Below are 121,896 nucleotides of genomic sequence, written 5' to 3'. Positions count from 1 at the left end.
AGAGCGTGTTGCTGATGCAAACGTTATTTAGTTGTCTGCATCTTGCCTGATCAAAGGTCACCCAAACAGCAGGCGAATTCCCATCTGCTGATGGAGGTGTCGCGATAATGATCTAGCCCCTCGACTATCTTCATGACAGCCCATGTATGCGCTTGGATGAGCCGGGCGAGCTGGGGGGAACCGGAGCGCCGCGGAGCGGACCAGGCACTGATTTAGACAGCGCTCGTTAAAGAAGGCCCGACCCGGCGAAAGGGCTTTGCTTGCAGGGGCGCGCTTGGCGCACGCGCAGTGAGGTGCTCTTGCCCCGTCGTCTCTTCTGCCGACCATGCCGACTGTCAGCGTGAAGCGGGATTTGCTTTTCCAAGCGCTGGGCAGGAGCTACAGTAAGTGCGGAACGGCGGGGGCCGAGGGTGGTGGTGGTGGTGGTTCTCGCGCCAGCGGGGTTCGATGCCGAGGGAATCTAGGGAGACGAGCTGGGGGAAATGTGTCCAGGATCAGGCCTTGAGAGGCTGCTGGGGGTCCCTGGCAGGGAAAGGGAAAGCAGGGAAAGGACAGGCTCCTGCAGGTCTGTCGGTTGGTGTGGGGCCTGGAGAAGGGAGAGGCTGGGTCGTGGTGGGTGGGTTGTGCGTGTGCCCCAGTCAGCTGCCCAGAGGGGCTGGGGCAACCCAGCCAGATGGGTGGGGTGTAAATTATTTATTTATTTATTTATTTATTTATTTATTTATTTATTTGCTAAGATGCCTTTAGCTTCGGGTCAGACTGAAATCGCAGGCGTGCCTCTACCTTTCGTAGAAGGAATGAAAGAGATTTGGTTCATTCATTCCACAGCCAAAGGAAGGAAGCATTGAATTCCTGGACTGGATCTGTTCCATAGCTGTCAACGTTTCCCTTTAAGGGAAATTCCCTTATTCCGAATAGGGTTCCTCTCAAGAAAAGGGAAAAGTTGACAGCTATGATCTGTTCATGCAACTGTAGGAATTGGGAAAGGCAAAAGGCGTCTTGCCCAGCCCTTGTTCTCGTAGAATCATAGAACTATAGAGCTGGAATGGTCCCTGAGGGTCATCCAGTCCAGCGCCTTGCATTGCAAGCAGGCTCAACACCAGGGGTACTTTTCCCATCTTCTTATTTTGAGGTACCAGTGGTTGAAAATCAGAGCTGTACATACTTGGAAGTAGGTCGTAGCTTCATGTGCCTTGTTTTAGATTCAGATTTGTTTATGGTAGCTGTGGGCTTTCCCATTCTATAATAGAAACTGCACAGGTAGTAAATGTAATTAGCACAATGAAGAGGGAAAGAGGTATAATATAGAGTGTGAAAAGGGCTAGATGAGGAACACAAATGGGAGGTTATATGTAGCTAATAAGCATACTTGTCAACTGGCAAGTAACCATATTGAGTAACCATATGTTAAATTACTATGCTAGGAAGCACAAAGAGAGATACCATACCAAGTTGCAAAATGATATGTATGGATTATGTATAGATACCTTCAATGTTTTAAGGTAGGAGTGGGAAGTTAGATACTTTGCAGAACTGGAGTTATTAATATACTTTCTGGCCCCTTCTGCAACCGAGCAGGTGAAATCAGTTACCCTTTACAAGGACTGAACCATTTTGACTTACTGTAAATATTAGCACATGCCAGAATTAATGAAACAAATTCCTTTCCAGCGGATGAAGAATTTGATGAACTATGCTTTGAGTTTGGATTGGAACTTGATGAAATTGTAAGTAATTATTTTTATTAACATATCTACTTGCAAAGACATTTAATTTATGGCATTTGTTGTGTAATCCATCCTACAAAACTTTATTCCTGAATATTTAGGACCCTCTTCAATGAACAGCCTACTAGTATAGTGAAACTATACTTTTAGTACTTTTTATTCCATATAATATTTCCTAAGTTCAGGCTGTAGTTGAACTTGATTATAGTAAGTTAATGACTAAAAGTTCCTCCAAATGGTGAGGTCTGAAAAACCAGTCTGTACAGTATTATTCTTTTGCTGTCAAACTTAATAGTGTGTTAATGAGTAATGACTGCAATTAGTTGTCAGTAGAATTTATAGACTTCTTTTTTTAAAAAGGTCTTTGGCTTGTCACTGTTATGTAGTTGCTTCACTATACAAATTTTGCTAAAAATATAGTTGTAACATATTTGGTATTCTGAGTAAAAGTAGTTAGGGTTGTGCTGTCAAACATTTGTATGTCTCTGGCTGGTATAGACAACCATTTCTTTTTAAAACTTCAATACAACTGTGTTTTATTAGTGATCTGCATGTTTGTATGAAAGTCGCATTAACCAAACTCATTTTATTTTTCCATATATGTATTACTGATTTCAAAACAGTTTCCTGTGAAGTATGCTTGTTTCATTTCAGACTTCTGAGAAGGAAATAATAAGCAAAGAGAAAGGTGGTGAAAAGGCTGAGGGTGCATCAGAAATCATTCTCTATAAAATTGATGTTCCTGCTAACCGATATGACCTCCTTTGCTTGGAAGGTCTCGTCAGAGGACTTCAGGTCTTTAAAGAAAGGTACCTTAGTATTTGGAGATGTTGCAAACCTGTTTTATTGGTTTACTAATAAGGGCTGAGGTAAAACACTTCCATTTGTTCTGTTCCTGAACAGCATTTGTGTAACTAGGCCGTAGATGCTGAAGTTTCTAAAGCAAATAAAGCATATCTACAGAGCACTCCAAATGCACTGCAATGCGTTAGGAAGCAAGAGTATTGACTTGCACACATACTCTTAAGTCCAACTCACACTATTTTCTAATGCTTTCAAGGAAAAGTTGAGTATTATTAGAAACTTAATGATTTTACTCTGTTGTTCTATTTGTTTTATGTAACTTGTGCTTGCATTCATTGGATATCTGTTTATATTTGAGCAACATTTTCCTGCAAAATAATGTGTTGATAGTAGCACCCATTATATCTTACACACATTTCCTCAGCCACTTATTGAATCCAGTAAGACTTACTCTCTAATCATAGAATGATAGAATTGTAGAGCTGGAAAAGACCCCAGGGGTCATCTAGTTCAATCCCCTGAAATGTAGGAATCTCAACTAAAGCATCCATGATGGATGGGCACCCAACCTCTGCACTTTAATACTTTCTAGCAAAAAAAGGTACCAACTGTTTCCAGTTGTGTTTAGATGCTTTAAAATATTGAATAACACTTAAAGTTTGGTTCTATTTATAATATTTAAGGCACAGACTGGTTCTTTTCCTATGTGCATGTGTATGCATAGCTGACTAGAAGGTGGCAGAGGGGAGTTCCGTATTTAGGAGTTGCATATGTTGTTTGGAGAGCAACATGGATCCATGGTTCAGTGCTGTTACTTTTTTTTGTATACGTGTAAAAATTGTTCTTGAATGTTAATCTCAATGCTTAATATTTTAGAATTAGGGCTCCAAGATACAAGAAGATCACACCACCTAATGGTGAAATTCAAAAGCTGACCATCACTGAAGAGGTAAATAAAACACAACTACATCTCAGCATAACACTTCAATGAATATTTGTCATAAGTGATGATGATGGGGCCTCTCTTTAGGAATTCTGAAGTCTATGCTTTATTGGATTTAAAGTAAAAATTGCTGTTAGCCGTACTAAGGCTTTTGGTCACCATGTGTGTCTTCAGGAATATATGCATGTGAGAGGACAAATTAATCTGGATGTCGTTTACTGTGAATATTGGCACAGTTTAAACCCCAAGCAAGGAGTTTGTACTGTCTCAATGAAATGTTCCCTTGATAAAAAGCAAATGTAAAGCATCCTTGAGGGATCCCAGAACTCATTCCGTGGTTCTTTGGATCCTGGTCAATCTTTTCTTGCTCCTAGGTAGAGTTTCATTCCACCCCCCAAAGTGAAAATTAATTGCAAGATACTCTGTGTTTTGGAATTGCTTTCTAGTGGCACAATAGAACCCACCCTGCTTTGTCAAATTCCCTAATCTTCGTAATGCACCCTTACACATTGCAGACTACTCAAGTCCGTCCTTATGCTGTGGCTGCAGTGCTTCGCAATATAACTCTTGACAAGAACCGCTATGATAGCCTTATTGATCTACAAGAAAAATTACATCAAAATATATGCAGGTTAGTTGGCAATAATGCATACAGTTGAACAAATTACATTGTTGTTGTTGTTTCAAATGATGAATTATCAGTCATTGGCAGCATTCACACATTGTGTAAAACCATATTTAAGCTTCACTATAATGTAAAGGCGGACACACAGCAATCTTGTGTACAGTGTGCAAATCACTGCTGCTTCACTCCTCCCTTGCCATGTTTCTGGGAGCTACATCATGGTTTGGTTTGACATTAACACCCAATCCTGAGCTCACAATTTGTTTTCCTCAAGCAAGCCAGGAGCAGTAAGCCAAGAACAAATGGTTGCTACTGCTTATGGTTTGGTCAGAGAGAGAGAAAAAAGCCATGAGCCTGGGTTCAGATACAGTGCTGCCTCACAGCAGCAAGAGTGGGGGACGAGCAACTGGATCAATCTCTTGGAAATGTTCTGGTTGAAGAAGAAGGTGGTCTTTTATGTTTTCATTATATTTTAAAGCAATTAGCTATTTTTTTAAAAAAAATCAAGGCTAATTGGAGAAGCTTCTTGGATAAATCTTTTTTTTAATGGTCTCTTTTGATATGCATATTATTGTGTAACATTGAAGGCTGTTTAAGACAGCTGGACCACTGAGCAGAAGTGATTTAATATTTCTATAAAGATTATTTATTTATTTACAACCCGCCCATCTGGCTGGGTTTCCCCAGCCACTCTGGGCGGTTCCCAACCGAATATTAAAAACACAATACAGCATTAAAAACTTCTCCAAACAGGGCTGCCTTCAGATGTCTTTTAAAAGTCAGATGGTTGCTTATTTCCTTGACATATGCTGGGAGGGCATTCCAAAGGGCAGGTGCCACTACTGAGAAAGCCCTCTGCCTGGTTCCCCTCTGTGGTATCTGTATATTTTAATGAGGAATTTCAGGAGTGGGTGGAATCTTCATTGCTAATTTGTCTTGTTTTCATTTTATAGGAAAAGATCATTGGTAGCAATTGGTACCCATGATCTTGACACAATCTCTGGCCCATTTACATACACAGCTAAGCCACCATCTGAAATTAAATTCAAACCTTTGAATCAGGACAAGGAATATAATGCTTCTGAAATCATGGATCTGTACAGGGTAGGTGACTACAAATCTATAATATGTATCTTTAGGAAAAATGTAGGTCTAGAGACACATTGTTCACAGTCTAGAACAGGGTGGTCTGCGAGGCCTTTTTTGGCAGCACTCAGCGGCATTCAAGAAAAAAAATCTTAAAGCCTTTAAAATATATTTTTGTGTCATTCATGAAAGCACATTTATTTGTGTACTAAATTTGTTTAATAAATTAACTATATTGTTACATGTGCATGTGTACACACACACACACAATATTATTTATGTATATTAATATTACATATATTGTGAGCTTTTTAATTTATGATATGGAAATTTAATCCAGTGTGTGTTGAACTACTCTTGTGGCCCACTTGGTATGAAAATTTGGACTGCCCTAATTTGGAAGATCATGCAACTAGTTCTCTGTGTACAATGAGATTTCATCCCCCCCCCTCCCCAATTAGCTCCCCATACTACATAGGAAACCAGTTTTGGAACTGATAGGGAGTTTAAGAAAAATATGACTGAAGCAAAATACATGTAAGCACGTTACATTGGTGAACCAAACATCATAATGATGCTCAATTCACATTTTTTCCTCTGGAGAAACTTAAGCATATGTTTTTTTTTGTTTTTTTTTTGTCCTAGGAATGAAACACATCTGTTAGAAGCAGCAGTGTTATGTTTTACGTTTGTTTAAATAATATCATGCTGCTACAACCGCAGGATGATACTGTGGGAATGTTCAGGGATATAGGAGAGGATATATTGTTTGATTATATCCTTATCCAACTTGTGTTAACAAGTTCCACAATTTCAGCAGAGTAACATTCCCCTCTTTAAAATTTGCAGCGGGTGCGTTTTGTTCAGGCTCGCTAAAGCCTCTATAATAACTGTTCTGGTATTTTCCCCTTATTCCCTCATAAAATATAAGGCACGACAGTCTTCTATAAAAGTATAAAAAGAGTTTACTCACATTCTGTTCACAATCAGATCCCAGAAGGCAGACTTAGCTTAGAAAAGTAAGATACACTTGGAAACTATTCCATAAGAAGACAGTCCCTTTGTCCTCTCTTGGCTGGAAGCCAAGAGGGCATCTTTGGCTAAGCAGTTGTTGCTTCTTTGATGCATGTGGTGAAAGAGAGAGAGATGGCTGCCCTGCCCTGTGGTTTTGTCATTACCTGCACAGGTGAGGCCACACCCACCTCTAGTCACATGCAGAGGAAGTCTGTCCCAGCCCAGAAGGAAACAGGAAGTTTACCTGCTGGCTGGACAATCATTCCTCCCCATGCGCAAACATGTTCACTCTAGGACTATTGTATTTGACTGCTCCTGTGTTTCACATCCCACAGATACCTTGCAGTAACTGTTTAGGAAAGAAATGTAAATATTTCTGCTTTATTTGTTTTAGACGGATAGTCATCTGAGGCATTATCTACACATTATTGAAAATGAACCCCTTTACCCAGTTATCTATGATAGGAATGGTGTTGTGCTTTCAATGCCACCGATAATTAATGGTAAGATTGTGCTTTTCTTATTTTGTGTTTATTTAGTATTGTCTATCTGCTACCTCATGACTTTCTTCTTCTGTTAGGGTCTGGTGAAGTTCATTATTTTGCTTATACCAATACAGTTATGATATTACCTCTTTGCTGAAACCTGTGTTGCATAGTAACCTTTTCTGTTTTTGAGAGCGTTTTTAATCTATTCTCACGGTCTGATTATCTCAAATCTATATTAAAAGAATAATATTAGCCCTGTTTTAAAAATGTAGAAATATGAGAAAATGAAATGTAGATTGTAAATGTAACAAAGTGTTGTTCAGAAATGTACATATTACCTCAGTATGCCTGTCAGGACCAAATTGTAACTCTAATTTCAGTGTTCAGTTGAGGTGAAGTCTTTGCTGTATGGGGGAAGAAATTGACAAGGTCTAGAAGCCTGCCCATATTTTAAATAAAAGCACTCCTGCAGCATCAAACAACTTCAAATGTCTGTATCTGTTTTTTCCAGGGGACCATACAAAAATAAGTCTTAACACCAGAAATGTGTTCATTGAATGTACAGCCACAGATCTTACCAAGGTAAATAAGCTTGATAAAGCAGCAAGGTGCTGAATAGTATAATTCTGCTGAAAGTATAATTCTGATTTGCAAAGTAAATTGGAAATGGTTCATCTTTGAAGCTGACCTAAGTTGCTAGCATACATTAATCTCTAGAAATATATATTCGGCAAAGTCCATATGAGAGTTTAGGATTGTGTTTTACAGAGTTACCAGATCCTACAATCTCATAGTTGTTGGGCTGATTGTTCCTCTGGACATTTAATTTTAGAGCGATAATCCACTTGATGCTCTCATCTGCCAGCCACAGGCATCTACTCACTTCATCTTCAGGAAAATCTGTTGACTTCAACCAATGGGATTGGGTTGGGTAACTCTTTATTGCCTCACTTTTTGGTGTTGAGGGGAACAGTTAGTTTTAAAAGGCGATACACTGCTTTAGTATCTTATTGTGAGCTAACATTGTAGTCTAGTATTTTAAATATGTACATGAAACTAAACAGTATATATATAATCTTTCTTAAAGGCGAAGATTGTCCTTGACATCCTTGTCACAATGTTCAGTGAATACTGTCAGAAGCCATTCACGTGAGTTAACCTTTTATTAAAAATATATATATATATTTTGTATTAAGTTTCTTTTCTCATAACAAATAACCAATAACATTATTAAACAAACATTTTCCAATTTTCTCCCTCCCTGTTGACTTCCCTCAACTACCATTTCTGGTTTGTTACATCAAGTGATACATTCTGCTGTTTGTATACTATAATATGTTTATTTAAATCCAGCAAACGAGACCGTTTGTTCTTCTTGTTTTTGCAAATATATTGTAAAAGGTTCCCATTCTTTTTCAAAGTCACTATTGTCCTTTTCGCGCAATTTGTCTGTTAACTTGGCTAGTTCTGCATAGTTCATCAACTTTTCTTGCCATTGTGCTTTTGATGGTACTTCTCCAGTCTTCCAGTTTTGAGGTATTAAGATTCTTGCCGCTGTTGTCACGTACATAAATAGATTCCATTTTTCTTTCAGCAATTCTTGTCCTAAAATACCTAAGAGAAAAGCTTCTGGTTTTTTAACAAATGTAATCTTAAACATTTTTTAAATTCATTATATATCATTTCCCAAAAGTTTTTAATGATTCTGCAATCCCACCACATACGATAAAATGTACCTTCCCTTCCTTACATCTATGACAGTTTTTTTGTTCTGTTCTATACATTTTTGCCAGTTTTACTGGTGTAATGTACCATCTATACATCAGTTTCATGTAATTCTCTTTCAACAATATACAATTCATAAATTTCAAATTCACTTTCCAATGTCTTATCCAGTCTTCAGATTGTATATCATGACCTAAATCCTGTGCCCATTTAATCATTACTGATTGGACTTCACATGAGTTAACCTTAGCACTTAAAACCAAAACCAAAAATGTTCATGTCTTCTGTATCCCGCATGTTGAACATTGTTTGCTTTTCCCTCCTCCAGTGTTGAAGCAGCAGAAGTAACTTACCCTAATGGGAAAAGCTACAATTTTCCAGTGAGTATTGCAGAAGTGCTGTAACCGGAGCTTTGTTTTCATAAATGCAAACTAATAAATACACATTGATGGACCCACTTTTGGAAAGCAGTCATAAGACAGGGCGTATTTTCTCTTTCCTGGCTTGCATGTCTGCTACAGAGCACTTTGGGTATCAACCCTTGTTTGTTCCCTTGCACTTCATAGAGTTCTTTTACTGGGTAATGTTCCAACTATTTCCCCAAAACTGTCCCACTTACCATCTTCAAGTGCAGTGCCAGCCCAAGACGCTTTGCTACCTGAAGTGGAGCCTAAATATTTCCCTATAAGGGTCAGTATTTTAAAATGACCTGTTGCACCAGCCTGTGTATTCTGCCACTCCCACCCATACCTTCATCCTGCCACCACAAGCAGCTTGCTTCACTCTGTCCAGGTAGGCTTTCTGGTCTTCTGCCATTCTCTGGATTGTTCTTCTGGGTGCTGAGTGGCACATAACTGCCCTGTAGGTTTTTAATTACGTATGTAGGAGAGTGATACACTTAGAGAGAAAATCGATTTCTATACTTAAAACTCCCTCTCTTTGCAGGAGCTGGCTTATCGTCGGGAAAAGATAAAGCCTGAAATACTGAATAAGAAAATTGGAATTAGGTATGCTAAATCTCTTGGCTCTCTTTGAAGGGTGCACATAGTTCCATTGACAGCATTTGTGTCACATTTTTAATGCTTGTTAGGTTTATACATTTTTAGGATCTGGTGAGAATACAGAGAGGTGCTTAAACCCTAGAGATCCATATTTTATTATGATATATAACCCACTTTTTGGATATACAGTTAAATATCAAAATATAACAAAAAAATCCAACTAAAATAAAATAGTAGCAGAATGAAAATTTGTTTGGTAGAGCCACGAATGTCGTAGATACCATTTTGTTTAAACTTCAAGTCTGTTGTACATATTAATGAACTCAGTGCATGATGCTACAGGCTAGAGAACTATCATGATGATGTTACAAAATACCACAGTGCCAACTAGTGCTCTGAATAAATGTTGCACCCACCATTCAGTAATTGTTCTCCTTGGATAGTTCTGAATGGATGTGTACTGTTGCTCCAAAGCTGTACCTTTTTATTTGTTGTTGTTGCTGCTTTATTTACATATCACCCTTTGTTAAAACAAAGGAGTGGTTGAACAACATGCATAACCTTAAAATGAGAAACACAGTCTTGATGCATCACTGAAACACAACCATACTAAACCTAGATGTTGTTGTTGTTGTTTAGTCGTGTCCGACTCTTCGTGACCCCATGGACCAGAGCACACCAAGCACTCCTGTCTTCCACTGCCTCCCACAGTTTGGTCAGACTCATGTTTGTAGCTTTGAGAACACTGTCCAACCATCTCGTCCTCTGTCGTCCCCTTCTCCTTGTGCCCTCCATCTTTCCCAACCTCAGGGTCTTTTCCAGGGAGTCTTCTCTTCTCATGAGGTGGCCAAAGTATTGGAGCCTCAGCTTCACGATCTGTCCTTCCAGTGAACACTCAGGGCTAATTTCCTTAAGAATGGATGCATTTGATCTTCTTGCAGTCCATGGGACTCTCAAGAGTCTCCTCCAGCACCATAATTCAAAAGCATCAATTCTTCGGCGATCAGCCTTCTTTATGGTCCAGCTCTCACTTCCATACATCACTACCGGGAAAACCATGGCTTTAACTATACGGACTTTTGTTGGCAAGGTGGTGTCTCTGCTTTTTAAGATGCTGTCTAAGTTTGCCATCACCTTTCTCCCAAGGAGCAGGCCCAAACCTATATAGCATCCCGTAAAAACATTCTAAGGTGCCATGTACCATATCATGATATTCCAAAGGAGTTGCCATGTGTCATGTTAGTGGAACTCATTTGGGGACAGAAATGCAAGGTATAGTTTTCCTCATCGGGAGGAGCAAAGACAAACACTTGACAATGAAGTCAAGTATGGACCCATCCTGTCGGAATCAGGGGGTCAAAAGGCCAGCTGGCTCAGCCCCAGCTGGAGCATCTCCCCTCAGCCTTGCCGATGCGGAGATTCATTGACCTCTGCTCCGATGTACATCAGTGACTCAAGCTTGCAGACTTGAGCACACTTTACGCAGTGTGAACTGCGCAACAGAAGAGGCTTGAGGCTGTAGGCACATACTAAACTACGCATTTATTATACATAAATCAGGACAAAGAAAACATGGTATCTCTCCTTGCTGTCTTCTCAGAGAGAGACTAAAAACAAAAGCAATACAGAGCGGAAGTTCCGCTCACACAAGCAACATGTGACAGGTAAAAAACCCATGTCTGCAGCAATAGGTGGAATGGAATCCCAACACATCCAACATTCTCTACTTGTATTACTGTTCCACTGAAATACTTCTTTAGCTATAGCATTGCTACCAGGAAATCTATCACTCAGTAGTGGCTCTATTTGTGGAAGGCTTTCCCCACCCTGGCACCTTCATTATACACCTTCAGGTGCCAGGCAAAAACGTTTCTCTTCAACCAGGCCTTTGGCTGATTAACATCCTATATCCTTTTAAATGTGTTTGTGGAAGGAGGTGAGGAAGCAGGGGTATTCGTTTGTGGGGGTGGGTTTGTTCTTGTTTCTATTATGTATTTTGTATTTTTATATTGTATTTTTATGTTGTGAACTACCCTGAGATCTATGGATGAAGGGCAATATTCAAATTAAATAAACAAATTAAAGGTCAATCATCTCCCATATGTCAGTGCTTGGATTCAGGGGCACATGATCTCATCCAGCCATGCCGCACCTGAAATCTTAATCTGTACAACAGGAGCTGGGAATTGGATCTGGCTATTGGGCCATGTCCTTCCTTCCCATTTCATTTGCAGGTCAAATTAGTCAACCACCTGGTGTTGCAAGGAGTCCGTCACTGCACTTTGAAGTCCTGCTGATCAGCTGGTTGATAGTACTGAGCAGGGCTCTTGGCAGATCCCTTTAAAGACTGTCTATGGAGCTCCCCGTGGGATTCCAGGGAGCTTGAAGTTGCCACCAAGATCTGCTTTGTTCTGGGATCAGCTGCACTGCTGTGTTCCCCTGACTCACAGTGAGAGCAAACCTCTCTTATTAATGCATAATCGGGAAAACACTTTAAGGCTCTTGGTTTGGATTGGCAGCTGGCATCAGATGTGGGTTTGGTTTGGGGGAAATGGCCTTATGGGCAAAATTGGGACCCATGCTAAGGTGTATGTCTCTGTTCTACTGAACTTCTAAAACCTTTTTGCTCCTGCGACGGCTCTCTTCCATTTTGATGACAGTGCCACGAAATTTTGAGCTGTTGGAAATACTTAGGTGTCCAGTTCTAAGGTACTTGGGAGATTGGAGATATTATGTTGTTTTGTATCACAACATTGGTTTAGATATGGAGGGGACAACCATGTTGCCATTTGAGCCTTTAGTCATCAGATGCCGTGTGCCTTTATTGCCCTTTATTCCTGGGGCTGATGGGAGCTGTTGTCCAAAATCAATGAGAAGACACCAGGATAGGGAACACTCATTAATTGTATCCAAATATGTGCTATCTGTCGCAAAGCAGCCTATTCCTATTTTAGGCTGGTTGACCATCTGTCAGGGACATTGAAGTTGCATAGTACCTTTCAACACTGAAAGTACTGTACAACACCATAATTATACACTGCTGCACTGCACCATACAACCCCTAATCTCTTGCCCTCAAGAAGTAAAAAGAAAATATATACCAGATAATATAATTCTAGCAGGAGCTTCAGTCAGGAACAGGCACTAGTCATCTTTTACTTAGGCTTCACTTTATTGGATGAAACCAGTCTGCTTGAGATCTGGGACATTTTAATTACTTCACACTTTCTCTTGGGTGCAACTTTTCAAACTCCTATTTGTGTACTTCCTCTCATAAGTGTGAGAGGATAAATGTTGGTGCAGGTTGAGGGGGTAACAATATTTGCTTGAAATGCCAATGCGGGTGTTTGAAAATTATAAGCCAGGTTTTTTATTTTTATTTTTTAAAGAAAATTTAAAGGTCTTAAGGACTTGTTCAACACCAAGTATCATAAGGTTTGATATTGTGCAGCAAAATACTACTATTTTATCTCCTGGATTGATTTGTGAGTCTTGGCATTTTTGTTAGCTTGATCACTGTGGAAATGAAAGGCAGTGGCTTCAGAATGAAACCATGTGATATTTTCCTTTAAAAATTACTCTTGCTTATGTTTTAGTGAGACTCCATCAAACCTTGCAAAGCTGCTCACCAGGATGTGTTTGAAGTCACACGTCATAGCGAATGGGAACAATATAGAGGTTGAAATCCCTCCTACCAGAGCTGACATTATCCATGCATGTGATATCATAGAAGACGCAGCAATAGCGTATGGCTATAATAACATTCAGATGACTATTCCGAAAACATACACCATAGCTAATCAAGTAAGATTGCACCCTTAAGTAAACAGTCTGTATTGTCAGTTTAAAGGCTAGAAGTATGCCAGAAGGGTTCTTAGAAGAAAACTGTGCCTAAGAATTAAAACAATATTCTGTCATGTCTTCTAGCAATGGGAGTTTACTGTAGCAGGGATACAAAACAGATGCCCAACTGATCTGAGAAACTCCAAAGACCTGCAGTGGATGGGCTTGGGGAGGGGGAGAGCAACGTTTAAACCTGGAGGCCATATTAAATCTCTAACTGGGAACTGCATTTCCTCAGTCAAGGCCAGATGTAGCTGTTTGGGATCACCTTTTTTGAAAAGCCGTTTTCGCAGTCATCTCCATGATTTTATGATATTCGTCGAGCTGAAAGATGAAAAAATTATTTTCTGTTCCCTCTAGCTTCCTCTCAATAAGCTCACAGAACTTCTGAGACAAGATTTGGCAGCGGCAGGCTTTACTGAAGTGCTCACTTTTTCTCTGGTGCGTGTTAAAGAACTATTTAAGACTGCTATAATCTCATTGAGGATTCAGGCAGCAGCAGTGGTATATGATCATTTTGTCAGGCTCCGATTTGCTAGTGTTTCAGTGTAAACAAATTTCACAACAGTGAAAAAGGAATAGTTGCTCTGGTTTTTTGAGTTCTAAGACCCTGCCTGACTTGCCTTAGCCTTCTTAGCCTGCCTCTCTTTCATATCTGCCTGAGCTTATCAGCAGAATGAAGAGAGAAAATGAAGAATAAAGAGCCTTCATTTTTGGAAGGTTGTGGCCAGGAAGAGAGCAAGCTGGCTACGGCACAAGGATGTTAAGAGTGGTTGCAGAACTGAGGCCCTGTTGGAAACATCTTTTCTGGAGGGGCAGTAAGTTATGCTGGTCCTGTCCTTCTACATCAAAGAGAGTGGAGCTTGACTGATAGATCTGCTAATACCTGCTCCTCAGGCCCAGTCCAATAATGTCTGGAGGGCCATGCGTTCCACACCCCAGTCTTACAGAGACCATCTTGCCAGCTCTTAAAACAGCTGCAATGTCCATTTTTAGGCACAGTTCACTGTTAAATATGTTAACTACTGAAACTGTAAGCAACTTGAGACCTGGCTTTCTGAAGGATCAGCCTTTGTCCTAAAAATCTGTCCAAAGCTATATATTCTTCATCAGAGATTCTCCTTTGAGTTCTGCCACTATTTGAGGGGAAGTAGTTGGTGACCCAAGGGAGGACTTGGTGTGCTGCATTTGGCATGCTTTGTCAGTGAAGCTCACTGGGCAAGAAGTTAGATGAATTTCTGGTTCCAGGCAAATGCTGCTTCTATTTTTCCAGTATCTTGAATAACTAGTTCCCCGGCTAAGGGAGCTGGGCATGTTTAGCCTGGAGAAGAGGAGGTTAAGGGGTGATATGATAGCCATGTTCAAATATATAAAAGGATGACACATAGAGGAGGGAGAAAGGTTGTTTTCTGCTGCTCCAGAGAAGCGGACACGGAGCAATGGATCCAAACTGCAAGAAAGAAAATTCCACCTAAACATTAGGAAGAACTTCTTGACAGTAAGAGCTGTTTGACAGTGGAATTTGCTGCCAAGGAGTGTGGTGGAGTCTCCTTCTTTGGAGGTCTTTAAGCAGAGGCTTGACAACCATATGTCAGGAGTGCTCTGATGGTGTTTCCTGCTTGGCAGGGGGTTGGACTCGATGGCCCTTGTGGTCTCTTCCAACTCTATGATTCTAGTTTCCATTGTTGTTTTATGGTTTGGCTGGATTATATTCAGATTACTTGTGTTTTTAAGATTGCACCGTCTCAGGAGCTTATGCCGGAAAATGGCTAACAAATGTATTAAATTAATAGATAACATAACTAGTGTTTAAATTCAACACTACATGTTCAAATTTAAAAAGTTAAACACAGACCTGCTCAGTTAGATTTAGTGTTGCCAGCCTTCATATCCTGACCATTCCTAGATATTTATTTTTTGCTATTAGTAATTTTTGAAATTGAGTTATATTTAACTTGGTTGGGTTTAAATTAATTTGTTTCTTTTCATATCAGTGTTCCCAAGAAGACATTGCTAATAAACTGGGAGTTGACATCTCTACAACGAAAGCTGTGCATATAGCAAATCCCAAAACAGCAGAATTTCAGGTGAGGATTATAAAGTGAGTTTTAGGCTAGAATACAAAACTGCTTGTTGCCTGTAACTCTAAATGAGTTATGGCCAATGAAAAACTTTGATTTACTGTGGCATATAAGTATGAAATATGTCAATCAGAAGCCATTCAGAGGCCATGTTTTATAGCTTGCATTGTTTATGGTCAGTCCTGAGTATCTTTTGCAATATTTAATTTCAGTCTTGTATTCTCCAGTTTAATAGTATTGCTTTTTTTCACAGACACTTTGTTTTAGATAATTACTACATAGACAGTCCTGCAAATGTTGGTCTGTGTTGGCAGATTGTAAGTGGCTGGGAATTGCTGAAGTGTAGGGGAGAAATAAGGGAGAAATAAATATATTTTCTATTAATGCTGATACTTGACTCTTGTGTATGTTGCGACATCTTGCTCTCAGTTGGAGATGTTCTTACCCATGGGTAGGCAAACTAAGGCGCTGGGGCCAGATCCGGCCCAATCGCCTTCTTAATCCGGTCCTCAGACGGTCCAGGAATCAGCGTGTTTTTACATGAGTAGAATGTGTCCTTTTATTTAAAATGCATCTCTGGGTTACTTGTGGGGCCTGCCTGGTGTTTTTAACATGAGTAGAATGTGTGCTTTTATTTAAAATGCATCTCTGGGTTATTTGTGGGGCACAGGAATTCGTTCACCCCCCAAAAAAATATACTCCAGCCCCCCACAAGGTCTGAGGGACAGTGGACCGGCCCCCTGCTGAAAAAGTTTGCTGACCCTTGTTCTTACCTATAGAGACATGTTTAATATGTAAAGTTCCGTATGTGCCCTACAGGTGGCGCGCACTACTCTCTTGCCTGGTCTTCTGAAAACTATTGCCGCTAACAGGAAAATGCCTTTACCTCTGAAACTCTTTGAAATCTCTGACATTGTAGTGAAAGATTCCACCACAGGTAAGCTAATCTCAGTAAATGCTAATGTCTTCAGAAATCAAGGGCATGATTGAGTCCCATCCTGAGCGTACTGCCCACATGTGATAGATCTCCTGTTTTCCCTCTGCCATGGGTTCATACATGGGTGTGCTCAGCCAGTGCATCGGGGGAATGAGATGTACCATATCCCTGTTCAGCCTTTCCCCTCCGCTTGCTACAGCATAGAGGTATGCATTGGAAGGCATGAATAGAGTTGCCATGGCCTGTTGCACTAGCCGAGTGCTCTCATGCATCCACATAGGTGCAGAAGGAGAAGCAGGGCTCTGTTGAATGTCGGGAAATCCCCTTGCAGGTGGCCACTGTGCTTTTGTGCTAGACTGATCATACCTCAGTTTTGAAATGCTTTCAGCATATACTTATTCAGTGGGTAAAGTTGATGTTTATACAATAGCTCTCTGTTTTAATTGAAATGTCTCTCTTCTAAATTGATATTTTAAATCACGCGTCCTTTTACCTATTCTATCTGCCATGTTTCAGGAGCCCTATGTAGAACTTTCCAATTAGATCATTCATGGGTCTTAACTAATCATTTGGAGACCTTGTATAACAACATGGTAAAAAAAAAAAAATGTACATCACCCAAATGCAAGTGTCCTATGAAATTTTGTTGCTAGAGGGCAGCGTTTACCAATTTTATTTCTCATTGTGTTTTTTGGCTCGCAAATTGTATTAAACAGGTTTTTCAGACAGTGCTTTGAAGTCACTACAATACATATGAAATTTATGTTAATATATTTGGCTGGTCCATTTTTTAAAACACAGCAGAATTGTTTTGTGGAATGACGCCATAGTTTTCGAGTTAGTTAGAATGAACTGAGAAAGCTTAGCTTAGCTTTGGCAGCAAACACTCTATTTGGTCTGTAATGAATGAACTTCATAATCAAGTACAATATTTCAAATCTGGATGTCATGAGTGTGTGTGTGTGTGTGTGTGAGAGAGAGAGAGAGAGAGAGAGAGAGAGAGAGGGAGAGACATCTAGAGCTGTTAGTGACTCAGACTTTGGCCGAGTTCTCTCTGTGGTAATAAAGCTCTGCCTGGACTGTGTCATTTCAGACTGCAGGTGGAGGTTTAAATTTGTTGTTGTTACAGTATATGCTAGTTGTGTTTTTCATTGCATTTTATATGCTTCGTTCTTCCATTGATGAGGATGAGCCCGAGGCCCTTTGAGGCCTTGTTCAGATCACACTAAACTGTGTATAATTCTGGTATTTATACACTATAGCAAAAATCAGCATGCCAGGGAGGAGGCTAGGCTAAAATGCTTTTTCTTGACATGCTAGATTTCTATGAGTTGGAATGTTCTTTTTTTTTTTAAAAAAAAAGTCAAAGATTCAGTCTTGACAGCGCTCACAACTAGTCTGAAGTGGTACATTTCAAACACCGTTTTATACTGCAAAAGTACTAAGCCTCAGAAAAGACCTTTTATTTTTGCTTGTTCTTATTTCTTTACTTTTATTTAATAAGTTACTACATTCTGTATTTCTCTTTTGATCTACAGATGGTCAGTGTGTAACTGTAAATAAACACTGATACAAAATTGGATTAAAGCGGGCAAGAGCTATAAAATGCCGCCTCTGCAAAGCCAATAATTTTGGTTTCCTCTTTCTTCTCCAGATGTTGGTACAAGAAACCATAGGCATCTTTGTGCTGTCTACTATAACAAAAACCCTGGTTTCGAGATAATTCATGGATTGCTGGATAGAGTCATGCAGCTGCTGGATATCCCACCAAGTAAAGAGAAGGGATATTATATTAAAGCAACTGAAGGTAAGGGAAGCACAGAAAATGCCAGGGACCCTACCTGCATGTAGTTGCTGAACAGGTGGATCAGATACTGCCTATCTAGTAAAGCAATTATTTGGAGACAATGACTTGTCTTGTAGTGCAAGCAGAAGGAAGCAGCAATTAATTTCCCACCCCCTCTAGCCCCTTCACCTCCCAAAAAACTCTTCAGAAGTTTGGGGGAACTCCTGAATAGAGAGAGATGGGGGCCACATGGCCATTGAAGAGAGGTAAATTCCCAAAATTGGGGTAAGGAGGCAATGTTCCTCCTAGGTCGCTCTGTAGTTCTTCAGTGCAGCGAAGTGATCTTTCTAACAATACAGATGGTAGGTATTTTATCACAAAGGTTGATACAGTGTTGCACCATAATTTTCCTTCTGGAACCTCAGGTGTTTGTGAAGTACAGCTGGGGTTTTTCTTACTTCATACCATGTGAATGAAACATGAGGAGTTGAATGTCCAATGGACAGTAGCATGAGGCCATCCTTTTTTTATCCATAAGAATGAGAGTTCCTAATGCACTTTTTAAAATGAGCTGTAAATAGCTCTCTGAGGTGTGTTTCTATTTAAACTGGGGGGGGGGGGGGATGACGAAGTGCCTGTGTCTTTCAAAGTTATGTTGAGCTACAAATTTCTAGTAGCTTTTATAAAAGAGGGAGGGAGATGAAGCTTAGCTGTGTAGTTGTCAACCAGTCATTAAAATTGCCCTATAAATTGCAATAAGGATGCTCTTTTGTTTAATTCTTGTACTTCATTCAGTGTGTGTGTTGCAAGTATGTGATTTCAGTTAAAACTTTGTAGATTTTTAATATAAAAGCCTTGCTAAGATCTGTGTAATGATCTGACTCATTTCATAATTTAGAAAAGGTGTCTGTTTACTGTATATGTTCGCTCTTGTTCCATATGTGCACACCACGGTTATTAGATCACCTTCTGTTCCCGTAATACCTAAATATCCATTAAGTTAATCTCAGGGTCACAACCTTTTTGCCCTTGCAGCAACACCTGTGCAACAATTACAGATGCTTGAAAATATGGGTGAAATTGTGATGTTCCCCAGGCCTTCACACTGATGTTTAGTGTAACTGGAGCCCTGCAGTATATTGGGAGAGAATTTTAGCCTTGAGTGATCAAGTTTTATTAAAGATGAAAACGTACTCCTTTATGAAAGAACTCTGGGACGATCCCAAATATTTACCATCTGACACTTCTTAAGAATCATAAATACATCTCTGAAATTTAGCATCCCTTTCAAAAACTTAATTGCAATTTTCTAAATTAATTTGTTAAGCGATATGAAACAAGCTTTCCGTTGAAATTAGCAGACTATTACTGTAAATTACATTTTGCGTAGCTTAGAGACTGTCACGTGCTGTCTTCACATTCAGTGTTCCTTGATTGATCCATAAATAGATTAAATATACGTTTATGGGCACACATGGACGAGAAGCTACCCCTTCCTGTACTTGCTTTTTCTGTCTAAAGGCCTGAATTGTTAAACTTTTAGAATATCAACCTTGAAATCTTAGTATTCGGGGTTCAAGTCCCTTTTCGGGCATGTCCTTTCTTCTGCCAGGTATATGCATGAGGCTTGCTGCTTTAGAAATCCTGAGAACTGTCCAAAGGTCCTGTTGCTAAACCACCTGAATTACATTTAGCCTATCTACTCCAGGACATTGACTCTTATAGAACATTACAGGTTGCCAGATTCCTGACTTCAGTTCTTTCATATAAAAGACTTCATGGAATGCTGCATGACTATTAAAAATCTAGTAAACTCTATGCACCATCTTTATATTCAAGGCCACAATACGGTACATCTAGAGATTGTATGTAATGTGAAGGAAATTATGCGTTGAAATATTTTAGTTGATACTTTAGAATGTAAAATGCTATTTTATTTATTGATTGGTTTTACCTTGTGGGCTTATAGCCGAATAAAGTATTATCTATCTATCTATCTATCTATCTATCTATCTATCTATCATCTATCTATCTATCCAAAGCAAAAAAATTCCTTCCAGTAGCACCTTAAAGACCAACTAAGTCAGTTCTTGGTATGAGCTTTCGTGTGCATGCACACTTCTTCAGATACACGAAAGCTCATACCAAGAACTAACTTAGTTGGTCTTTAAGGTGCTACTGGAAGGAATTTTTTTGTTTTGACTATGGCAGACCAACACGGCTACCTATCTGTAACTATCTATCCAAAGGTCCATGATACAGCTCTAACACAGAATCAAAGCATGTCTGGTCCTGTAAGCTGCTTGGATAGAAAGCTGTCTGGGAACCATATCTAAGCATCATTGAACTCTTCAGAGGAAGAGCAGGGTTAGGTAGGGTTAAATGGAAGAAATACATTTTTAAAATCCTCCCATGATTTTCAAAAAGTAGAGATCTTTGCTCAAAACACAAGGCGCCCCCCCATCCTCTCCAGTTAAAAGGATCTCTCATAGCTAGAAAGAATCACAGCATAAGGCTTTAGAGACATTTACTGGCAGAGGAGATGATAGCTACTCTTTTCATTGCACAAGCAGAGCTTGGTTATGTAAGTTTCCTTCATCAAGTTTCAGTTGATTCTATCACAAGCAGTCATGTACAGCAGACCCTTCAGTTCAAGAGGGCCTCTTAGTGTTCTGGAGAGCATTTTGAGGGTAGCAGGTGGGCAGGAGAAAAATATCAGGCCTGCAGACTCTGCTATCTTTGTAGAATCTGCTTTGTATGAACATCAGGTTCCATGTGTGGCCCTAATAATGTAGATACGCTTGGAAGCCTGACAGCTGAGATGTAAATGCCTCGTTTTAAAGTCTGGGACCTCACTTCAGTGCTCATTGGGAAAGTTGTGCAATAATGCTGGTGATGCATCTCAACAGTGTTCCACTTCTTTCTATTTCTGGGCTCCATTTGTTTAATTGAAGGTGTGGCGCAGTGTGGAAAATGCTAATGACAGTAAATCGCAATGACAGCTTTTCATTTAAGGTTTGGCTGGCAGTAAGACAGTTATTTGCAATTTTTGAAATATGCGCTGCACATTTGTATTACCATAAAATGGAAAACAACTCTCATGACTACAAGATGACCTTTGTTGTAATGTGCCAAGAATTTCAATGTCATTTTGAGACGTCCACCTGGCCAGACCCGTTGATCATGCTGCACTTAGCACTTGATGAACATGTTAAATAGTAGTCTCAGAAGCAACCAGTCTCAATGCTGTTTGAGACCTTTCACAATAGGATACATTCTCAGTTTACTCCATTGATTATTATACTGGGGGACAGTTGGTAATTTGAAAGGGATCCCTCACCCCTTCCTCTCATGTTCCCAGAGCAGGGATTACACCTCAGTTGTTGTTTTTTTCCATTTCTGAGCCCATGGCCATTTTCCGTATAATCTCCCACAGGTCATGCTGGGGCTCCAGGCAGTGGTGGTAGTTAAATTATTGCCAGGTCCACAACTAGTTCTTTGATTGGCCACAAGGCAGTTTGCTGAGGAGTAATTTCTGCATCCTGCCATTTTTCCTTGGAGTCTTGGAGATTGGTAAGATGTGTCAGAAGTTAAGCTGCAACTTTTTTTTAAAAGAAAAATAAATAAAAGCATGCTGTTAGTAATACACTCCTAACAAAGAAACCAAAATATGAAACATTTGTATTTGATTTGTCACACTATAATCTATAGTTTGTAATGGTTTTTGCGTTACAAATGTGTTGCAGGCTGTTTTAGTCAGGCATTATGCAAACCTAATAAGCTAGTTTTCTGCCATATATATATATATTTATTTAAAGAACTGCAGCACAAATCTCTTATATTTCTTAAAGCCTGAAAAATGAACTACTGAACCTTATAAATCCTACAGTAACTTGAGTTATAGGAGCAACTGCAGGCTGGTGAACCAGCTTAAATGTTTATGTAATGGCAAGTGTTTAGGGTGATACAAAGGGAGAGAACCTCCCACCTACTGCTACATATAATCTCTCCTATCCTGTTATGAATTGGTTCTAACTGGTCCCAGGACATTGTCAGAAGGCACAAGGCAACCTTGCTTAAACTAAACAGTTCTGAGACTGGATGGGAGGCTATCTAGAAAGTTTCTATATACTGTATTGAGTTCCATCATTGAAGAGAGGCAGGACGTAGTTCATTTATTATTATTTTTAAAAATATTCATCTGTGGAAAGGTTAAATGTAGAGGCTGTTAGAAAGAGGTAGGATTCCAAGTCCATGAAAAGACTGCTTCTAGGTTGTGTTTCTTCCTGAATTTGTATTGATGTTCTGCAGTTTACTTGGTTCTCTCACTAGAGGTCATTTGAAATGTTTCACAGCTATAGGAGAAAGCTCTAGACACTCTGCCATGAGATCAAACACTTTATTGTGTTGAGATCAAAATCTGTCTCTTTGTTCCCTTTATTGGGATCGGTGAGAGGAGCATAATGTGCTGTATTTCTCCTTACATAATGTGCAAGTTAGTGACCTCCCAGGACAGGGGTTTCCAAACTGTGGAGCATGAACTGCCAGTGGTCCTTCACAAGCTTCATCCAGGTGGTCCGCAGAATGTCTGTAAACATATGGTTAAAATCTGTACCACATTTAACCTATTGCATTACAAGTGCTAGAACAGGCCAAAAAAAAAAAAACCACAGGACCCTCAGTAATTTTTCATGTGGTCCATGGGGATAAAGTTTGGGGAACCACTGCCCATGGGGATTTGCGTTCTCATGGAAGATAAGTGGCTGCTGGCTAGTGTGAGAACAGGATGCTGGACTAGATGGGTCCAGAAGGGCTCTTCTTTTGTTTATTTATATCCTGCTTTTCTCCAAGGAGCTTAAGATGATGTACGTAGTTTTCCCTCTCTTCCCTGCCACCTCCAATATTAAGCTCCCAACAACTCTATGAGGTGGGTAAAGCTAAGAGCTAGGAGCGTCTCCACCCCCATCGTTCAGCCCGGACACTGAGGTTCAGCTCCGAGGGCCTTCTGGTGGTTCTCTCACTGCAAGATCTGAGGTTGCAGGGAACCAGGCAGAGGGTCTTCTCGATAGTGGCACCCGCCCTGTGGAACGCCCTCCCATCAGATGTCAAGGAATAAACAACTATCTGACTTTTAGAAGACATCTGAAGGCAACCCTGTTTAGGGAAGTTATTCATGTTTGATATTTTATTGTGTTTTTAATATTCTGTTGGGAGCCACCCAGAGTAGCTGGGGAGGCATGGCCAGACTGGCGGGGTATAAGTAATAAATTATTATTTTTATAAGAGATGGTGACTGACCCAAGGCCACCCAGTGAGCTTTCGTGGTTGAGTGGGGATTTGAACCCTGGTCTCCCAGGTCCCAGCCCAACATGCCAGCATGGCTCATGTTCATATCTTGATTTGATTTGTCATATTTTTGTCGTTCTCAGACAAAGTCATACCTATGAAGTGTGCTCACAAGAAATCAGTGGGAAGCTGGCACAGTGTTTGTGAGGCTTTGTCCCTGATGCCACTGAAAAAGACTAGCATAGTTCTTGCTAAATATGTTGGTGTGTCAAATTCTGACCCTAAAATATAATCTTCCACGCCAATCTAGGCAAGTCACACGGTGCTGAAGCCATCAGCAAAATCCAGCAATATACTAAGACATCTTCCCACACAAGCCCCAGTTGTGCTTTGAGACGTTCCCATTAAACTGTCAGCATTACCTTGAAGATATTCCGGACGAATTCTACCCAAGCATTTGGATCCAATGGACCAGATGAACTTCCTTAGAATGAATAATTATTCCAGTATCACTTAGGGTCTATGCATGGGGTCATTTCTTACTGAGGCTGACAGTATACTATTTGAGCAATTTTGACACTTCTGTTCAAATTGTTTGTAGATAGGCACAAAAATTTAGCGCTCTTCAGGCAGTGATGGTGAAGCAGTTATCTTCATATGCTAATGTTTCTCATTGTCTTCAGCACCACCAAATAGAAGCACCACAATGTGCCTGTAGTGGAGAACTTTTATCTTGTTTGGTACTTTCAAATCATATGAAAAGTCTTGTGCATTCAAGGTAACTAGCAAGTGTTTCTGCATCCATGGAGTACATCTTGTCTTAGGGATCACAAGGGTAGAGAACTTCAGACATACTTAAGTCTATAGGAAGAACAAACCAACCTCCGAAATACTGTCTGTTTACACTCCACAGAGAAGTAAGCCTGCCTATAATGTAAGCACCCATTTGACACCCAGCATCTCTGTGTATAAGGTACGATTTATGGGTGGAAATTGTGGCTGCCTCAGTCCCCCTCCCAATCTTTCCACATGTTGGCTTTGTACAAAGTTTTCAGTCATCTGCCCAGAACTACAGTGATATGTTTTCCTTCAATAAGTTCATTGCAGTAAGTAAAGAAGTGTGTAGGATTCTGCATTTGAAGAATGCAACTCTACTATTTTGCCTGGAAAAACCAAGTCTATGGGCAGTTTATTTTTACTATCTCCGTAAACCATGGTGGCTTTTAGGTGTGTTTGATCGACTGTGTGATCTATTGTTGATAAGCTAAATTCTTTTACGTGGAGTTAACACTGAGAAAGTGCAGAAGGTAGTGAACTTCAGATGTTGAGAAATAATGGAAACTTAGGCATGTGTTCAACAACAAACTTCCTTATAGATGTTACAGAATAGTTATTTATTATTATTATATATTGAATTTATATACCGCCCTATACGTGGAGGTCTCAGGGCAGTTTACAGAATACTTATTCAAAGAACTGCAGCACAAACCTCTTGCTTCTTGAAGACAGTTCAGGTCCCCAAACTCCAGAATGGACAGACTAAGTAATTATTCCTTTTCACTTTGTATCTTCTTACCTGTTCAGGCTACCACACCTGTCCCACTGATTCAGATGTATAGTAAAATATTTTTCTTTTTGATGTTCCTTAAAGAGATGAAAAGAGATGAGAGGCTGCCCTTGAATTGAGGGATTAGGCATGCATTTATTAAGAACTTTGGGGGCTATTAACTGTTTCACTTCCAGCATAAGCCATTTACTCAGATCAGATTTCCTGTTCTGCAAGTGGTAATTTTTTTTATTTCTCCTTTTTTATGACAGTGTGTAACTAATGCCAGTTTGGGAATATTTGAGTGTGCAGAGTATAGTGTTTTCTCTTGCAAAACCATATTTAATCATGGACAAGATTTATTTGCTGTATAGAATGACCAGCAAAAGTATTGCTTTTGTGCAGCAGAGAATACGTAACTTCTGTTTATGTATGGGCTCCTTTGGGAGGAAGGGTGGGATAAAAATCAAACAATAATTTACATAGTAAAATTTAGGAAAGCTTAAACACTTTGCTATGAAATGAGCAACAAATAAAGTTTCCATTTTAATCCCTGAAAGATTGAAGACATTTTATGTATTTAGAAACATTTTTTTCCTAATGTGAACTAACATTTCAAAGTTTTGGCCGTCACATTTTGATACATATTACAAAATATTTCGGTGTAAACTCTTCCAAATCTAAGCTTTATGGATGTAACTTGCGTGGTTAGAGTTTGCTAAACTTCTGGAACAGGAGCAGCCATGGAGGATTTCTATATGCTTTCTGGAGAATGACCAGAGAATAAGTTATTTGCTGGCATGACTATGTGTTCTTTGTGTGCACCATATTTCAGTCATCTGGTTTGTTCCAGTTATGTTCAGGAAATAACCATTTATCTGAGGGAAAATGTGACCAGGACTTCAGTAGTCATGCTGAATAACATGTCTCCTGCCTCTCAGTTACTTAAGTGTTGACTTCTGATACTCTCCCCCATCCCCTTATAAGAATATAATTGTTATGATCGCTAAAGCTTTTCCCAGCTCTGACCCAATATCATCCCTTTAATCTTCTTCTCCCAAACATGGGAAGAAGGGAAGGAATTGGGAAGAGAAGAAAAGCCATGCAAGGTGTTTGACCGGCAAGCACACAGAGAATTCAACAAGCCCTTTGAAGGTCAATTAGCCAGAAAATGTGCTAAAGACTAGGTACTTGATTGGATTAGTGGCCAAAGAATTACGCCCTGAATAATCAAAGCGGTCCTGCAGTCTGAACACACAGGCAATTATTGGTTCTTAGGGGCATAGTGTAAAAGCTTTAATAACAGATTCTTTGAACTTCAAAGCATTTTAGAAGCGACAATCTTACTATGAACTGTGATTTTTGTCTCTTGCTTGCATGTAGTGTTCCTACGACAAGGCTAGTTTTAGAGTTTCTGTTCCCACAATGCGTGTGTGTGTATCTGAATTAATTACAAACTACTTGGTGCCTTGCTCATTTTTAGTTACAGATTATAGAGATGATATACCTTCAACTGATAAAGCCTCAACCTTTGGGGTGCCCTGGGACACTTTAAATATTCTCTGTCTGTGGCAATAAGAACTTGATTTTGTGGGCACCAAAGTGAAATTCAAACATCTGAATATTCTTACAATGGAAATTGGTCAAAGCCATAAAGAAACGAGGGGAAAGTGACTTGGCTGTGGTAAATTCAGAGCCTCACCTAACGTTTCTCAGTTACTACATCAGCTGAAAGGCTGCTCTTGGGGGAAGCAGGGGAATGGAGGGCAGGAAGCAGCTGCCATACTAGGAGAGAGGGCCAAGTGGCAACATCCTCATAGGGGGGGTCTCATTGCACAAAGTAATCACCAGCTCTGTTGGCTGACTGGGGAGGGAAGGCCACAGGGCTGTAGTGACAGCCCACGGCAGTGTCCAGATTTTTCTGGTGAGGCGCTGAGAGGGGTGCACCCCTGACCTGCGCCCTTATCAGGGGCCAATCTACCCAACCCCTAGATACACCTCTGGCAATCTCTCATCTTCAGAGATTGTGAAGGTTGTAGCTTTGGGCACAGTGCCCATCCCCAAGTTTCTGCTCTTTTTAACACACTAAAGTCTTTGACTGTTAATACAGTTTTTGTTTGACAATAGACTCCTGTGAAACATCCACCACAATTTTCGGGGGTGAGGAAGGATTTTAAAAAGTGACCTCATCTTATAGCGTTCTTCTCATGTGGGTACTGTGTTGCATGAACATTTCACTGCATTAGAATTACATGGTAAAGTTACTGTGTGACTTTACCGTGAGAAAAAGAATGCATGGATTGGTCATTTAGTTTATTAGTTTCAGAGGATTTGAATGGGTTACAGGAGATTTTGATTACACATGGGGGTGCAGCAAGAGACAAAATCACTTCAGCTGCCAGCGGGTAAGCCTTTATTGGTGCCATTTTGTCTATTTAAGACTAGTAGTTCCATTTCACTAATAATCATTGGCCCACAGAACATTGCCCATATATATATATGAATGACCCCTTTCTCGCACCTACTTCCTTCCTTATTTTGTGGGAATCGGTGAATCAAGCCAGGAATCACAGTTAACTATAGGAGCCTGTTAACATGTGCATTTGGGAAACTACGGTTAATGGCTTCCAAACAAGCCAGGATAATAAGTCATGATATGAAGTTGTCTTAATATCCTTGTTTGCTTGGAATATATCCTTGTTTGCTTGGAAGCTATTAACCATAGTTTCCGTGCTTTGAATGTAATAGCCATTTAGTATTAAGTCTGGCTCCATGGCTTGTTTCTCCTCTTGCATGAAGAGAAGGTCCAGCAGCTGTGTACAGGGGCTCATTCATAAAGTCTTATTTAGCTGAATTATGATTTGTCCAAGCATTGACATATTTTGTTTGATGATACAGCTTTGGTGAATTCATCATTCTTACTCTTTGCAAAAGCTTGTAACCTGTACACTGAATGTAGAATCAAAGAACTGTAAGGTTAGAAGGATCCCCAAGGCATCATCTAGTAGTCCAACCCCTTACACTTCGCCCTGGAAATGTGAAGCATGTCTGCTTAAGGGTTCATCCCCTACCCTCTAAATAATATTTCTTCTCTAGCATTAACAAAATTGGGCTATGATATGAGAAGCAATCTTTCACTGTTTTAGCAAAAATTATTCTCATGTATTCTAGTAATAAGGTAAAATGTAAGATTGGATGGATATTAGAGGAGAACTTGAAGCTATAATATGTGAGGAAAAATAATTAAGGATAAACTAACAGGATATGAATTTGCTGAACCAATTTTTAAATGGAATACAAAAAAGGGAGGCGTGAGGAAGTCAGGAAAATAAGTTAATCAAAGATGAGAAATTAAAAAAGAGGGATTTTTGTTTTTTGTGTTAAATGTTTGTATTTTTGTATTTTTGTATTCTTCTTGTGTTTTTTCTATTTGTTGTTTTATAATTTCTTTATTGTTAAAACTTAATAAAATATTTTTTTTTTTAAAAAAATTATTCTCGTGTAACACACCCTTCTGCTCTTGATGTTTACTTGAGGTTCAGTGCCCAGAATGGCTGGGGCCACCCAGTCAGATGGATGGGGTACAAATAATAAAATAATAATTATTTATTAATATTATTATTATGGGAAACATTCATTTCTCTCCCCCCCCCTTTTCTTTCAGACCCTGCTTTTTTCCCTGGACGCTGTGCTGAGATCTTTGCAAAAGGGCAGATTATTGGGAAGCTAGGAGTACTCCACCCTGACGTCGTCACCCAATTTGAGCTCACCATGCCCTGCTCTGCCCTAGAAATCACAATTGAGCCTTTCGTGTGAAATCCTGACAACAGCATGCTTCTTCAGTCCACATAATTCTGTTTCCTCCCCCCCCCAAAAAAAAGTCCACATAGTTCTGTTTCCAAGATGGTCTGTTTCTACCATCGGGCACTGTACCTAATTTTAATAAATTAGGCAATGAAATAGACAAGTCTTATTTTGCTCTTTGCTAAATGTTCCTTCAGTGCAATAATACTGCCTTCAGGGGGTTTTTAGGGCTTTTCCTAACAGATTGAGCCATCAGTCAGATGTAAAAAATAAAAAAGTTCAATATATTACCATGAATATATATGGGCAAAGAACATGATCTGTTCTCCAAAATGTTCCAGAGGCTGAATCTCAAACTGTAACAGATTATAGCTGCATAACAGGAATCACATTCTTTTATTGCATGAAATAACATAATTGATTATAGCAAATGTTGAACAAATGTGAACAGAACTGAGGAATTAAGCTTTCTTTGTATAGGGTTGATATGAACTCTTCAGGGTTGAGAAATGTGCATTTCTTGTAAAGTACAGCAGTTTTAAAGCAAGATTTCTATAATAGATACTGTTGTATGTTAACCTGTTTTATTGTAAAGAAGGGATCAAAATAAAACTTGAAGGTTCTGTATTTATATACACCTAAGTTCCCTTGAGAAAGACTGGTGTGGTGAGCACTGCTTCTGTCATAGGGCTGAGATTGCTCAAACTAGACCTGTAGAACACCATCTTATCACCCTCCTGACTTCTCATGTGCTGGCAGAGAAACTGCCACTGGAATATGAAATGAGAAATCCCCAGCGCATTTTTGGAAGCTATCACATCTATCTAAAGGAACTCTTTGGGTTGCCATGTTGAAAAGGAGGAGACCAAACAGGAGGGGTGGAGAAGTAGCATTATATGTAAACAATATGTATACTATAGACCTGCAAGCCAGACTGATGACTTGGATGATGCAGATTACCAAACATTCAAAAAGGAGAGAGAAGGCAGTAATGGGAGATTTCAACTACCCCAGTGTTTGTTGGAACTCAAACTCTGGCGAGAATGTAAGGGCCAGCAAATTCTGCAGTTGCCTTACTGACAAATTCCTTTCCCAGAAGGTAGAAGCAGCAACAAGGGGCTCATCTATCTTGGCCCTGGTCCTCACCAACAGGGAGGAACTGCGACAAAATGGAAGTACTGGGAACCTTGGGAAGAAGTAATGTGAGCAATTTAAAAAGGATGTTGCACATGGGTTTCTCAAAAACAAGTAATGCCAGACAAATCTCTCTTTTTGATAGTTATAAACTTAGTGGATCAGGGGGTGCCATGGATGTAGTGTATCTTGATTTCAGTAATTCTTTGACAAAGTCCCCTATGATACCTTTGCAAAGAAACCTGTAATTGTGGGCTGGACGGTTACTTGGATTTGTAGCTGGTTGGCTGACGGAACCCGAAGAGTACCCTCTAATGTTTCTTGTTCTGTCCTGGGTCTGTTGCTGTTCAACACCTTTATAAATGACTTGGATGAAGGAACTGAGTGATACTCATCAAATTTGCAGATGACACCAAACTGGGAGGGGTAGCTAATGCTGCAGAAGACAGAATCAGGATTCAAGATGACCTTAACAGATTGGATAACTGGCCCAAAGCTAACAAAATGAAATAGGGACTTAGGCAGGAATAACCGGCTCCAAAAATATAAGATGGGGACATTTGGCTTGCCAGAAGGCAAGTAGTGGTCCTAGTAGACCACAAGCTTAACATGAAACAACAGTGTGATTGAAGTTGTAAAAAAAGCTAATGCTATTCTAGGATGCATCAACATAAGTTATGTGGACAGATCAAGGGATGTCATAGTACTGTTGTATTCTGCCTTAGTTAGACCTCACTTGAAGTACTGTGTCTAGTTATGGGCACCACAATTAAAGAAGGATATTGACAAGCTGGAACTTGTGCAGAGGAGGGCAATAAAGATGATCAAGGGTCTGGAAACCAAGCCTTAGGAGGAATGGTTGTGGAAATTGGGTATGATAAGAGGAGACTAGGAGGAGATACAATAACCATCTTCAGATATCTGAAGGGTTGTTATATGGAGGATGGAGCAAGCTTGTTTTCTTCTGCTGTGGAGGGTAGAACCTGAACCAGTGGATTCAAGTTACAAGAAAGGAGATTCCAACTAAGCATCTTTCTGACGGTAAGAACAATTTAACACTGGAATGGTCTCCCTCTGGAGGTTGGTGGACTCTACTTCCTTGGAGGTTTTTAAGAAGAGGCTGGATGGCCGTCTGCCATGGATGATTTAGTTGGGATTCCAGTTGGACTAGAGGACCCCCTTCCAACTCTACAATTCTATTGTTCTATGAACAAAAAATCTGCTGCATGAAAATTGTGGGTTGCCCTTCAGTCTTCTGCCCACTTGGCATTTATGCCTGCCTGCTTCATAGTAACCTCCTACTTTATATAATACACATGCAATGTATGTGACAAAATAAGCTTTAATAAAAAATAGTTTCTGGAAACATTTTCAGTTTGAATAAAGTCAGAACTTTCAGAATACACTTTACAACTTACAGTAAAACAATACAAAAATAGAAATTGTGCAGGTCGTGGTTTATAAATTGCAGCATATATAGGTGATCATAAAAGAATAAAATAGATGCATTTAAAAGAGCAGTTTTCGAGCTACAGCTAAATCTAAAGCCATTGCAAAGGCGGGGACACATAAATTTATTTGCAAATATATATATCCCTGTCCAGGGACACAACCACACATTTTTGTGCAAGCTTGCTGTTACACCGATATTTTGCTGAGATGATGAGAATGCAGTAGCTGGCAGATGGGAGGGACCCTTATATTCTCTTACAACCCATATTCTTGCCTACCAGCTCAGCAGATTCACCTCCAATTTAGATGCAGATTGAGGGGTTTAGCAAGTATACCATATATGCCAGCACTCCCTTGCAAGTGCGTCTACTTTAGCATGATGAAGAGAATCCCACTTACATTGTAAAATTTTGCTCCTGGGAAGTTCTGTATTGACATTAGAATCCCTGTGGGCTTCAGGTCTTTGCCTTCATACAACCCCCACATTTTACAGAACATGTTATCTAAAGAATGAGCATGGCGGGAAAGATGAGAGCCCTATATTTCTTATAGGACGAGTTCAAATTCCAGGACTATACGTAGGAGTTATACCCTTAATGTAATACTGAAGCTTAAGGATATATGAACAGTCTTAATGGATCAGACGGAAGGATCTTTTAGTTCCAAGATTCTGTTCTTACAGTGGCTAACCAGATGCCGTTGTAGGAAATCCATGGGCAAGACATGAGCAGAATAGCCCTCTCCCATCCTAAGCCATTCCTACTTTGGGGTTTTTTTTTTGTTTATATTAAAGTTAGGTTAACATTTAGACTTCAGTTAATTCTCAATTCTGCATGTCTAAGCAGCATTTCATTTAAAGGCTCTGATAAGTGTGCTAAATTGGCTTCCCTACAGCAGGAATCTATGCAAAGCAGCAGGCAGATAGCAATTTAACAACACTTGGAATGGCAGCGCCGAAGTCAGACCAATGCTAGTTTCATCCTGTCCTCAAGCTCCAAAAAGGGAAGCGGTTGTTTCACGGTTCTTGCTGGAGCCTTCATTGCCAATAGGAAATACCACTTTGCACAAGAGCAATTAGTGGAAAGAAAGAGGACATGAAGATCTAACTTTGTTATTCAAAAAATAAATGCAATCACATTTGCACTTGCCATCAGTTACTTGGTCCTTGCAATTCATTTCTTGGTGGCTTACAACTCACAGCAGCAGTGATTGTTTTCAACATTCTGGGCCAATGCCATAGCATACCAGAGCACAGCTTCAGACATGACACATCTTAATTTAATAACATGGATGTGTTAAGAACACAACTTGTATGACTGGGAGTCTGTTTTGCAAGATATGACTCCAGTGTTCGTCATCCTGCTAGATGGGCAGCCAGATTCAGTGCCAACCCAGCTTCCCTGTTTACAGCATCTTATTTCTCCCTGAGAGTGCTTATCTTCCTCCCAATTCTCAGACTGTTAAGCTTGTAAAGATAATTACAGTGGTACCTCGGGTTAAGAACTTAATTCGTTCTGGAGGTCCATTCTTAACCTGAAACTGTTCTTAACCTGAAGTACCACTTTAGCTAATGGGGCGTCCTGCTGCCGCCGCTGCACGATTTCTGTTTTCATTCTGAAGCAAAGTTCTTAACCCAAGGTACTATTTCTGGGTTAGCGGTGTCTGTAACCTGAAGTGTCTGTAACCCAAGGTACCACTGTACTTGTAGTTTTGCTTTGTTTTCTTTAAAAAGGAGGCTCTTCTCCAAGTACCCTGATCTGGCTGCATCCCTTGAAGGGCTTGTTTTGAGGTTTGACAACCCTGAAGAAACTCTTCAAACCACTAGATCTAGGAAGAACAGATCTGTCTGTCTGTCATGGCAGGCTTCTAGTTGCACTAAATGTTTAGCTCAGACAGCCATAGTCGCTGAAGCAGCCACAGTGTGTTAAAAGATTGCAGCGAACAAAAATTACTGGAAACTCAGTTTAGATCTCTACTATTATCTATGTTGTAGAGCTATGCAGGAAGGCACGACACTTTGCTGCTCAAGTTTTTGCTTCTGCGTGCATTTTTATTGCACCCTATAATCTGGCCTGCTTCTTTAAAAAAAAGTGTGCAGCGTTCAGTTTAAGCCCAATAATTTATGCAGCAATGGCACAAGCACCGTAGCACTCAGGCCGATGGTAGAATAGGTTATAAATTTATAGGGCACTTCAATTTCTATTTGCTGCATAGCTTCAATGTCATTAATAGAAACCTTGTACCAAGAACACAGTGATTTAAGAGCCAGGCTTTTGATGATCTGCCGTATAATCAGCAGTACAGCAATTCCCACCAAAAACTGTGCAAGAACCATCAAGAGCATTTCGCCAGTGACAGAAGAGATGCTGTGTGTTGCTTCTTCAGCGGAGACATTTGAAACGTAGTGGTTGTTTATCCAGAACCCTGTAATTGCTCCAGCTCCAGCTCCCAGAATAGTGGTTGTGTCTGCCCTAGTAGGGCTATAGTAATCCAGTTTGGGGTAGTTGTAGCATAAGATGAGTGGGACAACGATGCAGAACATGGGGCACCAGGGGCTGGTCAGCATCAGGTGATCAAGGAGGTCCCAAGTTGGATAAGCCAGAGCAGTTAATATGGCTGAGATCAGGCTGCCAACAATCACGTCCTAGAAAGACACAGAGGTGTTAGGCATACAGCACATTCTCATTTCCTTCAAGCAGACCATCCTTCCCCTAAAGTAACTGTAAGAATCTGTAAGAATAGGTATCTGATGAATTGCTAAAGATCACTGAGCTGTGATGCTTGAGCATATTATGTATATTGAGTATGTAACTGCTGAGCAGAAAACCTATGAACAACAGAGCCCAATTGTTTTGAAGTTAATGCATTTTGGAGCTTTGCAAGACTGCTGACAAATTAAATGGACCTTAAGGCTACCCAGGAAGCCTAAATACAGACAAATTAAGCAAATTAATTTAAGTTAAATGTATAACTTCATAACCAAAAAAGTTTCAAATGCTCGTCTCGTCTTAGTGCCTTTTGCAAACCAGTTAGGTGGGACAGAGGAAGGTGTGGCCACAGTTTACTTATGGGCATATAAGGGAAAACATGCATGGTTGTTCAAGAATGAAGTCCAGGGGCTAAAGATTAACTTTAATCAAATGAAATAATAAAATGCTGAAAATTCAGGAAGGGCTCTAGAGCCTCATAGCAACCCCTGGCCTCTGAGGCTGTGGCCCTGGAACTTGTGTCATCTTGCTTTATGTATAACCAGGTTAATGATTAACAGATGAATCACTTCCTTTAGAATGCATTTGGATAAGGACTTGAACAATTGCATGCCCGTTTAAAAGTGTGCATATAGATTCATCTACCTGGCAGCACAAAAATTAAATTACCTTATTTAGTTCAAGTTGACAAACACGGGGGGTGGGGAATGAGAGAGATATCAACCCAGAAAACTTTTTTCCTTGCAGGTGATTTCCTTGCCTGGTAACATTCTGTGCATTCTGCACCAGTTCTTTGCTAAAAGTTATTTTCCTACCATTTCATGTATTTGCATCATCAACAGTAACACCTGCAACCATATTCCTATGCAGCAAAACTCAAAGGCTAAAACAAGAAGGAGGAGGACTTTTATCCTGAGTATTTATGTAGTACTTTCTCAGTTTGTTCCAGAGAATCCAGACCACATTCTTCCCAAGCCTCAATGAATTTCTCTGTTTCCTCTATAGTCCTCCCATTGTTGTTATCATTATTATTTTAAAGCTATTGCATTTATGGTCATATTTGAAACTTCTACTGCCGTACCAGCACAAAGGTGTTAGCTTTTTCTCCCTTGAAAAAGTGCATGCAGCTGAAGGAAGAAGAAAGCTGGAAGAATCAGAGTCTTTTGCATTTTCTGTCTCTTGGGTGCTTTTCAAGGCTCACATCAAGTCTACCAGATCTGACTTTAACCCAGAGCCCTTGTAAAAGCAAAGTGTGTTTGCTGATACACTCTTCCTGCTGTGTGTGGGGCAGGGATTGGGGGCAGAAGTGACCAGAGTGACGTTGACAGTGCTCACTCAAAAATATCTGTGCCTAAATACTGGCACCTCTGGTGCACATCGTACACATGGAGAACCCTATAGATATTTTCATTCTTTTTGCTTGCCAAAGGACAATGAAACCATCAATATAAACCCCAAATAAAAACTGGCGACAAATTCACTGAAGCAAATAGTTTCAGGAACGCATCTAAAGCAAGTTTAAACAACAGGTTTCTGTTCATGCCAAGCCCTTCCCCGCCCATAATCTGTTAAATCTCTTAATTTCAAAGGAGGATTATGTTTCCTTCATCCACTTTTGCACAAGGAGGAAGCTCTATTAATGAAAAGATTAAGGAGAAAACCATCACAAAAGTAGATGAATGCAGTTCAAAGGATTTAAGTTATGCCTCTCCGTAGATCAGCACAGGCATCTTCAGGCAAAAACATATGTTAACACTGAAGTCTGGATTGCTGCTGAGCAGCCTGAAACCAGCTTTGTTAGGTCAGAGTGGAATTTATTAAGAGAAGCAAAAAAAAGAAAGAAAGAAAGAAAGAAAGAAAGAAAGAAAGAAAGAAAGAAAGAAAGAACCATTTAGACTTGAGGACTTCAGCTACTGTCAATTACATGCGAGAAGAATAAAATGTTAAAATCATGTCAACACATCTGCAGTCCATGGTGAATGTAAAATGAAGAATATTGTTATAGGTATGCAGGGTGTGTGTGGGGGGGAGCTAAACCCTAGAAATTTTGATTTTGATTATTTGGAGTATTGAAGGGAAGATTGCATCCATCTTGGGACGGTTGGCTGAAGGCTGACTGGTTGTGATGCCTCTGATTCCAGAACTGCACTGCTGTGGGAAAGAAGCCCTGCTTGAGATGACCATGCTGTAAGGTCTCAACTCTCTCCATGCAGACTGAAGGTGTAAATAGGTGAATAAATCATATTTCTTAAAGCTAAGACCATCTCCACCACATCTTCAATTTTTCAAAGGAGCACAGACCCTGGGTGAGCACCTGGAACCCACCTGAAATTCTGCTACAGCTCGGTAGAGAGTGGGGGGTGACACCCAACTTTTGTAATAATATGCTACTTACTATTTAAACAAAATGTATATACCACTTGATGGTAAACAGAACCTCCAAGTGGTTTACCCTAGAGCTATGCACTAACGGCCTTTTGAAATTCTCCATCTTTGGGTGCAGATGCAACTATATTGTGGGCATCGTTGAATTTCTTAGGGCAAAAGCAAAACAGGAATCTCTCCAACAGTTTCTCAGGGATAGAATTCACCATTAGCACAGACTTCCAATTTTGCTATTTTTTGGTTTTGTTTTTTTCACTGTAGGTGTTAGTAACAACAACTGTGTTGATGGTCAGACCACCATTTTACATCCTCCATGATGCTGGAATCTACAACATTCCAGGGTGTTGTGAAAGAAGAGTGGAAGTTATTCTAGAATTAGGACAAGATTCGAGAAATCTTCTACATTAGATACAGATAACTAAGTTTATTCAAATAGATTTAAATTGTAGAACATTTTTTTGCTGCTACATTATTATTATTCTTTATTATTTTATATACTGCTAAATGCCACAGTAGGCCTCTAAGTGATTCACAAAAAATATATAAACCAATTATGCAACCATATTAAAATCTTTTAAGGCTACAATTCAATAGTCACTTACCTGGGACTAAATCTCATTGAATGGACTTTACTTCTGAATAGGCATGCACAGAACTGCACTGTATTTCATGTTCTTGTGATAGCAAAAAAATCTCACATATAATTTAAATCTATTGAAAGGAGGGAACTCCCCTCCCCACCCAAATTAAAGTAGCTTTGTTCTTTCAAGAATGTCAACAAAGGCTTCTCTCTTCCTTACCACCAACCCCATCTGAATTTAGAAAAGTCTCTTATCACTGACTATCAAGGGAAATATGCAGAGAATTTTTACTGACTGACTTTAGGTCATTAGTTAAATCTGGACTGGAGACATCCTCCCTTTCAAATTATTGGTTTGATCTACTGAGGTCAAGACCTTTACCAATGTGCCTGATGAGGATGGGGTAAACAAGCAAATGTCATGTGTGATCCAGGAGGCTCATGGTATAGAATCAGCTAGCGGCACTGTGAAAAATGATGCACACCTCTTCTCACTACATAAGCTACATCAGGCCTAATTTTCAGTGAAATACGCTACATGTAGGAGTAGTCATATAACATACTATGAGTCATTCCAGCAAGCAAATCACCCAGCTTTGCAGCCCTTCCCAGTCACCAGAACTACTTGTAGCCCTGAGAGAAGGAGGAGCAGAAAGTCCAGCTCACCACTAAGCCAACAAGCTACTGTACTTAATTCTATCAGTAAGGCTTTGCCCCAAGGGGCACCTACAGTAAATATAAGAGGTGCCTAAAGAATGGTGCTTAATGTATGGGCGTAGTGAGAGAGGCTGAAGATGTTCAAGCATAGGGTATTATTTATAAACCAGGAGCTGTGCCTCTGCTTCACTTACCAACCCCATCTACCCCACCCGCTCCATTTAGAGGTCACCAAAGCCACCCCTCCCTCTCTTTATACCCACCTTCTTCTGTCTTCCTCAGCCAATGGCCAACAGCTATCAGAAGTCTACCATCATGCTCTTATTTGCAGCAGCCACCTGTCAGCCACCAAGAGAACTGCAACATGACAACAGCCTTACTTGTTTATTATATGTTACATACATGAGCTTTGCATGGAAAAGATAGGTCGAAAAGAGAGAAAATGGATGCAGAATAGGTTGAGCTGCAAGTTTATGTGCTATTTCTAGAAGAGGGCTTAACTACGATTTAGGCAGTTTTTCTGTGTCATTTGCTTTTAACGTGTACTAGTTTATGTTCATGATTCAGGATATAAATCCCTAATATATGGGCAATAAACTAAGGAGAGACCTTACCAAAACTGTGTGCATTCCAGTGTAAATTCTGCTGAGGCATACCAGAGTTGAAAATAAGAAGGCTCCCAGCAGTCCTAGTTCAAGTGGGTACTGTAAACATAAAAGGGGAGTGAAAGAAACATTAATAGCAGTTGCATATATCACAAAGAATCAAATAAGGCACCATCCGACTTTTATCAATGGCCAGGCCATTCTAATTCAGAACCAACTGCATTCAGGAATATCAGAAGTTTGATGAATTCAAGTAATGTTTCCAAACAACCTGGACTGAAATATCTAGCCGTGATAATTTGTAATGTTATCCTTAGAATAAATTCATCACCTACAATTGTTGGAAAAGGATAAAGATTTCAACCTCCACAGGTGCTACTGAGCCTTAGGAATGGAAAATGCAAAAGTTGCACTCTATTTAGAACAACACTGGATGAAGAAGACAACAGATAGTGAGGAGGACCTCACCCCCGTATTTGGACCTGTGCTGTTAGACGTGCTCATATAAATATATGGAATCAAGCAGTGGATGTAGCCACAATTGCAAATGGCAAAGTCAGTCAAGAATACAAAATTCAATTGTGAAGGGCTCCTAAATAAGGTCTCCAAACTGTATGGTTATGTAACAGAATAGCAGACAGGAGCCAAATGGAACAGACTATTCTAACTTCACATCAGCACAAACAAATAAATTGGCTATAAATCCTTAGGAATGATCTGAGCGAAAAGCTCACCCCAGAAAGAGAGATTCAGATCACTGGAAAAGGCAAATAACAGAAACTATTAGGTCATGGCTTGAAAACAAAGTGGTCATGATGCTATTATACAGATGAACTTGTAGAATGTGGGGTCTGGCTGCAGAGTAAGTGGGGAAAGGCTTATATATCATGTTGGATTCAGCCAAAGCTGCCCCTGTGTGACAAGATCAGTGGGGCAAGTTTGCTTGAGACTGTGTAGGAGGGAGAGAAAGGGGACACACCTAGCCTACACTTCTTAGATTTAAGCCAGAGTTTTTGGAGAGGCTACACTTTCTGGGGCAGGAAAGGGGTTAGTTTAACCTCCATTTTGCTAGTAAAACTGAATTACTGTGACATGAAATGATGCATGTTTAAAGAGTGTGTCACCGACACGAAAAGTTTGGAAAGCTCTGCCTTATCCAGTACACCACACTGCATGCCTACCTTGTACTTGTTCACAGTTGTAACCACAAATGTAAAAGAAATGGCGGTTGCTGCCATTGCATGTGTGGATGGCATTCCATACTCTGCAGTGGTCCTTTTTTCTAGCTTGACAACAGGTGGAGAACAAGGGCGGGGCCACTTGAGCAGGTCCTTAGAGACTTGGCCAATGTACATAACCACCTGGAGACAGCACACAGATAACAGAGATGTGCTTATTTCATTTCATTTATATCCCACCTTTCACCCAAGTAGCACCCCCCCTCTCAAGTCTCAGACACATTTTCAGTTACATCAGTTCACTCCTGTCATCTTGGCATGGTACTTTTGAGACCAGCATATAGGCATATCTCCAGCTCAGCCAGATATATGCCAGCATAGCTCCTTGATCCCAGCTCAACTGGGGCTCAGCTAGCAAAGCTGACACTGAATTAAGTCCCTACAAAGGGATGTTCCAGGGGAATGGTGGAGACAAGACATTGGGGGGGAGAGACATGTGACTAAGTAACCCAGAGAAAGTTATACCGGGAAAAAGTGGTGTACGTCAAACTCTGTTTTAAGGGATTATTTCCCCTCTGCTAGGCTTGGGTTGGCTGAGCCCCTGCTCCTGTTTGGAAAAGAGGAGTTTGGAGTTTGGAAAAGAGGTAAGTTACACCAGCATAGTTGCATAATTTACCTCTGGCGTTCTGTAGTTTATATTGCTGTGAACGAAATAACAACAGGAAATATTACTGGAGTGCATAGAAAGAAGCAGGTTAAAAATGCTAAACCTCACAGCAGGGACCATCAAAACCAAAAGAGCAAATTTCATCTTTAAAAGGGGGAAAAAGGGCTCCACTTTTTATGAACTTAGTTTCTTGTGCAAAGATATGCCTTGGGTAAAGATATGGCAAGCCATGCAGAGCTGGATTATTAAAGACCAGAAAAAATAACAATTTGTGCTAGCACATCTCACTGCAAGAGGAAAATCCTCCTCCCACATACTTTAAAAAGCCTGTTTTGAATAGGAGTTGTGTTCTCTGTAGTTCCTTGTGCAACCTGGCAATGGGAAAACCAACTTCCTCGATCCATGAGTTTCCCAGTAAACTTTGGGACACAGACTAATGAAATATATATATGTTTTACACCACCTGCTTTTCAGAGTTGATCACTTTGTCATTCAGTTTCCTCCCCAACACAAATCCCTCAAAACCAGATTTCTTATCTCCAATAAAACAAATCAAGGAGATTGGAGCAAAGCGCTTTAATTTTCACCCATGTGGCAACAATTTGCAAATTGCTAAAGAACTGCTAAAACTTAGATGCATACCCGTTAAGGCATTGGAGGGGTGTGTGCTGCTGCAAAACTCTAAAGCCTACATATTTCTACACCAGTCTTAATTTAGTACAAATAAAGACTGCTTCACATCTTCTAGGCAAGTCAATGCAGTCAAATAAGATCAATAATGTAACTGGAAAACTGCATGGCAATTCATTCCATTTAGGTTACTTGCTCAGAACTTCAGTTTTTCATGAACGAAACCTGCTAAAACCATTCCTGTCATGTGAAGAATGAGGCAATATATAACGTTCAGTTAACACTGGAAGAAGCTGATGAAAGCTGATGAAGCAACTTCCCTATGAGGAAAGCTTGCAGCATTTGGGACTTCTCAGTTTAGAGACAAGGTGAGGGGTGACACAATAGGAGTTGATAAAATGATGCACGGCATAGAGGTTCTAAGTGGTTTGCTATCCATGGGATTTGTGTTTTCTATCTCCCTGCTTCTTCCCTACCAAGCACCGTATGAAATCTCTCTCTCCTTGGGACTCCCTATACATTCTCAGATATCCCCCTCCAGGATAAGTTTCTTATCATTTTCCTGCTTTTATTTCCAAGACTCCTCCTGGCCTCCTTTTGTGCTTAATTCACAATCCTCCCTGGTGAGCTAAAACCCCAAATATATTATACTGCTTTTAAGCAGCTCCTTTTAAGTTGATTAAATCTTGATTAAATATGTCTATGAAGGTCTTAAAGAATAGAGAATAGAGAATGGTGCTAAAGAGTCAATATTTGGCTGTCATGTACAAGGAACTTTCCCAGAATGCTCTCACACATGCAGCAGTGAAGGTCACAGAACTATTGAAGAACACCCCATCCCTATCCCAAAATCAAGACTGAAGGCCCATGAACTGCAGCTTTTGCCTTCAATTCCTGCATGAATCACTCATTTCTGAAGTGTTACAATTCCTTTGATGACCATGGGACACATTTAGTAATGGACAGTGCCTGTAGTGACTTTTTCAACTAGGTCACGAGGTCAAGATCATAGCAAAAGGCTAACTAGATCTTTTCTCATCAGGTCACATCAGCATATTTGGGGGGAATTTTAGCTTTTTGTGTGAATGCTCTTCTGTCATCATTTTGTCCTCACTTTTACAAATGTGTTTTGCTGAACAAGAAGCGACTGTTCTGGTTCAGAACCACAACTGCAGAATGGTTGAAGACAAGACACTGGGAGTCAAAACACTTAAAAAGTGAACAGTACTCTGGCTCACTACTGCTGTCACGTACAACGTAGCCAGTGATGATATCAAAGCGAATCACTTCTTGTATTTTGTTGGATGGCTGAGAATTCAAAAGCTGATGTCACAAGTTTGGTTAGCGGCAACATCTTTTCGCTGCCATTGGCTTTGTTGTTGTCATTTAGTTGTGTCTGACTCTTTGTGACCCCGTGGACCAGAGCATGCCAGGCACTTCTGTCTTCCACTGCCTCCCGCAGTTTGGTCAAACTCATGCTGGTAGCTTCAAGAACACTGTCCAACCATCTCGTCCTCTGTCGTCCCCTTCTCCTTGTGCCCACAATCTTTCCCAACATCAGGGTCTATTCCAGGGAGTCTTCTCTTCTCATGAGGTGGCCAAAGTATTGGTGCCTCAGCTTCAGGATCTGTCCTTCCAGTGAGCACTCAGGGCTGATTTCCTTAAGAATGGATAGGTTTGATCTTTTTCATGGGACTCTCAAGAGTCTCCTCCAGCACCATAATTCAAAAGCATCAATTCTTCGGCGATCAGCCTTCTTTATGGTTCAGCTCTCACTTCCATACATCACTACTGGGAAAACCATTGGCTTTAGTCTTTGCTTTTTTAAGGCCACTAATTTGTAAGATAGCTTTAAGATGCACTCATATTGCACAACTGGGCTGCCCAGGTGATGTTGACCATGGCATGACAGGGCCATTTCAATGGTAGTTACCTGTTTGTCGAATGCCCTCCCTGATAAGGTCTGGCTGTCTGTCTTCCTGATTATTGATTTTAGGGGGGGGGGCAAGAATCAAAAAGCTGTTCTGTTTACTCAGGCATTTGATGATTCCTGGCAACTGTGAAGACTGTTTTAAGTATGCATTTGAGTAGCTTCTATAATACTTACTTTCTTTCTTTCTTTCTTTCTTTCTTTCTTTCTTTCTTTCTTTCTTTCTTTTAAAAAATGCTTTATTGTTGCTAGTAAGCTTGATTTTGGGGACAAATCTTCATGCATGTTCACCCAAAGAGCTGTGGAATGGCATGGAAGAAAACTATGGCCAAGTGACTCTTGCTCATGACAAAGTAGACCTGAAATGCCACTCTTGAGGGCAGATTTTTTTTTTTTTGGGTCTGGTGTGTGAGAGAAGCAGAATTAATAATAAGGGCTTAGTCAAAATAAGACAATACCCATTTAATATCACAATTATTTATATGTTTGCTGCTCTGGGCTCCGACAGGTGGAAGGGTTGGATATAAATTGAATTAATAGTAATAATTGAAAGCATGAGCAATGAATGGTTTATGGAAGCACAACCTGCTATTGATGCACCTACTCTGTGTCCTGAAAGAGTGTGAAATTTCCATACAAGGAAAGAATTCTGGGCAGGAATTGTATGCCAGTTGGCACATGAAGGCCCATCCCTGGGGATGGTCGTACAAAATTAGATGCTGGTGCCAGACAGGTTTGTTTTTAACTTTTTAATCCAACTGTTGCTCATTAAGTCACTCTACAAGCCAAAACCTGAAAACCATATTAGCAGGGCCAGGAATCCTTTTCCAGCTAGTGGGACCTGATTTCATTGGGGGCAAGCTTCTGCAGACCACATGCCAGTGGTGGGGATGGTTCCAGAGGCAAAAGAGGGCAGAGCAACAAAATGTGAATTCTGCCTTTGGACAGTAGGCTGGCTTCTTCACACACACAAACAAAACGTGTGCTCAGGCAATCATTATGCGAGTTTGAGGACGCATGCCAGCCAACAAAAAACTCACAAGGGGAGTAGGGCTAGTGAAGGGAGTGTGTCTTTGGAAAGTGTGTGGCCTGGGGAGAATCTTACGGGTCAGGTAAAGAGGCCCGGAGAGTCACATTTGGCCCCCAGGCCTGAAGTTTCCTACCCCCTGTCTTCTCACTATGGAATGTTTTCTTGGGACAGAATTGTCCATGATCACCCATGGAGTTGATGGTGATTTTGCAAATATGAAGAGTCTTATGTTCTTTCTCAAAACAATTTTTATTTATAGCTAGTGTTCCAGGTCTCTCTTTTCTTCTTTTTAAAGACTTTCTGTCAAATTTTTTTTTTTAAAGGATGTCCGGCAGCTAGACTGGGGCCTGGGAGTGGCCACCGAGACCATATAACACTGGTCCTGAGAGACCTGCATTGGTTCCCAGTACGTTTCCGAACACAATTCAAAGTGTTGGCATTGACCTTTAAGGCCCTAAATGGCCTTGGCCCTGTATACCTGAAGGAGCGTCTCCTCCCCCATTGTTCAGCCCAGACACTGAGGTCAAGCACCAAGGGTCTTCTGGTGGTTCCCTCACTGTGAGAAGTGATGTTACAGGGAACCAAGCAGAGGGCCTTCTCGGTAGTGGCACCTGCCCTGTAGAACACCCTCCCAGCATATGTCAAGGAAATAAGCAACCATCTGACTTTTAAAAGACATCTGAAGGCAACCCTGTTTAGGGAAGTTTTTCATGTTTGATGTTTTATTGTGTTTTTAACATTTGGTTGGGAGCCACCAAGAGTGGCTGGAGAAACCCAGTCAGATGGGCAGGGTATAAACAAACAAACAAACAAAAAACCAATTATTATTATTATTATTATTATTATTTATTTCATTGCAGATCTTGACCCATACAGACCAACTACAGGGGGAATTTTTAAAGAGCAACTAGAATACAAACAGTAGGCTTTTCATGCTTCTTTTTTTGCTCTGGAAGAGAGTGAATTTACTGCTCTTGGTCCCATTACCGCAGCAGCAAAATGGAAACATAATGGATAGTGCAAGATAGCAGGGCTGACAATTTCAAAGCAATGCATGGGGATTAAAATTGTGTGACTCACAAAAACTGAGGGGGAAAAGCATGACTAATTTTCTGCACAGCATTTAGAAAACTGAAGTAAAGCACAGAAACACCTCGCAATGCTTTGCTTCCTCTTAGAGCTCAGTTTTAACTCCTTCATTTCCAAGGAAAGCTGCAGCCCAAGATCTAAAAACAGGAAGTGTTGTACGTATGGAAGAGACTGGAAGCTTAGAGGAGGGGGAAGGTACAAAGTGGTGTGGTCAAAGTATAGATCTAGGAAACAGAAGGAGAAAGAGGCGCTACAGTAAACAAAGGGGGGGGGGAAGTATGGGAATACAAAAGGCAACACATTTCTCTCCTCTTTCGGCAGAAATAGAGAGGAAAGCTCCTGAACTTCTGAAATATATATGAAGATAGCCTAAATGTGATTGGACCATTTTGCTAGCCCAAGATTAGAAACAAATCTGGTATATAGTCCATAATTTAGAGTACCAGTAAAAAAGTAAAAGAGCATGTCAAGTTAGACATGTGGCAGAACTTCCCTGTTCACTTATTTTAATTATTTTGGGTTTGTAGTGAGAGGCATTTCTTGCTCCCTCCCCCTCACTTTTGTGTTACTTTAGATATAAACACTGCTTGCACCTTTGGTTTCATGTTCTCTCACAACTCCTATATACTTAAATTTCTAATCCATACAAGGAATTACTTGGTCTCAGATTTCAAATCCAAGCAGTGGAAGCACACACCCGACCTCCTTCCTTGCCTACCCAATACCGAATTATAGGCTCTTAACCAATTAGTCGGCGTTCAAATGCAACCTTCAACACAAAGGCTTTTTCCACTTGGAAGTGGGCCTAATTTTAGAGAGAGAAACATTTACTGTAACAGAAGACAGCTGCATTTAGATGTTTATGTGCTCTCCAAGATGGCTAATTAGAGTGCTGCTGAATCACCGGGATTCGTTTAACGAAGTCTCAAAAATAAATTTAAAATACTCCGAGATGCACCCCTTTTCCCAGATGTTGCTTCATTCTTGTGTAAATGTTTGGGTGGGTGGATAGGTAGAGCAGATCTTCTGCTTTTCCTATTGCTGTAAGAATGGCTTGTTCTCCTGATGGCATTGCCATTAATTATATTATATCATGTTGCAGGAGTTCTTATTCCATTGTGTTTATGACCTTCTATTAAGCTGCCTTGATTCTACCAACGATGGCAGAAAAGTGGCACATCAACTTGAAAGATACCTTTCCTATTCATGGTCTTCTCCCGATAGATTTTCCAGCACTTTTCAATCACCACATGTTCACTGCCTTGTTCACACCATGGATAGCGCAATTCTTGTGGTCCCACACACTACTCTTTTAGTTGCACTGTTCCCTTCCCAATTCTTTGCCTCTATCTCAAGGACCATATTTCCCCTTGGTCAACCCTCTGGGAAACTGCATGCCACAAGTGGCTGTGGCCACACCACACTCTTGCACATGTGTACACACAGGGGCATAAGTAGATCAGCCAAGGAGAGCCAGTTACCAACTCTTATTTTCTCAAATGATCTACCTGGTGGCCCAGAAAGGTGCAATTTGCATCTTTCTCCAAGCTCAGAAAAGTTCAGACCTTTTGCCCCACCACAACATTGTGTCTTTATTATTTTTGTTTTGTTTTTCATCACCACCACCAAAACTGGTGCTGGAAAATTTTGCTTGAGAGTTTAATCAGGTTCCTGGGCCAGGTGTTAGCTGCCCCTGCTCTATCCAATAATATTTTGGACCTTCATCCCTTCTCCAGCAGCCACGTGGCACTGGGATCCTTTCTCCAGGAATTCTGTCCGCTTCTCAGCATTAACTGTCTGGGCTTTGAGGCAGGGTGCATTTGTTGACTAGCGATTGGAGGCTGTGGGAATTCCTCTTGTGGCTGCATGCAATTACACTGACCGCATGATGTCAGGTTTCCTCTAAAACCCCCAAGAAGTGACACACACCAGAGGCAAATGGAATTAAATATTCCAAGTACGATACAAAATTGGAACACACAGTTGTAATTAGGGGACCTAATGCACAGGATTATTTGAAAACCCACAGTTATTAGCAAACTGCTGGTTCTTTTCTTCCTTGGGGAAGCAATGTATTGATGCTCTCAAGTTTGTGAAATGCTTTTCTATTAGAAAGCTCTTTTGAAATTTTGAGAGACTTCTTCTGGAAACTTATCATCTGATCTCATAATTATGAGACTTATTTAAAAAACCACAGAGCATGCCCACCTGAAGAGCTTGATGCCATTTACCAGCACAGATCAATGGGAAGGATCACTAATGCAGTGGTTTTGTATTTGTATGGATAGATGATGTTCAGTTGTAATTTAACTCCCAATGGGGATTTTGTAGAAATGAATTTAGTGGCCAGCACCCAATCAGCTTGGATTCCGTGGTCCTCGAGCTCTAATTCTTATTTTGAAGGAGTCCTATGAACAAGGTTTTCAATATGGGGACACACACACACACACACACACATTTCAACAATCCTGCGTGCTAGAGTCTTTTATTTTATAAACATTTGTTCTAATTCTGTATCCTGCTTTTAAAAAAGAATGCTTAGTTCCATTGCTGCCTCTGGCTTTTAAGTACTTTTTAAAAGTATTTTTTATTAAACAAATTTAACAAATCAAATTATAAATCAAATGTAACCAATTACATTTCCCCCTTCCCTCTCCCAGCCTCCAAATACTTCCCTCAGCTCCTCTCTCTGATTTGTTTATGCATATTATTCTCTGCATGTTGTAAAATTGTAAAATAGTACTTTTGAGACAAGCCTCATTTTAAAATTTGTGTCAAAATTGCTCTTGACACAGTTGCAATGGTTGTATTTTACATCAAAAAGCAGGGCATGCACTTTTAAAATCTAATGATTGAATACAATGAGGCACATTCATTGTTGATGAAATCTTTGAGGGGTCGGAACAGATGCTCTGAACAGCAAAAATGAGATCAATCATGAAAATGCTGGAAAAAACCTCAGTGCACACTTTGTAGAGACACTCTTGGTCTTCTTGGAGTGGGGTGGGGTGGAATAAATCATCCAACTACTAATATTTCTCCACCAGTTACTGCCAGGCATCTTGTTTTTCTGCAATCTATCAGTTTACACCAGACACTCCCATGCCAAAGTCCACACTGCTCAGCCTTTCAATATATATGCAATACATATATATGCTGCTTGTGTCCCTGAGCTGGCAGCACATGCTGGTGTGCATTTGTAAATCTATAAAGCAGGGAGGTGTGTGGAATTTTTGCCAGCCTCAGGGCCACACTCCCTCCTGAGGAACTTTTCATGCACAAAAGTCAGTGTGGTTTCTAGACCACCTCCCACAAACTTCTTAGTCCAGTCAGGTAAAAGCCCTCACAATGTGTGCAGAACTGGGCCTGTTGTGGAGAAGGGTGAAGCCTGGGCAGAACTCCGAAAGCCAAAGATCGAGAACAGGAGGTTTATTCCTGCTATGGAGCAATTCCTGTCCCCGCAGGTTCTGAATAATATGCAGAACCATTATAGTCAAATAGCTTAACAATCTGCTTACAAGGTATACCTGAGTACCACTGAGATTAAGCAGGTGGAAAATCCTTCTCCCACATAATTTAAAAGCCTGTTTTGAATAGAAGTTTTGTTCTTTGTATTTCCTTGTGCAACCTGGCAATGGGAAAACCAACTTCCTTGATCCATGAGTGTTCCAGTAAACTAACTTTGGGACACATACTAATGTGTTATTTATATATATTACACCACCTGCTTTTCAGAGTTTATCAGTTTGTCATTCAGTTTCCTCCCCAACTACAGATCCCTCAAAACCAGATTTCTTGCCTCCAATAAAACAAGTCAAGGAGATTGGAGCAAAGCGCTCTTATTTTCACCCAATTTGCAAATTGCTAAAGAACTGTCAAAACTTAGATACATGCCTGTTAAGGCATTGGAGGGGTATGTGCTGCTGCAAAACTCTAAAGCCTACATATTTCTACACCAGTCTTAATTTAGTACAAATAAAGACTGCTTCGCATCTTCTAGCCAAGTCAATGCAGTCAAATAAGATCAACAATGTAACTGGAAAACTGCATGGCAATTCATTCCATTTAGGTTACGTGCTCAGAACCTCAGCTTCCATTAAAAAACCTGCTGAAACCATTCCTGTCATGTGAAGAATGAGGCAATATATAATGTCCAAGTTAGCATTGGAAGATGCTTATGAAAGCTGATGAAGCAACTTCCCTATGAGGAAAGCTTGCAGCATCTCAGTTTAGAGACAAGGTGAGTGGCGACACAATAGGAGTTGATAAAATGATGCACAGCATAGAGGAAGTTCACAGAGAAATGTCTCCCCCCTCCCATAACACTGGAACTTGTGAATGTTGGGAGATTTAAGACAGATAAAAGGAAGTACCGTATTTTTCGCTCTATAAGACACACCAGACCACAAGACGTGCCTAGTTTTTGGAGGAGGAAAACAAGAAGAAAAATCTGAATCTCAGTGCAGTGAAAGCAGCAATCCCTCTTGCTGTTCTGGCTTCTGTGATAGCTGTGCAGCCTGCATTCACTCCATAAGACGCACACACACTTCCCCTTACTTTTTAGGAGGGAAAAAGTGAGTCTTATAGAGCAAAAAATACGGTACTTCTTCGCAAACAATGGAACTCACTCCCACAGGAAGGAAGCCGCAATGGCCACCAGCTTGGAGAGCTTTAAAGGGGGAGTAAACAAATTCATGGAGGAGAAGGCTATCAATGACTCTTAGCCATGGGAGGCAGTAATGCTTCTGAATTCCTTTTTGCTAGAAACTGCAGGAGGGGAGAGGGATCTGGGGCTCACATCCTGCTTGCATGATTCCCACAGGCATCTGGTTGGCTACCATGAGTTCAGGATCCTGACTAGTTGGGCTGTTGGCATGAACTATCAGGCTCTTCTCATGTCCTTATGAAATTGAGGTTTTCAAGACATTCCTGAAGCAGAGGATGTCAGGGCTGGTGTGAGAAAGCAGGTACGTACCAAAATACTTTTTAGGTTTGTCTCCCCAAGTGGCAGACTTCATAGTTTTTGCTCTGGAATGTCAAATGGCATTATCTGAGGAACATGCAGGAGTGCAGCAGCAACATCTCCCAATACCAGGCAGCGTGGAACATTGTGAAACACAAGTTACCTATAAATTCACTTTGTGTGTGTGTTAATTCTAGCAGAAATATAGTTTTCAGATGGAAGTGGCTACTGCATCATTCCCAGTACTTAAACGCTGTGAAATACTAACAAGCCTAAAAATGCCCCCCCCCCAAATTAGAAACCTAGAAAGCTGCCATAAACCAAGTTAGACCATCAATTCTCCTAGCTTGGTATTGTCCACACAGCCTGGCAGCAGATCTCCAGGGTTTCACGCTGGATTCTCTCCCAATGCCATGTGGAGATGCAGGGAATTGAACCTGGAACTTTCTGAATGCAAAGGAGATTCTCTACCACTGAGCCACAACTCTACATGCTTTTTATCATGCAAATTAAGCAACTGGCTTGCCTGTGAGTTAACCAAAGAATGGCCATTCTAATGCACCCAGCCTTGGGGAAAACTACTGAAGGTATCTATATATTATCTCCAGAATGCAGAGAATGAAAACAATGTCTATTTCTAGCAGGGAGACACTCTCCTTTGGACCCAGAGATATTGCCTAAAGTAATGCATCTTACTCAAAAAAATGGAACGTATTGGTCTCTCCCCCTCATCTTTTCTGTTTGAGATTTTCCAAAAAGCACCTGAACTACAAGGGAGAGGGAGAACAGAGGGTGAAACACACTCCATGCATCAGTTTGGCCTTTCTTAGTAACACCCAGCAGGCTCCAGCAGAGGTCACTACTACACACAGCTGCAAAAAGTTTTAAGTTTATGTCAAGAATTATATTATTAAGCAGCTTCAAAATAGGGGCATGAATGTGGATTTTGGAGAATGAATACAGAGTGTGGGGCAAAGCTCACTGTCTGCTTTCGGTCAGTTATCCCAAACTGTTCAGTGTCCAGTTCTGATAACATCAATGACAATAACATTTATTTATATCCCATCTCCCCCGCCCCCCAGAGCAAGACTCAAGGTGGCTTATACAAATTGAAACAACACAGATAAAATACAAAAGGCTAAAAACATATAAAAGATAATAGCTGAAAAGTAATTAAAATCTAACAGAACTTAAACCTTTTAAAATATAGATACCAAAAACAGTACAGCACAGCAAAGCTATTTCCCTCCTTCCTTCCTTCCTTCCTTCCTTCCTTCCTTCCTTCCTTCCTTCCTTCCTCTTTCTTTCTTTCTTTCTTTCTTTCTTTTTCTTTCTTTCAAAAACAGTTCCCAAAGGCCTTTTGGAATAAAATGGTCTTTGCTTGCCAGTGGAAGGACAACAAGGAGGGAGCCAGTCTAGTTTCTTTAGGGAGAGAATTCCAAAGCCTAGGAGCAGCCACTGAGAAGGCCCTTTCCCGCATCCCCACCAAGCTCGCCTATGAAGGTGGTGGGACTGAGAGAAGGGCCTCACCCAAAGATCTCAGAGCCCAGGCAGGTGTGTATGGGTGAATACAGTCCTCCAGAAAGCCTGGACCTAAAACTCCTGAAAAGCAAGTCTAAAATCATTGATGAGGGAGAGCCAGTGCAACCAACTGACGTGAATACTTCAACTTAAAAAGCAAGGTTTGCCAGGTTCAGTTCAGCTCAGTGGCGTAGCATGGGGGGTGCAAGGGGGGCCGGCCGCACCGGGCGCAACATCTGGGGGTTAGGGTTAGGGGGCGCAAATCCATGGGTTAGGGGGGCGCAAATCCATGGGTTAGGGGGTGCAAATTACTTGACTTGCCCCGGGTGCTGACAACCCACGCTACGCCACTGGTTCAGCTACAGCATATGAAGGCCAGTTTACACTGTCTTTCACTGAGGTGGGTACAGCTGCATGGGAGGATCATATGATCTCCATTTTTACATGGTAAGGTGGGTTTGTTTATTTGTCTTTAGAACACGGATTGTGGAGAGCATTTCAGAGATGTATAAATTTGCAACAAGCATTAACCCATGTGAAAACTGAAGCAATAAAATGGCTCGGGAGTTCTGTAACTGAGTGTTTTATTGCCCCGATTCACTGAGATAGGCCTGGGCACAGAAACAGGAATCCTTGCCAAGTATTCCCTGCTGGCTTCAACACAGCACAAAAGAGGCTGTCAATGCACACAATTTATCTGCCCAGGTGTCTATCAGGTGTGTGTGCAAAGTTCAGCTGGTGGCTAGGGCTGTCGCCTTCAGCAGCGCTCACCAACCAACCATCTCCTGCAGAGACATTGGACACATACTGTCGGGGGGTGAATATCAATGAAGGTAAGCTCTACCTTTTCTCAAAAGGCTATTCAGTGCTGGCACAAGAATGCCTGTACAGATTCTTGCATCAGCTTCACAAGGGAATCTTTGGGTTGGAGTTGAAAGCTTTGGATTGGTTGGTGCCATGTTTCTTTTTTATGGCTTCAAAGCAATTTATTAAAACTATGGAATGGCCTGTCATATAGAGCTGATTAAAAAATCAGTGAAATAAGTGCCGCTGACTAATTTTGCACTAAAGGTAAAGGTAAAGGGGACCCCTGACCATTAGGTCCAGTCGTGACCGACTCTGGGGTTGTGGTGCTCATCTCGCTTTATTGGCCGAGGGAGCTGGTGTACAGCTTCTGGGTCATGTGGCCAGCATGACTAAACCGCTTCTGGCAAACCAGAGCAGGGCACAGAAATGCCGTTTATCTTCCCACCGGAGCGGTACCTATTTATCTACTTGCACTTTGACGTGCTTTCGAACTGCTAGATTGGCAGGAGCTGGGACCGAGCAATGGGAGCTCACCCTGTTGCGGGGATTCGAATCGTTGACCTTCTGATCGGCAACCCACAGCACCACCCCCGTCCCTAATTTTGCACTTCTTGATACCAAACAATGTACCAACAGATTTTCAAATACTGCAATAGCAGGCAGTTATGTTTGCTAAATTTTTATCCTGGTGTATCCCAATACAGTATGAACACATGCTAGGAATCAACCACCAACTGGATGCAATACCAGTTGTGTAAAGTGTGACACTTGTACATTCCAAACTGGGGACAAGAACTTTGAACTTCAGGCGAAACTTTTTGAAAAAATGAATTTAATACAAAAATTAAAATTTCATATGAATCAAGCTCAACCTATATAATAAATACCGCTTTTTAATGTTACCATTTCAGGAGGCACACTTTCATCCTTTCTGTTTACAGAGTGGTGGACATGCTATTATGTTGCAGTCAAAACCAAAGCAGGTAATGTGGTATCTTAAAGACCAACCAGTTTTATTATGGTTTGAGGCATTTTTATTGACTAGAATCCATTCCCTTTAGATCCAAGATGAAGTAGAGTCTAGTCCAAGAAAGCTTTAAATCTGTTAGTCTTTAGGGTGTCCCCAGATCTTTCGTTGCTAGAAATGTCAAAAGTTATACAGCGTGATTGGCAACCAGAAAGCTGGAGAAAAAACAGCTGATAATGTTACAACAACTTGCACATATATAGTAATAATCCGAGCAATACTTACAGACCACATAAGTATCAGCCTTCTGGCAACATAGGGGTTAATGCTCCAGTAACTGAATGGGAGGAATGTGATGTAGAAAACCTCTTGACCCATTGCAGCGGAAATCCTGAACAGGTAGTAGTAGAAATAATTCTTTACAACGTATTCTTGTGAACAGTCCTAAGAGAAATTGTTTTGTAAAGGTTAATATGTTTTGCTGAAGAGAAACCAATGTCACTTTGCAACTCTAACAGCCCTCCAGAAACTAATTTGTTATTCAAATGATCTCTTTTCATGTGACATTTGGGTCCTCATGTTTTAACACCTGGGTGCAATGCATTTCCTGCCTAACTGGCCTTTTTAAAAAAATTTAATTTGTTAAAAGTGTCTTTTAACCCACATTAATCTATTATATCATGCAAAACAAACAAAGCTGGTAATGCACCAAAAATTTAAAAGCCTAACGTAGCTCAAGAAGTAACAGCCTGCTTTTTATTTGCTCCTAAGCTAAAACCAACTAAATGATAAGCAAATAATGAATCAAATCCATGTTGTACAAGATACCATGATGATAAGGTATTGTTCTGAATACATAACAAGAGGAGAACCTAGACACCATAATTCAATCTGTCCCTGTGATCAGAACAAAAAACTATAGGGCTGATTATTTAAAACCTCAGTCTTCATTTCATTTTGTTTGCAATATTATCTAAATGTTACTATATCGCAGTGAATGGCACACAATGAAAATCTTCTTCCCTGGACAAGACACATGCAACCAGTATTTATCCTCTCAACAGAAAAGCGTTTTTCTAGTCTGAGAATACCATTAACACCCACAAATCACCAAAATTCTTATGTGAGTGTTGATGTGAGCAGGCAGTGGGGGCAGAGGGCAGGATGCAGCATTTCCTTTAAGTTTTCCTTTGCTTCTCGTATTGGGAGGGAGGGGGAGCTGTTGGGTGGAAAACAAAAGGAAAACCTCCACTAAGGCATATGCCTTCCCAAAGAGCCAACTGCTCTCAAAGGACGAGGGACACCTTTCTAAGGTGGCATGGATAGTTGCAAAGGCAGATGCAGACATCTTACTCTCAGTGACTGAGACAGCAGGCTGAGCATTTGCTCACTGACATCCTTGCCTCCCCAAAGCACTCTAAAGAGGGGCAAAGTTGCCAGTACAAAAAGTAGCATTCTTGCAAGTTTTGCAGGGCATGTGGCCAGGCACTTTTGAAAACCGGAAAACGGATTAGATGGAATTCTGGCCCAAGACAGGAAGCCAGTTCTTGGGTTCTCAAGGCCAAGCTAGATGTGATGCTTTTCATTTTTCATCGTCACTAGATCTATTTGTCACTGGACAAAAGACTCCAGGATACAAGATTTAAAAATCAATATAAAAGGTAAAGGGACCCCTGACCATTAGGTCCAGTCGTGACAGACTCTGGGGTTGTGGCGCTCATCTCGCTTTATTGGCCAAGGGAGCCGGCGAACAGCTTCCGGGTGATGTGGCCAGCATGACTAAGCCGCTTCTGGTGAACCAGAGCAGCACACAGAAACGCTGTTTACCTTCCCGTCAGAGTGGTACCTATTTATCTACTTGCACTTTGATGTGCTTTCGAACTGCTAGGTTGGCAGGAGCAGGGACCGAGCAACAGAAGCTCACCCCATCATGGGGATTCGAACCGCTGACCTTCTGATCTGCAAGTCCTAGGCCCTGTGGTTTAACCCACAGAGCCACCCACGTCCCAGCTTTCGAATATAGCCATCAACAATTAATGAAACACTTATCCTGCTGAGGATAATATAAAACAATAACAAACAAACATAAACATTATATAGGCCAAGATAAGAAAGACATCGGATAGGAACCACAAAATGGTGACTTCCCCATCAAGGAAGAAGGTGTGAGTGAAGATTTATGTCAGGAATATGGAAGGAGGGAATAAAGATCTACAGTGAGAACAGGGGGCACTCAAATCAACCTTACCCAATGGTTGAAGTGGGAACCAAAGGCCATCGTGGGAAGGGGCCCACTCTGAATCACACCCAGTGGGTGCAGAGCCCAGGAGCCCCCACATTTCCTCCCAAAGGGTGGGATGAGACCAGTAGAGCCTCCTATTCACCAAGAAGCCACCAGGTAAAGGCATCATTGTGGGGAAGGTGTTGAAAGGGAGGAGACAGAGCTAGTCTCCAAGGAGCATGCCACAGCCATAGCTGCCACCACAAGAGTGGCAGCAAGAGATGCATTCCTTGAAGGCCAGATTTGCTGCTCCTGTGAATCCTTCCACCTGAGGCAGTCACCTCTCCTTGCCTCATGGATGGGTTGCCTCAATTTTATTTAAGTAAACAAGCTATGCAAATCTGATGAAAATGGGGGAGGGGGGGAGATAGAGAAGCTGTCCAGCCAGAAACCAAACAAATTCATAGTTATGAAATGCATCGTGTGGGGAAGTTTGAGCCACATAACTTAATTGGCGTTAATGATATTTTCTTCCTGCTTGATTTTCAGTGTAATTTCCTTCAAGGCAACTCCATTTTTAATACTTCCTTTTCATTCCAGGCAACAGCACCACTTCATCACAGTGTTCATTTACACAACATAATATTTACACAACAAGTTATTTCACACAACAAAATGGAATAAGCAAATAGACTGAAGTCACTTTTGGGGCATGACTTCAATAGTGGTAAATTCATCTGAACTGAACTCTGAGGTCAGACTGTATAAGCAGCCTGAACAACAACAAAGTGAGTAGCAACAGCAGCTTGTTTCATAAGGTCTCTCCTTTTTGTACGATGGTCTGAAGCAGCGTCCGCTAACCATGTGTCTTCCAGAGATTTTGAAGCACAACTCCCATCAGTCCCAGCCAGCATGATTGTATACTCCAAAAACTCCAAGCACTGGAGGTAGGACTGGGATAGATCCCTGCTTGAAAGCCTGGAGAGCCACTAGCAGTCAGTGTAGACAATACTGCGCTAGATGGACCAATGGTCTGACTCAGTATAAAGGCAGCTTTCCATGGAGGAAGGATGCCGACAGAAAGTGTAAAGCTAAATGGAAACAGTGCCCTGGGAGCAGCAAATTGCCAGCCAGTCTGGTATGGTGGCTGTTCAAATCTCATTCAGCCACAAAGCTGAGTGTGTGACTTTAATGCATTCTTCTCTCAGCAAAGTCTACCACTAGGAATAGGTGAAACGGACAATTTTGATCTCTCTTAGTTTCTCTGCTTTCCATTCTTAAGTTCAGTTCTTTACATTTTCACATCAGTTTGTGATTTTTTTTAAAGTCCTCTTGAAAATTCGTCAGCCTTTAAGTGTGAATTTCTCAAAATAAACATTTTTTAATGCAGTTTAGCCTAATATGCACATTTTTGCAAGGCAATTTCCCCCAATACAATGCATTTTTGAATGTTGTTTTCATTTCATGCCACTTTAGCATGGGATATGTATTTTTGTACACACTGCTTGATGGGAACACTGCACTGCAAAATTCAGAGTAGTGCAAATTTTGAAAGATGACTGAGCTTTGGTTCATGCATTGCTTGCAAACAGTTGGTTCATGTATTGTTGGTGAAAATTGGGTTGGTTTGCCTTTAAAAGCAAAGTGAATTTCTCCCTCATCTCTACCTACCAGGGTCAGAACATTTTGAGGGCAAAATGTGGGAAATTGTGTACAGTAGACCACCCCAGGTTGCTTGCAGAAAGGGCAGGATGAACACACAATAAATAAAAACAAAATGTGTGCATTTTTTTAAATTTTTTTTTAAAAAATGCACACCACTTACTGGCATAAAACACCTCTAAGCAGTTTACAAATAACATTGGGCAGGAAGCTCAACAATGGTCAGAGAGGACCTGGATACAGAAGTATGACATGATAAAAGGACAGATGGAAAATATGTTAGGATGAGAAGTGGTGCAAAAAAGGAGAGAGATGAAAAACAATAGGCTGTGGGGAAATCCCACAGAACCTAGGGACAAGAGGAGTTGTGTGTGGTTAAGATAAAGGTGAAGGGAAAACAGCTAAAGAGCAGGGCAGCTGTGTTGGCAACAAGTTTTTAATGACTTCTGTGAATAGCCTCCAGATATAAGTACCTTGCCATCATTGGCAGCGATTAAGCCTTTCTGTTTTCTTACTCCAAGAAGCATGTAGGGAATGCTCTCCTATTGTGATGCACATCAGTTATCCTGTAACATTATCCTGGACCAGCTACAACAGGACTTTGAGAGAAGCTTAAATCTCTGATGGGCAAAGAGCCACACACTGTACCCAGGGCTGCATCTAGATACCTGCAACTTGCAAGCTTACCTCCAGCTGTCACTGGATATTACAACAATTGTGAATCGATTGTCCTTCTTCCTAAGAGGCTGTGGCAGTGCAGATGGGACTGTTCCCTGGTATATTTCACAACCTGTTCCCTTGAAAAGTGATGTGAAAACAGGACTGTAGGCACTCTCAATGGCACAAATCTCCCACAAGAATGAAAAATGTGTGCATTCAAGGCTCTGTCCAGGTTCTAGGCAGCAGACACGTCTAAACTCACCATCCCTGTATTTTTCCAGAGATGCTACATGGATGTTTAAATCTAAATTCTTTGTGAGACTCCCATCGCAATCTAACAATGGTTATACTTTACTGAAGGATGCAAGTGTCTTAAATTATTAAATTTCCCTTATGAAGTATTAAACACATGATCTAGTTACAAACAGCATTCAGTTGAGCTCAGCTCCAGACGTGGGAGGGACAGTAATTTCAAGAATAATTTTCAAAAGACATGCAAGTTTTCAATGCACATGGACTATTTGTCACCATGGAGCATTCAAAAATGCCTTCCATTTAGGAAAGTCTGTGTGCCACAAAATTCTGCTGCATCAGTTTATCAGATCTGGCTCAGCCTTCATCTAAAGCAGAAGATTATAACGTGTGGCTGTAAACCAGATTTTTTCTTCATGAACACATGCATTTCTACACAAATAGCCCTACCTGTTCTGCTTTCAGCAATAAACATACTGCCATAAAACTTCAAACCTGCTCCTCCTCCTTACCTTTCACCAGCACAAGAATTGCAATATTGTATTGAGTTTCTATAGTTTAATACCCAACTGAGGAACATGATTCGACAATACTAATCCTCAGCATTCATTTAGAGCTTTGTATCTTCAAAGGGTTGTACAACATTAATAAATTAAGCTCACCTATTCTAATGTAGCCATCACCCCTACTTTATGTAGAAAAATGAGTTGCCGAAGGCAAGTAAATAGGTGTTTTCAGATTTGGGATTAGAATTTGAATGTTACTCTTAATCAGACCCACACAATGCACAATAGCCAATCCTGACTCTACTTAGTCAGGCTTATTTTTAAAATTAACTATAATTTGTGTGCCAAATTAATATTGTTCTGTAAAATGCAGAAGGCAATGCAATCCAAAATTAAGAAAGTCGTTCAGATATTATGGCCTCCAGGATTTGAAATACATTAGCTCTGTTGTGCAGTTACCAAATGTTGCAGGACTGAAGGCAAGTAGGATTTTAGCATACCTTGCAGATTTAATGATTTTGAAATCATGTAAAAGTGGCAGCTAGGGTCTTAAGACACCTACAAGGCAACGCCAGTTTCCCATAACATAAGCTGACCCTATATGAGATCTTTCTAGATTTTAAGTGGAAAACTACCTTTCTGGGGGCCAAACTAGATGTAACAGTGGCAGACACAATCACTTTCATGCATCTATCCATAATTATATCTATCTAATTATAACCTCAAAAGGGAGAGAGTTGAATCATCATTTCTGAAGTCAATTGTCCAAACCCAAAGCCCAGCACCAGAAATGAACCAGACATGGAGAAGAAACAGAATTGGATTCTTCCAATCAGCTGCTTGCCACACCAGAGGAAGGAAGGGTAGAATTATTCCCCACCTCCTTTTGACAGGGCCCAAACTTTCTCCATGAACCGCAGCATTCAGATGTGAGTGCCTGGCTTTCCTAAAAGAGAAATTAAGTGACTCCCCATCTTTTTCATGGGGAACCGTTGGCCCTCCAGATGTACAGTTACCATCATCCCCGGCCACTGGCCATGCTTGCGGGTGCTGATGGGAGATGCAGCTCAATAACATCTGGAGGGCCAAAGGTTCTCCATACCTGTGTTAGAAATTTGCTCTTTGGATCTGCTCTGCATAGATCTAAGCTAATGTGTTGATTGAGGGAAGGAGGGAGGAAAAGCATCTTGGAGAACGGGTGGGGGAGAAACAAAATCTGCACACCAGCATATAGTATGCGTGTTATATATTTAAAAAGCACATGTGAAGGACAGAGTAAGTGGAATGGTAGGAAAGAGCAAGGCAATGGAGATCTTTAAGGTGGAAAGAACTTTTTTTATTGTTCCCATTATTCTGAATATGAAAAAGCTCATTTATCCCACTAGAGCGTGAATGAAGAACGTTTAACCCTCCCAGTGTTGTTGGATGCTAACTCTCCTAAGCCCCAGCTGACACGGTCAAGGATGAGAGTTGCAGACCACTGCCATCTGAAGGGCCATAGATTCCCCATCCTGGCTGTAGACAAGGGTTTCCCAAACTTGGGTCTCCAGCTGTTTTTGGGCTACAGCTCCCATCATCCTCAGCTAGCAGGAACAGTGGTCAGGGAAGATGGGAACTGTAGTCCAAAAAATAGCCAGAGGCAGGGAAACCCGGCTGTAGGTCATGTAGCCAAAATCATTCGTTAAACACATCAAGAAAATTCCAATCCAGGCACAGGGGGAGAAATATTATGCAAGAATCTCATCAAAGCCTAACTTGAAAACTCATATTTCCTTCCTCAGGGTGAATATACATCTAAACAAACAAGTCAGTTCCAATAAGAGCTGAGTTGCTGTTACTACTGTGCTCTCCCCATCCCTGTTGTGCTCTCCCATAGTTAGATTTTTGTGGCAAATCACAGTTTGCCATTATGTGTGAAACAGGAAAATACCATAGTTTGGTATTTTGCTAGGAGGTGACCATTGGAGCCATTCATTAAAGCTAATTCAGCAGCGGGCACAGAGACAGATTAATCTTCTTCAAACATCAGCTAAGTAAAGCATTACAGTGCAACTATATTACCTCTTACATTCAAAAAGTATACAAAGAGAAACAGTATGACAGTTGCGACTATAACTATTGACGCAAGGGTTTTGCACATCAGAATAAAGACCGGCTTGCTTGGATGGATTGGAGAGGATCTGAAAGGAAAAAATGGGAAAGCTATGGAAAAAAAGAAGGGGGGGAATGAACTCAATTCAGGAGGAAAGTAGTTGGTTGAATAGTTGGTTTATTATAAACAATAAATTATTATTATTAGCCAGACATCTCTAGATAGGGCTCAGAACGTTGCCCGTCTGGGACACTGAAGAGCTGCACTTGGCATGAGACAAGTTCCTGTGTTCCTAAGAAGGAACAACAATAGCATAAGAAAGAAAAATTAAAGCTGCAGCCCTAGAACCACTTTTCTGGGAATAAGCCCTGTGGATCATAATGGGACTTGATTCCAAGAAGACATGTATGTAGGAGTGCACTGTAAAGTGCAGAAGAAATAAGCTGGAAACAAATAAGATAATAAAGTGAGCATGGGAGGACAGAATACAAAGGGAAGAGACTTTTGGTACATTTACGTGATAGATCCCTGCTCAGAGACCTCCAGCCCTTTGAGACAAGAGGATAAACAAATTGAAGTGGTCAGATATTACTAGTTCATCTACAAAGTCCACCTGGTGAAGTATTTCATAAAAGTCACACACGCCCTCTTTAGCAGTGCTATGCAGGTAGCACACTTGAATCTTGGTGCGTCAGTGCCCACACAATCAGAATTAATTAGTTTGTGTCTCTTTTCAACAGAGTTCAGTTTGGGCATATCACAATAGCTATTATCACAGAGTCATATTGTTTCTATTTGTGCACAATGGTCTCCATGGAATTCTATGACATAGTACTGTGAGGGGGGAAGATCTCTTAACACTTAAGCAGCCTTGCCATGCTCAAGGGAAACGTTACAGTTTCAAAGAGTAAGCCAACGTTACCTTATCAAGTTCCTGCTTGCGTTAGTACAGAATTATTCCAGTCTGGTGGTACAAAGGAAATCAATGGCTAGGATACGAAGGTTACTTAAGGAACTGTACAATAGGAAAGTTTCTCATTCCTTACTCTTCCCTATGATGTGATCTGTGATCTGTGATCCCCCCAAAAAGTATTGCTTTGGGATCAACAGAGATTTTAAACAATCTGGGGTAAGGGCTAAACTGGAGGAATTCCTTTAAAGTTAACATCTTTTGATCCAAGCCAATAGGTTTATGATGTCACAATATCTGAGGTTTATTATAATTTTCTTCTGACATCATAGAAGTTAATCAGTTCTGGGAGCAGGAAGAAATACAATGTTCACATTTTCAGTTTTATGGAAGGGTGAAGTCCAATTCTTCACCTAGTTTCTCACTGAAAATGCCATCATCCTACCTATGTAAGGTCAAATTCAATTCTGTCACACTAGACCATGATTGTGTACTTTGGAAAGTGTCAACTCATTCACAAATTCTGAAGCAAGTACCGTATCTCATCACCCGCTATTCCTTGGGGGGGCGGCGGTTATCCTATAATCTAATCACCCAATTTGCTTTCATTTGAAATTAACCTGAAAAATAAAGCAGCCTAGGAAATTCGCTAGATGTTAAGTCAGGTAGGTATAACACTGCCAAATTCTTCTGCAACAATGTCGTTCCATGATATTGCAGTCTGCCTTCCATATCTGTGCTCTGCCATGTCAACACGAGCTCAGCACAACCGAGGTCGAAGGCTGCGGTGCTCGGCTCGAAATGAAAAGCGTCCTGCACAATATCTTCGGCTATCCCTGATGTCCTAGACTTGCAACTCAATTATTGCTGAGCCAAGGAACGGGGGCTGCAGTTCTTTCCTCTTCCCCTCCCTTCCTCCTTCCTTTAACCTTCCTCACTTGAACAACAGGAAATCCATCTGCCTCCGCGAGAAAAAGAGGGGGGGGGGGGGGAAAGGAGCGAGACCGTGGGGCGAGAGACCCGGACAGGGGAAACCTGCGCAAGACTGAGACGAGTCCATTTCCTCGGGATAGCAAGCATTCCGCGCGCTCTCGCAACTCACCTGCATTCAAGGAGGTGCCATTTCCTCCGTCCAACGTGCCAAGCTCCTTATCTGTCTCTAGGACGCGCTTCTGGGTCAGAGGCTACAACTTGAGCCCCGGTACCTTTTCCTCTCCCCCTCCCCGCCGCTGTTTCAATTAACCCCTTCCTCTCCCTTTGTAACTTTCTTACCTTCCAGCCGTTGCTGGCGGCGCCGGGGTCCGGAGGGTGGGCGCGCTGCTTGGCCGGACTGCTGCGCCCATTGGCGACGTCCCTCGCGGGCAGGTGGAGGGGGCTGCCGTTCCCCACCTTGCCGGCCTGCTCCGCCCCTCCCTCGGAGGCCGGGAAGAGCCCGCAGCAGCGCTGGAAGCGGGCCACGGGCTGCGAGTCCAGCAGGCAGGCCATCCTCCTTCCCGGCGGCTGGGGACTCGCTTCCCCCGCCCAGGCGCGGCGCGCAAACACAGCCCAGCCCGGCCGGCCGGCCACCGCGTTGCGGAGGAGCCAAGGAGAAAGGGCGGGGCTCCGGGCGCCCCGCGGACAGGTGCAGGCGGCGAGGCCCCGCCCACCCCTGGCCGCTGCCCACGACCCTCCTTGCCCCGCCCCGCCCCGCCTTGCATGACGAAGGCGGGAGAGGTGACAGGGTGATCTCTTAGTCCGACAGGAGCGCAAGATTGCTGCAGGAACCTGCTCCATGTGGAGCTGAAACCAATGCCATTCAAACCCAGCCAACTCCACACCTGCCTGCCTGCCCTATCATCCTTGGGAAATACTGCAAATGATCTTTCTTCTGGCTATTTAGAGCATCTGCTCTGGTGGTGGTTAGATGTTGGGCTGAGACCCAGGTTCAAATCGCCACTCCGCCAGGGGAACTTGGACAAGGCACTGATTCTTAGCTGAACGTGCCTTCAAGGCTGTTACAGGGACAGAGGTGTACCTCAGCTCTTGTGCCCTTGGCAATGAGCTGTATCGGCACCCTGCGGCATCACTTGCACCCATGGCAATGAGATGTATCGGAGGCCAAGGACCAGAAACCCCAAAAGTTTCCTTCTTGCTGCCTTTCGCGCTCTGCCAGTGACTTCCTCCATGCAGAGACGGTTTTAGGGCAGTACAACCGGTTCAGCACCACTGGGCACCACGCTGCAGGGGGTGCTGTGACAATGCTGTAGAATGAAGCATGAGAGGCAGGGGCACTGAATTTTAGTACCACACAGGGCACTGCTGAAATTTGAGAGCCTAAAGTCCACAGCCATCAAGATTGCGTCTGCTCCGCTCTGCCTTTCCTCCTTTAAAAGTCTGTCTACCTGCCTCCCACCCTTCCTCCTTCCTTCCACTCACTGCTTTCCATTCTTCCTCCTTCTGCCTTTCCTTTCCTTCCCTTTTCCTCCTCTGGCAACTCTTACTACTCTCTCCCTCTTTCTCCCCTCTGAGTCCACTCACACTTCTAATAGCACTGCTGGTCAACTGAGAAGGAGGCCCCACAGAGCTGTTGCTATGGCCCATACCAGTGACTGGATTCCCCCACCGTGGCACCTGGAGGAGCCTGAAAACCTTGTCCAGATGCCCAGAACAGCAGAAGGGCAGTCCAGGCAGTGCATGGATGGCCAGACTGGCTTCTAGCCACTCTAAGCCGAGTGGAGAGGTTTGTTTTTTGTGCCCTCCTTGGGCCTGGGCCTTTGGCGAGGGCCAACCAACCAAACCCTTAGGTGCAACCTCTGTGTGAGGACAAAGAGGAGGGATGCAGGGACATACTGTCCCAAGTAATCCTGTGCGCTCAGAAGGAAATCCTTTTATGGTTTGGTTACAGCATAGTGCTCATAACGCCAAGGTTGCAGGTTCGATCCCTGTATGGGAGAGCTGCATATTTCTGCATTGCAGGGGGTTGGACTAGATGTTCCTCCAGGTCCCTTCCAACTCTACAATTCTATGAGTCTAAGTTTAGTGAGGCTTGCTGCTGTGTAAATTGTATAGGGCCATAGCCTTAGTTACTGAGCATAAGAAGGAAGTGCAATAGAAATGTAACCAACAAAATCAATGGGTGTGCTAGGGCCAAAGACAGCTATGGAATCCAGGTAAGAGACTTGCTAAATTTACAGCATGAGCCAAACCATTTCTGCTCAGATTCCTCCTCGAATTCAAGGTAAGTGGAGTTGGGACTGCAGCCTTAGTTAAAGTTCATTCACTAGTATGTATGAGTTCCAGTGTCTCAGCCAGAATCGGGAGAGGTGCTGTCCAATAAGTCTGACACAGCTGTGTTACATCTGCCACATGAGATCCACATACAGCAGTGCTTTGTATCGCTATGCTCATCTTGAAATAATAGGATCACCTTTCATTTGTCCTGGCTGATTATGTAACATCAAAAGCTCATCAAGTGGTGCTCTGAGTATTGTTGATTTTCTAGAAGAAGTCACTCTTTCCTTTTGCAGGTGCTACTTATCTGCCAGCCTACTTTGGGCTGTGCTGCCGCTTTAACTGGGGCTAAACAAGACTGCAATGCAGATGCGCCTGTTTACAGAATACTGCTCTCAGCACAGCCTGGTGTCCTCATTTTGATGCTGTTGTTTTTCCAAAGCTTTGTGCTGTGCAGTTCACTGTGGTCCCGGCATTCTGCCACACAGAATAGAGAGGGCCATTGCTCAAAGCATAAGGAGAGACCCTAATAGGTCCAACTCTATTTGCAGCCATACTACTGCCCCAAAGAAAGCTCATTCACACAGCACCTTCCCACTGATTAAGGCTGCGATTCTATTCATGCTTCCCTGGGAATCCCATGAAATTCTGTGGGCTTACTTCTGAGTACACTTGTATAGGATTGGACTGTAAAGGTGCATAACCCAGAGGACAATGTGCCACAATCAAGGAAGCCAAATAAATATATAAAAACATCAATATGCCTGTAGAACAGACAGTGCCAATTAACACAAAAAAGTCTTGTGTTATATGCAATTCCTTTGAAATAAATTTAATATTTTGCTGACCTTGCTTTAGGAAACCAGAGTTAACTGAGTTTAACTTAAGCTTAATGTGAAATTATTTAGTATGGTATTGCAGCATAAATGCAATCAGGACACTCCAAGAAGCATTAATTTGAAATCACGGAACATTAAGTATTTGATCCATCTTCTTTTATATACTGTACATTTTTGTGTGTGGAAACTTTGCAAAGACACATCACAGACATTTTGCGTAGAAACCTCAGGAAACTTAATGCCCCTCTTTTTAAAAATATAAAAACAACTCCAGCCCTTTCCCCAACAAATCTGTTTGTAAAAAGGAGTACCCACAGAATGGCCTGGAAGTAAACATCCTTCTACTGTTGAGTTAAGCAGGTTTAGCTCTGCAAACTGCCTGAAAAGAACCCCCTCCAACCATATACAACTCACTCTGCTCCCCTTAGTGTTGGGTTGAAATAACGACAGACAGGTAGCGAGCGTCATCTGGGAGGCACCTCTCAAGCATGTCTCGGGGAGTCCCTTTTATTGAATATTACAGCATTGCCACGTATGTGCTTGTTGCTGATTGGTTAACACAAATACAATACAAGGGTTGCATATAAGCATTAATCACCAATAGATTAAAGGGTGGGAAAGGGAACACAGAATTGGACAGGCGTGAAAACCTCCTTATTAAACTTTTACTAGTGATTGATATAGCATTCATCCGTAGATGTGGTCAAATATGCATTAAGAACGGGTCAGGTACAATGTTTTCCTGAACTCAATGTGAACTGAACATTCTAAGGTGGTGAGTGAATGTCTTAGTATTAGAATGGTTTGTGCAGCATTATGTACAGAAGCGAAGCTTAGGAGCAAGACTTCCCATCAGGCCACAGTCATGTGCAAGACTTCCCATCAGGCCACACTCATGTGTAGAATCATAGCATCCCATCACCTTAGGGCAACATTCCCCAACCTGTGCCCTCCAGGTGTTTTGGACTACAACTCCCATCAGCTGCAGCCAGCATGGCACCAGGTTGGGGAATGCTGCCTTAGAGGGATCCAAGTTGTGAGTGGTGGTGATCACGACAGCAGAAAAACCTGAAAAGTCTGGTTTCTGCAATTCTTGGAAAACAAAGCCACCAGCATTTGTCATCCCAGAGGGCTACTTTCAGACCTTTCTCCCTCTATAACAACCAGTTACGTAACTATAGTGGACAGAGAGGCAGACACAGACAGGATGGAATTTGCTACTTGGTCACATATTTGCTGAATAACCATAGGAACAGGAAGCTACAATTGATTTATCCAGCTTAGTACTGTTGACTCGAATTGGAAGTGGCTCTTCAGGGGCTTAGAGAAGGGTCTGCGCCATCACTTCCTATCTGATGCTTTTACACCACAGGTGAGAACCCTGCTTCTCAGGGGCCACAAGTTATTTAGGCCTCATTTTATTTAGTCCCAACGTCTCCTGAAGCTGCCCCACTCTCACATCCTGTCAGAGTTCCTTCCTGTGCAATTGCTCCTTTCTATGTAATTCAGAACAACTGGAAAGGGCAGTACAGTACGGGTTACATACGCTTCAGGTTACAGACTCCGCTAACCCAAAAATAGTACCTTGGGTTAAGAACTTTGCTTCAGGATGAGAACAGAAATTGTGCTCCGGCGGCAGGGCAGCAGCGGGAGTCCCCATTAGTTAAAGTGGTGCTTCAGGTTAAGAACAGTTTCAGGTTAAGAACGGACCTCCTGAACGAATTAAGAACTTAACCCGAGGTACCACTGTATTTTATTGAATAGAAATAAATCAATGTTTGCTTTTTGAACTTTTTTTCTTGGTTGCAAGACTTTGGGGGAAAGAAATAGTGCCCCATCTATCTGAGAACAAGTTGGTAGGTGTCTCTGTGTGTAGCACATTAAAGTCAGAAAGGATTCCTCACCCCCACAGTAGCTGTATGGTCAGTTGTATTGGAGAAAAAAGTCGAAATCCTCTGTATGCTTATTTTACTGTAACCTTTTCCAACCCTGTAGAGCTTATCTGCATAGACCTGAATAGGACTGGGAATTCTAATCTGAAGTAAATTTGAATCAGGGCCATCCATTATTTGGGATTAGTTCATCAAAAAAGGTATGTCTTTGCCAATCAGCAGCTCAAACTCTGCCCACCAGCTGGCATGCAGCTCCTTACAAATTAACCCCTGAGGGGATGCAGTCCTCCACAAAAAGAAAAGTTCCCTACCCCTGCTTTAAATAGATATCAGGGATTAAAGCTGCATAAAAAACAGTGTGCATTATCACTAAACTATGGTTCATCGCCTTGGCTACTCAGTCTCTCAGCCTCACCTTCCTTATAAGCTTGTTCTCTTTCCAAAATTTTTTTTATTGGTTTTCACACTATTATAAACAAACAAACAAACAAACAAACAAACAAACAAACACATAAGACAAAGAAACATAAATCATAGCCTTATTTAAAATTACACTTATTAGCATTGTTTTTTTAAAAGATATTTATTGAAGTTTCAAAAATTATATAAAAACAAAACAATAATACAAACAAAACACAAACAAAAACAAGTATAATTTCAATCCCTTATTTTCTTATAACTTACTTCCCCGACCTCCTCATACCTCCCCTTTCTGTATTCCGGTTTCTAATTATTAATTCAGCAAATCCTCTCCCTTATTTTTCATTTGATTTTTAGCCTTTCTTTTCTTTTTACTTAATCATTACAGCTGAAAACCACTTAATTTCTGAAGCATTGTTAAGTGACTTCCTTGCATCCCCTTGGTTGAATTTCATTGCATATCCTTATAACGGTTTTCCAAATCACAATTCTTATAAAATTTAACTTGAACATTAACATCCTTAAATCTTCACATTATGAAATTAAACATATTAATTCATCACTTAACATAAATAAAGTCCTAAGCTAATTAAGTATCTGCAAGCTGTTTTCAGTTAATTTAACTTAACATATTTAACTAGGTAATCCTTAAGTTTAATCCACTCTTCCTGATGCTCCTCCTCTTTCTGGTCACGGACTCTTCCAGTTGGGCTTATAAGCTTGTTCTCAAGCTGAATGGGGAGGGGTATAATATATACTACCCTCAAGGATAAAAACAAATAAATATGAAATGTCACTCAGTATAGTTAGAGGACTAGGCACGGTTAGCAAATAAATGGGGCAGGTCCACACCACACCTTCAATACACATTTCAGGCATGTGATTCCCCACAAAGAATCATGGGGATGGTAGATTTTTCTTCACAGAACTACAATTCCTAGCACTCTTTACAAACTACAGTTCCCATGATTCTTTGGGGAAAGCCATGTGCTTTAAAATGAGTGTTGATTATGCTTTAAATGTATGGTGTGGGTCTGCCCATAGACCCCGTGTTCTAACCTCTGATGCTATATTTTCCAGGGGTCATGATAGAGGTGTATATGATGGTGCATGCTGTGTAGAAAGTGGACAGGGTTGTTGTTTCCCCTCCCACTCTCAGGACCATCCAATCAGATGGAATGTTGGAAGATTCAGGAGAGATAAAGAAAACAAACTTCCTCAAGCAACACTTGGCTTAAACTGTGGAATTTGGCTTAACCCACAAAAGGTACTGATGACCACCACTTGGGTGGCTTTAAATGAGGACTGGACAAATTCATGAAGGACAAAGGTATCAATGCTTACGAGCCATGTTGGCTATAGTACCTTTACATTCAGAGGTGGTTTGCCTCTGAATACCAGTTCCTGGTACCACAAGTGGAAAGACTGCTGTGCTCTCAGGTCCTACTAGAGAGGTTCTCCAAAGTATCTGGTTGGTGACTGTGAGAAAAGGATGCTGGAATAGGTGAGTCTTTGGTCTGACCAGCAAGCTTCGTCTTACGCGTTTTATCTGTTTCTTTTATGACTGTATCCAATGGGCAGAGGATTCCAAGTGCATGGACCTTACTCATGTCCATAATTTCAATGGGTCTCCTCTTGAGCATGACTTTGTTAAATACAACCTGTTCACAAGGGGGAAATCTCTCTTGATTCTGAAATTAAATGATGACTCAGAACAGGAAATCAACCTATTTGCTGCAATAATTAGGATGCAGGTTTGAGGAGCTCTCAAAGGTTTAAATATTATTGCGCTTATACGCCACATTTCCTCTAGAGGTTCAAAGTGGCATACGTGTTTGCCCTGTCTCTCCATATTATCCTATAACAACCCTGTGACGTAGGTTAAGCTGAGAGGTAGTGACTGTCTTTGGGTTACCCAGTGAACTTCATGAGTGAGTGGAGATTTGAACGCTGGTCTCCTAACTCCAACACTCTAACCACTACACCACCCTGGCTTACCTCAGATAGCAGATGACCACAGCAGTATGAATTATATGGACTACGTTGTGTCTGGTTTTTATAGTTTAAGCCCCCCAAATTAAATCTGTTCTTTAAATAGTTTTATTCAGTTTTTGCTTTTTTTTAATCTAATAGTTACTGGGATATTTTTAATTCTGCTCATTAGCATGCTTATTTTGCATTTGGCATCCACTTCTATTTCAAGGTACCATAAGAACAAAAGAAGTGAATTTTATTGTGAGGTAAACATATCCTGTGAAATAGTAAAAAGGGTGAGCAGTACAGCAGCTGCCTGCTGCATATTTATCTGCTTCAGATAGAAGCAATTAACTTTCCTGTTTATGTGGTAAGTAACCAGATAATACTATGTAATTATGTATGATTTGCATTGCATGAAATGGTACGGGTAATTTCCATTGAAGTTTTGCAGGCCATTTAAAATAATTAATCTCCTCCAAATTGTTTTAATGTTATGAGGAAGTATGGCTGGTTGAGTTTTAACACAATTCGGGGGGGGGGGGAGAGACTTTCCAAAGCAATTTCCCCCCAATGTGCTCAGTGATACGGTTGCAAAATAATTTTAAAAGGTAGGATGGAAGCAGTGGAAGTAGCAATTGTCTTAACCACAAAAGTGAAAACATATTTTACAAATTCTTCCTACGCTATCCTGAGCAATGGTGAAATAATAGGATTCGTTACCTTTTTAAACCTTCCTTCCAAAATCATCTTCAGTTTTTTAATCCAAGGAGAAGTGTTTCTCGTATTATGCAGAAGCAGCTGTGTGTTTGCTTCTGCATAACAGTTGCTCAATGGTAGAGCATCTTCCTTGCATGCAAAAGGGCCCAGATTCAATCCCTGGCATCTCCAGGTAGCACTGTTAGAGCCCCATGTGAAACCCTGGAGAGTCATTGCCACTCCGTGTAGAAAGTACTGAGCTAGACAGACCAATGGTTTCATTCTGTATAAAGCACCTTCCTTCCCACATTGCTATGTTCCTGTGATATTATTTGAAGAATGAAAGGACACTCACAGAGTCCCCTTGGCCGCCTCATAGGTAAGTGCATCAAAGATCCTACACCCTACTAGGGATGGGAGGAGAAATTTGAAATAGTTTACATTTAAAGCCAAGCCTCCCCACCACCACTCAAGCTGGAGCAGAATTCATGCAGAGGTCATCAAAGGCTCAGACTGAAATCAGAGGACAAAAAATGCCAAACCTGTTCTAAGTAGTTGATACAAGGATTCTCCTCCATTGGAGCTGGGATAACAAAGCATCTGGATGATTTAAAAAACAAAACAAAACCTTGACTGGTCCAGGGATGGGTGTGGCTTGAGGCTGTTCACCTCTCTTGTAGAACACTGGAGAAGAATGCAATGGCAAGTTGTGTTCTTCTTCTCTGCAATCCAGTCTCCATGACTGCTTCAGCAGCAAAGTGTGGTTGAACCAGGACCTGCTCACAGTTCATTGCCACCTGGAGAGAAGGAAAAGATGGCACCCTAGCCAATTCCACATACAAATGAGTAGCTGAATCTTACTTCAGCACTGGTGATGGGACAGCGTCCTACCCCACACCTGAGAGTAACAGCTTATTTTAGGGAGTTCAGAGGAAGGCTGCTGAAAACCCCTTTCCTCCATAACTGCTACCTGAGACAGCTTCCTTACTCTGTCAATTGATAGGGCCGGCTGTTGGTTGATCAGATTTGGATCATCATCCTCTTTCTGAACAACCACAGATGGGCAAGACTCAATTGCAGACTAAGCTGTTTGAAATAAGTGCACAACAACTACAAATCTTAGCCCATGTTTAGGGGTGAGGAGTCTCTGTTTTGTTCTTCTCAACCAACAACAGAAAGCTCCTACCCTGCTCAACCCCTCTGTTTCTCAATTTCTGCATCCAGACACACACAGATGTTTATTCAAATAATGCTGTACAAAGATGTTCATACAAATAAGATTTCATTGTTCAAATTCATAGATGAGACTGGCTCTGAAACCATCATATGGTCCAAATACTTCCTGCCTCTCTGCAAAGCTAGAGTCCTCTGCCTTGAATTTTCTCAGCCTATTCATAACAGTTTTTGGAGATTTTCTCTGGAACAGATGGAGCCAACTGCTTTCTGAATTAAGAAGACAAATTGTGGGAACTGAGAGCCCAAATGACAAATGTTTCCTTTGCATGTTTCTCCAGCAAAGGTTGCAATGATATGCACAGCCAAGAGCAAATGAATACTTGTTTGGATGAATGAGAAAATCTTATGGAAAACCCGAGGCCATCATGAATTGGAAAAGCAACTGAGCTATAAAAGGTTTTATTTTCAGGGTTTCAAAAATAGCTCAGTACTGAGCGTAAAGGGATAGAATGGAAAGTCAGGCTCAGCTGCCATTCAGTTTAAACAGTGGAATGAATGAGACGGTACTGAATAATATATATGGAGGGCTTATGGGAATATTGACATATTCAATCCTTCTTCCTTTGCAGTCCCAGTTCTTTTCCTGCAGTTTTAAATCCAGTTAGGAGTGTGCAAACTTGTGTCCCAAATATGGGAAATGATGCTCAAAAGCACTTTTAACTATGAATTATTCAGGAATATGTATGTTTATAGACAGAAGCAGAAGTTTATCATGTAGGTCATTGTGAGTGCTTAGGACTTGTAATATATGGGATGAAAATACAGAGGTAGCCATTATAATCATCACAAGGCAGTTATGCCCCTGCTCTCATTCTTGAAAATGTGAGTAAATATCATGAATAAAAGATAAGGCAGGTTCCCCTTCACCACGTAAACTCTAGCTGTGGTCAAGTTATGCAGTCAAGCAGCAAAAAGGCAGAATATAAATGAGTGGTTCCTTAATCCCAAAAATATCTTCCAAGAGTGTCTGATATCTTCCTTGGTTCACAGTAAAACACTGTGATGTAATGGTTAGAGTGTTGGATGATGACTTTGGAGATCAGGGTTTGGATCCCCACTCAGTCATGAAGCTCACTGGGTGACCTTGAGCCCGTCACCATCTCTCAGCCTAGCTTACTTTTCAGGGTTGTTGTGAGGATTAAATGTGGAGAAGGAGAACTGTGTAAACTGTTAGAATTCCTGCTCCACAATTGCAGTCATGGGATTGTTGTCTATCACATGACGGTGTATGTTTTGACTCCACAGAGTGGGAAGTGATGGAGACAGGATGTTTGTGTTGCTGTGTTCCGTGAAGTGAGACTATTGTCCTTTGTTCTTATTCTCTTTGCTTTCTGATGCTAGAGAGAGAGAGAGCCATGTTGCAGTGCTCCATGTGTGTTTATATGTAAATAAAGTAGATTAGCCAAAATGCTGAGTTGCTGAGGTCTGTTACGCAGCTGCGCAAACTCTGCGGATCCCTAAGTGTGCCAGTGTCGGTTGGCGTCGTTCACTGTGATGTTCGGGCTGAAGAAAGCTTTTGAAGTTCCCAAACGATCGACCAGGAGGGAAAGAACATGCCAGTCGGGCATGTGTCTCTACGAGGGTCCTACTCGAGTGTAGGATGAGCTCCTGACATAAACAAGCTTGATATCATTGGAAGATAAAGGTGGCATATGCGTGAAATAAATAAGTTACTACAAAATAAATCAAAAGCAGAGGTCTCTGTGGTTGATAAAAAATTATTTCTATCTGCCTGCATTATGTACAGAAGAGGTGAGATGGCAAGATTCTTCCACTGGCTCAGCTGGAACCAGCAAACCACATGACACATCCCTTTCCAGAAGTGTCTATGTGAACTGTGCACCTCAGAGAGAGACAGCAAGGCTCGCTGCATCAGCTTAGCTAGGCATGTGAATTTGCTTTATTTTAGCCTCCTGTCCGTACCTATTCAGTGGTAAGCTGCTATGCCTAGCTCTGACCAGGGCCAGACACTGATGCCTCAGAGAATGAACCAGGCACCCTGTGGTTCAAAGATCTTGAGGAGAAGGAAGCCCCCTAAATCCAATGCTGAGCATCCCTTTCAGTGGCTTTCCGGGTTGATATCCAATGAAGAACCCCAGGAACTGTCAGAGGAGGAGGTGGAGCCATCCGCCAGTCCTTGAGCACCAGTGTAAAAAGCTTTGGTTCGGGTTGAAGAACAACGATGCAGCATACATCTTCAGACCCAGAGTCATCAGCCTACTCATGAGTAAGAAGTCCCTGATGCTCCTTTGCTGCCAGCAGCTGTGGTTAGGGTGTGGTTGTTGAGGTGGGAATAGTAGCACATTCAATCCTTCTTCCTTTGCAATCTCAGTTCTTTCCCTGCAATTCTAAATCCAGTTATGCACTTCTCATTTCCCCAAGCAATGAAAAGCCCAGAGTTAGCATTACAGGATTTTATTTCTTTCTCACTTTGTGTCCCTGAATCTGCTTCAGAGGGTTGGAGAAACCCAATAGCATATTTAGGGTGTATGTGAAGAAGTTACATTGCACAGCTAGAAGTGATTGTACAGGCATAACCATTAAGTTTAAAACCGCCCACTGTTTCCACATCAGATTCCCGGAACAGTAGGATTCCTGCAGCCTCTCAGGCTTTTTACAGTCCAGTTAAGAACATAAGAGGCATTTGCTGGATCAGGCCAGTGGCCTATCTAGTCCAGCATCCTGTATTCATGATGGACAACCAGATGCCTGTGGGAAGTCCACAAACAGGACCCGAGCACAAGAGCCCTCTCCCCTCCTGCATTTCCCAGCAACTGGTTTTCAGAAGTATCAATGTGTCTGACTGTGGAGGTAGTGCCTAGTAGCAATAGTTGGCCTTGTCTTCCATGAATCTGTCTAATCCTCTTTGAAAGCCATCTGTGATGGGATAGTGAGCTGCTTGTGCGTAAAAGCTTGATCCCTCTGGGGTTTGGCTGGTCATCCAAACCGAGGCACTAACGGAGCCCCCAAAGCATGACTCCGTCAGTCGCTGGTAGAATCTGACAGTGGGCGTCTACGGAATTTACGCCAACATAAAAGCTGTTTGACGGACATGCGCCTTCGTGACTCTCTGCGTGACAGTTTCCGGCGAAGGGTGGGAGTTCCTAATGGGGGTCTTGTTACCTCTTCGCTATTCTCACTAGAAGTATCCCAGAGCCTCCCCTCCGCTGTGACTCCTGCACTCCCCCTGCTGGTTCCTTCCTCTGCTGCAGATTCTCTCCTATTCTCCTGGAGCCTGTCCACCACCTGTCCCTCCGATGGCAGTTCCCTGACATCCACCTCCCCCCCAGGGCCCCCTTCACCCCCTCCCGCCTCCTCTCCCACTGGCGGTGAGGGCGGAAAGCCCCTGAAGGAACTCTCCTCGTCATCCGAGGATTCAAACACTTCTAGCCACGGCGTACCGTCTCTCTCCCCGTCTTCCTCTTCTTCGTCGGAGTCGGCTTCCTCACCCACCCCTGACTCTGGGAACCCTTCAAACTCTCCTTCCTCATCGGTGGTCCCAAAGTGTTCCCTTCTAAATCGTGCCACGGGTTGCGGTTTTCTTGGGAAACGCTGATGAAATGTTTCTATTAAGACCTCGTCATTGACTACCTCTGCTGGTACCCAAGTGTTTTCCGACTCTACTTCCCCCTCCCATTCTACCAGATATTCCACCTGATTCCCCTTCCACCTGGAATCAATGATTCCTGCCACGTTCATGTCGCGCTCTCTCTCTTCTATCACGGGCGTTTGGGTGGCCTCTCTCTCACGCTCCCCCCACTCACGTCCCTCTCGGTACGGCAACAGTAATGACCTGTGAAATACTGGGTGTAATTTCATGTGACTGGGCAGCCTGAGTTTGAATGCTACTGGGTTGACCTGCTGTATGACCTCAAAGGGTCCCAATCTTTTGGGTCTCAATTTCTTACTCCCGCCCTTGAACGGTAGTCCTTGGGTGGATAACCACACCCGGTCTCCCACCCTTATAGTTTCACCTTCCCTCCTATTTCTGTCTGCTTGCTTCTTATATTCTTCCTTGGCTTTCTCTAAGTTAAGTTGAAGCTGACGGTGGATCGCTTCCATCTCTTCAAAAAAATATTCCGCCGCCGGCACGCTCCACCTCTCCCCTCCCTCTCCTGGGAATGCCCGGGGGTGACACCCATAATTTGCCAGAAAGGGACTCATCCCTGTGGACACGTTCTCCGCGTTGTTGTAGGCAAATTCTGCTAGAGGTAACTTATCCACCCAATCATTTTCTCTGTCTTTTACATAACACCTCAGGTATTGTTGTAAAATCCCGTTTGCCCTTTCCGCTTGCCCATTTGTTTCTGGGTGCCGGGCAGTTGAGAAATTGAGTTCTACGTGCAGTAAGCTCATAAGTTTCCTCCAGAACCTGGAAGTAAATTGTTTCCCTCTGTCGCTCAAAACCCTCAAGGGGGCGCCATGCAACCTAAAAATATGTTCTACAAACAACTTGGCGGTTTCCTCCGCTGTGACCGCATGTGAACAAGCTATAAAATGACACATCTTGGTTAATAGATCTACCACCACCATGACAGCTGTTTTGCCTTTGGATTTTGGCAGGTCCGTCATAAAATCTATGGATACTGCCTCCCATGGCCTTTCTGGCGTGGGTAAGGGTTGTAATAGCCCCGCTGGCGCCACCCTCTCTCCTTTCGCTCGCTGGCACCTGTCGCAACCCCTGACATATTCCCGTACGTCCTCCCTCACCTTGGGCCACCAAAACTCCCTGGTAACCAACCACATGGTTTTGTGCTGTCCAAAATGTCCCGCTGTGGGGCTGTCATGCAACTGCTTGAGTACTCTGCCCCTCAGTTCCCCATCGGGTATGTACAGTGCCCCTTTGTAATACAATGCCCCGTTCTTTTCTTCAAACCCCCCTGTGTTCTCCTCTGTCCTCCTGAGCTCTCTGAGTTTCTCTTGGGCGTATTCATCGTTCTCAGTACCCTCTATCAGTTCCCTCTGCCCCACCAATGCCGCCCCACACACCCAGCGGTCTTCAGGGATTACATGCCTTGCCTCAGGCGCTCCCTCCCCCTCTAAGTACTCAGGTTTCCTGGAAAGAGCGTCCGCCCTCACGTTCTCGGAGCCGGGCACGTAACGAATCTCAAAGTGGAATTTGGAGAACTCCTGGGCCCATCGCACTTGTCTCTGGTTCAGCACTCGGGCTGTTCTCCAGTATTCCAGATTTTTGTGGTCAGTTCGGACTTGAACCTTGTGCTGCGCCCCAATCAGCAAGTGCCGCCATTTCCGGAATGCTTCATGAATGGCGAGCAGTTCTCGGTCGTATACTGTGTAGTTCCTCTCGGATTTGTTCAACTTCCGCGAGAAGAATGCACACGGTCTCCATTCAGACGTATCTTTTCCCGGCTGGAGAAGAACGGCCCCCACCGCTCGGTCTGACGCGTCAGTCTCCACTCTCATTGGTTGTTGTAGATCCACGTGCAAAAGTTGCTCTTCCGACGCAAACGCCTGCTTTAAACGTTCGAACGCCCGCTGCGCTTCTTCCGTCCAAACAAATTTCTTTTTGCTACTAAGACAATCCGTGATGGGCGCTGTTAAATGGGCAAAGTTTTTGATGAACTTCCTATAGAAGTTTCCGAAGCCCAGGAACCTTTGCACGTCCTTCTTGGTCTTTGGTGTTTTCCATTCCAGTACCGCTTGAACCTTGCTGGGATCCATGGCCAATCCCTTGTCAGACAACAGGTACCCCAGGAATTCCACCTCCCTGGTATGAAACTGACACTTCTCCAGTTTCACCCACAGCCGGTTTTCTCGCAGCTTGCTCAGTACCTCTCTTACATCTCGCACATGCTGCTCCTCATTCTCTGAGTACACCAGGACGTCATCTAAGAACGCTACGCAGTTCTTGTAGAGCAGTGGCCCCAGGACGTGATTCATGAATGATTGAAAGCAGGCGGAGCCCGCTTGTAATCCGAAAGGCATAACCCGGTACTCAAAAGCCCCCAAGGGGGTGAACATAGTGGTCTTCCACTCATCCCCCTTTCTCACACGTATCAAGTTATATGCCCCCCTAAGGTCCAGCTTGGTAAAAATTTTCCCTTTTCTCACCCGTGTTAGAATGTCATCAATTCTAGGCATAGGGAAAGTCACTGGTTCTGACACTGCATTTAGGGCCCTGAAATCACATACAAGCCTGGGCCTGCCCGTGTTTTTTTTGTCCACAAAGAACACTGGGCTGCCCCCCACCGCTCGTGACTCTCTGATGAAACCTCGCTTGAGGTTCTTGTCAATGAACTCCCTTAACTCCTGCATCTCACTGTCTGACATTGCATACAGCTTGCCCACTGGCAATTGTGCTCCTGGGAGTAAGTTAATTTGACAGTCAAAGGGTCTGTGCGGGGGCAGTTTATCTGCTTCTTTTTCGCTGAATACGTCAATCAAGTCAGCGTATTGTGGTGGCACCCTCCCCTTGTCTATCACTTCCATCCCTGCTAGAGTGGCCCTGGCCCCTGCCTGAGCCTCTCCCTCCTTGCAGTGTTCTAGGCAATGTGCTGATCCAAAGGAAACCACTCTCTGATGCCAGCCTACTAGCGGATCGTGTAGTGCCAGCCAGCTCATTCCCAAGATAATAGGAGCTCCTCCCAAGGTGGCTACGTTAAACGCTATCAGTTCTGTGTGTCTTGCCACCCTCATTATCATTGGTACAGTTTGTTGGTTCACTTCTCCTCCCAACAGCTCCCTCCCATCAATCGTGGTAACCTGCAAAGGCTTACTCAATGGGATAGTCTGTATCTGGTGTTCAGCTGCAAACTCCTTACTCATGAAATTACATGAGTTACCTGAATCCAATAGCGCTTTTATCTTCAGTGGGTGTCCGTTTGCCAGTTCCAGCAACACCTCTATCACAAGCGCTGGTCTTGGAGGTTCCGGCGTGGGCACATTCACTACTCCCTGGCCTGGCTGCTGTGCCCTGATGTTGGCAACCAGGCGTTGGCTTTTACTTGCTCCGTGATTTCTTCTTCCTCCTTCCCCCCAACAGTTCCCGCCATCCCTTGCCATTCCTTCCTTTGCGGACAGACTCTGGCAAAGTGACCTGGCTGTTGGCAGAGATAGCATCTCTTGCCGCTCTTTCCCTCCTTCTTCCGCCCTTCACTGGTGTTTGAAACTGCGCGCGCGCGCGCTGTTCCAAGTTCCATCGGCTCTGCTGGCGGGAAAGGCTGCTCCGGAATCTCTGGAATGCGGAAGTCCTTCCAACGTTCCCCCTTTCCTTCCCGCTTTTCCATAGCTCTAGCCTCCTGGCGTGCTCCTATGGACAGCGCTGATTTAGTCAGCTGATCCATAGACTCCGCCCTAGGCGCCCGGGAAAGTTCATCTTTCACTGCCGGAGAGAGACCTTCTTCAAACAGCATTTGAATAGGTTCACTAGCAAGGTCCCACCCTAGTCTATGAATCAGCATGGTGAACTCAGTCCAGTACTCACGTACAGATCGGCTCCCCTGTTTACACGCCATTAACTGTCTGCGCACCACCCCCTGCTCGATCTCGCTGGAAAACATCAAGTCCATGGCGCGAAAAAACTTCATAGTGTCCTTTAAGATTTCATTATTGGCTGCCATCAGGGGCCGAACCCAGTCCTTCGCCCCTCCCTCTAGATGACCAATCACGTACGCCACTCTAGAGTTCTCATCGGGGAAGTCATCAAACAGTAGATTGAGAGCATATTGCATCTCTGTCCTAAAGGCTTGATAGTTCCTGGGATCCCCCCCAAATTTCTGCACCAATCCAGGCACCCGTCTGGCAAGTGGGGTGGTTTTCCCTTTATCCGCATCTTGAGCCCTCCTCTCCTCGAGCCTCGCCGTTTGCAGCGCCAGCTGGACCTCCAACGCCCTGTACCTTTCTTCCAGGCTTGGACCTGCTCCAGCTCCTCCGGTTCCGGCTGGTTCGCTCATGATGCCCTCTGCTTGCACAAGCTGCTTTCAAAGACTGTCAGATTGCTGTGATGGGATAGTGAGCTGCTTGTGCGTAAAAGCTTGATCCCTCTGGGGTTTGGCTGGTCATCCAAACCGAGGCACTAACGGAGCCCCCAAAGCATGACTCCGTCAGTCGCTGGTAGAATCTGACAGTGGGCGTCTACGGAATTTACGCCAACATAAAAGCTGTTTGACGGACATGCGCCTTCGTGACTCTCTGCGTGACAGTTTCCGGCGAAGGGTGGGAGTTCCTAATGGGGGTCTTGTTACCTCTTCGCTATTCTCACTAGAAGTATCCCAGAGCCTCCCCTCCGCTGTGACTCCTGCACTCCCCCTGCTGGTTCCTTCCTCTGCTGCAGATTCTCTCCTATTCTCCTGGAGCCTGTCCACCACCTGTCCCTCCGATGGCAGTTCCCTGACACCATCCAACTAAAAACCCAGCGGTTCAGATTCAAACTCCCATAAAACTGTTTCTCTGCACCTTCCATCTTCCAAACATACCAACCATGAAGCAGCATTAATATTCTCTCATGAAAGTCCACAACCAATGAAAAAGAGAGCAAAAGTAGCTGCATTTGGCTGAATTATGAAAAGAATTCCAAAATGCACAGCTAGGCAACATCTTTATTGGGAATGTCCTAAATATCCCTAAAATGTGACAAGCTTTCAAGTTCTCCAGATCTTGTAGTTAGGCAAGATGCTACACAAGAAGGGGGAGACGGGTGTAAAGCTGGTGTTGCATCCATGAGATCAGCTTGTAGATTTAGGCCCAGGAAGGAGACTGTAGGCTGAAAAAGTTCCTCCCAGGTGCTACAAATATTAGGTCACACCGTTGGATTCTGGGACAAAGAAGCAATGGCTGTTTGTCATCTTTGAGAAACTGAAGTCAATTTGTTTTTTCAATGATAGGCTCATTCTCCATAAACGGCACAGCCAAAATCATAATAGGTTGGGAACAGCATTTGCACTTACCTGTTGAACTTACTTCATCCTAAAATGACTATCCAGGCTATTCATCTGCCTGCCTGCCTATTTATCTATTTGTTTCTATTATAATCATGAAAACCTCTAACTGGTTTACTTAAAGTAAAAATCATTTTGTGACAATCTGTTGGACAGAGCATGCTAGCCTTTATTTAGGTTTCATCACAGAATTTGCCCCAACCTTGAGGAAGGACTATAGCCCAGTGGTAGAGCTCATGCTTTCCATGCAAAAGGTCCCAGGTCAAATCTCCAACATCCTGAGGCAGGGCTGGTCAGGACTACCTACCGGTCAGGAGCTTTCCAAGTGGGCCAGGGACAGCCTCTGGGTTGGAACCCAGGAGAGCTTCTTCAAGTTAGTGTAGACCAGCCTTTCTCAACCTTGGGTCTCCAGATGTTGTTGGACTATAACTCCCATCTTCCCTGATCACTGCTCCTGCTAGCTAGGGATGGCCAGCTGGTCTGTCCCAGGAAAGGCAGCTTTCCTGTGCTCCTAATGCCTGTTTACAGAAGTCTTTCATTGACAGATTTTGGTCAGAACTCTTGAAACAATGTTTAAGCTTGTGCATCTTTTCTCTGAAATCAACACAAAAAGTTTCATTTCTCATATGAATCCCCTCCTCTCCATCACCAGGAGAAAGTGTATCTTTCAGGAGTAATGTGTGAAGAAGTCATAAGTCTTAGTCAATCAAGCACAGGGACACAAAACAAAATGTCATAGTGTGGTTACGACATCTACCAGTGTTGCAGATGCAAACCAGGTTAGCTGTTCGGGATCTGAATGCCACTTTCATCAGACAAGATGGGGCAGAGGATGCACAGGTGCACTGGATTTGATTGAAGGTTTGGCTGCTTTAATAATATTGAAGGGGCAGTTCTTTGAACCACATGAGTAGTAAGGCAGAACTGAAAGAATGTGGATGGGAGCCAAAACGAACCACAATGCTCTTCCTACTGTGAACTCTCAGAGGGATGGAAACCTCTGGCCCTGTGGTGGTGGTGTACTTCAACTCTCGTCTTCCCTGGCCAGAGGAGAGTGAGTGGAGATATGGTAGCCATCTTCATACAGTGGTACCTTGGGTTAAGTACTTAATTCATTCCGGAGGTCCGTACTTAATCTGAAACTGTTCTTAACCTGAAGCACCACTTTAGCTAATGGGGCCTCCCACTGCTGCCGCACCGCCGAGCACAATTTCTGTTCTCATCCTGAAGCAAAGTTCTTAACCTGAGGTACTATTTCTGGGTTAGCGGAGTCTGTAACCTGAAGCATGTGTAACCTGAAGCGTATGTAACTCAAGGTACCACTGTTTATTTAAAGGGCTACCATACGATAGATGGTGCAATATTGTTTTCTCCTGCTCTGGAGGTTGTGACCGGAACCAATGAATTCAAGTTACAAGAAAGGAGATACTGACTGAACACTAAGAAGAACTTTATGACGGTAAGAGCTGTTTGACAGTGGAACAGACTTCCATGTGAGGTTGTGGACTCTCCATCCATGGAGGTTTTAAAGCAGAGGTTGGATGTCCCTCTGTCATGTATGAGCTAGTTGAAATTCTTGCATTGCGGGGGTTGGACTAGATGACCCTTAGGGTCCCATCCAATTCTATGATTCTATGATGATGTGAGTTGGACTCCAACAACATCTGGAGGGCGGTAGGTTCCCCAGTCCTGCCTTGAGCAGGTCAGCATCATATGTGGGTGATTTTCTGTGCCTTCTTCCCACCTTCAGATTTTAGGTGGGGTTCCAGAAAATTAACACATATCGCACACTTTCACAGAACGTCCGGAGAGCCAGCCCTCCTTTATCGAAATTAAAATGTGTGTGTGTGTGTTTTGTTTTTTAAAAAACAACAACCAAAATCCCTGCCACATGCAGGCTTTCTATCCGCAGGGAAGGGAAGGAGATGGAAGGGTTACATAGTGAATGATCGTTTCCGGGAATTGACGCTGGAATCACTGTTTGGCATGTCCGCAATCCATGCAGAACCCCCTCGAATGACATCATCGACTAGCTCATGATGGAGGGGGAGGGGGAGCATCCTGTGGCTACACTTGGAAAGGACCGCTATACGATCCAAGAGACCCGGAAGCAGTGACGGGGGAGAGGGAACCACGCAACCTGAAATGCATTGAGAGAGGGAGAGAGAGACGACCACCTGTTTTGGCTTCAGCGCCCCGCCGCCGCCAATACCCCCCCGCCCAGCATTTGCTTTTCCACCCACGGAGCTGTGTTTTTTCCCACCACCCCCTTTTCCCGTGGAGCCAAGCCAGCCGAGAGGAAGGCCGAGCAGGGCAGGGGGTTTCCTGAGAAGCGCCCCACCCCCTCGGATGAGACGATGGACGACACCGCAGACGATTGCGGCGACAACAGCTTGGAGGCAAAAGCAGGTCCGGATGGGGAGCCGGGAGGTCCCCAAGGGGAGCCGGCGGGGGTGTCCGCCCCTCCCAGGACGGAGGAATGCCGAATCTGCTACGGCCCTTTCGACGTGGAGTGCCGCCCGCCCCGAGAGCTCGAGTGCCTCCACACTTTCTGCCTGGATTGCCTGAGCCAGGTACACCAAGCCGAGCGCTGCAGGCGCGGCCTCCGCCACAGTAATCCCGGCGCGGCCACCATCACTTGCCCGCTCTGCAGGCACCGGACAGCCCTGCCAGACGGCCGCGTGTCCAACCTGCCCGTCGACCGCGCACTGGCCGCCCCAAGCTGCCCGCTGCCTCCAAAGCCCTTGCAGCCTGTTCGGCCTTCGCAAGCGGCGGCCCAGCCTGCCCAGCAGCGCCCCCTGCCGGACCAGGGCGGCGGCAGGAGCAGCAGCGACGGGACGGCGCCCCAGCCGCTTCCTTCTTCAGTTCCCGACGGAGAAGCGGAGCCGGGCTCGGGATGCCACACTTGCCACGGGCGCCCCCAGCGGCTCGTGGAGAAAATTCCTTGGGTGTGGGTCGCCTTCTGCCTCCTCTTCGGGGCGTTCTTCTCCATAGCGTTCATTAGCGCTCTGCTGTGGAACTGGAGCCCGTGGGTCCTATTCCTGGGGGCCTCCCTCTGCTGCATCCTGCCCTGTTGCCTCATCCTCTGCTACACAGAGATTAGGAGATACCAGAGGGAATCCCCTCCTTGCCCACCCTGCCTGGTCCTTCCCTTTTAGGTTCTTGCATCTGAAGACGTGCTGGTGGACTTCTGGCCCATAAAGGGCTTAATGGGAACCGGTCCTACCGTTAGGCAAAGAGCGTAAGAAGAGACCTGTTAGATCAGGTCAATGGCCCATCGCAGACCAGCATCCTATTCTCACGGTGGCCAGCCGAATGGGAAGCCTTTCCATTCACGCACAGAAACCAACCAGGCTAGCAGCAGCGTCGTACTTCAGCACTGGTGAAGGGACAGCAGACTGGCTTAAAGGGTGTTGGCCAGGGCAGGACTGGGCTGGATGGCATGCAAGCTCTGCCCTTCAGCACCATCCCGCTGCTCCCTGCCCACACCTCACTCTGCCTAATAGGCTGGCCCTATTAGGGGAGCCATGTACACTCAGCAACGATTGTTATGTTTTTTTATTGCCAGGGAGGGCGAAAGGAGGTCCATGCTGGTGTTTCTGCCTAAGCTGCCAAAATCACTTGACTGCGCACCCTGATTTTGGAGAGGGGCACTTTATGCTCCGTCTAAGGCAGCAGATGATCTATAATAAATATGTTAATCTTGAAAATGCCACAAGACTTTGGGTGGTTCCCATTTTCTGACTCTCAGTGTAATGTGAACCCCACCCCTCCAGTACAAGTGGGAGATAAAAGTAGAAATCAATGGAACAGATTTTAATGTCTTTCCATCCCCAGACAAATAATAAAAAGAGAGGCATTTAAGCCATTTCTTTATCATCATCATCACCATCCTTTGAAAAATTGCCCTGCCATTGCTAATACCAATGCAAAAGCATCCATTCCCGTGTTGGAAGGGGTTGTGGCTGAGAGATAATGGTTTACAACAGCCCTGTCAATTCTGAAATTATATTGCAGTTAGGAGTTTAATTCATTGTGCACAACAACCCTCCCATGTTGCCCAGTTACATCATATCGCCTGTTACAAGTTGGGAGTCAGCCTAGGTTACAGTACAACTGTGTGAGGTAGTCCGCCCTATTATTTCCCTATTGAAGGCTGGGGAGCTGCTCTGAGAGACACTAGTTTGAGATGGCTTTGCACTGTATTCTACTGTTAATATTGCTGGTAAGAAGTGGGGTTGAGGCTCACTTATTCACAGCCAAAAAACAGCTCATGCAAAGTGTAACCCAGTCCTTCCAAGTCAGTTCCAGTGCTCCACTGCCTTGCCTGCAGAAAAGGCACACTTTTAAATATTCCACAACTAAATAAAAAAATCAAAAAAATCAAATGGTTCACATAAATTAAATGTGAACTTTTATTTTTGCTTGTACCTTTTTGTTTTGGGGTGAACAGGCTGGAACCTGATCACAGATTCAGTAAAATATTTGATTTCTCCATTGATTTCTCTGGCCAGTTCTCACTTCTGCCCTGTGAGAGAAGAAAATGAACTTTTAAAAGACTGTTGAAATCAGAAATTAAAGGGATTTGTCTCCATATAGAGAATTATCAGTGTTGTTGTTGTTGTTAATAGGTTTATTACTCACTTGTTACCAAGATCTCAAAGTGGTTTATACTTAAAAACATAAACACCATTAAACGTTCATATAAATCATTAACATTTTCATGCAAAAATCCACAAGGCATATAGATGCATCTTCAAAAATAGCATCTTATAGCATGAGTTACATTGTAGAAAATGTATATAAATGTGTATGTATGACATCTTGCAGTGTGGCAATGCTCCTCTTCAGGGTTCCAGCCACTCCTTTCTCTTCTTCTCACCAGCAGTCAGGCAGTATTCTGTGTGTACAGTCTCCATTGGACGTTTTGTTTTTTTGGTGGGGAAGACATTTGCCCCATAGTTTTTCTCCCTAAATATTTTTTGTACTTCTCCTAAACGTGTTGATATCCCCTTCTTGTTTCATGACACTTTGGCTGCATAAGAACCAACACCTGAAGAACTGATTTTGCTATTAATATCTACAAGGGGAACCTGCAACAAAAAGTTGCAGCATGAAGTGCTTCTGGCTAGCTGCAGCCCTGTCTTCTTCCAGGACAATCCAGTCCATTTCTACTCCTCCCCTGGTTTTCCTTCCCTCTTGGCAACATCCAGTCAGCATTCCATTGCCAATGAGTATACTCTGTCCTCCCTGTGATGTTCTTTCTATACTTCTGCAAGCCTTGGGCTTCCCCTAAACCTGCTCAAAGCTCCCTCTTCTGCATGGATGGTGCCTTTTTGGGTACATACAGTACTACATAAGGACTAGCACTCAAAGAACTGAGATTGCTAAATATATGCAAGTGGGGACTTGCAACCAAAGGAAGCCCTCACCAAAGCAAATAGCTGATTTTCCTCAGGACTGCAGCAGAGGAAGAAAGAGGGTTGTCATAGCCTCAATTCAATAATGGGCCTGATCCCATTATCACTCCCACAACAGATGCAATTTGCATTTTTTTTCTAAAAAAATTGAATTTTCTAACATTGGAGCTGTGTATCCACTGGAATTTCAATGGATCATTGTGTTGATCAAAAGTAGGGATGGGGAAACAGGGACCCTCCAGTTGTTGTGGGACTGCAGCTCCCATCAGCTCCTACCCAGAATAATAAAAGTCAGGGATGATGGAAGTTGTAATATGTATCTGTAGATGGGAGGGCCGCTGGTTAACAACCCTTTACCTCAAACTCATAACCTACCAAGTTGCAGGGATAAAATTTAATAAATTGAACATGGACTATTGTGTTTCTGTACAACATTTTGAGCATGCAGTAGGTATCTCACTGAGGTTAGAGTCTCCCGGTCTTGCTAGAACTTTGAACAACAATGAGTGCCTAAAGCAAATGTAAACCCCATTCCTGTTTCTGAAGAAGCAGCTACACCAAATGAGGTCTGGGACTCAGAGTGCCTTGTGGGCAAAGTTCCAGTTGCAATTCTCCCAGCTTATTTCCAAGAGGGAAGGGGGAAATGCCTTAGATCCATCTAATTTCCTAAGGAAAACTATGGCAATGGCCCAGTGTGTCTTGAAGCTCCTATAGTTTCCAAGCTGCTGTGTCAGAGTGTGCTGTACATTTGCTGACCCCTTTGAGTGAGTCAGTATGTTGGACTAGGACCTGGGTTCATGGCTCCATTCATGAAGCTCAATGGATGGTCTGAATAAGGGGGCAAACTATGTATTATACTGCCTTGAGTTCCTTGGAGGGAAGGTAGAATATAAATGTAATGCTAAACTAAATAAATAAAGAGAAATAAGGTAAAGATTAAGGAGACTACAGTGTAATCTCACTGTATACAAGTTGTACAAGTGACAATAAAGTATTTCAATAAATGCTATGTAAAGGAGCTCTGTAAACTGAACGTATATACTCAGATGATATGTAACTGTATATTTTGCATTGTAACTGTTCCAAACATATCTACCTTAGGTTTACACGTAATGCCTTTTGAAAGTAAAACTCCAAATGCTGCTTAATCTGAAGTCCTGCTTGCTGTGCTTTGAGATTTAAAACTATAAATGCTCTAAAATATTCCTGTCTGAATCTGAGATTTCATATGCATGATCTGAACTTTGGAAAACTGTGTAACATTTGCAGCCTGTTAGCCACGTGACTATGGCTAGGGTTTGCTTGTATACAACTTGTAAAATAAAAGGCTGTAATTGGGAGCTTGAATTCAAGGGTCCTTTTAAACATTCATTTTAGATTATGCAGAAGGAGGGAACACCCCATGCTTAGAATGCATGCTTCAGTGTGCTGTTTTTCCTCTGTAATATTTATGGTATTTAAATATGTTTGATTGTGTCTGTCATAACTGCAGTCCTTTTGTACACAGCATAAGCACCCTCTGATGTCATTCAGTTTTTTGGGTGGGGGGAAGGGGTGTGTCGTGGAGAGTTAAGAAGTGAGAGGTTAAATTGTTGAAATGCTTATAAATAACCTTACCAGTTTGCTTACAGGAACACATTAGCCTCTCAACATTTAAGTCTGTGGAACTGGCACTTTTATAAGTGCCACGTAATGTCCATTGTTTCATTGCAATGAATCGATCCTTTGTGTGGCCGTGCTTTTTCTCTGGAACTCCTTGTCTAGTAATACTAGGGACCATTAGTATACTGCACATCTAGGAAAATGTATTTAAAGCATGTGGTTTCATACTAGTTTTCAAAGAATGCATGTGTGGTGGAGAGGTCCTTGGACATCCTCTGGCGATGGAGCCACCATCGAGAGCTGATGAAACCACCAGCCAATCAGGAGTGAGAGAGAGGGACTTTCTGTCACTGTGGGCAGATGATGTCTCTGACTGAGAGGGTTAAGATAGGGACTATCTGTTATTGAGGATAGAAGGGACTTTCCATCAGTGTGGGCATTGGGGGGTTCTGACTATCTCCGTGGGCTCAGACACGGATTACCTGTCAGTGGGTATAGATAGGGACTAAATGTTACTGTGGGGAGCTGGGAGTTTGGACTATTTAAGTGGGGTGAGCCAGGTAGTGCAACTCAGTTTGGATTCCCTGAGAGGAAGCTAAATCTTGGAAGGGGCTAAGTGGGTGTTGCTAGTTAGGACACTGATAGCTATTCCAGGTGGAAAAAGTCTTCCTGAGACTTGGTTTCAAAACTAGTGCTGCTTTGAAATTCTCTGTTATGAATGTGTGTCTTAAAAGAAGCTTTGTCCTCATTTGTGAAGCTATCACACTTTAAACCCTCATAGAGTGTAAATAAATAAACCATTCAGTTTTGTTGCAGAAGTGATTTCTCATACTTTCACCCACTGGATGGGGGGAAGAGTGGTTATCAGGCAGCCTTCACAGAAGCACAATACCTTGCTGCTGTTTAATAATAATAATAAAAACACTACCAGAAATAGTTAATCATAGACCTCTCCTGAGGTTACAAAAGGGAGGGTTTTTTTAATCTATGAACACACCCACAAATCAGTCACGTTACCCAGCACCCACCTTCAGTGAGGGTGTCTGTCACAGCATGTCATAGCCTGTTTCATATTTGTTTTCACCATCTTTGGATAGGTCACAATGGGTTTTTTATTATTCATTTTGCCTCAAGGCAAACAAGAGAAAATTCTTATTTTTTGTATCACATTAACAAAAGCTGTGATGGAGTGTGATTCGGTTCCATTAAAATAAATGAGCCCCTTGCAGTTAGGATGTGGGTTGCATCTTTGCGTAAAGGGAGCACTTTAGAACGGGATCTGCCAAGGAAATGGAGTGTGCAATTGAAGGGCAACAGTGAGTGAGCCATTGCAAGTTTTCCAAATAAGGCAGAAAGATCTCTCATGTAACATTTTATGTTGCTACTATTTGATATTCTGCTAAGCTGTTTTGTGCCCTATTTGTGGAATGGGTGGTTCTGGGCCTGGACTTAACCTTGGGTGTCTAGGTGATGGCTGTAGCCAGATGCATCTTTGCCCAGCTTAGGCTTCTCCACCAGGTGTGTCAGTTCCTGGAACTTGAAGATAACACACGCTTTCAAATGTGGACCACTGCAGCACACTCTATGAGGCTGCCTCCGTGCCCAGGAGCTTTATTAGGTCCACAAAGCAATGAATTAACAGAGCAAAGCAATCCTCCCCTTGTGCTGGACTAGGCATGGTGGGTTTGGTAGGTGTCCTTCTGCTCAACTCCTCTGGCTCAGTCAGCCTCCCACTAGTTGCAAGATGGGCAAGGGCCATGGTGGCAGATTCCCTGCTGGCGGGAACCAGCGGAAACCCCATGGGTGTTTGGAGGGTGGGGATGGGACAGATCCTGAGCTGTTTTTTTAGCTGCCATGTGAAGACATCAGCCCTGATCATTCCTCTTTCACCTTCTACCAGGGCTGCCGTGATAGCTCAGTTGGTTAGAGCATGGTGCTGATAAGTCAAGCTTGCAGGTTCGATCCCTGTATGGGACAGCTGCATATTCCTGCATTGCAGGAGGCTGGAGTAGATGATCCCCAGGGTCCCTAACTCTACAATTCTATGATTCTATGATCAGTAGGGCAGTAGGTAGTAGCCCAGCCATGATGCCAAGCACTGTCAATGAGGGCAGGTTAGGATTAGTTGTTAGCCCGAAATTGTTCACAGCAGACTGCCTGTTGGGAGCATAGAACGCCATGTTATTGATGATAACTTCCAGTTGGTTTCAAATCAAAATACTGATGATTACTTTATGTATGGCATGGATTGGTAATCTGTGGTCATCTAGATGTTGGCTGAGGCTGATGGAAGATGGAGTCTAAGAACACCTGGAAGGCCACAAGTTCTCCATCCCTGCTTGATGGTTTGGGGTCAGGATATCTGAAGGATCCTTTCTTCTGTAACTCTGTAACTCTTTCTGAAGGGAAGTCTGCTTTGATCTCTTGCTAATGCCCCTGAAGCATTTTTAGGAAGGCTTTTGGGCACTAAGTGTTTTAAGTCTGATTGGAAAATTGTTCTAATGTTGCTGGAAATTGGTCTTAATGGATGTTGTTATTTGTTGTCTGTGGCTTTGGATTATTCTGGGTTTTGTTTTTGTTTTTTTGTTTTGTATTAGAATTTTGTTTCAATCTTTTCTTGTTAAGATCTGCCTTGAACACCGCTGGAAGAAAGATGGGGCAAAATGTTTTATATGCTTTAAAAATGAAAACCAACCAGCCACAATGCTACTCAGTGGAGCCACAAAAAGGTGTCTAAGAAGGTACCTTTGGTCCATACAGTCTAGTGCTGGCTGTTCTATGGCAGGCAGCAGCATCACTGCAGGCTCAGGGATACAGATGTGCAGTTGGTAATTTTAGGCTCTGGGTTTAATGCTCTGCCCTCTTCAGATGGCAATATGTATGAAACTGAGGTAGTTGTTTAAGCACCCCTGCCTTAGAACATCTACCCTCAGCCCAAGGTAATAAAAAAAAAATACATGCCAAAATTGTATGTGCTATTAATAACAAAAATAATGTTGTTCCCCTTTAGGTGGTGGTTGTGGGTTAAACCACAGAGCCTAAGGCTTGCCAATCAGAAGGTTAGTGGTTCGAAACCCCGCCACGGGGTGAGCTCCCGTTGCTCAGTCCCTGCTCCTGCCAACCTAGCAGTTCGAAAGCACATAAAAGTGCAAGTAGATAAATAGGTACCGCTCTGGCGGGAAAGTAAACGGCGTTCCCATGCGCTGCTCTGGTTCGCCAGAAGCGTCTTAGTCATGCTGGCCACATGACCTGGAAACTGTACGCCGGCTTCCTTGGCCAATAAAGCGAGATGAGCGCCGCAACCCCAGAGTCAGCCACGACTGGACCTAATGGTCAGGGGTCCCTTTACCTTTCCACCTCTTCATTCTTTTTTGACAATACTGAATTTTATAAATCGTAATGAAAAGTTTGTTTTACCCTCTTCTGTGCATGGCATGATTTGCAGCCTTTTTTTAAGTGCAGCCATTATTTAAACATTCACACAGCGGAACCCAAACTTTTACCAAGTGTGGCTAATAATACAAACAAGGGGCTTGGTGGATAAATTAACAGCAAGATACCTAATGGTAGAGAAACAACAACAGAAGCAGGCAGCTTTCAAAAAAACGTGCTTCAGACTCGTTTATATATAGCTCAGTTGGTAGAGCCTGAGACTCTTCATCTCAGGGTTGTGGGTTCAAGCCCCACATTGGGCAAAAGATTCCTTTCTTGAACTAGATGACCCACGGAGTGTCTTTCCAACTCTATGATTCTCGCTCTCTCCCATAACACTTCTAAAAGAATAGTGCTGTCAAATAAGCTTTATTTCACACACGGTTCCAAAGGAGCATGGGAACCTCCTGGCACTCGCTGGCGGCTATGGACAGGCAAATTTATTTGAATGCGTTTTGAATTAGTGAATTTAATGTATTGTGCAACTAATCTGGCGGGGGGGGGGGAAGCTCTCTTGGCTCTTTACCTTTCTCTGTTATACCTATATAAATATGCACACGCATTTGAAAGCACTTGCGCGCGCACACACGGGATGGGGGTGGAACGCCTTGTCCGCATAGCAGCACTTCGGTGCGGGTCTCGCTCCCCGCCGTCTCCCCTTCCTCCGCTCGTGCCGGCGCTCCCCCCAAACCCGCCCCCTTAAGCCAGGCGGCAGCTTCCGGCTTCCCTCTCCGAGGAAATGAGCTCACGCACAGGCAGGCCGACCGCTTCGGAGAGGGAGTGGCGGGGCCGCCGCCGGAGAGAGCCTCTGCCCGCTTGGGCCACGGGAGGGGGGGCTACCCGCGTGACATCACCGGGCTGGGGAGAAGCAGCCTTAAGAGGGGCACCGGAGGCGGGGGAGGGGAGGGGAGTCGTGCTGAGATCCAAGCCATCCCGAGGGGGTGCCGAAGCCTCCTTCGCCAGGCAAAGGAGAGAGGAAGGAAGGGGGAGCATCACGCGCAACTGCGGCCAGCTGAGCATGTGAAGAGCCCGCGGAATCCCGGGGAGGGGGAAAGTGAGCATTTCCCGCCCCGGCCCCCTGATGCGCGGAGGAAAGGAGGACAGCATGGACCAGCAGGCAGAGCAGGAAGCCTGCAGCCCAAGCGAGCTCGAGGGAGGGGCTCGGCAGGATGGCAAGGAGGGGGAGGCGCTGAAAGGGACCGAGGCGCAGCCTGTTCCTCCTCCTCCAGCTGCTGCTGCTGCTGCTGCTGCTGGAGAAGCTGCCATCCGGGCGCCTTCCGCGCCGTCTTCCGCGCCGCCGCAGCCCGAGGCGCTGCTCAGCTCGGGCGAGTACGAGTGCCGCATCTGCTACAACTTCTTCGACCTGGAGCGCCACGCGCCCAAGCTGCTGGAGTGCCTGCACACCTTCTGCCAGGACTGCCTGGCGCAGCTGCACCTGCGCGGCGGCGAGCACTCTCCGCGCGGCCGGGGCGCTCCCCCCGACTCCCACCTCACGTGCCCGGTGTGCCGGCACCGCACGGCCCTGCCCGACGGCCGCGTGCACAGCCTGCCCGTCAACACCAAGCTGGTGGAGGGCATCTTGCAGCAGCTGCGCGGCTGGGCGCCTCTGCTGCGCGACCTGCGCGCCCAGCGCCTGCTGCTGCTGCAGGTGCCCCGGCCCCCCGCCCGGCAGCCCTCGCCGTCGTCGGACCGCAGCAGCGGCGCGGCCACCATCACCGTGGGCAGCCCGGACGCCTCTTGCTCGGAGGACCCCGGCGACGGCCACTGCTGCGCCTCCTGCCGGCGGAAGGCGGGATGCGTCTGCCTGGTGTTCACCTTCCTGGCCATGGTGCTGCTGGGCTTCGCGTGGATGGAGTGGCTGACGGGCTCCATCTTCCTCGGCGTCGCCCTCGTGCTCCTCTTCGCCTCCACCGTGCCTTTCATGTACAGCTACAAATCCAGGAGCGAGCCCAGGACTATCTTCTTCGCCAGAGCGACGGCCGGCGGCTCCAGGGAGGTGGCGTCGGGGCGCAGCACTCCCGCAGGCCGCGGGGCTGCCGAGGGCAGGAGCCGCTGCTAGACTGGCGGGGTTGGGGCGGCCTCTCCGCTTTTAATTTATTTATTCCTTCCTTTATTTCCGGTGCATGATAAGCTGCATGATGTTTAAGCAGGTGGGGTCTTCCCCGCTACATTTGCACAGCCGGGCTGGGAAAAGCTTTCTCTTCCGAATGTCTCTCACGTCGGGCGACTATTAAAGGCATAGGAGCCTGGTTAGAACAAGAGATGTGGCAACCCGGACGCTTGCGATTCCTACCCTTGGCAGGGTTGCCACCTTTTCCCCTGGCAAGGTTTCTGATATGCATGCTAGGTAGGAAGTTTTTTTTGGGGGGAGGGAGGGGTCCATAGCTCTCCTTTGCATGCAGATCACAATTTCAGCACTAGTTAAAGGGACCTTGAGTGGCTAGGCAGGGAAAACTCCAAAATCCACGTTAGGGCAATGCATTTATTGGGCCAACCCAAATGACACAAAATAGTGTGTGAGATTTTGAGCTCTTCCGTGTGATTAGATGCGTGAAGAGTTCTGGAGAACTTGGAAGTTTCCACACTGCTCTGGTCTAATAAAAGCATTGCCTTAATGTGGTTTTTGATTTCTTCTTCTTATGGGCTACCCTTTGCTCTGTGTAGGGCTGGGAAAGACTCTGTAGAAGTGAAGTGGTCAATACTTGTCCAATGGCAGTTTCCCACATTCTTGTGGGAAGGCCATGAGGAAAAAATCTCCCAGCTTGCCACACAAGATGGGAGGGTCCCAGAGGTTGGAGAAATAAAAGAATGAAACTTTCATCCTCCTGAAGAAATGATGGGCTGGAAAAGTCTTAGGCTAATGACCTCTCCTGCAGAGTTCCTTTTTGCATCTGGACTGGACTTAGCCCTGCCATCTATTTGTTGTGCCAAAGTTAAAACTCCAGGAATGTTTAAAGCAGAGTGAGTTTCTGTAGAGTGCCTTTTCTCACTTCTTCCAAGGACAATCCTCATGCACACCCTAGATTAGTTGGTGCACCTTCCAAGGCCGACAAATGCTTTCCTCTCTCAGAAATTATGCACTGCTTCCCCAAGACATACTGAAGAAATGTGGTATTTGTTTTGTGGCACCCCATGCAGTTGATCATGATGTAGAATCAAATGCGTTGCTATATTTTTATGGTTAAAGCTGGAGCAAAGCTGGGGTATGGGATAGGCAATTCAAATAGGCAGCTCTTTCATGTCACATTCCTTTATTCTTGTTCTTTGAAAACGAAAGAAGTGGTTAGAAAGTGATTGCAACTGTATGTCTTTCTGATGTGTAAGGTGTGGCAAAACCAGACCCACTTATTGTTCCTAGGGATTTCTTTGCCATTCATATTTTCACAGAGATGAGCAAAGAATTGGAGCTAGCATTATGAAATGCAAATAAGAAATGTGTAAAACTGCCATTTCTTATGTTACCATTTCTTTAGCGGATGTGGCGCTGGGGTGCAAATATCTGCCTAGCACCCCCAAATTACCACAGATAGTGGGGGAGGGGCGAAGCTGCAAACTGCCAGCCATCGGGTGGGGTGCAACTCTCCCCCATGCTGCTGCAGGAGAGTGATCCCTGTAGAGGCTTGGGAGGGAAGCTGTGTGCCTGTCAGCCATATGGTTGGTGGTGCACAGCTTCCATCCTAAGCCTCTGCAGGGATCGCTCTCCTCTCAAGGAGGCTTGGGAGGCAAGCTGCACATCCGCCAGCCATATGGTTGACAGGGCACAGCCGGCGGGCATGCAGGGAAAGGGGAGGCCACTGGCAAAGCCACACAGCTCCCCCACTCACTGGGGCGCCCCTGAGAGGTCAGCGCCCTGGCGCGACACACCACTAAGTCCCATGGGAAAGACGGCTCTGCACATGTACAGTATTTGAATGAGACTATTCCCAAATAAGAAAAACCTGGATAAGGCTGAGGAAGTGGCTTGGTGTTAGGGGTTGTATGAGTTCAGAGGAAATGCCCTTCCACTGCACCTGTAAGACAATGAAGAGGACAGTTCACCTCCCGCTCCAACTACACAATCAAATAGATAAAGCAGAGCTAGAGCTGTTGCTGTCATCATCACCTAGGTGTTCCACTGGTGCTCACTCTTCTTGTCAACTCCACTTACTCTTTACACCTTCCCAAAATTTTCCCCCAGCTCCTTCCACTCACTCACTGAGCTCATTCCACCCCCATGCTGTCCAATTGTCAATCTCTGATCTCATAGTGAGGTCAGGACTTCAAAGTGAAGCACAGAGTTTTCAGATTTCAGTGAAGGTCTGAAGGAGATGCGGGAGTGGCTGGATGTGAGCTCCCATCTGCCCATCAGCTTGTCAACCCCACCCAACTCAAGGTTTAACAGGGCTCACTAAACTGCTCTGTGAAATGCCTCTACTCCCTATAGGTGTGTTTAATGGGGACATGAGGTGCTTTGCCCAGTGAGCTACTAAACTGCTGGGTTAAGGGCTCCTCACCTTTCCATTAAACCTTGCTGTGGGTACATTTAACCAATGCTCTATTAAACACTGTGCCTGGGCTGACCTGTTGTTTCTCATGCTGCACTTGGCATGGCCGCCAACATGTTACGTTCTTATGTATATAGGGAGATACTACTCTGCTAGCATCTTTTGAGTTTCTGACCAATTGTTTGACACCTTATTCATTTTTTTTAAAAAAGCAGTGTTTAAAGTTCCTTAAGACTATTTATCATAATCAGCAAGTATTTATTTATTTGTTTAAATAATGTTTGCCCTACTCTTCAGCCAAAAATAAATAAATAAAGGCTTGCAGAGGAGGCATCTGAAGGCAGCCCTGTTTAGGAAAGTTTTTAATGTCTGTTGTTTTATTGTATTTTTAATATTTTGTTGGAAGCCGCCCAGAGTGGCTGGGAAAACCCAGCCAGATGGGCGGGGTATAAACAAATTATTATTATTATTATTATTATTAGTAGTAGTAGTAGTAGTAGTACTCCAGATCAATAAAAGCAAAACAGTGCCTTCCCTCACCTTACAATCTAGAACAGCGGTTCTCAACCTGTGGATCCCCAGATGTTGTTGGGCTACAACTCCCATCATCCCTGAGCTCTGGCCTTGCTAGCTAGGGATGATGGGAGTTGTAGTCCGACAACATCTGGGGACCCACAGGTTGAGAATTGCTGATCCAGAAGACAGGACAAAAAAGAAGAGGCAGACAAGTAGATAAGGCTCCCCTATGCAGACAGAAAGCCCTCAGTTTATGGAGTGCAGTGGGGATGGACAATGAGGAGGTGGAGACCACAAGCTCATCCCTGTTCCCTCCAATGTCACATAAGGAACATAATGCCTGAAGAAGGCTCTGCTATTTGTTAGAACTGGAACTAAGATAGATGCTATGTTGGGTGTTATCCAGGTCCATACAAATCAACGAGACACATTTGTCAATAGCTTTATCAGGATGTGGACCACACCTGTTGAGGAGAGGAAGCACTTTAGAAGAACAAGTGCTATAGAATAATACGATCTGAAGAGAACCCAGAGTATAGAGATCAGTAGTTGGTTTTTTTTAAGTACACCCAGGGAAAAATAATAAAAGTGAGCTACTGATTTGTTTTTGGGTTTTTTGTTATTTTTGCACCAAATGCACTTTTTGGGTTGGGTGGGTCAGACATCCAGGTACCAGCCTTTCATTGTATTGATTCATCACATATTTGGGGGCTCTCTGAAGAATGCATGCCTTTTCCCCACTGAAAATACTGTGTGTGTTTTCAAAGTAGATAATACTAAAGTTCTGTCTGTGGCAATTAATATGTGATTGCTAATTCACATGTGCAAGCCATTGCTTGATGCTAAAGTTAAAAGGGCTACTGCCACCAAAAAGTCACATAGGCCTTGTTCAAACATGCATGCTCATGGCTGCAGTGTTGTGGTGACTTTCAAATGTAAACAAACCATTACAGATGTAGAATCATCAGTAGAATCTTCAGAACAGTGATCTCACCTCAGACATAGTTCACACATTCAGTTGTCAGTACTCAAATTAGGTTTGTGTGCGAAGCTACAGAAATAGTGATGAACACACATATGTGAATTTCTTCTGAACATGCATGCAACATAGATTTTGTCTACATGTATCTCAAGCATGGTAAAATTGCTCTTGGACTGTACACACACTTCAGGCTGATGTGAGACTCAAATGATAAAATACCTTCCCATTATATGTATGTGTGTGTGTGTGTGTGTGCATATATATATATATATATATATATATATATATATATATATATCCTCCCATTTATAAAATCTCCCTTCACAAAGAAAATTTGATGTCAGGGAATCTCTACAGCTATCGATGTGAAGGGGACTTCCATTTTTTTTGCCCCACCTCCCAACTGAAATTTGAAATGTCCAGGAACTGCATTACCATATGACTGGCTTTTTCTGTGTAGAGAAGCCCTAAAGTGTGTGTGATTATGATAGATTATTTAATCTTTATCAGGCTTTGTTTTTGTTTGCTGCTGACTGAATAATTGGCTGTGGATAGCTGGCTTATTCTTAAATATAGGCCCATAGACCTATGTTAAAGGTAAGTCAGCTGAACTGGATTCTGTCGTTACACTATGCCCGCTTCTTACACACTTTCAACGTATGTGCTTTTAGCTATTCTCAGGCAAGGTGGGTATGCTCTAACAAGACCTTGCAAAAAGTCAGATTGTTTCACAAGGTCTCATGAGAGCATCATTAGCACTCCCAGAGATGGCTCACTGAATGAGTCTTGCACAGGAACCAAGAGCTTATAAACTTTTCCCATGTTGGGTCTGCATGGGACTACTAGAGATGCTTTCTCTTCTCCTCACCAGCTGCCTTGTAGAAGGCAGGCTGGCTAGTTGTGAGGCAGTTAGGTGGATTTCTATGGATTATAGGGGTGTACGCAAGTCCCAGATTTGTCTATTCATTATAACAGACACATGGAGTCTATGCAACTGAAGCTACCATTTGATGTTACAAGTAGACCACTGGCAACCAATACAATCCACATAGAATTGGAAAGGTTTGGATGGAAATATTTACCATTTTTGTACCATTGTGATATGTGGGCACATTCTTGGTTTTTTTGCTACTACACAAAAGCAAAATAAAGCACTCCCTCCAGTTTCCATTAGTGGTGAAGGCTGCTAATCATAGACGGGCATCGCTTATCATGGGTGATCACTCCTTCTGTAGCAAAGTATTCACTGATAGGGAGTTTTTAAAAAACGTATTTTATACTCTACAAGTAATTCTGTGTTGCTTGCTGCCTTGAGAACCAGCACTTAAATCACAACTGAATGGACATGTGAGTGAGGATAGCCTGTTTACACTGTGTTGCTTTGAATGAGATATGTATTCTAATGTGCACTGGCATCTTATTTGTGTGGTAGACCTGAATCATAATAAGTGAAAAAGAAAATGATTCTTTGCACATCAAGGGAGCAATCCTATAGCAAGATCTGGCGGGATGAACATGGTCAGGAACCAGTGGATCTCTAGCTGAGCTAGGAGATTCCTGGTGCAGTCAGGCTGTGCTGGTGTAGCTCCCTATCCTCAGCTCAGACAGAGATATTCTGTCTCCCTCATTCCAGCTCAGCCAGGACAAAGCCAGCTAAGTGGAGCCTAGCAGGTCTTAAGCCAGTGTTAAGCCCTGGAAAGGGGGCATTATGGGGGTGGGACCATAGAGCAGGGATTTGGGCTTGATCTTAAGCCCATTCAACTTGGTCATGTGACCTGGGACCCTGACATCAATTAAACTGGCAAAAAGAGTGGTGTAACTATGGTTTGTTTTCCCTCTGCCAGTCTTAGGCTGCCTCAGTCAGCAGTAGCCCTGCTCCAGAATGAAGCTTGGATCCGCCATATTTAACCCTGACTGAGCTTAACATTACACCAGCATTTTGTGCATAGGATAGCCCCTTTATAATGTGCTTTGGGTGTTTTCTCCTTCTTGACATGCTTAAATGCTATAATACAGATTTATACCTAAGCTACTTTTTGTACCCTTCAGATTTGGATTTTTACTTAACTGCTCTCTTTCATAAGCGATTATTGTACATTTAAAAATGCCACCAGTGATTGTGCAACCTGCTAATTAGCACTTGATATGCAAGTATTTTTGTGCATTGCAGGGTATGTCTTTCAGTGCCCAGTTTATGTTTTAACCTCATTAGCCTGTTAATTTATTACTAGGAATGAATAAGTATTTAATGGCAACAATACATGAAAGTTGAGTCAGATATGTTTGTGTGTGGTTATACTTCTGGACTGTGAATGATTCCTTGGTTTTGCTCCCTGTTCTGTTCAGTGCATAGATGAGGCCATTGAGTGAGACCATATGAACACATGGTGTTCAGGAGCTATCAGTACTATGGTGACACTCATCAGCACCTCTCCTTTTCATCTGATCAAGAGCCGAGTGCTTTCCCACTGTCTGGCCATGGTTAGAGACTGGCTGTATAGAAAACATTGGAAGTTAGGTCAAGCAGGGACAGATTAAGGTAATCTTTCATAATATGACACCCTGTGTGAGGCCTGCATTTGGTGCCCCCAAATGCATCTTCTCAATAATAGATCTACTCAATTTGTTTTTTTTTAGTTTTTTTATTGATTTTCCAAATTTATAGCAAACATAAACAAACAAACAAACACAAATCCTAATTATAATAGTTCCGCTTTTGCTAACATTGTTAGGTGACTTCCTTGAATCCCCCTGGCTGAGTTTCAATGTATATCATTGTAACAGTTTTCCAAAACTAATTTCTCATAAACTTTACTTGGTCAATTAACACCTTTCTTTCTTTTCATATTAACTTTAAACATATTATTCTATAACATCACATATTTAAATCCTAAGCCAATCTGGTACTTGCAAGTATTTCTATTTAAGTTATCTTAGCATATTTAGCTAAATAGTCTTTAAATTTCATTCATTCCTCCTGGTGCTCCTCCTCCTTCTGGTCGCAGACTCTTCCGGTCAGGTCGGCTAGCTCCCAAAAGTCCATTATCTTCATCTGCCATTCCTCCACTGTTGGTACTTCTTGTGTTTTCCAATTTTTGGCCCACAAAATCCTAGCAGCAGTTGTGGCATACAAAAACAATCTAGCATCTTTCTTGGGCAATTCCAGACCTAGTAGTCCAAGAAGAAAGGCTTCTGCTTTCTTAATAACATTATTTTTCAATTCATTATAAATCTTCTCCCAGAAGACTTTTACCTTGGGGCAGGTCCACCACATATGATAAAAGGTCCCTTCTTTTTCTTTACATTTCCAACATAGATTATCACTAATGTGATAAATCTTTGCTAGTTTTACAGGGGTTAAGTACCATCTATACATCATTTTCTTAATATTTTCCTTTAACACCATACATGCAGTGAACTTGACCCATGGATCTTCTCAATTTTGTGTCCGCTTGGCTCAGCATCCTGGGTGGGGGAACCACCCACACCTCCCTAAATCAAGTGTTGAGATCAATATTTCCTTGTAAAAAGATACTGGAACGTCCGTAATAGATGGATTCACCCTTCTCTGGAGACTGAGGCATGGTGTCCTAAGATGTTCCTTGTTTTACTTGTCTACACACCTAGACGGTGGCATTGGCCAGAGGTACCTTCCACCCAGTGGCGCCCCCTGGATTTGCGCCCCCTAACCCTAACCCCCAGATGTTGCGCCCGGTGCAGCTGGCCCCCCCTGCACCCCCCACGCTACGCCACTGCTTCCACCTACTACCATGACCCACCTATTTTGAAGGGGATCTCCATAATTAGGAAATCCATGCAACCCCGTTCTTCATGCCCAACCCTAAAGAGAGCATTCTGCACTCCAACCAGCCATTGTCTTTCAGTAGGACACCACACATTAAAATACATGTACAAGATTGGGACGCTACCTTATGAACCCTAGTGATCCAAAAGGTGGCTAATAATTGTGGGAATGTTCAGGGAGGCAGGAGAGGGTATATGGTTTAATAATATCCTTCCTAACTTGCATTAGCAAGTCCCTTTACTTAGCAGAGTGCATTCCCCTTTTTAATACACAGTGGTTAGCTTGTTGCAGGCTAGTTTTAGCCTCTCAATAAGAATCCTGGTAAGATCCCTTCTTGTCCCTCTTAAAAAGAATAGACATGACAATCTTATTTAAAGTCAGTAAAAGAAAGTTTACTCACAGTATCATCAGTTCGCAATTGGATCCCTGGAGGCAGACTTAGGTTACAAAAGTATATATACACATGGAAGTATCCTATAGGGGAGTTAGTTCATTTGTCCCTTGTTGGCTGAAAGCCAACAGGGCATCTCTAGCTGAAGAGATGTTGCTTCTTTGAGGAATGGAGTCAGAGAGAGAGAGAGAGAGCTGTGTCCCAGGTGCATTTGTCAACTGGGCAGGTATCGTCACACCCTTCTCTAGTCACATGCAGAGGAAGCTTGCCCCAGCCTAGGAGGAAACAGGAAGTTTACCTACTGGCTGGTGCAAACATTCCTCCTTATGTCCACTCTAGGAATATTGTAAAAAAAAAAAAGGACCCTTGACCATTAGGTCCAGTCGTGTTGTACTTGACTGCTATGTGTTTCACATCCCACAGTAATGATAGAGACTGCAAGGAAATTTTGTTTTCAGAAGATTTAGTATAGAGCTGAATACATGTCAGAATCCAAGTTCCCAGAAGTATAATAACTGAAGCAGTTAGCACAAATGTTTCTGCTTATTTCACATCATGATGGCTCCTGAAATCAGTCCATGTTTTAATACACTTTGAGCAAATCAAAGTGTATTTGATTGGTGCCTTATTGGCACCTGTGAAACCAAGTTTCTCCCCCAGCCCCAGTGTTGCAGGGTGGCTGCTGCTGTTTAGGGTTCCAGCCTCATTAATGACTTGTGCCCCCCCACCCCTTATATGGTTCCCAAAGGGTAGTTGAAATGGAGCAAGTAGATATATGCCCCAAGAGAAAGATTTGGCACAGAAGAGAGAAAGAGGCTTGGAGATGTATAGCCATGGAAAAGGCTGGTGTAGACAGTATGGCAGGACTGGGGAGGTACTGGGGACCAGAGAAGGTTCTCCGTGGTTGAGAAATATTATATAATAATAAAATAATAAAAATAATGCAAACGCAGGTGTTAGAAAATATTGGCTACTAAATCACTAGTCCCACTTCGCGGGAGGGCATTAGCAGCGGAGGAGGCGCTTCCAAACGCACAATTTCGGAGATATGCGATCACAGGGGCGCTCATATTCGGGGAAGGGGCGCTAGCATAGGTGCCATAGGTGGTGACTCCCATGAAGGGGCACAGATCACCCACAAATTTCGGTGCCAGGGCCATGCACGCTGCATGGTACCCACGGCCCCGGGCACCCACTGTCGCGAGGCCAAACTGGCACTCCTGGGAACTACTGTGTGCTGGGTAACACCGTCGGTAAAGCTTGACGGTGGGACGTGGAGCCGCCAGAGAAATCTGAAGGAGAGGGGGTGTGTGAGAGGAGCCAATAGCAGCAACAGCCAAAGAAGCACGCCCGTTTACAGCCAGCTGCCCGCACAGCATCATGGGGCGGGGAGAACCGCGTCGCCTCCAGATCTGGCCCTTTTGCACCAGCATCCACGTCGGGGAAGCGAAGCCTTCCGATGAAACGAGGTTCTGACGGCAGAACAGGCGGAGCAAACAGACCAGGAGAGCAACAGCCGCCAGCATGAGGAGGAGGAAGCGATCCAAGAACCCCAGCAGCGAGGGCGGCCGCCTCCTTCCTCCCCTTTCCGAGAGCGCGAGCGCCGCATCTGCAGCAAGCCTTTCGACGGGGAGGCCGCGCGCCCAGGCTGTTCGCGCGCCTGCACTGCAGCGCGAAGCAGAGGCAGCAAGAAGACCAGCGCGGAGGATCTCGGTGGTCGACCGCGTCACGTCCTTGGCGGGCAGGCACAGGCCGCCCCTGTGGGATGGCGGAGAGCGCAGCTCCTCGACGCCAAGCTGGCCCGCCCTCGCCTTCTGCGCGGCTACACCATCCGTGGACGCCACCTGTCCCCTGTCCTAACGTCCAGCGCCCCCTGCCGGAGGAGAGCGGCGACTTGTTCGGCGGTAGCTGTCTCTGCAGCCAGCAGAGATTTCTTGCCGCGGCCTTTTCTGCGACCAGGGCATACATAGAAATCATAGAATTGGAAGGGACTGGATTAGCAGGTCATCTAATCCAGTTCCCCCAAGCTAGCCAGAACATTCCGACTGTGCCGCCTGCGCCTTCAACTACGAAGTTTACATGCAGCTCTTCCTGGCTTCTCCGACGCTGTCGTCCTGGCCTTTCTCTCCAACGTGCCTGCCCCAGTCAGCTAGTGGCCCGGGAAGCGCTGCTGCTGGCCAGGGAGGGAGCAAGCAGCAAGACCACTCAGAGCAATCCTATGCAGAAGAAGCTTGCATAAATCAAGCCAGTGTCAATTAAGAGGGGGTTCTGCGTCAGCCTGGGAAAACAAGCCTTTAAAACAGTGTTCTGCATTAGCTTGTCAGGCCACATGACTGAGCTGAATGGGATCAGGACCCAGTCCAAGAAGTCCTCCCTCTCTGCTTCTGCCCCCACCATGCCCCCAGAACACTCCTTGGAGGAGACTTTCATCAGCCTTGGTTTAGCAGGCTTTGACTGAGCTGGGTTGGGTTGGGGACTAACTCAGGGGTCAGCAACCTTTTTCAGCTGTGGGCCGGTCTACTGTCCCCCAGACCATATTTTGAAGAAGAAAAAAATGAACGAATTCCTATGCCCCACAAATAACCCAGAGATGCATTTTAAATAAAAGGACACTTTCTACTCATGTAAAAACATGCTGATTCCCAGGGCCGGATTGAGAAGGCGAATGGGCAGCATCCGGACTAGCTGAACTCAGCTGAACTGGAGAGCCACTGCATTTTGTCATAGGGTTGCTCCCTTAAAACATGCACCTGAACAGATTTTATTAAGCCTGGATGGCATTGAGTACCAGCATAATAACACTTTATATTGAGCTTCCTGAACTGGTAAATTCAGAGCATTTTGTGCTCAGAAATGCTGTGTCCTAAGTCTCTTTCCCACCATATCCTTATCACTGAGATTATCTTACTGAAATCAATTAATATTTTTATGACTTTTTGCCATCAAGCCTTTTGCCACAGAATCATTGAGTTGCAAGGGACCCTGAGGATCAACTAGTCCAACTCCCAGCAATGCAGGAATATGCAGCTGTCCCTTACAGGGATCGAACCTGCAACCTTGGCGTTATTAGCACCATGCTGTAACCATGGGGGGGGGGGTTGCAGTATTTCTATGGTATTTGGACAACAAGGCTCTCATTTTCATGCTTAATACTTGAAGAGATCGCTGTACTTAATAGAAGCGAAACAATACCCTTGAGTCAGTTTTTGTGTTTGTTTGGTGGGGGGGGGGGGGGAGAGGGAGAGAGACAGAGACAGAGACAGTGCGTCTTTCCTGAACTCCCAAGTGATCAGGAGAGATTGTTTGACTCTGTCCCTTTTTGTCAGTGTATATATGAGGCCACGGGATGAGATCATCTTGAGAAATGGTGTTCAGTGGCCTCTATACTCAGATGACATCTAGCATTCTCTCTGGGGTGAGTTACCAGCTTTCTGGAAACATAATATCTCAGTGCTCCTTTCATTAGCTGCCTCTTTCTTTCCAGACAGAATTCAAAGTGCTGGTGACAACATTTGAAACCCTAAGTGGTCAATATATTAAATAAACTGTCTCCACCTCTACCTTTAGCATTGATTACTATTACAATTTGTTAAGGTTATCAGTGTGCCAAGTCAAGACTGGGAGGGCTCATAGCATGCACATTTAGCAATTCAGAAGTGCTGCTATGTGTTTGCATCCACTGAGCACAGCAGGGTGTTTGGAACTGCAGAATAGCACAGAATTTAGCTGCATGCACCCTTCGTGAATTCCATTGGGAGGCAGCTGCATAATTTTATGTTCCAGACTAAATGTTCATACAGGTGGGAGTTCTTTACATGGTAATATGTATTACTTTGTGTATTTTAAAATGTGAGGGAGCGGGTGGTGCTGTGGTCAAACCACTGAGCTTCTTGGGCTTGCTGATTGGAAGGTGTTTGGTTCAAATCTGCACAAGCGGGGGGGGGGGAGAGATGAGCTCCTGTTGTTCAGTCCCAGCCTCTGCCAACCTCGCAGTTCATAAAGCACACCAGTAGATAAATAGGTACCGCTGTGGCAGGAAGGTAAACAGTGTTTCCATGCACTCTGGTTTCTGTCACGGTCCTCTGTGCGCCAGTAGCAGTTTAGTCATGCTGGCCACATGACCTAGAAAGCTGTCTGTAGACAAATGCTCAACAAACAGTGTGGTATAGTGGTTAAGAGCGGTGGACTCGTAATCTGGGGAACTGGGTTCGCGTCTCCACTTCTCCACATGCAGCTGCTGGGTGACCTTGGGCCAGTCACACTTCTCTGAAGTCTCTCAGCCTCACTCACCTCACAGAGTGTTTGTTGTGGGGGAGAAAGGGAAAGGAGAATGTTAGCTGCTTTGAGACTCCTTCGGATAGTGATAAGGCGGGGTATCAAATCCAAACTCTTCTTCTTCTTCTAACAAACACATAAAAAACGTAACCGCCTGTGCATTCACATAAACAATTCTCTTCTGTATTTTTATCACAGTATCAAATATTTCTCTTGCACATAGTCAACACATAAAGTACAACAATATAAACGGAAGTCCCAATAGATCAGTTCATTCATAGAGTCCAAATGTCTGCTGTTTTCTGTTCCACGTATGTCTTTGTATGTTCTATATAATATAAATGAATATAATATCGTATTTCAACATATTTTAACAAATTAGAATAACATAGAACATGTATAACTGATGAAGCCCAGGAGGGCGAAACAAGGCATTATTCCGGAAATCCTTGTCAAGATTCTGTGGAACTGTAGTAAGCTCCCATTTGGATTTTATGAACATACAAAGACATACATGGAACGGGAGGAGGAGGAAGCTGAAGAGGCAACAGGGATTAGTGAGCAGGGAGAGGCTGGGGCAGAGAGCAGTCCAGAATCAGAGGCAGGAGAGAAGGGGGTCCAAGAGACAGAGATGAGACAGGCTGCTGAAGAAGCCAGGTAGTCTCCATGCCCCTACTCCCGCTATGACCAGCTCCCCTTCCGACTGGTCTCCCAGAACATGTAGAGGAATGAAGAGGGAGGAGCAATAAGAAGGTAAGGAGCCCGAGATTCCTTACAAAGGGGAGGATGAGTCTTAGGGAGCAATGGGAAGACAGGGACCTTCAGTCCTCACAACTGCCTCATTGGGGCAAGACCTACCTGGAAGAGTTGCTGTGGTCACCAGGCCTGCACTGTTTTGGTTTTTCTGATTAAAGAGTTAACTTCACTGACACTGGGTGTTTTATTACTGACCTACTCCTGATTCCACCTCCTGACAGATAGCAAATCAAGATAGTATATCAAGGAGAGAGAGAGAGAGAGAGAGAGAGAGAGAGATAGATAGATAGATAGATAGATAGATAGATAGATAGACAGACAGACAGACAGACAGACAGACAGATAGATAGATAGATATAGATATAGAATTTTACAGTCACACACACACTTCTGAAGTGGCACAGTCTGGGAGATGTATGACTGTTCCATTCTGCTGATGGTGTAGATTTCACCTTCCAATTAGGAGAAGGGCAGAATAAACGGCAAGGTGGTTATTAAAACGAACACTTAATAAGACAAAAAGTCTTCAGGCCTGCAATGTTCTCATGCTCTCTCTTCCACTTTGAGGATGTAGAATCAGCACCTACAGCTACACTATTGGGGATGGGATTCAATCACATCCCAGCAGATGCAGGCTGCACAATTAAAGCTGATTTGAAACGCCGTGCTTCAAAATCAGCTTCCCTAAAATGTCATACTTTTCCTTATACAGAAAGATACACATAAAAATGTGCGATAGCACTTGCTTCTTGCAACTTTGTCTAATCTCCCCACAAGCAAATCAGGTTGAATGCTTATGAAACAGGTCATCTGGAAGTGACCTCAGAAGTTCAAATGGCACCGTTGCTGAAGGCTGCCCTCTGTCGGCCATTACGTAGCAGATTTTTTTTGTTTATAGAACAGAACATCCTTTTCTCCAATAATACCATGCCATCCATTCTATATGAATCATACTGCTTCCATTGTTAACCAAAATATTTCACGATTAGGTTAGGTTAGCTTAGCATATTTTATTAAGCCATAACAAGTTTTCTGTATCCAGAAATTTGGGTTGCTGATAAGTAATTGGCACTGTGTTCGATGGTATATATTCTCTGGTAAGTGTATTTGGAACAGCAACTTTTAAAAATGTTATAGTGCAATCACCATAGACATCTACCAATAAACACATCCTCAGTGGGGCTTACTTCTGAGTAGATATGCATAGGATTATGCTGTGAATAAGCACGAACAACAACGCCCTAAAGGTGTCTTTGATTAATTAGGCAGTAGACAGACAGACAGACAAACAGACACACACACACACACACACACACACACACACTAGGGAAACAAAAAGAAGATTGCAAGCACCACATTTAAAAGAAGCTTTGTCTTTTTTTTTCTAAGATAGGAATTCCTCTTCCACACATCATTTACAAAGTAGGTAGGTATTCTCCTTGATTCAGAACTATTGGGTTTGCCATTATGCAAAAAGTATGCCATGGACAAATAAACCCAGGTCCATTTACTATGAAACTCCAAATTTCATCTCACTCACCCCCAAAATGTCCATGTTTTGTGGTTTAACCCTGAACAGCACAAAATGCACCCCAAACTCTGGCACAGGTTTGGAGAAGATCTGACCATTTTGGGAGATATTAACTGCAAACTCCAACTGGATATGTCAATGCACACTTGTGGGAGGCAGCAGAAAACTAACACAAAACTTTAGCATAGGTTTTTAGAGAAGGCATTTACAGATATCTTAAATGTATCTTTAAAACTCATATGATTAGTATTTTAATTTTTTATGTTTTAAAAATTGTGTGACAACACTATTGGAAACCAGTGTGTAAAACAGGCAGTCCATCTGTTGTCTTGCCAGCCTGCCAGCCACATCAATGCTTAACACAGTAGATGGATTGTATCACATTTATTACACCTGTGCGCTGCCAGCTAATGTTGATGACCATAGTCCAGTGCTCTACAATGGGAGATCATAGGCGACATGATGGTTGATAGTAAAAATTGCTTCTATCTAGATCTGGTAAATAGTCTGTGGGTCTGAAAATGTAGAAGATGATCTTCTGACAGAAGGAACAGAATTCCTGAAACTCAAACAGAATGCTTGCTTTCACCAAACAAAAGACTCCTGAGCTAGGGACTCCCTTTCTGCAGTAAACTGAGAGGTGATTGTCTTCTACTGGGATTTAAAAATCACAAATGGGAGCCAAGCTGATGGAATCAGCTCAAGAAGCAGAAAGTCCGGCAGCCGTGTAGATTACACAGTTAATCCTCTAAAAATATGCTCTGTCCTTTTAAAGACAGAAGGGGCAGAGGGGGGTGAAATTGTGACCCCTCTTGAGGTCAAAGGGAATTTGTGATTGACTTGGATGGGGCCAAGATTTCACGCTTTCTCTCCAGCAGAAAATTCATATAGTTCTCCCAACAAAGTACTGTTATTGTAGTACTACTGCCCTACTAGTAGTTTCCCTACCAGAAGTAACCTAAATATTTTATTTTCTCATACGGTAGGATTAAACTCAGTTTTTTAAAATGTAGTTTCCATAACGATTCATAGTTTCCATAACGATTCCTTCTCAGTAGTGGAATGCCAAGCATCTATTTTCCTCTTGAGATGAAGCATTACAATGTATACAGAAAAACTTTGCTCCTCCAAAGCACATGACGTCACTCCAAAACAAACCCAAGGGAGGATACTGTGCTTAAAAGTGAATGCGAGAAGAACGTGCAGTTCCACGCCAGTCAAAGTATTACTTGGTACTGAGTGATAATGTGATACCCATGATAAATTGAACAGTAAAATAACCAACCCACCAAGTAGATTGGAGGGGATCCAAATGACCCACTGTTGTAATTTCTGGCTTCTACTTTCTTACGTTTCTAATTGCAAGAGGCAACGTCAGATTTTGTTGCTTTTCTTCAGCACACATTAAAAAAAATCATTTATTCTAATACTATGTGAAATTAGATGTTAATTTGCTGGATTAAAAAAGTAACTGATTAGTTGTGGTGCAATGGGTCAGTGCATCTGGCTGTTAATCAGAAATGCTTAGTCCCCATTTTACTTAAGGGGAGAGTTATTGGGTCAAAGCCCATTAACAACCCAAATCCCACATGGTCTTGGAAGCCAGTCTGCTGATCTCAATAGAGCCCAATTTCCAAATTGTGCTTAGAATGTGCACTAGCTCAAGAACACCAGGATCTCACTTGGAAACAATCCAAATGGAATCAATGGAGCTTCAAAGTCAGTGGATGTTCAAGTCAGTCCTGAGGATCTTTAGTTAACTTTTTTGTCTGCCACGTCACATTAAAAAAAAAAAAAATCTCTTAAGTGGGTTACAAAGTCCTAAAAATACGTTATTTATTATTGCATCTCACCTTTTCCTCCAAGGAGCACGAGGTGGTATGTGTGGCTCTGTATTTGCCTGTGGGTTAAACCACAGAGCCTAGGACTTGCCAATCAGAAGGTTGGTGGTTCGAATCCCCGCAATGGGGAGAGCTTCCATTACTCGGTCCCTGCTCCTGCCAACCTAGCAGTTCGAAAGTACATCAAAGTGCAAGTAGATAAATAGGTACCACTCCGGCGGGAAGGTAAACGGTGTTTCCATGTGCTGCTCTGGTTCTCCAGAAGCGGCTTAGTCATGCTGGCCACATGACCTGGAAGCTGTACGCCAGCTCCCTCAGCCAATAAAGCGAGATGAGCTCCACAACCCCAGAGTTGGTCATGACTGGACCTAATGGTCAGGGGTCCCTTTACCTTTACTTAACCCTGTGAAGTAGATTAGGCTGACCCAAGAGCTGAACTTCATGGTTGAGTGGGGACTTGAACCCTGTTCTGCTTCGTCCTAGCCCAAACCCCAACCACTACACCTCAAATAAACATCACAAGTAAAAATCAACTTTTAAAAGAGAACAATTTTTAAAAGAGATGCACATATCCTCTTAAACATGAAACAAAAATGATAATAATAATATACTATTATACAAGGTGTGACTGGAAAGTTCGGTGAATGGTCACAGAAATCGGACAGCGATAAATATTTGAACATACATTGGCATCGAAAACCCATGAAATGCTCACAATTACTTATGGAGATGAAGTTGTAACTCGAAAGTCATGCATGGTTTAAGCATTTCCGTGAAGGGTGGCAAACCATCAAAGATAGCCCTTGGTCTGGCAGACCGTCAATGAGCAAATGTTGACGGCAAATGTTGACAGAGTCCGTGAGTTATTGATCGGCATTTGACCGTCTGAATGATGGCAGAAGAATTGCATATTCTGCGTGAAATCGTTACTGAGGTTACTGAGTTGTCCCACCCTTCATATTCTCCCAGTCTGACCCCACTGGATTTCTTTCTTTTTCCAAAACTGAAATCTTTACTGAAAGGTCACAGATTTTCTAACATTTTACATGTCCAAGCTGCTGTGATGAGGGAACTGAAAGCAGTCCAAAAAGAGGACTTTTACAGAAGTTTCCAACAGTTCTACCAACATTGTCAACAGTGCATTGTATCAGAGGGAGCCTACTTTGAAGGTCTGTAAGGTATGTAAGTTCGAATATTTCTCACTGTCCGGTTTCTGTGACCATTCACCAAACTTTCAGGTAACACCTTGTATAATCACTATAATAGCTACTAGCAGATCCAAAATACTGTGGAGTGTGAAACACAGAGCAGTCAAATAAAACATTACTAGAGTGGACATAAAAGGGGGTGTCTGGACCAGCCAGTCAGAACTTCCTGTTTCCTCCTGGGCTCGAACAGACATCCTCTACATGTAACCAGACTTGGGCGTGACCTCACCAGTGCAGATAACAAAATAGCACAGGGGAGGCAGCCATCTCTCTCTCTGACTCCATTCCTTGAAGAAGCAACATCTCCTTAGCCTGAGATGCTCTCAGCCAAGAGAGGACAAAGGAACTACAGCCATACCTCGGGTTAAATATGCTTCAGGTTGAGCGTTTTCAAGTTACGCTCCCTGGCGACCCAGAAGTAATGGAGCACGTTACTTCTGGGTTTTGCTGCTCGCGCATGCACAGACGCTCAAAATGACATCACGCGCATGCGCAGAAGCGGCAAAACGCGACCCGTGCAGTTGCGTGTTATGTTCTACTCAGGGTGCGAACGGGGCTCCGGAACGGATCCTGTTCGCATCCAGAGGTACCACTGTACCTGCTTATGGGATAGATTCCACAATTACATATTTTGTAACCTAAGTCTGCCTTCTGGGATCCTTCTGTGAACAGAATGTGAGTAAACTATTTTATATACTTTTATATAAGACTTTGTTGTGTCTATTCTTTTAAGAGGGAATAAAGGGGAATTACCAGGAAACTTATTTTAGAGGCTTATGCAAGCCTGGCAATGACGTTATCGGCTTTGCAATTTTTAAAAAGGGGAATGTTACCCTGCAAAATTATAGAACTTGTTATCACAAGTTGGGAAGGTTATAATTAAACAATATATCCTCTCCTGCCTCCCTGAACATTCCCACAAATACAACAGACACAACCAGCTCTACCCACCAAGTATACAAGCATGTATTTATGTAGAGCACCCTCACTTCTGTTGCTATCCATTCCTAAATTAAGCTCCCACCAAAAGGTGAGGTCAAATGACATCACCACCCTTCTGGAGCTCTCTTCTTTTCCCAGGCAGCACCCAGAATCTTCCCACCCCCAACCCCTCACCCATAAAGGCAACACACCAAGTAAGGGATGTGCAGCCCTTGCAGTGTAGCCAAAAAGGATAAGCTTGTAAATGGGAAGTGTTCCCAGCAAACCTCTCTCTCTCTTTTTACCCAGCAGTAAATCCCACCCAATTCAGTGAACTTTACGAAAGAAAGAAAACTCCCCATGGAAATAAAATGAGCTGAATCCACATTAGACAGGCCATGGAAGTTCAGAGACTTCCTTTTAAGTATTTTGCATGAGAAGGAAGGCAGCCCTCAGAGGTTTATGTGAGGAAGTGTGACACCTTGCGCAATTTTAAGATCCTGTGCACACGACAGCTACCATTCTGCACACTTACCAGGGAACCCTTGAATCCCGACTTGGGAGGAAGGCTGGATGTAAATATATTAAATAAATGTCAAAGAATCATAGAGTTGGAAGGCAGCACAAGGGTATTCTAGTCCAGCCTGCTACAATGCAGGAATCTTTTGCTTATTGTGGGGCTCAAACCCATGGCCCTGAGATTAAGAGTCTCATGCTCTACTGACTGAATAATAATAATAATAATAATAATAATAATAATAATAATAATAGAGCTTCCTTCTGAGTAGAAATTATAGGACTGCTTTGCTACTTCTACTTAGGAAGAAACCATTATAAACCAGTATAAATAGTATAAATATTCCCAGTGGTTTCTCTGAGAATAAAGTTAGGATTCTTGCTCATATATGGGATCTCTCTCTCTCTCTCTCATTTCTTGCTGAAAGAATGGGCAAAAGAGGTTTAGGAACAAGATGGTCCTATTGATTTGGAAGCAAGGCATCCTCAGAAAAAAGGGGGGAAGGAGGGGTGCATTTTGAGGAGGCTTTCTTCCAATGTATACATTTGTGTTTTTTATTATTTTGTTTTTTCGTTGTGTAGCATTTATTTGAATAGCCCCCCTACCCCCCAACAGGAGGAGGAAGCGAAGGACTATTTTAGGGATCCTCGTCAGCATTCACGTCACCACCATCTGATTCTGCCCCAGTCGGAATGATATTTGTAGAGACCCCCACAATTTCATCTCTGCACTGTAATTTAATATTAAGACACTGTTGGGAACTTAAAAACAAAAACTTTCAAACATTATAGCCAACCAGGCCACGTTTGCCTATGATTTCGTTAGCCGTTCCTTAGAGCTTCCTTGACGGTGAGCTGTTGTTTGATGCGGCCAGACTGCATGCTCTTCAGCAATCCCTTCATGCCGTCAGTAGCCTTAGGAATTTCAGCAGGAGTTGGGGCAGCCAATTCAACTTTAGCATAGTACCAAAAGTGGCTAGGCGAGGCTTTGAATAAGTGATAGCAGCAGAGACAAGCTTGGACCCTTTGGTGGTGATGGCCGTCACCAGCTTCTGCGCCATCCCAAAAGCAATCGGAGGACGGAGGAGGACTGGAGAGGAGGAGGAACCCAATGTATCCATTTGTGGTGTGACCAAATACAGTTTGTTTTTCTTCTGGTCGGCCCGTTGTGCTCCTTTTGTGATTTATTCTTTATTTTGGTTGCCCGCTGCGGTCTCGCTGCTTTTCTGCGAGAGACTAAAATAAACATTTTGAATTGGTTTGTGATTTCAGGTCGTGACCCCACTCCGAGATTCCACACCAGCCCGCCTTGGCGCTTCCATGCAGCTAGTCGGCGCTCCGCCCAGCAAACCAAACACCCATTCATAAACAGACCAGGTTCTTCAGCCCTGAGACAACGCCGGAGATAAGCTACACCGGCAGCGGCTACTGTTCTTGGGCTGGCCTCGCTTCTCGCACGGATCTCACTGCACCGAGGCTGCTCGAAGAAGGGCAGGAGGCGTATCTGGTCCCTCGCAGCGGCAGCTAGGACATCACAGGCAGTAGCTGATTTAGTTCCGCGGACCGAAACAAACAAACAGACAGACACAAAACCCAAAGGCAGAGCCTTTGGCTGGACCAGGGTGGATGTCAGCTTTGGCGTTACACAGAGCTCTTCTTCAGGCAGAGGAGTTCAAAGCAAAGCACATTAGAGGTCGATGAGGATAGGCAACATTTTGCTAACACCCTGCCTCCTAAGAGGGTTAACTGGGAAGTAAATTCAGTCAGCCTATCTCGCAATTAAATAGCGCAGGGTCACTGACGCAGAGGAAAACATTGCGCGGCACTAATGCAAAGCAAATCGAAGAGATATGCTTTAAAACACACCCACTTTAAAAGTATTAAAAAAACTTCGACGCAGTACTGACTCACGCTGCCTTTGTGTACCGTTTGCTAGCTTAACTTTTGGTGGCTTACCACAGACCGTCCTAGTCACGCGGACGGTAAGGTATGACTGCAACATCAAGTGATGCCTTGCAGGTGTGGCAGATTCGTTTTCCTCCTAGAATTCCTTTTCCATCTAGAATAGTGCTCCAAATCCACTGGTTGTCATCTGACTTTCGGGCCTTAGGTCTTTAGCAGCCTTTGGTTTTGTGCATTTCGACTTCAAGTTCGCCTGTTTCCTAACCACTCCTTAAGGCATCCAAGCAGAAGTTTGCTTAATGGCCCTGTTAATGTGGAATTTGTTGAAATATTTATATTGCTTACAAAGTTATTCACAGTTTTTAATGGGAGTGTAAGAGTGCCAACCTTTTCTTTGCAGGACTCTGCTTCATAAGTTATAAAAAAATGTATTCTTAAAACATATGGTTACACAAGCAGTGCCTTATATGAGCCCAGTTAAGGATTAAAAGCAGCCATTATTCTGGATGTGCTTCTCAAGCCCATAATCCACTTGCACAGGCTTTGTGACCACAGGCTGGGAAATAGAGATCTAGAACAGTGTTTCCCAACCTTGTGCCTCCAGATGTTTTTGGCCTACAACTCCCATCATCCCTAGCTAGCAAGACCAGTGGTCAGGGATGATGGGAGTTGTAGGCCAAAAACATCTGGAGGCACAAGGTTGGGAAACACTGATCTAGAACACCACAGACAGAGGTTTCCCTAGATATTGGGAATCATAGGTGGGGAGAGCCCTGTTTCACTCATGGGCTTCCTGTGGGAACCTTCAGGGAGGCAGGAGAGGATATATTATTTAATTATATCCTTCCCAACTTGTGTTAACAAGTTCTACAATTTAGCAGAGTAACATTCCTCCTTTTAAACTTGTACAGCGGATAACGTCTTTGCCAGGCTTGTATAAGCCTCTAAAATAAGTTTCCTGATAATTCCCCTTTATTCCCTCATAAAACTATTAGACACTTGCATAAAAGTATAAAAGAGTTTACTCACACACATTCTGTTCACAGATGGATCCCAGAAGGCAGACTTAAGTTACAAAATACATACACCTGGAATCTATCCCGTAAGTCTAGTAGACCCAATCTGAGTCTCACAAGTTGCTTAGTTTTTTGTTGTTGTATGAATTTCAAGAATCCCAAAGCTTGAGATTCAATAAAACACAGGTGTGATAGAGTTGAAGTGTTGTGCTAAATTGGCTCTTCTGCTGTGGCAAATGTAATCCCCCCCTTTTTTTGACAGAGGTCAAGACCTGAGAAGAATAACAATGAGTTCACGAAAGTACTTCAGTGGATAACAAAAAATGCAAACACACGGGGGAAATGTGGCAATCTGCCGTGGAACAACCCCCTTGAAGACAACAACAGCGGTTAATCAGACCTTGTTGCTGGTTGCGAAGGGGCCCCCATAACAGTTCAAGCTTCAGGGTCCCCAAAATGTAGGTCCATCAGTGCACAAGCATCTGGCTGGGCATTGTGAGAACAGGATGGTGGACCAGATGGATCTTTGACCTGATCCAGAAAGAGACTTCTTACTCTATAATGTAACAGGGCAGGGAAGACCAAACTTATGCACACACATATATACTTACCCCACAGGCACTTTCATTCTACTTCACTCACCATTCACACACTTGCACACTCATCAGCACACAAAAATACACACATGCAGCGCACATGTACAGCACAGTCTCTGGCTTATTTATTTATTGTGTTTATGTCCCACCTTTGTTCCAAGAAGCTCAATATGGAGTCCATTGTTCATCCCCTCCTTATTTATTTCCCACAACAACCCTGTAAAAAAAATGTCCAGTAGCATCTTAGAGATTAACTAAGTTTGTTCTGGGTAGAAGCTGTGAGGTAGGTTAGGCTGAGAGGCAGTGACTGGCCCAAGGTTGCCCAGGGAGCTTCATGGCTGAGAGGGGATTCCGACAACCCTGGTCTCCCAGATCCTAGGAGATCTACTTACCCCTAGATGGACATTATGCTGCTCACCAGCGCCAGGTGAAGAGCCTGCTGGATCATACCAATGGCCCAGCTAGCCCAACCTGTGGGAAACTTGCAAGCAGAATCCGAGCAGAACAGCACTCTCCCCTCCTTCGGTTACCAGGAAGTGGTATTCAGAAGCATTACAGTGGTACCTCGGGTTACAGACGCTTCAGGTTACATACACTTCAGGTTACAGACTCCGCTAACCCAGAAATAGTACCTCGGGTTAAGAAATTTGCTTCAGGATGAGAACAGAAATCGTGCAGCAGTGGCACGGCAGCAGCTTGCAGGTGTTCTGGGATCCATCACTGCCACAGGAAGCACCACAACCAGCATGGCTAATACAGTGGTACCTCGGGTTAAGTTCTTAATTCGTTCCAGAGGTCCGTACTTAACCTGAAACTGTTCTTAACCTGAAGCACCACTTTAGCTAATGGGGCCTTCTGCTGCTGCTGCGCCGCCACTGCTAGATTTCTGTTCTCATCCTGAAACAAAGTTCTTAACCCGAGGTACTATTTCTGGGTTAGCAGAGTCTGTGACCTGAAGCATATTGTAACCTGAAGCGTCTGTAACCCGAGGTACCACTGTACTGTCTTCCACCATGGGTGCAGAGCATAGCCATCAATAGCCTCCTCCTCCAAGAATGTCTAAACCTCTTCTAAAGGTCCAAACCTCTTCTAAAGCCATCCAGGCCACCACTACCTTCTGTGGAAGTGAGTTCGTAGTTTACCTCTGCGTTCCGTGAAGCTCTTTCTTTTCTCTGTCCTGACTCTTCCAACATTCCGCTGCATTGAATGACTACGAGTTCTAGAGAGGGAGTAAAACGTTTTGCTGTCCTCTTTCTTCATGCCATGCATGATTTTATAAATACAGTTCGGTTGCCTAATTAAAACCCCGAATTTCCCCCATCGTTCGCAGAAACCCTGCACGGCATTTTATCCCACTTAGCGGTGCCTACAGACGACCTCTATTTCCTCGCGTTCCGCGCTCCCCTTTTCAAGACCAGCCTCTCCTAGGAATCGAACCAATATTCCGCAGCGCTTCCTAGCCTGGATCTGCTTCAGGCATGATCCATTTTTCAAAGTGTGGCTGTATAGGAAAGCTATTTCTATAAACTGTTTTCACCGGGTTGTTTTTACTGTGTGTTTTATTTACGGATTTATTTACGGATGTTACTATTTTAACGGCCGTGGCACTGTTTTCTATATTTCGCAAAGGGCACAGATAGCTCATTTTGTCATGAAGCGGCCAATCCATCCATCAATAAAATCCAGCCTCCTTTCCCTTTTCGCCTTGGAGCTGATGAGAGGGAAAGCGAGATAGGGGAGAGATTCTTTGGCAATTCTTTTGCAACACATCTGGCTCCCCAATTGTGTCTCCGCTTGATTTCTTCGCTGATGATGGGATCCCGGAAGGCTCTTCACCCTTGAGCGCACCTGCCTTGTCCATAGCCCGCGAGCAGCTAGGAAAGCCTAGCTAACCTCCTCTCTCTCTCTCTCTTAAGACCAAGATGCTTCGGTTCCTAAGTTCTTCTTCAGCAGCAGCAGCAGCAAAGGCGGGCCTTCGAGGGAGCGCTGCGAAAGTGTGTCAGGGCCATAAAAGCGCGGGGCGCAAGCTTCAAAGGCCCCCCTGATGACTTTCCAACCTTTATTTATGTGGCTATTAATGCAATCTCCATCGCGCAGATATACATCTTTATCCTTTCAACTGATATGCTGGGAATCAATTAGATATGCAGATTACATTTCATAAGATCCCAAATGTTAATCTTCCCCCCACTTTTTTCTCTCTAGGTCCTGACTGTTAATTTTTTCCCCTTTCTTTCGCCATCTCATATTATGTTTCGGCAGTCGAGGGAGGTGAAAGGAACCCTCCGAACAATTAATCTTCGGGCTACTTGATTGAGAAGGACTTTTTTTAAAAAAAGGCTAAAGGCAGGGAAGAGGAAGGCTGGCTCCCCTCTCTTGGGGAGGGGGTGTCACATTTACCCGGGACGGGGAAACAGGGAGGGGAAGCGGGTGGCCTCTTAACCAGCCGGCGGCAGAGGGAAGGACTGCGCGCTTTATGGGAGTATCGAGGAGAGTTTGGAATTCCAGCCCAATGGGTCGTGTTTTGTTGACGTTCACTCCGGTCCCATGCAAAGAACCTCGGAGTTCGGCAGGATTTATCCCTAAGTATTTAGATTTCGGCCTTGGAAACATTTTCCTTCAAGCACACCAGGATTTTCTCTCTCTCTCTCTCTCTCTCTCTCTCTCTCTCTCTCTCTCTCTCTCACACACACACACACACACACACAAAACCCTGTACCTTATTTAGTTCTATAGCTATTTCTATACCGCTTTCTCATTATGAAAAGTCATGGCCACCTACAGTAAAGGCATTTAAATAGCATAATATCCAGAATAAATGACCAGCAACGATTCCAATTCATTTTCTCAAAAATGCTTGGATTTCAGTGGGGACAGTGTTCGCAGTGGTCTGGCCAGTGTATAAGGGAGACCTTCAGGTGACCTGGTCCTAGGCATTTAGGATGTTCACAGTAATATCTGGAAGCTTAGCTTGGTAATGTATTGGCAGCCAGTCCAGTATTTGTGTTTGTATACACGCACACAAACACACGCACTCTTTCTCACCTTTGAGACACCGAAACTCCAGGCGAGCATACTTGGTTGTTAAGCATTTTCCACCGAAACAAAGATGAGAGTTTCCCATTTAATGGCGCATGCAGACCTATACATTGTTACCTAAGACTGAGTTCTCTTGAACTCAAAGAAAGCAACTGTAGCCTTGTTCGTCCATTTAAAGAAACAAACCCTCCAAAATACCTGGAAAAACATCACTCAAAAATCTGTCCTTTACAGTAGTACCTCGGGTTAAGTACTTAATTCGTTCCGGAGGTCCGTTCTTAACCGGAAACTGTTCTTAGTCCGAAGCACCACTTTAGCTAATGGGGCCTCCCGCTGCTGCCGCGCCGCCGCCGCACGATTTCTGTTCTCATCCTGAAGCAAAGTTCTTAACCCGAGGTACTATTTCTGGATTAGTGGAGTCTGTAACCTGAAGGGTATGTAACCCGAGGTCACACACTTGTTGCAAGCTTTTGAGTATTTAAGGCTCTTACCGAAATCATTTAGACATAAACACGTTAAAAACTTACCAAACACTTCCCTTCCCGCCCCCAACGGGTTTCTTGGATTAAAAAAAAATTCGAGCGATCAGGATTTACTGAAAAGTTTTTCAGCTTTTAGATTTCTGTGGCGTCAGTTTTCTTGCGTTTTCTGCCTGTTGTGGAACTTGCAAGTGAAACCGGATCCTATCTGTGTATGTTTGCTGGGAAGAAAGTTTCACTGAGTTCAGTAAGGCTTGCTCCTAAAGGGGGTGCATAGGATTGAAGTCATGCAGCCTAATCACCACCACCACCACCATCATCATCATCACCATCATCCCTTCTACACACTTGCCTCAAGGATATGTACCACGGCGATATACAATAAAAACAGAAAAAGTTTAAAACACAAAACAGCCGTTATATTTAATACAGAACCAAAGTAATACAAATTAGACACTCCTGGAAAAGACTCATTTATCCAGCTGTCTTCAATTCTTCAATTGTTTCCGCAAAGTGAAGATAGCGGCCATTGGGCGCCTGTCATATCTGAACAGGAATATACTGCTCCACGGAACAGGGACAGCCACACTAAAAGTCCCGCTCCGAGTTACTGTGGACTTCTGACATCTTTGCAACCTTTCAGGAGAAAGTTTCACACAGCGCTCTACTGAATATCTAAGAGATTATGCATGTTTCCTCGGAAATAAGTCCCACTGAAATCAATGAGATTTATCCCGTTATAAGCAATTCCATGCATATTTAAGGGAAAGTGTGCCTAGTTTATTCTATTTTCTAGAATAATTCAGGCTGTGCACAGGTACGGACCTGCGCGAAGTCTGTCCCGCATCCAAGAGCCTTTCTATGTTTATTTTTTAAACAGTGACTGCAGATCTGTTCCTACTGCAACCAAGAATTAAAATTACCATTTACCAGTCCTTTGGGATTGCTCGTGGCCAGCGATTGCTTTATAAAGTTTCCTCTTGTTGTAAAACCTAAGTTTATAGTATGACTGTCCACTGTCCTTGGAGGAAAGGTGCCCCCAACAGCCCAAACTGCAAATCTTTGTACACTTAAGAGTAAGCGCTGTTGAAGTGGGATGCAAGGATACTCAGATCTTCTATATACGTGTAAGAGTGCTTGGGGATTTCTAACCTACCATTCCGATCCTTGGACCGCAGGCCCCCATTATTTCAATAGAACATGCGCCCTCAAGTGCGTTTTGGGACGCGAGCTGACGAAAGCATCGTACCAAAAGGACACATTCTCGGAAGGGAATCCCAATAAAATCCGTGAGGTGTGTGTATTATCTTTGCCCTCAACCAGAGCCAGCCGAATGAGATCTGATATGTTGGGTGTAACTGGAGTGATGGGTTCGATTGCTGGAGAAGATCGTCTCACTATGAAGAACGTAGGGAATTTATTATCTGGGCGCTGCAGGACGTGGCGAGGTTTGTCCCTCGGTGGCGCTTGATCGCTGCAAACGATCCAAGGACCGCTGCTCAAAAACCTCGTGCAGGGCCGGCCTGACGAATTTCCTGCTGCTTTTCCAGGCGAGGTTCCCTTTGAGGAGAGATGGTGCCACTTGACCGGAGTCATAAAAATGCCGCTAGCCTGGTGAGCGTCGGTTGGCTGTGGAAATTGACTTCGCTTGGAAACAGAGGGGTACCCTAAGACCGCTGCGCTCGTTTTATAGTCCGCTAATCATTACTTTCTGCAGAGAGGGGTCCATTTATCTCTCTCTCCCGCCCCCTCCCCACCCAATCCTGAAAAGGAATTTTTATTTGCAGGCTAAAGCCCAGATTCCAATGCATATGCCCCACGGAGACTAGTAATGCTTTACGCACAGCTACATAATAATTACGTGATAAAACTAGGAGAGGGTAGCTGATCCCCCCCCCCGCGAAGCTTGCTTTTCACACTGTCCTGAGGACGTTTACTCGGGATTTCCCCCTATGCATTTCAGTGAGGTTATATATTTGGAGCTGAGATATTAACGTAAGGCTGCAACCTTATACACATTTACCAGCCAGTAAGTCCAACTGAACTCAGTTTATGAGCGAATATTCTGAGGGTTACACGGGTGGAATCTCAACAAGTGCCATAAGCTCAGACGTCTTAAGTTGGCAATTGTCTCACTGATTTCAGACCAGGATATAATGTGAAAAACTGAACTGTGAAGCCTGAGCTTATGCCTAACTTGATGGAAGTAATTTCCACCGTGTTCAATAAACACGCCCCCAAGTTAGTCTGCGTAGAATGGCAGACTTAGTCCCTAGCTGTACAGTTAGGGTCTGCTGTTTTCTGCTAGTTATGGATTTTCCCCTTCTGATTCCTTGCAGAAACTTTAATAAATAAAGAGAGGACATGCAGCTCCAATGACAGTGCACTGCAAATATATTTGTGTGCATAGGATAGTCCTGTGCAAACTAATTCACACAAGCTTATGTATAAGCCCTGTTATATGCAGACTTACTTCCGAGTAAACATGGATAGAATTGGACGGCTTGCATTTCTTCAGTTCTTTTGCTCGCAAGAGGTAAATCTCTTGCGATTTACTTTGGAGTAAACCCCACTCAATTAAGGTTGTAATCTTATACTGTACTCACTTACCTGGGAGTAAGTCCCATTGAAGCCCGTGAGGCTTAACTTCCATGTTTAAGAATAAGTTGTAAGTGGGACGTTTTTAAAAGTAAAGCTTGCATGGAACATCTTGAA

At 43.4% G+C, this 121,896-nt stretch overlaps 4 protein-coding genes and 1 long non-coding RNA gene across 6 annotated transcripts; 3 read left to right on the top strand and 2 right to left on the bottom strand.

Moving 5' to 3' along the window:
• The first annotated feature begins 231 nt into the window (after positions 1–231).
• On the top strand, positions 232–29,327 carry FARSB (phenylalanyl-tRNA synthetase subunit beta). 2 transcript variants are annotated; one of them, XR_014565115.1, is made up of 17 exons: positions 232–383; positions 1,672–1,727; positions 2,382–2,536; positions 3,408–3,480; positions 3,990–4,105; positions 5,053–5,203; positions 6,594–6,702; positions 7,199–7,269; positions 7,775–7,836; positions 8,741–8,792; positions 9,358–9,419; positions 13,010–13,217; positions 13,617–13,697; positions 15,251–15,343; positions 16,157–16,274; positions 17,929–19,721; positions 20,310–21,711. XR_014565115.1 is itself a non-coding variant. In XM_083742109.1 (17 exons), the coding sequence occupies exons 1-17, from the start codon at positions 326–328 to the stop codon at positions 28,706–28,708; spliced, it is 1,770 nt and encodes a 589-aa protein (XP_083598235.1). In that variant the 5' UTR covers positions 232–325; the 3' UTR covers positions 28,709–29,327. The 2 variants fall into 2 exon arrangements, 1 of the variants encoding a protein (XP_083598235.1); XM_083742109.1 differs by lacking the exon at positions 20,310–21,711 and adding an exon at positions 28,557–29,327 and having other exon boundaries at positions 17,929–18,081.
• On the bottom strand, positions 21,538–28,534 carry LOC310846119. The gene is made up of 3 exons (XR_014565142.1): positions 28,399–28,534; positions 24,923–28,059; positions 21,538–21,661 (listed from the first exon to the last, which is right to left on the bottom strand). It is a non-coding gene; the product is annotated as an uncharacterized lncRNA (long non-coding RNA).
• Positions 29,328–33,306: 3,979 nt separating the features above from the next.
• SGPP2 (sphingosine-1-phosphate phosphatase 2) lies at positions 33,307–62,916 on the bottom strand. Its single transcript, XM_083742185.1, has 5 exons — positions 62,575–62,916; positions 53,285–53,443; positions 39,399–39,578; positions 38,227–38,316; positions 33,307–33,926 (listed from the first exon to the last, which is right to left on the bottom strand). Exons 1-5 carry the CDS (start codon positions 62,785–62,787, stop codon positions 33,384–33,386), a joined length of 1,185 nt encoding a protein of 394 aa, XP_083598311.1. The 5' UTR covers positions 62,788–62,916; the 3' UTR covers positions 33,307–33,383.
• Positions 62,917–82,450: 19,534 nt separating this feature from the next.
• LOC310844243 (uncharacterized protein) lies at positions 82,451–85,181 on the top strand. Its single transcript, XM_083738106.1, has one exon. The coding sequence runs from the start codon at positions 82,827–82,829 to the stop codon at positions 83,625–83,627; it is 801 nt and encodes a 266-aa protein (XP_083594232.1). The 5' UTR covers positions 82,451–82,826; the 3' UTR covers positions 83,628–85,181.
• Positions 85,182–91,668: 6,487 nt separating this feature from the next.
• Positions 91,669–95,597, top strand: RNF228 (ring finger protein 228). Its single transcript, XM_083740192.1, has 2 exons — positions 91,669–94,584; positions 94,681–95,597. Exon 1 carries the CDS (start codon positions 92,005–92,007, stop codon positions 92,980–92,982), a length of 978 nt encoding a protein of 325 aa, XP_083596318.1. The 5' UTR covers positions 91,669–92,004; the 3' UTR covers positions 92,983–94,584; positions 94,681–95,597.
• The last annotated feature ends 26,299 nt before the right edge of the window (positions 95,598–121,896 follow it).

Source organism: Podarcis gaigeae, assembly GCF_964106915.1.
Source record: "Podarcis gaigeae genome assembly, chromosome: 5".
NCBI classification, from domain to species: domain Eukaryota; kingdom Metazoa; phylum Chordata; class Lepidosauria; order Squamata; family Lacertidae; genus Podarcis; species Podarcis gaigeae.
The sequence above is the reverse complement of the archived record's forward strand: the minus strand, read 5'-3'. Positions and strand labels throughout refer to the sequence as shown.

Excerpts from the sequence above, each read along its gene's own strand:
- FARSB (XM_083742109.1), top strand. The coding sequence starts at position 326 with ATGCCGACTGTCAGCGTGAAGCGGGATTTGCTTTTCCAAGCGCTGGGC. Across the intron at positions 7,837-8,740 it reads TACTGTCAGAAGCCATTCAC|TGTTGAAGCAGCAGAAGTAA; the intron begins GTGAGTTAACCT and ends TCCCTCCTCCAG. Across the intron at positions 18,082-28,556 it reads TTATATTAAAGCAACTGAAG|ACCCTGCTTTTTTCCCTGGA; the intron begins GTAAGGGAAGCA and ends CTTTTCTTTCAG.
- SGPP2 (XM_083742185.1), bottom strand. The coding sequence starts at position 62,787 with ATGGCCTGCCTGCTGGACTCGCAGCCCGTGGCCCGCTTCCAGCGCTGC. Across the intron at positions 53,444-62,574 it reads CCGCCAGCAACGGCTGGAAG|GACTGTTCACAAGAATACGT; the intron begins GTAAGAAAGTTA and ends AATTTCTCTTAG. Across the intron at positions 38,317-39,398 it reads CAACTGTGAACAAGTACAAG|TACCCACTTGAACTAGGACT; the intron begins GTAGGCATGCAG and ends TTATGTTTACAG.
- LOC310844243 (XM_083738106.1), top strand. The coding sequence starts at position 82,827 with ATGGACGACACCGCAGACGATTGCGGCGACAACAGCTTGGAGGCAAAA.
- RNF228 (XM_083740192.1), top strand. The coding sequence starts at position 92,005 with ATGCGCGGAGGAAAGGAGGACAGCATGGACCAGCAGGCAGAGCAGGAA.